This window comes from Sphaeramia orbicularis, chromosome 24, assembly GCF_902148855.1.
Source record: "Sphaeramia orbicularis chromosome 24, fSphaOr1.1, whole genome shotgun sequence".
NCBI lineage: Eukaryota > Metazoa > Chordata > Actinopteri > Kurtiformes > Apogonidae > Sphaeramia > Sphaeramia orbicularis.
In genome coordinates this window covers 16,590,380-16,734,558 of record NC_043979.1, presented here as the reverse complement: position 1 = coordinate 16,734,558, position 144,179 = coordinate 16,590,380, and the positions used below count along the sequence as shown (strand labels likewise).

General features: G+C 39.7%; 1 protein-coding gene and 1 long non-coding RNA gene across 2 annotated transcripts; one reads left to right on the top strand and one right to left on the bottom strand.

Moving 5' to 3' along the window:
• Nucleotides 1-30,732: 30,732 nt before the first annotated feature.
• On the bottom strand, nucleotides 30,733-81,294 carry LOC115415422 (uncharacterized). Its single transcript, XR_003934801.1, has 3 exons — nucleotides 81,134-81,294; nucleotides 64,792-64,972; nucleotides 30,733-31,066 (listed from the first exon to the last, which is right to left on the bottom strand). It is a non-coding gene; the product is annotated as an uncharacterized LOC115415422 (long non-coding RNA).
• Nucleotides 37,547-132,745, top strand: runx2b (RUNX family transcription factor 2b). Its single transcript, XM_030128991.1, is given in 14 exon segments — nucleotides 37,547-37,818; nucleotides 37,917-38,023; nucleotides 39,734-39,986; nucleotides 40,073-40,230; nucleotides 81,983-82,106; nucleotides 103,495-103,757; nucleotides 105,271-105,427; nucleotides 108,002-108,106; nucleotides 122,804-122,824; nucleotides 122,827-122,900; nucleotides 122,902-122,971; nucleotides 127,422-127,583; nucleotides 132,040-132,205; nucleotides 132,207-132,745. Coding segments are annotated over 10 exon segments (1,428 nt in total). The 5' UTR covers nucleotides 37,547-37,818; nucleotides 37,917-38,023; nucleotides 39,734-39,986; nucleotides 40,073-40,230; nucleotides 81,983-82,048; the 3' UTR covers nucleotides 132,559-132,745.
• Nucleotides 132,746-144,179: the final 11,434 nt, after the last annotated feature.

The window sequence follows — 144,179 nt, the reverse complement described above, 5'->3', positions numbered from 1 at the left end:
TTAAATGGTGATGTTTATGCAAAAGACAAATTAAAAAAATCAGTTACATATCAGTGATATGTACTTTGTGCTGCATTTAACTTCGTGCGAGTTGCACAATACCTGCATACTACAGTAGTATTGAACTGCATGAAATGTTACACTGCTACAAGACCTTGCTTAATCAGACTGAGCCATGGTTTCCAGATGGTATTTAGATATGTAATGCTAACAAATGAGGCTTTGCTATTATAGTAACATGCTCCTAATGTTATTCTAGCAGCTAAATCTCTCTCTTTCTAGTGGTTAGAGCAGCTTAGATGGTTTCCTCGGGCATGGACTAAGCATGTTTGGGTATGCACATTCTCTTCTTAGCATGTAATTGTAATATTATTGCCATGAAGTCCTTGAATTTAGCAAACAACACAGTACTGGTCTGTATCTTGAGGATATTGTCTTTTGCATTTGATCTTGGAGACTCATGCTGCTCTGTCTAGAATGTTCTTTGAAACTGCAGACGCTACTATTGTACGCTGTGACTGCTGTTGTGTATATGAACTCTGGCTGCTTAATGGATTTTGTAAATTAAATCCATATAGATCCGTCTGTATCATCTTTATATGCTTATCTTCTTTTTTCCACATTTCCCACACCTTTCAGTTCGACTTCAAGGAATGCATTTTTTGTTGTCCCGCCCCTGTGTTCCTGACAGGTAGTGACTGCATGAGAGGACAGTTTGTCCTGCAGAGCTATGCAGGCTGCAGGGGCCCATGTTTGGCTTGGATGCCAATGAATAACATTGTATGGAGAGAGGAAATTAAAAATGCAGGGTTGTAATTTACTGGAGAGTGGAACTGATTTAAAAGCTCTTTTTTTTTTTTTTCACCGCTTTGCTTGAAGTTTTCCAAATATGCCACAGCTGAGTGTGAACTGAGCTTCGTTGTACTGGCAATAACAAGTAACAGGCAAATCTGCCAGTTCTCTACCTTCCTCCCTCTTCCTTGCACTTGGCAAAGACAGCACCATGCTAAGGTAAGCCTTCATGGAATCCAAATGCTAGACATGCCTAACTGATTTCACATCTCAAATAAAATGCAGCTTTATACTATCATGACAGATGCAAAGGCATTTCCCCCTGCACACCATGTATGCACTACTTGCTAGCTTGCCAGAGTGTTGACTGATATTATCCTTTACTTGTGCAACATTCTCAGATTACTTGCTTGCCTGTGGTCGCTGTGGGTGGTTCCCTGGTGTGATACAGGTAACAACAGATTAATAGAGTCATGAATCTAGCTTTACAAGGTAGTTGTAAATAATTTTGGAAAACCTCTCCTGGTCTTTCTCTTAAAGTTAAAATGGCAGTATTTTATGCATGGACTGTTTCTCTACTGTATTTCTTCTGTGCAGAGAGCTGTCCTGACACTGACTAACACTAATGAAAGAGTTACAAATTAGGAAGCATACCTCACTCAGGCGAGCTGCTGAGTTAAAGGAAACTGCTCTTGGATTTTTTTTACGGCTTTCTCCCTTTATAAACCTCAAATTTGCTGCTGGGTAACTCAACCACTTCCTCCCTTCCTGTGAGATCAGGCAGTCAAGCAGGGTGAAGCCAAGCAGTGCAGGGGCTGCTGTGGCTTGCAAACAGCTGGCACAGTTCTCACTATACCTTTGGCACCTGTGGGTGGGCGTCAACACTGTTGGCTAAACAAACAAGGCCATCGTCCAGCTCCTACCGCAGCCATGAACAGCGTATGGAATTAGGGTGCCACCTTCAGCAGTGGAGGCTAAGTGGTGACACAGTTACTTACATGTATCTTTCATCTGCGGTGTCAAAACTGAGTCATTTCTATTAGAAAAAGATGATGTTACTCCTCAGGTTGTTGTATCTGTTGTTGTAGTCTCACTAATATATGGCAGGTTCCAGTGCTCTCCTGCAGATGGCGGTGTTGCCCTGGTCTTGTTAAGAGTAAACCACTATGTGTGAGGCCTTTTTCCTAATTGATGACTTTTAACAAGCCTATGCAAATGTCTCTCTCTGTCTCCGTCTCTCATTCTGTCTTGGCCTCAAGCCTGCCATCAAAGACTAGATGTTGAAAATATAGTGCCGCTTAGGAAAGAGGTGACTTGTGAGTGTGGGGAATTTTTAGCTGAGTTTTAGCCAGCTTTTAGAGCCTATTCACCCACGTGAGTGTATGGTAAGGCATCACCTTCCAGGCTGGGGAGGTAAATGAGATGGATGAAGTACCCACTGATCTGTTTGCCTAAAACAAACACAAACTGGAATTTGCCTCCGTGATGGTTACATGGAAGACTTTAGGGCTGTAGCGCCGCACACCATTACCACCAGCGGAATTTTCCTAAAACAAGACAAGAGAGTCAAGTAGCCAGATAGACAGAAATAAAATGAGCGAGGAGTGAAGGGGACCCTCCAGAGAGGAGTGAAACTTTCCACAGGTTGGCCATGTTTATGTGGAGCTGGCAGGGCCTGTGCTGAGGAAAGGATGCTGTGGAAGTCAGACTTGTTGCTGAGCAAGGTTCTTGTTCTCCTCTGATCTGTACAAACGCCGCTTCGCTGGCTATCTTTCCATCTCCTTCCTCTTGCAATATCTACCTCCCAGCTTCTGGTCACTTATTTACCCTTTTGTCCTCCTTTCTTGCTTTTTTCCACATAATAAATGTGCTGATATTTGTCCAGGAAATAAAAAGGCATTAAAAAGGACCTGGAGTACCCAGTTTTCACTCTCTGCAGCCCCCCAACCACCATTACCACCATCCCACTACTACCTCCTCCATGATGACACAGCCTTTTTTTTTTAAAACTTGATGGGAGCCCAGAACAATAGTGGATGAAGCTGAATCACACACATTTTTGCTAGAGTAATAGTTTTCAGGCAGGAGATTTGAAAACAAGCACATTTCATGGTTACTAAAATAGATCAGTCAGGGAAAATAAACACGACTGATTTGTTTTGTCTGGAAAATGTGCCTATATTGCAACTTAAATAGCATTCCTGTTATAATATATTTATTGAGAGATCAGCTTAAAGATTTCCTTCTGTGTATGATACAATGGGCTTAGTGTAGCCCGTGTCACCATCGCCTCATCTCCATCAGCACACAGACGTTTACTCTTCAGTTCTCAGCCCTTCCCCAGTCTCCAGGATGACAGGCCCACTTGGGACTTCTGTATATGATAAACTATGTGATATGAACCTCCACTGACCTCTCCTCCACCTTCTCTTTCTCCTTCTCCTTTGCCTTTTCACATCTACCTTTTTTCTTCCTCTTCCTCATCCTTAATAAATCCCCCTCTCAGATTTCTCTTTCTGCCCTTCATGGGTCCCCCTCCTCAGCCTCAGCTGCTGGCTCTCTGCCCACAGTCAAGGATGTGAGTGCCCAGCGACGCTGTATGATCCCCGGGGATGGAGAACCGGCAAAGCAGGGGGGCTGCTGATGGCGGTCAGAGTTAGAATGAGCTGGGCAGCCGCAGGAGAAACCACAGCGTGTGTTTGTGTGCTGTAGCGTGTGTTGGTGTGAACCCTTGTCTCAGGGGTTAACACACTATGTCCTGCATAATAGCCCAAAAGACCTTAACCCTTTACAGGGCTCTCATAGAAATACTCTGAAATTCCAAAATTCAACTGTAGTGTGTTATTGGAGGATCTAACAAGAATTTTTCAAACATTTTTATTGTTATGTCGAAAATCAAGGTCAATGACGTTACTATATTTGGTTCCTTACCCGTAAGTGGCAAAAAAAAAAAAAAAAATACAAGAAGTCTAAAAAATATAACAAAAACACATTTAAGGTGAAAAGAATATGTATTTTAGAATGATAGAACATCACTTTTAGAACATTACAACAACATAAGTACTGATACAGATGCATTATGACTTTGAACATCATTACTTACATTAGTCAGGGATCCCGCGGGGTCTTAAAAAGTCTTAAAAGTCTTGAATTTACAAATCTGCATTTAATACCTTAAAAAGTCTTTAAAAGGTATTCAATTAAAAAAAAGGGGAATAAGAAACCAAGAAGTGAACGCACTGGAGATACACACAGGAAAATATATGTACGGATAGATTGTTTTGTTCTTTTCTGAAAAGAAAAGAGATATAGAAAAACAACATTGTAAAATATTATATATGTGTGTGAATGTAAATCATCATCATCATCATCATCTTTATTTGCAGACTTGGGAGTCCATTTAAAAACAAACAAACAACCAATCAACAAACAGAGCAGATTTAAAAACTCAGGTTAAAAATACAAACAAAACATCATCAAATGTAAATGTAATGTGAATTCTCCACTACAAAATCAAATAAAAACTTGAATTAAAAAAAAGGTATTAAATTTGACATGGTAGGTCTTACGTTATGTTGTCTTAAACTTGTTCATTGTATTAAGTTTGAAAAGGTCTGGGAAGTGTCCAAGAAAGTAACATTAGTCTACTCAGTTCCACCCGTTCCAACCCGACAATTTCTATTGAAATTAGGAACCCGTTATCGTTAACTTTGCAGCCCCTGGTGAGAAATGACTAGGAATGATCTAAATGTAGGCGTTGGAGTAAATAAATACTTTTTCCGAAATTCTAGATGTCATAAATTTTTGCCAGTTTGGCCATAAAATAGACTGTGAAATAGGCATTAAATTCTGTTCTAAGTAGTTTTAAAAAGGTCTTAAATTTAACTTGTACAAACGTGTGGAGGCCTGATTAGTACCATTACTTCATGGTACCTAACAAAGCAGTTACACTCACTTTTCATGCTGAGGTGGGCCTTGCAGACCACATTTGACCTAAGATTGTTTTCTCACTGTAACTGTTGCTGTCACTGTCTTGTAAAGCATGCGGAAATGACCAAAAATAGTCACTTGCCCGACAAAGGGTTAAATGCACACACACATGCGTTGTGTGTTTGTATCTGTTCAGTAACTCACAAAAACAGGGCTGGGCAGTTCTGGTTCAGCTCTGTTGAAAGCATTAAATGTTCAGTAGCTCTGAGGAGTGAGCTGTTAGCTAGAAGTAGCTGTCATAAAGAGATTCCCTTGTCTAATAATGAGGTTTGTTAAGTTAGGCCAAACTGGGCCACAGCTGCACACTGTGGTAAGCTTGACCACTAAACCTTATATCTTGAACACAAGAGAGTCAAATGTGAAATCAGAGTTGCTGTTTTTAATGACCATAGAGGAGAAACTCATCAGTTTGATGTCAGAGCTTTGAAATAATGAATGAAAAATTGAATAGGGCTGGTTTATACAAATTCCCCTTTGTTGACGTGTATAAAAGGTGTATTATTTAGGGTCAGTTTTCTTTTTAGGACTAGTACCAAATACTAGTACCAATACTTGAAGACTCACTTAAAGATGAAAAATCATGGTGTCTAGTGTCACAGTTACTTCAACACAAAATATCAGATGGAAATACTATAAACTAACTGTCAAATCAAACACAAAGAGCAATTCATAAAAAGCTAGAAGCACTCGGAGAGCGCAGACCTCCGCCAAGGCTGATCAGTGGCCCCCCCCCGTGGGCCCCCCCACACCAAGGAGGTTATGTTTTTGCCAGGGTTTGTTTGTTTGTCTGTCTGTCTGTCTGTTTGTCTGTCCGTTAGTGTGCAACATAACTCAAAAAGTTATGGACAGATTTTGATGAAATTTTGTGGTCTGCGCCCCCCCCCGTGGGCCCCCCCACCTCCGATCACCACCAAAATTTAATCATTTCTTCCTTATCCCATTTCCAACAAACCCTGAAAATTTCATCCAAATCTGTCCATAGCTTTTTGAGTTATGTTGCACACTAACGGACAGACAAACAAACAGACAGACAGACAAACAAACAAACCCTGGCAAAAACATAACCTCCTTGGCGGAGGTAAAAAGGTTAGTAAATGAATATTTTTCTCATTTCACTGGTTATTACTTATTCCTCAGATAGTACTGTGGTGTGGACATCGATCAGAAGCATGGAAATTAACTGTACAGAGTTAGTGAGCTGCATCAGAGCCCCTTTTAAATGTATTTAATTGGATTAGTTATGGTGTAAAAATGCTGATTATTGGATCCAATAATCAGCCATACTAAATAATCAGTCTATCCCTAATAGGCGCATGGTTTTTTTGTCAAGTTCACTGTCTTATTGTAAAGTGTCTGCATCACGAGAATTGATAAATATTACTGAACATCAATAAAAACTTGTGCACTAATTGGTGTTTAGAAAATTAGACCTGCCTCCAGAGCTATCAGAAGTTTAGGCATCATACAAGTTGCAGTTCTTCACAAGGAGGATATACATGTCTGAACTTCCAGCAACTCAACAACTCAACTCGTCATTTTTAAAATCATGTCATTCATATGCAAAACTGTGAAATTGGTAGTGATATGGTGGTCAATCAGAGGATCATAACGTAAGCAGGTTTCATTCTGTCAAACTATTTGGTTCATAACGGTCTGACACTAAGCACTTCATAGGCGAATACAGGCAACACTTTTAATTTTCCTGTGTCAACATCCCTGATTTAGGGTTAGTGGTAAAAGAGTAGCAGTGTTTTTTTTTACCTGTTTTATTTGTCCCGACAGGTCTGAACAGGATCTGAATCCCTTATCCTTTATGAAAAGAACAAGAGAGGAAAGTGAGAAAAATGCGGGCACAGAGAGGTTGTACTTGTCATAATACATGTGCGTTTGTGCGTGTGAACTAGTTTAAAGTCATGCTTATTCAAGGCCTGTTAGGAATTTGCATGTACAATATGTGTATGTATGTATACATATGCTGCCTGTGAGGCCCCCCGAATGTGGTGAACGCCACCTCCCACCCCTCTTCACACACTTACATACTGTTTGTTTTTACATTTGCATTGTGGGACACCATCGCCTAGCTGCCCGTGCTCCCAACTGTCAAACAACATTATTGGGGTTGCCCCATTTTCTCCTCAGCAATGGTACTGAAGACTACTAAAGACGTAGGGATTACGGCTTCCACAGTGAAATGGACAAAGAAGCACACATGCACAGCGGACGGCCAACCAAGACTACATTTTTACCCGATTCCACGGCTTTGCACCACAGCAGAAATAGAGACATGAAGCCATAACAAATGGAAGTCTTATAAAACAAAGAGTCCACTATTTTGAGTACAAACATATCCAAGAAAGACTGTTTCCTTTCTTCAATGACCGAAACAAAGACTCTTTAAAAATGGCTCTTTATGGTTTTGAGTTGCACAGAAAAATTGGATTGGGGTTCAAAGTCGACTCACTGAAGGTCTTCCCAGTACAACAAGAACCATGAAGTTTGAGAAATAGCATATGGCCCGGGACAAGAAAACACACTGCAAGAATGGTTATTGTACTACAAACCTCTTAAAAGTACGAGAAGTGTATCAGTATTGAAAGCGTGTATGATTTCAGCAGGCCACTCAAATTTACACCTAAAAACCTCCTTACATATCTTTCAACGATGTGACATCTGATGAAGTATATTTCCTTCTTTCCACTGATCTGGAAAGCGCATCATATCCTTCCTCACCACTAAGAGCCCGTGGCTGTGATTTAGAGAGGGGACGGCTCGATTAATCTACAACTTTGCTTCTTCAGCCCAGGCCGGGGTCAAACTGATCAAAATGTGTGATTTGTGACAGATCCTTTACCATAAGCGACGAAACAGAGGCGAACTATTTTCAGTGCACGGACTTACGTGTTCTTTGAGTCGATAGATCAACAAAAGCCGCTGTGTTTCGAGATTTTGTTGCTGTGTAGTCAAGCTTTATTTTAGATTCTGGCACGCTTAAGAAATTTCAGTGAAAAATATCCTACTGTGGAGAGTTAAAGTGTCCTACATTACCCCCAGTCAGCCATAAATGATGTCACATCCTATTAGCCCTCCATGGAAGCAGATACATTTCCTTTGTGAATGTGTGTTGGTTGGCTGTAGCTTAGGTGTGAAGTCGGGGTCCAGACACCTTGAGAGGAGAGAGTGAAAAAGAGAGGTAAGGGAATAGTAGCTTCAGCACAGAAAAAAAAAGGGGGGGGGGGGGCAGTAAAAGGAGGATAAAGGATGAGAAGTCTGCTAGAGGTTGTAGCTGTAAATCAGCCTGTCTCCAGTCTTAGATTCGCAGAGGACAGAAGTGTGTGATTTATGAAGTCTTTATAACTGAGGGAGGTGGCATTAGGCACAGCAAAGAGTTACAAATGGAGAGACATTAACCTCTACCTGTGGCTGTCAGATTGATACAGTTTTCTCTTTTGCTCAAAGAAAAACTACCATCTGAGGCTGAGGAATGGGCTCTAGGAGTTATAACCCTCTATAAAGATTAGATATTCAGTATGGACAGGGGTAGAAAATGTACTTCTGTCACCACCTGGTTGGAGAAAGTGAACCTTTTATTTCTTCTTCTTGAAAGGGGCCTTTGGACAGGATCTGTAATTCTTTAAAGTCAACTCCTGGGCATATTTTACACTGTAGCAAGTAAGAATCCTCTTGAAAATGAAAAATCTGGGTTCAGAAACAGCCTGTGTGTTCTTAATGATGAAATGAGGCGGCGGTGTAACACCAACAAAAGTGAAAGTGATAAATTCGACAGCTATGCTGTGAAAACACATCAAACCGAAAATCCCTTTTCCAAACATTCCACGTTCGTTTGAGCACCTTTGCATTTATTTGTTTTTTTAATTCGTTCTCATGCATTTTAATAGATCCATTACCTATAAATATCCGAACATACACAGGGACGTATCCTTAACGGGGACCAAGAATAACAAGCCCAGGAAGGCCAAGATAGAGGAGGCTGTGTGTTCATTATGATATGCAACATTCATTTGGCACATTAATTAAGTAGCTCGAGGCAGCAGTGGCAGGATGACGGACAGGCCTAGTCACTGGGGGCACGTCTGATACTTTGCCAAGTCCTGGCCTTGCTGTCCAGCTGCTGATTTATGGACAGAGCCAGAAGTCGGAAAAGTATCCAGGAGTCATATTTTTAGTGGGCGGTAGTGCTATGCACATGTGCAAGGTTTGAGCCCGGCCCCATGGGACGCCATTCATCTCTCATCACTGCCATGTTGATAACATCCTCCTCTATATGATGCACACATCCCATTCAGCTGCACTCACGTGGTAGCGGTCGGAGGAACCTGGTGGTGGTCAGCTTCCTACAAGTAAAGTCACATAAATACACAGCCTGTGTTTAGATGACACTGGGTCTCTGCATACTCTTTTTGTAATCCTTTTGTGAGTTTGTGATTCTCGGATGTTTAACAGGAAGTTATTGAGGAGTGTATAAAGCCGAGTTTCCTTCCTGCGCAGACAGTGGTGTAATTTGGCAGAATTTTCACAGCTCCAGAACTCCCTCTGTTTGCCCCCACCACCACCACCACTACCACCACCACCTCCACCACCACCACCAATATTTCTTCCTTATGCTTCAATTGTATCCATTTTAGTCTACACTTTTACAAAGCAAAGAAAAATGAGAGGCCTTTTCCATGCCAGCTGTCCCTTGATGTATTCTGGTCATCAACTGCACATGTGCAAATAATGCTTTTCTTCACTCATTTGAATATCAGAATGGCTGATTATGAGGGTGGCATGCATGAGCACAACCCTTCAGGGGTAGAAAGTGAAATAGAAAGGACAGAAAGATGAAAGGAAGTTTGAGGTAATAGCTATGGGTCTGGGATTGCATATCACACTTGTAAAGCACATGAAAGTCTCAAAGGATTCAGAATCAACATCAGTAAACAATGTGATAAATGGTTGCAGTTCTCAATAGTTTGGTCATTTTCAATAGGTAAAATCTGTTCATGCATTTTTAAATGTAAATTTTAGCCTTGGATTATTATACAGTTGTCCATGAAGGTGGAAAAAAATATTTTTACCTATTCTCATTAAATGATTGTGATTTATTCTTGATAAAGTGTAACTGGGCCTTGGTATGGAATCATAGCACTCAGTTAAAGGTCATTACTGATGTGTATAATAATAACAAAGAGGTGTGTGTCTGAAAACAACATTATTCCAACTTTTTGATCAACACTGTACTACAGCTTGTTTGTCTCTTGGTTTCTTGCTGTAGTTATATCCTAAAAAACAAGAATTATTATCAATGACTAGGAAAGAATAGGATCAGTATTGGTAGTTTAGATAAGGACATGATTTACCTGAATTAAATTAAATGTGTATTCTCTTCTGTTGTATATTTACCAATGATTATATTGAATTTTTTGTTTGTTTGTTTGTTTTCATGTGGAAACACTGTGCTAATTGTAAATAGGATGAGGCAAAATAAGTCTTAACTTCAGCCTAAACCCTTTTGGTTGCATTGTATATGGATCAATGGATATGTTGTTTTTTTGTTCGTTATTTAAAGTAATTAACGACTGAATAAACTACTACTACTACTACTAGTACTACTACTATTATTATTTATGTTTGCATTAATTTAGTTGAGGAAAAGTAGGCTAGATATGTCCAAACACTTTTAATATTTGTTACTCAGGAAAGTGTATTTAGTTTAGAAAGTGCACACCTTTGAAATACACAATGCATTCATGTGAATTAAATGTAGTTAGTGTATATTGTGTGTATTGACTGAATTTGAGAATATGTCATCTTGACTATGTCACATAACTAGTACATATTGTTGAGCTGATGTGTAAAGCCAAATGCAGACTTGCTCCAAAAAACTTAAGAGCGTAGTGCGTGTTTCACAGCACTACATTTATCATACTAGATCAACACTTGGGAGTCATCTGATCTCAACATATAGAGAAAGCAGAATGTTAATGTTGTGGTGATCGAAACATGCTGCATTTTTCATCAGTGTCAGATACCGGCAAGTGACAGGAGGGTGGAAACTGGCAGGAGCACTTGGCTCCATAGCTGCGCAGTAATAACCGGATGAAATGTATTCATGTATGCTGATGTGCTGCTGGTTCTGCTCACAATATGTTGTTAAACCAGATGCCTTTTTGCTTGCACTCTGTTTAACTTTTTCTTCTCTGAAAACCAGAGTTAGTCAGCGTTGACGAACATTGCAAAAGTGGGCATATTTCATGAAGATTTGATAAAGTGATAAGTTTCCACCACAAACAAATTCAAGACAAATGTTAAATACTGCAACTGCACCATATACAGTACTTGCTGCTGAGGATATTTAGTAGTTGCTTTTATTTGAATACCGCACAAAAAATGACTGTTACAGGCTGCTGCAATTTCCTGGTGAAAGTTTGGAAATTGATAAACGCTCTAATTTCTTTGGCATGCAAACGTTGAGCAGAATTATAATAAAATAATTTTGTCCTTACCAATTGAAATAAATCATTTGGAAGTGATATCAGTATATTGCCAAACATGTAATTAAATCCAGCTTTCATATTGACAAATGGAAAAGAAGGAAACTGACTTTATTTCATTTGCCACTGGGATGGTGCCTCTTTAAGAATGAAAACCGCAAATTGCTCTCAACAATTCCTATACCTCTGGAGTTGACCGCTTCAAAATTGGCCCGTTCGGAGATTATAAATATGGCTATTTGATGGCTCTGTTATTATGCCTGAGAGGGGGGAGGAGGGGGAGGGCTTGTGGCTGTAAGGTCGGATGGTTTCTCTTGATGTGGGCAAGAGCTTTGAGCTTCCACACCACACGCTTCTGTGCTCTGCAACAGGAAAAACACAGGAGATCACTTCCAAGTGAAGATGCATGAGCACATACATTCTCCATATGCAGCTGATAGAATGAGGTGATACACAAAATAAACAGCTTCTCTATTCACTACACAGCACAGTAAGTGTTGAGGCTCGATGACAACACAGTGACCAGTGGCTGGTAATGGTAGCTCCATAAGTTATACTTGAATGTCAGTGTTTTAGTAGGTTTGCCTCATTCCATATGTGCACACCTAATATCATAGCCTTAAATGTTTCATGTGGGTTTTTATTGAGTCTTTGAACTGAGACAAAGACAAATTTTCATTCTTGCCTTCATTAGAGATGATGAATCCTGCATCTTTATCCACAGTAAATCTTAAAATGACTCACTCTTTCTAGTTGGCCAATAAGGATGTACCATATGTTTGTTGTTTACTACCCTTTTTTTCCTTCTGTTTGTGTGTATGGTATACAGTACACTTGCATGTGTGGGTATGGGAGTTACATTAGGCCACACCAGCAAGGTCGGCAGGAGCCTTGTATGCATCATAAGTCTTTATTGTCCCTGGTGAGCAGCATTTCCAGTAAACAGGGTTGTTATGGAGGCCAAGTCTCCATTTGTGTTTGTGTGCTACGAGGTCAAGAGTGGAGTCATGGAGTCAAACGGTGAATGGCAAAAAAGTAAATCCCACAGCAGGAATCTTTAACAATCTCGTTTTAACAAGAACCTTGGGTTGTTTTCTCTCTCCTCCTTTTTCCTCTCTATTCCCTTTGCATTTGGCTATCTTGCAAGTCTCCTTCTCCCTCTTTCCTCCTTGCTGTGGGTAGTTTCTGCTAGGCTGACTCAGCCCTCTGCACTATTCTTGGGTTCTGACGAACAGTGTTGATGTAGTCTGTCTGATGGCCACACGCCATAAACCAGTCTTTGTTCCTGCTGCCACTTCTGCTGAAGCAATGGCCAGCCGACCTCGTCTCTCTTCCCAAATCTGCTGCTTGACCGACCGACCAATTGATGAAGCGTATGCAAACCACTTTAAATCAACAAAAGCAGTTTGTCTTTCAGTAAGTGAGAGGAGCAGTGGAGTGAAATGTGATACAGCACCAGAGTGGAGGCTTAACATAAAAATAAAGGTGACCACAAGTATCTTGGTCCAATCTCATTGCCTTTGGGGTCAGGACAATGTGTGAAAATGTTCTTCAGTAGTCAACTGGAGGTGACAAAAACCATTTAGCACATTATACCCCAAGCATACCTAAAGGGAAGCATGCCTTAATCCAGTTTTGCCAGAGGCAGAAAGAGACTTCAGTACTTGAGGGATAGGCCCAAGTTTCCTGAGAGGGCGTTGGATCGAGGAGAGTGGTTTGACTGTCAGGAATGACTCCATATTGAGGTTTTTTATCAGACAAATAAGCATTCTGCAGCATTCATGACCGTAGTCTTAACAGTTAAAACAGGACCATTCGCTTTGCTGTTCTAACTTCTCTCATTTTTATGGTTTCTCTGTCTGCTTCTCACGGGGGCAAAATTGCTTCATTCCTCGAATCCAGTCAAATAAATACGGTAATAAACAGAGGGCGAGAGGAATAGTTCAGCACTTTGCAAACTGCCTGTCTATTCTGTCGTCTATTAAGATGTGAGATAAATTCAAAGCATGTCTGATATTAGCATGTGGCGGCAGGGCTCAAACTCAAACCATCTGTCTCCGTGTAATCACGCAATGCAGAGAAAAAGAGGAGGGTGAAAGGTATAACCGTCGTCACTGTGGAAGGCACACGCTGCTTATTATGGGTGTTGAGAGAAACTAAAAAGAGACTGCGGTGTCCCCGAAAATAGCGTAACCGTCATCATATTATCGCATCTGAGAGGAAATTCGCATCTCTCCGTCTCTCAAAGGGACAAAGGGACCTTTAAACATTCCCGTCCCAGCTTGGTGCAGACGCAAAGCGAATTCTGGGGTCGCGAAGCTCTGAACACAATTGATTGATGGGATGCCTGAGGACAGTGAATAGACAGGATGGAGGAGTGTGAGAGCGGCACAGAGATATGCTGACAGAAAGTGTTGATCTGACAGCACAGAGATCAGGAGGTGTGTATCTGGTCTCTCTCTACTGTATGACCCACTAGTCTAGATGCACACGCACATGCAGACACACACACACACACACACACACAGATCTGGCTACCATCGCTCATCATTCATCTCAGTAAGCAGACTCCGCTGTTTGATAGTTGACATGGCTGCCATCAGCTGGATATGGAAAAAGCAAAGAGACTGAGAGGTTTGAAATCTTACGCTCCATCGAAAGTATAACCAACTTCAGCAGATTGTGTGGAATGTTTGAAATGGAAGGCAATCCTTAAAATAAGAGCCACAGTCTACTTTTATCAGTTATGTAAGGCTTTACAGATGCCAACCACTAATCTAATGATGAATATCGAGTGCAGACTTTGTCAAAAGCTTTTATGTTGAAGGTGTTGTGATTTTAGCAAATCTCTAGATCATTTTACCTCCTGAAATTGAAGGAGCTCGGGTGGCTGGTCATAATAAATTATGTCACATAAATCAATCGACTGAAAAAAAAGACCTGTGGAAGAAAATCTCCATTCACGATGGGAAGAATGAATACATTGTCTGGGCAGTACTGTACTTCACTGTACAGCGTTCCGCGTTAAAGAGACAAATCACCCCAGGCCTTCATGAGTGGAGCATAGTGGGAGGCCAAGATGAATACAGTACATTTCCCCTCTCTGTTTCCCTCTCAGCTAAAACATAGCAATTAAAAAGTCCCCATAGAACCAGAGCTTGATGGAGCCTGCAACTCCGAGAGACACAGACCACGGCCTCTGCTCTAATTGAAACAGGGCCTAAAGTCTAACGGCAATACCCACATTTATTTATTTTCAGCCATTTAACATGTCTGAGATCTTTGTCTCGTAGAGCTAATTGCTTCTTCCGACAGGAAGACAGTGAGTCAATGGGTAGTTTATGTACAAAGAGATTTTAATCTGATCCCCCCTCCTTGTTTTCAGCCTCATGGAATCAGTAGAAAATATGGAAAGTATGAGAGTCTTTTCCAAGTGTTATAACAATACAGGATAATCCCCGACTGTTTTACTAAGGTTGGTAAATATTTAAAGTGTTTGCTAGGGTGTAAACTTTTGGTTATTGCTCTGCTGTGCAGTAGAGAAGAGTTTGTTTTGTTGCTTGCATCTCTCCAGTCCATTACATCATGAGATCATTTGTTTGAAAGTTTGATTAGGGGTCTTAGAAAATCCGCAAAAATGCACAAAATTGTTCATCCTTTTTGGCCTGGCACATGCTGAATAAAAGCAGAAAAAAGCAGCACTGGGTGAATGGAATGTAATCATGGTGGATTCGTGGATGTCAGTGCACTGAAAGATCTTTTTAAGTTCCCATCCGATGAGTCTCCCAGACCACTCCAGTAAAGTAGAAAATGGGAAATGTTATACTTTCTCTCATCGACCACACACTTGCTCGACTAGCTAAGTAACAGAGGAGCAGAGGCCACTTCTAGAGTAACCAGAGCTTTGATTTCCTTATGCACCACTTCAGATTTTTTCTAACTGTCTGCACTGCAAGGCCCCTTGTATGTATTTCAAGTATGTCTGCACACAGTTTTATGTGCATGTGACCTTTTTTTTTTTTTTTTTTTGCAACTTACTCTTTATTTCTCACTGGCTGTGCTGCTGAATTAGCTGAACATCAGGTGAGCGGAGAGGAAGGAACCAAAGACATGGTCACTGGCTCTTGTCTGAGCACATCTGTCTGCCAGCTGTGAGTGTGTTTACACCTGACCCCAGCCAAGTCATCGTCTGGGTCACTCCCTCACTCTCTCCTTCACATTTCCTCCGTCCACCCCCTCCTCCCAAAGGTTTTCCTTCCTACTGTCGAGGAAACTCTTCAGCCCCACCTCAGCTGAGCAGCTCCAGGGTTGCACTTCCATCACACATGCCACCAAACAGACGCAGGCCAAACTACTGCAGACTGGACTCTAAGGTGATTAAAGTAATCACAGCAAACTAGTTATTGCAAAATAGGAGGATAATATAAAATCAGGAGAGAGCGAAGCCACAGGATGGTGGAGAAACTGTGACAGGATTTCAGAACGCGAAAAAGCCAATTCATGGTGGTAATATGTGTCATGGCTCACATATGACTGATACTACAATTACTGTTATTTCCCCATAAACACTAACGTTGCATCATGTGCTTCTGCTTTAGAAAACAATACAAAAAAATATACCATCACGTTCACAGAGACATTTCTGTCCTTTCTTATCCAAATGAAGCTGCTTTGAGAAGACAAGTGTTTACACTCACACGCAGAAGGGGAAGTCTCGGTTTGACTGATTACTAAACAATGTTAATCGCCATGATAAAAATGGAGCATTAAAATCAGCGTTTGATAAACACGAGCCAGGGAGTCACCAGAAGATAGACTTTGATACAAAGGGGTTTTTCCCTCTTCTTTGTTTTTCGTTGTTCTGTAGGTGGCCAACCACTGGGCAGAGTTTGGAGAGTAGTGAGACTGGTTTAGAGAAGGACTTAGGGTTTTAGCTGTCATTTTGTGGAAACAAACAAATCTTGGTAATCAAAGTCACTGTTTGGAGCCATTCAAGTCCCATTCCCGCTTGTCTACCAACCACGGGTTGTTGTATTTGTATTGTATCCTAAATGCTCTTCAAGTTCTTCTGTTTACACATTGCTGTTATGTTACTGGGAGTCCTGGTCTTAAAATTTCTTTTTACTTTTTGTCCGTGATCCTGTGTTTATTCTACACAACTTGTAGGACAATAAAATGTAGAGAAACTGTGTAAAATTTACAAACACTGTTTTGGAGTCTTGCCGTCGCAAAAATGAAAACACTTACATATGGTCAAATGAAAAAGTAATAAATATTCTCACTGATTTTATTAACAAATACTTGAAGTTTTTCTGCAATGGCAGAAATGGGAAAAATAAACACAGAATAAACAAATAACATAATAAGAGCCATATGAATCTCTTGGGTACCAAATTAAAGATCCCTATTTTTGGTCTATCTATTAAAAAGGCTGTTTGTACCCAGCCCATAAACTCACTAAAAGACTTAAAGAATCTCATAAATACATATAAATTACACTGCCAGCGTTTATGTGGGAGTCATGTAATTTTTTTTTCTGAAAATCACTCCCATGCAGAGGCCAAACAGGCATCATCAGGGGCCAGGGGGTCTACAAGAGTCGATGGGGGCCACATGGATGAGCACGGCCTGGTGAGCCAGACAGTTACGGATCGCTTGCTTTTAATTAGCGGCTTCACATGCACTTCGTGTGGAGCTGCGAGCCCACCGCAAACGCATGGAAGATGTGACAGTTCCCCCTTTGGGAGACACGGCCTGGAGAAAGGCTCCGGCATTACTGCAGCGTCTCGACTCAACACAATGCCCAATGTGCACGCCAGACCCACGGCAATTAGCTTCTAAGGTTCCCCCTCGTTCTTGCCTTCTCTCTTTCTTTTTAATGTCAGAGCTTGGAAAGGCTGAATATAATCAAGTCAAGAAAAGTTTATTCTGTTTAGAATTCCATCTGGTTCCAGGGGGGCTAATTTTAGCGCCGCGCAGGAGCGGTATGCAGTGAGGCTGCATGTACCATCCTACTTAGAGCAGTGAGGAGGGGCGGGGGGGGCTCAGCGCAGACACCCAGGCTCCTAGGCAATAGACTGGCCGACTGGTGTTTCTAAACACTGCTGTAGCCGTTCTCCCATCACTCAGCACAACTGAGTTCCAACAAAATGTGTCCCTCTGGCAATTACCACAGGATCCAAGAGTTTTTTCACCCCTCCACCTCGAATCCCTCTTTCCCTCCTCTCTTTCCTCACCCTTTGTTTTATGGTCTGTATCAGTAACCTTTACTGTGTTTCAGCAGTTCAGTATCACCTCATTGAGGGCTCTGCAAAGAGAATATCTGTGCTCCAAGCTGTGATGCTTTGTGGTGATAGCGCTGATTGGATGTGGCACTTAAAATTACCCCAGTCTGACTGCGCAGTCATTATGTACGCCTGCATCATTTACATGCAAGATGAAGCAGCAAAATTCAATTCACAGAGAAAGTATCGTCTTTGTTTCTCTATATGATGATTGCAAGACTGTGACAAAACACATCTCTCTAATTTCAGGGTTAAAAAGTGGCGTCTCCAGTCGCTCAAACTGAACCTGCACACATGGACTTTCCATTTTCCAGTATGAGAAACACGGATATGTTTTCCTAAAATGTATCTGTACACAAGTGGAAAATTGAACTTAAATTCAGAAATGTGATTTACTGGCATGTCCATGTCTTCAGTCAGGTGAAGTATCACAATTGACCCACGAGTTTCACACTGTAAAGAGGATTTCAGTCTGGGAAGTTGCAGTTGATGGGACTGTGGTTGTTGCCGCCTCATCTTTTCAGGTTATGTTTGACTGCACTGAGACAAGGAATAGAGGCAGACTTGTCCTCTGTCAGGCTTGCATTACACCAGAAGGGAAGCGTTTTTACATGTAGCTCAAGAAAGTTGAGAGAGCTTATATACGAGCTCTGTGGGGCTCAGAGAGTCCAGTAGTGATTCAAACCAGTTAAGAATAACACGCCCTCACCTACTAAGTACTGTTTGGGCTAATATTTTCTCTTTGGAAAAAAAACCTCTGGTCAGAGCACTGATTTGTTCACGTCTCAGGACTGTCATTTGTCATTTTACATTGTATGTCAGCATTTCACCCTCTAAAAACCATGTGAATCCCCTCTGACCATAAGTAGATTGTTTATGGTTTCACTAATTTGATTTCGGGGTATTTGACGGATCATGGACAAGGGCAGTAGCCGCATAATTGAGGCATTTATACCCTCCATAATTAACAGCCTCACAGTGAAAACATCACGGCTTTTTTAAACCATGACATTATTTGTGCCCTGTTAATCAGAGAAATGTTTATTGGCTCTGAGGATATAAATATCAGTAATGTGTTCATTGCACAATTTTATGGCACTGGAAAGTGATTTTAGTTTCCTGTAATTAATAAAGTTTATTTTTTCTTCTTAACAGTGTAAAATCTATTTAAATAAAAGGAGTGACAATCACAGAAAGACTTATAATACTTAACGTCAGATTAAAATGAAGTTATACTATTAATAGTTCAGACATTTGCCAATCAGTTCAGATAAAAACAGTCACTTTTTCCTACCACTTCCCCCCCCCCCCATTTAATTACCCCAAGGCAAAGTATGGATTGGTCATCAGAAAATGCTGTTATTAATCTCTGTCTGTAGTCTTAACAAATGAATGCTACAATCATATGGAAACAATCTGGCCCTTGCCCTCCAACAGACAAAAAACAGAACCAAATGAAGAACATCCTTTCTCTTAAGACCTGTAATTTGTTTTTATTACCTATTAGGTGAAACACCTCATTTATCAATGTCAAACTCCTCACAAAATGATAGCTGTCCACATGTAAATCAGCTAATGCGATGTATGGTTCAGAATTAAGTGGGTTCTTTCTTATGAAATGCTCTACTCTGTGGGCTCAGTGACCCAGCTAAGCCACCCACGACCAGACGTTTTTCTTTCACAAGGCTGTGCTGCGAAAACCGAGCAGAGAACACTTAAAAACAGAACTGATTAAGCACAGACCAAACTGTGTTTCTCTACCACACACACAAGAGCCAAGGACATGAATGTGTGTGTACTACGCCAGAAATTAATGCTTGCTCTATACCGAATATTAAACACGATGACTGATGAAAATTAATAAAAAGAGAGCAATTTTATTTAAAACATAAATGAAAATGGGACGGGGATTAAGGCGGTTTCACCTATTTTGTGCAGCTGATTGTCTTTTTCCACTCATGAAGGAATAAAATGTACTTTTTCTCTTCTCATTTGTACTCTATATTTTCCTAAACATGAAAAAATGGAAACACTGGACCTGTAAATTTTGCTTGATATATACATTTCCACTAATAAAACATCAAATTACATCTATAACCACACAAAAAAAATTGTTAACCTCTGAAATTTATTTATATGCATAAGAAATGTACATTTACACGTGGGTGACAAATATCCAGCACATTTTTTTTTTTTTTTTTTTTTTTTTTCTTTGGCAGGGTGGTCATGAGCGCCTCTCCTACCATTGCGCCAAAGTTAAAACATGCCAGTCAACTTAGAGGATTTTTGTAGAAGAGTGTTTTTTATGTGTTAGTCCTTAGAGGTGGTGGGGAAATCTCTCGCTTTGCCATCATCCACAAGCGCCTTTACGATTACTGATCCATCGAATGGCGCGCTATGCCATCATAAGCAGCAAGGACCACTACTTTCAGCTAGGCAAAAGCATGATGAATGACAGGTCTTGTCTGAGCTGTGCCAAGTAACACAACTCAAAATACATGATACGGAACCATCCAATACTACTGTAGAGAATATCTGTCAGTCTGGCAGACCTCTCCAGAACAGGGACCACACACTCTTTATTAGAGCCAGTAAAATGTCCCAAAGACGTGGCTTTGACTGTACTTTCTGCCTAGCTACTACGAACAATAGTAGGATTGTGCTGTTCCTCTCTTTTTCTTTTTGTAGGCCTATTATTTTTTCTAGCATTTGTTATTCTCACTTAAACTAGAGGCTGGCTCCACAAGTGGGCCACAGCGTCTCAGAACCGGGCCCTACTCAGGCCAGGAAAAACCCGGCGGAGCCAGACGAATAAAAAGCCAAAGCGCCGACGCCGCACGGCTCCCAATCTGGTTCCTGTCAGGGGGACATCAAGGGAACACCCGCAACGCAATCTCCAAACGTCTCCCTTTCCCTTCTCCCTCCCTGCTTTTCTGCCTCCATCTCTCCCCACCCTTCAGCGATACGTCTTACAGATGACTGAACCATCGCCAAATGCTCCCAAAATGCTAGGCTTCCTTTTTTTTTTTTTTTTTTTTTTTTTCTCCATCTCTTTTTCCCTCTCTCGTGTCTCTACATTTGGAGCCAGCCCACATGGATTGGGATCAATTTAGGATGAAATGATAATTACCCTGTCAGTTTCAATTCCGACGTGATGAAGTGAGAAACAGGAAATGTAATAAACATAAATGGAATCTCAAGCTTTTGATTGGGGACAGAATTGAATCAGACTCCGCAAACTTGTTTGAATTGTCAATTCCGTGCCATCCCTGCTGAGAGACAGTTATGCATTTATGCCTCGTCTCACACCAAAATGCTGGATAAAGCCTATTGCTGCAGATAATTACCGAATTCCACATTCAATACCGAGACTGTATGCCTGTTACTGTTTAGTTTGGAACTTCATACATAAGAAATGATTCGTGTCACATCTTTCCAGGGGAAAACGCAGGAGCCTTTCGCTGCTGCAAAACACTCTTTCAGCAGGAGTCACATATCTTATTATATTTGATCGCCACATCCAGCACCTGAACTAAAGTGAGTTTGTCGTTTTCGAGCATATTTGGCGTTGTGAGATCAGTGATAGTGCACGACTAACGGTAGCCAGCTCTAACCCTGTCATGTTGGCTGTTCCACAGCTGATGTATGAAGCCGATTCCTGGCGGGCCGCGGTGCGCTGCCTGGATTTGTTTAACCCGGCAGATCAACCTTCAGACAGGAGCATGTGTGCAGGTAATGGCTGCCAGATGAGGTGAGGCCAGCTCTTGGAGGCCTAGTGGATGCTGCAGGATCGAGGAGGATCGAATAAAGCTCACACATGCGTACACAAACAAGCGCATAGCTCCTGGAACTGTTTTTAGAGACAACAACAAATGTGCAAATAAAAAAGTCAATATTTGAAAGCATCACAAGCCCTCCCTATTTAGGTGGTTCATTGAAAGTTTATGTTTTTGGAATTTTTGAAATGTTGATATAAACTTGAGTTAATTCTTGGCTCCATTTGCTCTTGTGATGCCAGGGTGGCTCGGAGGCGATGACAGTTGCCAGATCCAGTATCTAGACACTGGTCGGCACTAATATGTGAGTGGACGTTCACTGACAGCGAGGTTGCCAGGTCGTGTCTGGACATTGGTCTGGAGAAACGGCTGCCTGACCAACCACAGTCTAGCAGGATGAACGGCCCCCTGTCAGGAGCGTACACTAGAACTAATACGTCTTTCCAGGCTGCATATTCATTCACAGAGCAAACAAATAAATGTCAAAGATTAAACAGGGCAGGGGCATCATTGGCACTGGCCTCGGCCACCCAGCAGGCCACAACGGCCTCTGATGACGAACTTAGCTGAGAACCACTCGAACGAAAATAAACAAAAACAACACCCTCTTACTGGGGATACAAATAATTAATTGCCTTTAGTGCGAAGGAGAAGAGCTAATATTTGCAATGCATGCATCTTCTGCGGGGGGAAAGTAAGCGTCTAAGCAGTAGATGTTGGCAGTTTTAGAATGTGCAATTTTAGTATCTGATTTCATCTCTTTCACACTGTTTTACTGCATGGCTTTTAAGGGCATGCTAAAAGTAATTCTTTCCCTTAAGCGTCATCATGTTCTAAACTGGTCAGTATGACCATAAATTAATTTGTTCCCCTCGCTGTACAGACAGTAAACTTGAGCAGTAAATTTCCAAGCGTTAGCTCTGACCCATCTTTGTAGAAATCATTAGTGAGTACGGCTTTTTTGATGGGTTAAATAAATTGAATTAGCGTTTACACAGACCATCTTTTTCCTCAGCCTTGTGATTAAAGGTCCTCGAGTCGTGCAGCAGTGAAGGAGGTAATATGTGAAGAAAAACACATAAGAGGAAACAGTACCACCCCGGCTCATGAGGCTCCTTTTACAAGCTCATGTAATTTAAAAAATGAACGCTGTAGCTGATATTTCACTTGACCTTCTGTGTGAACATTCGTCAGGCGAGGATCCACCAGGGAGCCCCCCCACATCTCCTGTAGTCTAATTTATAACGGCAACCCACCAAGCAGCAGCAACAGGAGAACAAACTAGACCCTGGGGTTTGATAAAGAAGCTTGGCGATGAAAAGGCCTCCGCTACCAGCAGCAGCAGCCACCCTCCTGCCTGCATGAGCCAGAGCGCAGAGGAGGGGGGGTTGGAGGGGGTGGTCGAGTCAAACTCTGCACCTGGCCGCTGCTAGAGTCCGCCAAGTCTCTTTCCTGTTCCTGTTTCCTGTTATGACGTGTTTTTCTAATTATTCTTTTTTTTTTTTTTGGCTATGTAGTTTAGAGCAGGTAAAAGGGGCATTCAAGCATTGAAGCCACCTGGGACGGCAGGTTGAGCAAAGCACCAAGGGAGTTCTGCTCTGGAACATGTCTGCAGGCAAATTAGTCTGCCTTTACTGATTAGTCCAGCCAGCCTCTCACCTGGCAAACGCAATATCAACATGTGACAGTGGAACAGATGTAACACTGTCACTTTATTGTATTTGAATGAATTGTAGAAAATCAAAATTCATTTAACCCATAGAGAGCCAAACAGCCACTGGCTACCAAAACTATCTACTGATTTAAACTGTTAAATAACTATCGATCCACTAATCCTATCAATATATATAAATAATTGCTGTAAAATGCAGTTTATCATCTTTTCATGGTCCTCAGATATGACCCATTTGGACGTTCAGAGGCTCCGTAGTGAAACACCGACGTCTTCTTCAACATTGATTCACTAGTAAAACCCATGGAGTTTAACAAATGACACTTGTTTTTATGTCCAGCTATTGATATAACCCTCAACTTTAAACTGAGCTTTTATGAACATCAACATAATTAGTAAATCAAATATAGGAAAATACCTGATTTTCATTGAAAAAATACAAAATACAGAGGATAATATTCTATTTAATGTTGGGAAATCAATTAAGAAAGGTTAAATAGACAGAAAAAATCATTTGGGAAGTGCCACAAAAGTAGCACTGGGTTGTTAAGGGTTAAAAAATGTATTAATAATAATAATAATAATAATTGTATCACACTTATATAGTGCTTTTTTGGACACTCAAATACGCTTCGCAAAGAAACAAAACAAAACGAACACAGAATAAAGGGGCTCAAAGAAAATGTAACTTGTACGTTAAAGTTCTGAGAGTCATATCTTAAGTGTGACTCTGGATGTTTTTGACAGTATGGGTTATTCGTATTCACACACAATAGTTGTTTTTTCTGTTTTGTGGTAAAACATTTAAAAACAAAATGATTACAGGTTTAGAATTCTCTTGGTAAACTTAGCATTTTATTAGATTTCATTGTAATAAAAGGCTTAGTCTACCAAGAAAAAGATGTTTTAATGTTGTAAAAGCAAAAACAAGCCAGAGTTTTGGCTGAGTACACCACATTGGTTTTTAAGAATACTTTCTATATTGTATTATTTTTATTAAGTGTGTTATATATTTTCCTCTACTCTACAGTCTGTCTGTATTTTGTGCTTTGAAAACAGTAAGATATATCCTCGTTACACACGCTGATGAATTCACAAAACTGAATATATTTGATCTTATTTGTAAAATTAAAAAAAACTTGCATTGTTTAGACACCCTGTGACAAAGGCCTGTGCTTCAACACTGGGTGGCACTGTTCTGAGGTCTTGACAGGAGCAAACTTAAAAAAAAAAAAGCTGGAGATGGAGGGAAAAGAGTAGCAGCCAAACTAACTGGTGGTCCTCTCCCTCTCTCTCTCTCTCCCTCTCTTTCTCCCTCTCTCCATCCTCCTGCATCAGCACAATGCTGACTGAGACCTGGGCAATATTTAGCTGTAAGAAAATATGAAACCATGCTTCTATGGAGTACACAAAAATCTGAAATGAAAACATTTTTGGGAGAAATACACCCCCAGAAAACGGACTCACATTTCAGCAGAAGTGTACATAATAATTAGTCTGACCACTCTTTTCCTCTTCTCTCTTCCTCTTGTCCTTATTCTCCTCTTTTCATTCCTCCTCCGTGAGACAGAAATAGACAGGTAGATTCCCATGCAGGGTGGCTCCGCTCTTTATTTAACATGTACTTTCGCTGCTTTTCTCAAGATATGCTGCATTTATAATCCTAATCAAAAATTTATGGCAAATTCCACATTAAACAAAATGTCTTGTAGCTTTTTGAGCAAGTAGGACGTGTGTATGCGACTGCTTCTAAACATCATCCTGTGTGTGTGTGTGTGTGTGTGTGTGTGTGTATGTGTAATAGCATCAGGTATTAGAGAACTGCTTATTATTGAATGGACTCTCTGTGAGGTTTCTGAGGCAGGAGGACATCTATTAGGAGGTTAGCAAAACACTATCAGCTAATACGACCTGTAATTACACCAGCAGTGAGGAAACACAGCAAGCTAACACCAGTATGGAAACAATCAGACAATGCAAACACTGCAACTAAGCCACCCCGTGTGTATGTACATTTGTAAGTGAGTGTATGGGTGACTGAATGAACGTATACGTGTGTGCGGACCGAGGTCTCCTTCTGCACAGATTGTGGGTGTGCGAACTGTCAAATTGGAGTGGGTGGGTGGGAGTAGAGGGAGCACATCTGGAGGGAATTTATTGTATAATTCAGTCTATTATTGCTGCGGTCGGTGCTTAAGGAGCACGCACACAATTACCGTCCACTCTGCAAGGCTACAAGTGGCCTCTGGCCTAAACTAATAAACTGTGGAGGAGGGTGGAGAGAGGAGAATTCATTTGAGGTTATCATCATCACACTCCTCTCTGCTACCTCTCACACTGACACTTACCAGAGTTTACAATAAATCAGCAAGGAACACCTACTGTTCAGACCCAGATTATGGTCAAATTAGATTTGAATCTGGTTTTAAAGGGTTGAATTAGACACACATTGCTGGAGGAGTGCATGCCTCGCTAGGTTTGTTGGAAGTTCTGTTCAAGTGTGTTATTTCAAAGAAGGCTCACTGAAATGCATTCAGTGACGACAGTTTAGTTTCTCCTAATCTGCTTTGCTTCAACTGTAGAAAAGCATTTTATTTTATGTACTTGATAGCAGAATTTTTTTTTTTTTTGTTTGTTTTTAACTTTTGATTTATTTTTCACAGGTAAAGCAAACTTGCAGGTGTACAAATGTGGCCAGTATTTATACAGAGATGTACGCTACAAACAAAAAGTTAAGGATATTTTTAATTTTTGGGCTTTTTTTTTTCCACCTGGGATTCTTGCACAGCGCTTCTTACTTTTTTTGTGTTTGAATTGAATTGAAACACTTTTTTTTTTTTTTTATGACCAGACATACAGTAGTTTTATTTTCAAATGGCAAAAATGACCAAAAAAAGAAATATCCTTAACTAAGTGTAAGTCACGTTAAGTTAGCTAAAGCACAAGAAACGGTCAAGATTTTAAAATAAATAAATAAATCGATACATAAAAAAAAATTAAATTGTGTGGGTGGGGGGCCTTGCTTGTGTTATTAGTTTCCATTTTTTCTCAAATTGTTTCATTTGTATTTGGGCTATGATTTTTTTTTTTTTTTGTTACTATAGACCTATCTAAACAGCTATTTGAGAACAGAAATAGACAATAACAAAATTGTCTTGAGCCAAAACATATCCCTATGTGTTTTACCTCAAAGTGGTGACTGTTTAAGAAGCTCTTTTGAATTAGTTTGTATGGAATATGTTAAGAATAAATCAAAGTTTTGGTGCATTTACAGAACTACAAAGAAATTACAGAACTACACTAAAGAAAATGCCAATATTATGTTGTGCAGCAAAAATGTACTGCCATGTGAATGGTTTCTTTACAATGGAGAATACAGATGAATACCATCAGTGTTGTAAAATAAAAGGTATTCTAATATTACTACTTCTACTGCTTCTATTTTTAGATCCATGTGGAGTATAGTCTACATTTTTACAGCTGCATAACATCAGATTGACTTTATGGTTCCGACAATAATACCAAAATGTGTAAAATAAATAAATAAATAAAATAAAATGAATAAATGAAAAGCCTTAGTATTATTAATTTCCGTATGTTTTTTTGACAAAGGCACAGCTACTAGAAAAGGGCCCAAGACCCAAATGTGGCCCCAGAGCCACAGGTTGCCTACCCCTGCTATAGACCTCTTTACTATTTCCCACCGTTATATTACACTAGGGGGCTGTGACTTCAACCATTGCGTTGTAATTGCTTTCTTACCAGTTAGAGCAACACTCTCACCAAGTAATTATTATCTCTGTCTGTTTGGTCCTCAGGTAGTATTCCCAGTATGTGCAGGGTCGGTTCAGGGAGTATTTTAATGCCCATAATTTACTTTACTTCCTTCTGTAACCCTTTCCAGAAATCTGAATTTGAATGGAAAAGTGTGCAGATCAGAACTACAACAGTTGTTAAAACAAAAGACAGCTGAAAACTTGTTTTAGTGTCATTATTAAAACTATTTTTCATTACTCATCAACAGCAGGATTTCCCTTAAGAAGTCTGAAATTCAGTTTTATGAATCCCTAAGCCTAAAATAGTCTAATGTGAATTTGTGAGCTCTTTATTATCACAAATACAGTTTTTATTTTCTTTTTATTCTAATGGTAGATGAGCTCTTTTGTCTGGAAGCCCACATTCATACTCATGGAACAAATCTTTAAACTTAGCTGTGAGCCTGATACTGTATTTCTGCTGGATGCTTACACTTACCTTTAGGCAAAATGGAGATTAACTATCGTATATAACATTCCTACTTAATATTCCACATTCCTAATATTTTTAGTATTTTTATACATATGTATGTTTTTGCGCACATAGATTTTATAACCTGTGTATATATTTTGTTCTGTTCCATGGGGAGGAGCATCTTATCTTTTCGTATCTTTTCTTTTCGTATCTTATCGTGTCTTTTCTTTTTGTATCTTATCGTGTCTTGTCTTTTCATTTCATGTCTTATCGTCTTATCTTTTCTTTTCGTATCTTATTGTGTCTTATCTTATTTTTTCTTTTCATACCTTATCATGTCTTTTCTTTTCATCTCTTATTGTGTCTTTTCGTCTTTTATCATGTCTTTTCTTTCTGTATCTTATTGTGTCTTTTCTTTTCGTATCTTATCGTGTCTTTTCTTTTCATATCTTATCATGTCTTTTCTTTTTGTATCTTATCGTGTCTTATCTTTTCGTATCTTATCGTGTTTTTTCTTTTCATATCTTATCGTGTCTTTTCTTTTCGTATCTTATCGTGTTTTTTCTTTTCATATCTTATCGTGTCTTTTCTTTTCGTATCTTATCGTGTCTTTTCTTTTCGTATCTTATCGTGTCTTTTCTTTTCGTATCTTATCGTGTCTTTTCATTTCATATCTTATTGTGTCTTTTCTTTTCGTATCTTATCGTGTCTTTTCATATCTTATCGTGTCTTTTCTTTTTGTATCTTATTGTATCTTTTCTTTTCATATCTTATGTGTCTTTTCTTTTCGTATCTTATCGTGTTTTTTCTTTTCATATCTTATCGTGTCTTTTCTTTTCGTATCTTATCGTGTCTTTTCTTTTCATATCTTATCATGTCTTTTCTTTTTGTATCTTATCGTGTCTTATCTTTTCGTATCTTATCGTGTTTTTTCTTTTCATATCTTATCGTGTCTTTTCTTTTCGTATCTTATCGTGTCTTTTCATTTCATATCTTATCGTGTCTTTTCTTTTCGTATCTTATCGTGTCTTTTCATATCTTATCGTGTCTTATCTTTTCTTTTTGTATCTTATTGTATCTTTTCTTTTCATATCTTATGTGTCTTTTCTTTTCGTATCTTATTGTGTCTTTTCTTTTCGTATCTTACTGTGTCTTTTCTTTTCGTATCTTATGTGTCTTTTCTTTTCGTATCTTATTGTGTCTTTTCTTTTCGTATCTTACTGTCTTTTCTTTTCGTATCTTATTGTGTCTTTTCTTTTCGTATCTTATTGTCTTTTCTTTTCGTATCTTACTGTGTCTTTTCTTTTTGTATCTTATGTTTTGTTTTCATATCTTATCGTTTCTTTTCTCTTCTCTTCTCTTCTCTTCTCTTCTCTTCTCTTCTCTTCTCTTCTCTTCTCTTCTCTTCTCTTCTCTTCTCTTATATATACACACTCTTATTTCCTTGCCGTGCCTCAGCATGAACAAGAGAATTAGATTTGTTGTAGATAAAGTTATAATTTTCTGGGAAAGTTCTTAAAAAGTATTAAATGTAAGTGTCTGACACCTGTAGACACCCTGAACACACCACATCATTATCTAAATGTATTCAGCAGCTTTCATGTTTCAGTTGAAATTTCCTGCATGTTACATTTAGGGACTTTATTGGTTTATGAGGTGATGTCTTTTCATATACGTTCATTAGCTCATATCATAAAATGGGCTGAAAATTTAAAAAAAGTCCCTGGTCTTTTCCATTTCAGCAGCCTCTAGGAATAGACTGGTGAGGCGTCTAGGATAAAGACTTTACCAGGGGAAAAATGTGCTTTGGCCGGGCGGTATCTGGCCCGGCAGCCCTGAATGACCTGCAGTTTTTGTGATTTAGGAGCTCCTAACAGCGCTGGCGAGGAGCTCGTAACCCAGAACAATAAAGTGCTTCCCCTCCAAGCCTCCCCGGCGGTGACCTCTGCTAAAAGTTAAAGGTTCAACTAACTACACGTGTCAGGGTCGCGACCTTTCACCCTCTCAATTTGCTACAGTTTCTCTTGCCTTTTCTTTCTCCGCCTTCCCACTCACTATCTCCTTCTTTTCCATCATTCAAATACAACCTCTTTCCTCCCAATACTGTCTCATTTTCTCATCTTGCAAATGTTTGGCTAAATCTATACCGAATCATTATGTTTCCATTTCGTAGTTATGTTTCTATGTAATCAAAATAAGGCCAGGCAGGCTTCCAAAGCTACATTTTGCAGCCTGACAAAATTGCTGCTTGCAATGCTTCAGAGGAATTGCAAATAGGCGGCGATGGTCAGACACACACGTCATAGTTTGGTCATAATGTTTTCTTATTCTCAAGCTGAATTCATACTGAATCTGATGCGTTTTCACATGAGCTGTCTCCTTTGGTTTCCAGGTTATCAGGTTGTTTATACCCTTGATCTGCTGCCAACCAGGAGCCATGTTTGTACTGATATTTCAAGCATATGTAAGCATGTTAACCCTTCATTGGTCACTCTGAAATTCAAAATTAAAATTTTAGTGTGTTATTTGAGGACATGACAAGACTTTATTACTTTTGTGAAATTTTTCAAAATGTTTTAATATTATGTGGGAAATCAAGTTACCATATTTGATTCCTTACTTGTAAGTGGCAAAAAAAAAGAAAAACAATTCAAGAAGTAAATAGAAAATACAAGAAAAACACATGTAATGTGAAAGGAACATGTATTTTAGAACATTAGAACATCACTTTTACAACATTACAACAACATGGTTTATTTTTGTTTTGATTGTCTTGTGGTTTTTTCATATAGGTATTATTGTTATGAAAGAGAGTTTATTTGTGATTTTTATATGAGTATTATTGTTTTGCAATGGACAGAGTTTATTTATTTTTTTTTTATATGGATATTTGTGTTATGAAATGGACAGAGTTTATTTTTGTTTTTTATACAGGTATGGTTGAAATTGGGCATAATTTATTTTTGATAAGTATATCACTGCTAAGAAATGACAGTTTATTTTTGTGCATTATTGTTATGAAATGGATAGTGTACTTTTGTTTCTGATATGTGTGTTATTGTCATGAAAAGGACAGAGTTTATTTTTGTTTTTAATATGTGTATTTTTGTTATAACATGGACAGTTTATTTTTGTTTTGATGTGCACCATTACTGCTACAAAAAGGACAGAGTTTACTTTAATGTGAAATGCTGCTGCAAAACTGACAGTCTATCCTTGATATGTTCAGCAATTTTGTGTTTTATGCATAGTCAGAATTTAGGCTGATATGTGAGGATTTCTGAGTTACTTATGGGATCTGACACAGGAATTTAGGGTAGGTGAAGGATGGAGTAAGGGGGCGGGAAATTAGAAATTAAACTTCATCCCGCTCCTTTTTGAATGGTTTACTTTCTTTTTATATAATTCTTTTGTTGTTTGATTTTATGGCAATATTCAAAATGAATAAATAAATAAACCAACAGAGGTGCCTGCCAACATCCACATTATCACTTTCAACATCATAACGTGGCCAAAGGAGTTTCCTCCGCAGGGTGGGCTCAGCGTTAGAGATAGGGTGAGGAGCTTGGACATCCGGGAGGGAATCGGAGTAGAGCCCCTGCTCCTCTATGTCAAGAGGAGGCAGTTGAGGTGTTTCGGGCATCTAGTGAAGATGCCTCCTGGACACCTCCCTGGGGAGATGTTTCAGGCATGTCTGTCTGGGAGGAGACCTCAGGGCTGACCCAGGTCATGCTGGAGGTATTATATCTTGTGGCTGGCCTGGGAACGCCTTGGGATTCCCCCGGAAAAGCTGATGGAAGTGGCTGGAGAGAGGGCTGCTCCCATGACCTGGAACCAGATAAGTGGATGAAGATGACGATGACATCATTCCTTACATTAGTACCATTACTTCATGGTACCTAACAAAGCAGGTACACTCACTGTTCATGCAGAGGTGGACCTTACAGACCCTGTAGACCACATGGAACCTGAGAGTGTTACCTCACTGTCCTCACAGGAACTATTGATGTTATTGTCTTGTAATGTATTTGGAAATTACAAAAAAAAGTCACTTGCCCGATAAAGGGTTAATGAGAAAACAAGTATGTAACTAAATTACCATCATTATCATTATTACTGATTTTTTTTTTTCTCCTGTTTTTACACACAGTTCGTCTCATCCGCGAGGTGTTACATCTGCCGGCTGCAGCACAGTTCCGCTCTGTGGATACACTACACTATTTACCAATATTGAAATAGCTTGGGATGAAGTGAGTATTGAATCAGGAATGTGCTTGTGGCAGATCTCCACCCCTGATAATATAGGGTGTTTTTTTTCCCCAAGTGGTTTTGCCCACTTGTTTTTCTCTCCCGTTGCAATGCTCTGTCACTCTTCCAGTAAATGTGTGCGTGTGTGAGTGTGTGTGTGTGTGTAAAGAGGCTTGTTTTTATTCCGGTTGCTGTCTGTGTTTGTCGTTATACTATCTTTACAAGCCGTGGGTACTGAGTCGGAATGTAAAGTCACACATGTCCAAAAAACACAATAAGGTTTGCTGGTTCCACTTCCTATGTGCAACCTCTGTGCTATGTATTATCCATTTATCTGGCTTATTCACATAGCTACTATAAAAAAAATGGTTGGCTTCTGTGGCCTGTTGTGGTAAACGGATACAGTGTGTGCTTCTGCATTTGGTCATTACACCTTTTTTTTTTTCTTCATGATTTAACACGTAAGTAAAGAGTACATGCAGAATGTTTGAGAGTCATTTATTACAATCATTATAGTTTAAATAAGATTTCAAGAATGTTCTTTAACTGCTGCAATAAACTTTCATGTGATTTTTAAAGGTTTTTCCAGGAGAGAATATATGTCTGAATGAACATTTTAGGAGAGCTGGAGAAAAAAAAATGTAAAAATTGACAGGCTGTCACGACGGAAAAAAGACAAATTCTAGAATTTCAAAGTATTGGAGAGACTTCAGGATAAAATTAAACATGCAAATAAAACCGACAGTGTGTGTGTCCGTTTTACCACGGCAAAGTATATTTCATTCATTTAATACTGTGCCACAGCTTACAGTAGTCAAAATGATACCCTACTCTTTTGTCTGTCCCAATGTGCAATTTACACAGCTTGGTGATTTGGTCAGAAGGAGACCACATGATGAAGGGCGATAGACCACAGACCAAGTGGCAAAAGGACAGGAAATATGCGATGAAATGTGCAATGAAGTGGATGAGGTCACCCACACGCAGCAACTGAAAATCAAGAGACTCACAGCCTCTGAATTAAAGATAATAATTTCTGTGACCTCCAACTTTTAATCCGCCGCCACTGAAAAACTTCTGCCAGTCTAGTTTTTTTCCTCCTCAAAGCGAGCCTGAGTGTACATTCATTTAGGCTGAGTGTAGAGAGACCACATGAGAGGAGGACACAAACAGAAGCCAATTAGAGAACGATGGGAAAAACGACAAGAAAATAAATGTCACGAAACAGCTGCAGGCACTACTTACGAGACAGTTCACAGGCTTTCATAAAACAGGGAAGAGACGAAACTTTTTACGTATCTTGACGAAGTACAAGGGGATGTAGAGTAGCCATCACCATGCATTCCTCTTCCAGTTGGCTCAGTTTTTATTTTTAACACTGTCGCTTACAAGGATTAGAGCAGTGTTTTTTTAACCTTGGCATGGGGTTGCCTGGAATTCAAATGGGTCACCTGAAATTTCTGGTAATTGCTAAAAATAAAATTAAAAAAGTACTAATAAAAATATGTTGTGAGTTAACCCTTTATCAGGCAATTGACTATTTTCTCAAACAATAAATATGGGGCCAATCCCGTGCCTCAGTGAGGTCCAGAAGCATGTTGGTTTTTAGAAACGCTATACAGTGATTCAGAGAGGTTTTATGAACATTTTGAAGCTGTAAGTAGTGAATATGAGTGATTTTTGTCAGTTTATGACCTTATAATAGTCGTTTTATTGCATATGTTTACTTTTTAGCAAGTGCTGCTCAGATGTTTTATGGCAAGAAGAGGTAGATGACAATGTCTAATAACACACTAAGGCTGACATTTTGAATTTCAGAGTATTTCAATGAGTGCCCTGTAAAGGGTTAAGAGAGACAATCACAATACATAAAAGACGACATAAACTGAAGCTGAAACTGAAGGACTGTGGTACTGTTTATCTTTCAAATGTTCATTGTGGCCGGTTTAAGATGCTGCTCTTTCATTATTCATAATTTGAGTTATTGTTTTTTCAGTATTAATTTGCAGCCCGACTGACTGTACATATCCTGACCAAGGAAAATAAAATTCTCACTTTGTACAGTAATCTCATCCTGGCTTTTCTGCCTCCGTCCATAATAATATACATTATATAGCCTAAATGTCGTCTAAAATTAATGTTTATAGAAAAAAATGCTCGTATATATATAGAGGGAATGCACATACGTCACTTCCCCCCTGGGCCACGCCCCTCTAAGTCAGACTGAGTGGCAAAAGAAAACAGACTCTACATGCCGGAGCATAGCAGTAACTACAGCGAGACCGGGAAAAATGTGGAATATAACATGAAATTAAAGACAGTTGGACTGGACATGGATCCATACCAGCTACCAAACGACAAGTGGTCTACAAACTTTGATATGTGGCCGGAAATCACGTATCCTGACATTTATATGAACCTGATTTCAACGCCGGGAAAATACACAATGCAAAGGCTGAAAGCATACAAAAGCCAAAGAGTTGTTGACATCCTCGTCATCGTTACTTAGAGGATTACAGCTGGTGAGTGCTTTCAATTCAACATACTATTGTTTTTGAGGTTTTATGTCAGTGCAGACGTATTTTCTTGGCGGTGATTGCCAAGGTAAAGGCCCAGCAGTAGTGCTCACAGTTCGCTACTGATTTACGGTAGTTGAACCCTTAGTATTGACCCAAGTGAGTGTATGATCTACTGGTACTGTGGAGATTTAAGTAGAGTTAACATCAAATACTTGATACAACACAGCTACAACAGCTTTGTGCTAGAGTACCCCCTTATTTGGAAAACTAGGTTAGCCTCAGTTTAAGCTAGTTTACAAATCATGTAGAGCACAAGGTTCAGAATCACACAATTGAAGACAAAAACATTTCAGTTATGAAATATAGAACTAAATGACAGATGCTAACATTAAGAGCTTTACTAAGGAGTAACGTTAGCCAAAACGATATGTAATTTAAGGTATGATTTTACGCAAGAATACAGCATAAATTAACGTTACCTGACACGAATCCAGGTTTCGTTGCCTGGATTCCAGTTATTTCTATGAATTGCAGCGATCCATCTGCTTCTTCTGTCTTTGGCTTTTGGTAGCCGCTAAAACAATAGCGCCGAGTGCTTTTTAAATCTATTTGTACAATCAATAGCACAACAGCTCTTCCCCATTTTTTAGATTGTTCTGAAGTTTTCGCAGTATTCAAGCCAAAGCCGCTACTCATCTCCCTCTTTCTGCCACTCAGTGGGCATAACCGCGATGACTTCCGCTAGCGGTGACATCATGTGCATACCCTCTATAGGCCACACCTGACTATAAGCCGCAGGTGTCCATGTTGTAACATGAGATATTTACACAGAAAGATGGTAAACAGAATGATTATTTAAATGTTTATTTCCATACCTTAACTGCTTTTTTCCAAACTGTCTGTAACACAGCAGTAAAACGGCAGTAACGCGGCTGCTTAAAAAACCCAGAAAAGTCATTGATCACTATCTTCATCTTCCTCCTACGCACTGAAACCACTGAAGTTGTCTTCTTCAGCGTCAGAGTTGAACAGCCTCAGAAAGGCTCCGTCACACACCTTCTCAGTCTCTCTTTCGTTGTTGCCCTCAATGGCACTTAAGTGCAGCAGCTCTATTTCCTCCTTGGACAGACACATCGATTGCTTTTAACTTAAAAGCTGCATCATATGCATTTCTTCGTGTGTTTTCCATGATGAGGGTTTGTGCATGACACGCAAAATGACTGTTAAAAGTTAAGCTTACAACTACCGTCTTCCTCTTCGTTTCACCTCATCCACCTGTCCATCTCGCTTCCTGCTAGAGCGCCCCCTGGAGCCTGTTAGCTCATAAAAATCTATAGATTAGCCACATTGTTGTATAGGCCGCAGGGTTCAAAGCGTGAGGAAAAAAGTAATGGCTTATATTCTGGAAAATGCAATATACATTATATAGCCTAAATGTCTAAAATTAACATTTATTTACAACATAGTATCGTAAACTACTACATGATCAAAAACAAATTAATTTTAGCAAAAAAAAGTCTACGTTTTGAATGTCTGGGGTTGCCAGAAATTTGTGATGTTAAAATGGGGCCACGAGCCAAAAAAGGTTGGAAACCACTGGATTAGAGTCTTTGTCCTCTGGATAGTGTGGAAAAGTGTAGTTGGGTGTAATTGACTTTTCACTCAGATTATAGTTCACCTGGGCTCACACTGTCCACTGGCCAAAACACCGCCAAACACATCTCACCCATTACCGCTCCTGGAAAAATGAACTGTGTGCATGTTTTTGCATTCATATATAATGTTTTTTCCATTTTGCTGTGTTATGGTCATGTGCCATTTTGCATATTTTGACGTATTACATTAGATAACGTTAAACATATGTTAAGAAATCTGGAAAAACATACTGTATTTTGCAAAAATAGTGATTGTTTTTGGCATTGTTGGGCAAAAATTCAATCATTGCTAGAGCTGCACAATATATCGTTTGAGCATCGTCATCGCGATGTACGTGTGTGCAATAGTCACATCGCAGGTCCTGCAATGTAGGAGGCAAATGAACTCGACGTGTTCTCATTTAATTTCAAGGGTACCTGACACACACTGCACACAGCGCTCCACCAATCACAAACGTTCTTTTGGAGTGAGTCACTGTTAACAACCTTGAAAAATGAGCACCGAACAAGAGAAAATCACCATAAACGAAGACTTGGTGCCAAAGAGAAAAGCAATGTGAGTTATCTGGAATTATTTCGGCTACAAGAAGGATGATATTGAAACACGTGTTCTGTATCAACATTGCCTCGCACCTGTTGCCACAACGAGAGGAAACGCAACTAATTTGTTTGGCCATTTACGTCTGCACCACACAGCTATTATATCCTCCTGAGTATTTTTTCATATCGCAATAAATATCGCAGGGTTGAAAAAAAATTGCAATATCAGTTTTTTACAATATCGTGCAGCCCTAATCATTACCTTTCAGTATTTTGCAATTTGAGTAGTTTGACAGGAAACAACAATTTAGCCCATTCTCTCAACTCAAGAAAAAATGGAAAATAGTGACATGTGGTGAGGTTCATGGCTGGTGAGGCACAGATCTGCAAATATATGAACCCAAAAGAGTATTGTTACAGCTGTCTCGTGAGCTGAACATAATGATGGACACAGGACCAACATTTTTAAATCCTGTTACTTTTATTAAAGGCTTTTATTTGGTTCAGAAGAAGTTTACATCGTATATTGTAAAACTCTGGATAAGTAAGGCAGTCTGGAATTGGCAGAGTGAATATACATGCCAATCTACTTACACACATATTTCCTTGTTCATATTTGGTTCTAGAATGTGTGAAATAGAAAATGTAAATAATAGCCTTTACACTCACAATGATTTCAGATCATGTGTTGAGTTAGAAGTTTTAATTTGTTCTGTTGGAGACATTTCAAAACCGCAGAAAGACACACAACAGAAGAGGATGTGGCATTTATTGTCTTCTAAATAAATTCTTAAAAGACTTTACTGTTTTTCAGAGACAAGTCACAAATAAGACTCAGCTGGACAACAGTTATATTTAGTCCTGCTTTTGTCTAATTGTGATAGTCTCTTATATTTAAGTCCACAGGTTCTGTATCGCTCCCTTCAGTAAACCATATTGTTTGTGTTACTATTCCAGATGGGTCATTGTAGCTGCAGTCCATCGCGGTGACATGCAGGAAGGTTCATGGCTGGTGAGGCACACAGATCTACAAATATATGGTGGCCTAAAAAACTGGAACAGAGAGAGTGAGTGAAACAAAGGGCCTGGTTATCAGGGTTTCCAGGTCTAAGAAAAAGTCCAGCCCAATGACGTCTCAAATATCGCCAAAAAGTATGAAAAGTAGCCCAATTCTTTTCTGATCGCCAATCAAATCAGACATTTATTTCTAAAATCAATTCATTAAATGTTATCACAGTGTATTAAACAAGATGTAAACAAGAAAAATGTCTTGTCCTCCCCTATTTCTAGTTACTGCTGTTTCTTCTACTGTGCAGAGAAGGGCTACAGCGGTTACCATTTATTCCCTGGATAAACACCCAAACGTGTCAAACTGTTTACATATTTGTTCAAATCAGCCCAAAAAAACTGCAACCCCCGGCACTGTATTTTTTCCCGCAATGGCATTTTCAAAATAGCCCAATTGGGTGGGAAAACCGTGGACCTGGAAACACACCTGGTTTTATAGTCCCTGCATGAAGCTGGCACAGGTGGACTGGCAGGAACCCAACAGGAAACTTTCAAAATAAAGTTGGGTGTTACTATCTTATTCACCATTTGACTGGCAACAGTTAACAGGGTATGTTTCATATCTCATATCAGCACTATTTACACATACATACGTGACACATTTAATTTAAGGTCAAAATGTAATTTTCAAATATGTTGTATATGTAGTCTTCCATTTTGAGGTCAAGGCAAGAAGGAAAAATCAACAAATCATTGCACGTGACTTGTAGCTCAGGAGCGCCCTCTGCTATGAGGCGGGAGTACTGGCTGACTCAGTGAGTAACTTTTTTATGCGGTTTTATGATTGATCTGCTCGATTGAACAAGTTACACAGATACATTTTAACATTATCCAGACTATGGAAAGTCAAAGCACATAAAGTGTTTGAACCCATTTTATTGGCGATATACAGAGTCAGGAATACACTCTTAATTGTATGGGATGAAGGACAGTTTGTGAAGGATTACACATCCAAGGTGAGGCTCAGCTCACTGCTGCCACACAGCTCATCTCTTCTCTGTATTTGAACGGGAAATGCAGAAAATACACAATTAGAATTAAGAAAGAATCAACATCATTGGAATCACATGGAAAATAAGTGTGTAGTATAGATCAGCGGACAAATACCAACATTTATGTTATTTTATCATTACTTGTTTGTTTTGCTTTTTTTCTTTTCATGATGACAGGTGAGGCTCTGCTTTCTCTGACTGCGCCTCACTGTTTGGGAGATGGGGGGGGTTATATAAGTGACTGACAGCTGTAATTACCAGTCGCTGTTGAGATTCGCTGTTGAGATGAGAGTGCTTTATCCAGAAGCCCAGAAATCCACTAACGTTTTCCAGGGTGGCATTAAAGAGCGTCAGGTTGTCTACATTTATACATTTAGTCTTTAGATTTGGACCAAGAGAAAAGAGCTGAAGAAGGAAGGCGTTTTTTGGTTGTTTTTTTTTTTTCATTTTCTGACTTTGTTTTCTGTTAATGTTTAAATGTGAGCTGGACATACCTCTTTCAGGTGAATTCAGTTGGGCAGGGCGATCTGTGAATGAAAAAATCCGATCATAATATGTTTTTCCATATTGATCACTATGTTATAATATTTATCTAAGTATATATTTGATATGCTGCCAGGTGTGAATGACCTGATATTACCAGAAGCCCTAAATAGAGGGTTTAGTAAATAAACTTAGCTAAGGATTTTCCTCTTCTTAGAATAGTGCAGGGGCTAAATTTTATTTCAGGGGCTACATACAGCCCAATTTCATGTCCAGTGGGCTGGATTAGTAAAATAATAACTTAATAGCTTTTAAATAATGAGAACTCCAAATGTCGCTCTTTGTTTTTAGTGCAAAACAGTAAAATTAAATTCTGAAAATGTTTTCATTTACAAACTGTCCTTTCATATAATACGTGAATAACCTGAAAACCTGAAACTCCTTAAACTTACTAAGCACAATTTTAACAATGTTATGCCTCAACTTGGATATACAAAGACACAAAACATTTAGTAACAGGAATAATGTTGTTAAGATTTTTGAGTTTGACACCCTTGAATGTTAATATCTTTAGTGTAATTTTTGCACTCGGCAAATTCATCCCACTGGCTGGACCGGAACCTTTTATGTGGCCAGTTTTAACCCACGGACCTTATGTTTGACACTCGTGGTGTAGTGAAAGACACAGGCTTGAATAGAATAGAATAGAATAGAATAGAATAGAATAGAATAGAATAGAATAGAAGTGGCTTTATTGCCAGTACACCAGTTGTGCAACAAATTTGCAGTATGTATTTAAAGTAAAATATGAAAATTCTGAAAGTTCCTCTTCAGTTGTTTGTTGCTGTGTGAGCATCAATATCTGAATTTAAGTCATTAACTCGAATATATCATCAACTGTTTTGGGATCAAAACATTTTGTTGTTCAAACCCAGAGATGCTAGAGTTCATGAGATGTGCTGATTACACCATGTGTCTTTTCTGCTTCAGGACTTCTTTAGTGGAAGTATTTACCAACCAGCATCATGAGCAGCCTTCAGAGAGTTCTTAGCAGAAAATACCCACATGTTGCCCTTATTGGATGATACATTGGTACAGCCGTGGCCTAGAAGGCTGGAAAGCCAGCATGTGATCGACGGGTTGCTGGTTCAATTCCCCGGACTGGCGGAGAGTTGTTTGTGGATGTGCCCACTGCTCCTGTGGTGTGGTCCTGCATGTTCTAGCGATGGGTTAAATGCAGATGGTCAGTTTCAGTGTGTGGTGCATGTCTACATGTGTGAACTATATACTTACAATAATAAATCTTCTTCTTTCTATTTATTTCTTCAGTGTGACAGGCTGTTGGATCTTTTTGTCATCTCCAGTCTTCCTCAGTGTCATCTGACAGATGTTCTTCCTTAGACGTGACTAACCTGGAGGATCTGTCAGGTTCATCAGGATGGCCACACCACCCACCGCCCGATGGTCTGTGACGGAACGTGTCCCAGGTATGTGCATGCATGAGCGTTCCCTCATCCCAGTTGATGACGTCCTTGGTCCATTTCCTGATTTCAGTGACCTCCTTTTTTCATGCTCTGTATTGGTTAGTTTCTGATCCAATGATTTTTGCATTGTCCTAATCCATTTTAGACTTAGACAAAACTTTATTGATCCACAAGGGAAATTATTTGGTCACAGGAGCTCAGTTGCAGATAAAAACACTCTTGGAAAAAAAAAACACTAGCAAAAAAGGAAAGTTAGTGTGAAGAAATAAAAAGCAATAAATAATATAAATAGAATACACTAATAAAGCAGAAAAAAATACAAGATTTGCATATGGAAAATGGAAGTAGAAATACAGTATATACATACAGGTGTGAACATGACTGTGGTGCAGTGATGTGAATGTGTGAGTATGTGTTACAGATGGGTGAGCTGTTGTACAGGTGCATGGAGAACGGTAGGAATGAAGTCCTGCACCGTTTGCTGTGATAACGGAGCTGGATGAGTCTGTTGGAAAAAGGGGGCCCATTGATCTGCCTTGGCAGAGGTCTGCGCTCTCCGAGTGCTTTTCTTGTTCAGTTTGTTCATGTTATTCACATGGTTTTGAAGGATAGTTTGTAGGTGTAAACCTTTTCATAATGTAATCTTACTTTTTTCACACTAAAACATAGAGGAAAGTTTGGAATTGACATTATTTATATATTATTGTGTTATTATTTTACTGGTCTGGCCCACTTCAGATCAAATTTAGCTAAATGTGGCCCCTGAACTATAACGAGTTTGACACCCCTGCTTTAGATGATTATGTTTTATTTTAAGTGTGAGATATTTTGACTAGAAATGAGAAAAATCCACTTGGTAAGATTTAGATTTTTTCCAGTGAGTAGTTACAGATGGTGTGGACTGTTAGGAATGAGGAAACCAAATTATTCCTTGTTTATACATTTAGCTGAGAAAAACAGCAACAGGATGCTTAAGTTCTTCTACTCTGGGTATTAGACATGTGTAATATGTTGTCCATCCTCTGGTGACAATACACAGCCTGTTTAATTCACTTCAGAACACACTTTACACATGTCTTCTTTTATGCAACATTTCAAAAGTTTGCTTTAAACTCACTTGACAGTTTTGTGGAAACATGGCTTTTGTCAAACGCGCGTTGAGTCGTCCCCATGTCAAGCAGACGGTCAGCAGGAGGACGGCCACGGCGCAGAACTGTCAGGTTTCAAAGGCTCAACGCTACGTGTAACAGAAATACGTTCCCAATTCAATCACAATCTTACTCTGTCAGAACCCGTAAACAGTGGCTCCACAATTACCAACAATTACAGAGTAAACCTCCATCTACTGTTACCAAATGATTTTTTTTTCTCCTTTTTTTTTCCCAAGTGTGTGTATTGTAGGGGCCTTATAAATGAATGTGTGTAAAGAGCTGTTTGTTTTTTCATTGGGTCCACAATCTTCTAATCCTGGAGCACTTCAAAGTATTTACAGGAACAAGCCATAACAGGATCAGCCTCTGAACAAGGCAGGAGATCAAAGCGAGGGGCTGCTGCCGACATAAATATGGAAATAATATGACTCAGTGGGAACATAGGGTGGAACGAAGACGAGATTGGCAGACAAGAGAGAAAAAGATTGGTAGACACACGAGAGAGGAAGAGACTTGGTTTGTAGGAGACACTGATTTTGTACATGTCTGCTTCGTGTAACTCAATTACTCAAGTTCACTCGGTTTTTTTTTTTTTTTTTATTGTACCCCAAGAGCAATTTGTCTTGCAGTTTACTGACTTTTTTTTTTTTTTTTTTTCCCCTTGACCCAAACCTAGCGTCGTGGTGGGGGTTCAAACCAGCAGGGGCTCTTTATTGAGTGAGTTATTCCCTTTCATATTAAAAAAAATGCTAAAAATAACAGACAACTAAGCAGTGCAGCAGGAACTCTGCTGGTTTCTTTGTACGCAGGTAGTCAGAAACGTGTTAACATACAGTGACGCATTGGCAAACAGCACTCCATCTGCCCGTCTCAAAGGAAAACAGAAGCTCTGACGCTGACGAAACGCTGTACATGACCTGTGTTAATTTTCATAACCTTTGGAAATCACAAAGGAAATGTTGACTTCTAAAATCAACAGAAGTTCTGCACAGTTGCTGATATAAACAAGACACTGTTTTAAGCACTTTTTTGGTACTTTTGACTTATTCTTGGCTTCGTCACCCGGTCTCAATTTGTGTTCCAGAGCAGGTACAGTATATCCACGGTGGAAGAATAGGGATCATGTTGGCCTTGGCTGACTGAAGCTGAGGTCGGGCCAGCCTGAGTGGAAACGCCACGGACACAGGGGCCGTATACAGATACAACCCAGTGTGATCTCAGGTGGACCAGACCAGTAAAATAATAGGCATAATAACCTCTAAATAATAATCCAAAATGTTCTCTTTGTTTTAGTGTGAAACATAATTTAGATTATGAGAATGCGAATAACGTAAACTACCATGTACACCCTGAAATATCTTTTTTTTTTTTTTTTAAGTGAAATTTCAACAATATTATGTCTCATCTTATAACACAATTTAGAGATCACAGTGGATCTACAAATGCACAAAACATTTAATCACAGGCATATTCTTAAAATTGCACTTATGTTTCTGTAGAAATTTCAGGTTTCTTTTATCTGTTCAGTTGATTCACATTTATTGTCATAGAATAGTTTGTCTGGGTTCCTGCGGGGTCTTAAAAAGTCTTAAAAGTCTTGAATTTACAAATCTGCATTTAATACCTTTAAAAAGTCTTTAAAAGGTATTAAATTTGATATGATAGGTTTTAAGTTATGTTACCATAAACCTGTTTGCTGTATTGTGTTTAAATGTCCAAGCTGCAAAGAAAGTAATGCTAGTTTACTTAGTTCCACCTGTTCCAACTCGATAATTTTTATTGAAACTAGAAAAACACTCAGAGCGCAGACCTAGGCAGATCAGCCCCCCCCGCCCTGATCTCCACAAAAATTTAAATTTAATCATTTGTTCCTTGTGCTAGTATCAACATTTCCTGAAAATTTCAACAAAATCCATCCATAAGTTTTTGAGTTATCTTGCTAACAGACAAACAGACAGACAAACAGACAAACCCCGATGTAAACAAAACCTCCACCGTTCCTTGGCGGAGGTGATAAGGATTAGCCCCCAGTGAGAAATGACTTGGAATGGTGGGAATCAAGGCATTGGAGTGAATAAATTAATTTTCCTAAATTTTAGGAGTCACACATTTTTGCCAGTATGGCCATGAAATGGACGTTAAATTCTGTTCTAAGTAGTCTTAAAAAAGTTTTAAAGGTGCCCTGCCACACGTACAGTATTTCATTACTTTTGTGGTAATGTCTGAAGTTCTACCATGGACTCTGTAACATTTTTTGTGGAAAAAATGTCTTGGTTACCAAGTTTCAAGACATTGTAACTTAGTATAGAAAGCCTACTGGAAGACTCAGCTTGATCCACTTCTCATGAATATTCAACATACTAATCTGCTTGACTCTGATTTGCTAACAGCTAGCCAATGAGAGTCTGGCTTTTCAGCCCTGCACAACAAGTGGAGGAACTGGCAGAAACCGAAAATGAAACTACATGCTCCGACTCCCGGCTTTTATGCCTCTCCTGTACGACAAACCTTACTTGGAATTTTCACAACGTCTAACCTGTCAGCTATCCACTGGGCCCCCTACACTGGTCTAAGGGCCCCCTGGGAATGCTGGGCCCCATGAATTTGTTATGTTTGCCCGCCCTTTACGGCACCCTAGCTTGCGGTATACGAAAACTGCCACTGAGCTAGACGAATTCTGTGGGCGTGGTCTCACCTGGGTGAGCTCATGAATAGTAATGAGCTCAGGCATTAACACGTCACACTGACCAGCTTTTCTGATTGGTCTGATTTCTTCACTTGTTTCTTTTCGGTGGCAATAGCAGACAGAGGAGGTAGCGGTTCATTTTCAAATTCAAATTTTCAAATTCACTACAACATATTTCAAAAAATACAAGTGAAAGCATTTTTTTTTTGTGGCAGGGCACCTTTAAATTTAACTTGTAGAAACCTGTAGGAACGTTTGGTTTGTAAATGTAAAAAATTTTCATTATGTAGGTTTTTTTTTTCTAAATTTAAACCAAGGAGAAAATAAGGAGTTGTCATTATTTATAGGTTATTTGGCTGCTGTTATTTTTCTTGATATCATGTTGAGCTGTATGTGGCCCTGAACACCCTTGACTGTTAACATTTTCAGTGTAAATTTGGACCATTTGGCAGGCCAGCTTTGGCCTGAGGGCCATATGTCTGACACCCCTGCACTAAGGTATCACTAATATCACACAGATGAGCTTTTTCTTCGTGGGCTAGTGTGTGCACGTCTTGTTGATGGCTTTGTTTGGGTTTTCTGGTGTTTGTGTGCTTTTCAGTCCTACTAAGCCAAGAGACTTGAGGCTGTTTTATTGCGCTTCAGATCTGTTTGTGGACATCTGCTCTTATGCTGCTACACTTATGTACAAGATCTCTCTTTAAAGTAATATGCTTTCTATTACACGCTCTTTTGATATTATTTATGGGGTTATTGGTACAAGGCTGCGTCTTTACTGTGGTTAATATTATCTAATTGCTTTCGGGATGTTAGTATTTATTTTATCTTGCTCACAGGCTATTTAAATAAATGTGTCCTTGTAATATTGCCTTAATGAAAAACACAATATAGGATGCTAAGTCCAAACTTTTTTTACATGATTTATGTTCAGCTAATCATTGGTGAGATGCAAATTTGTCATTTATAAACCAGTTTCGTATCCTTCAAAAGATTAACCCTCTATTCTTTGTATGAGTCTACGTCAACTTTAAAGTCTTTACAATTCACACATCCAACACAGACAATCTCATGACTCAGTTTTGTTCTGTTTAGCTTTTGAATATAAGGTATTCTAATCTATTTTAGAGGCTAAATGTTCTACTCTTTTCACCTAATTGTCACTAGTGGGCTGTCTGTGGACAGAAGTCAGCTGTAACTGGATAACAGTCTGATAAACTGAGCAGAGGTATTCAGTCCTGTCATATCACTAATTTGTCTCAATGAGCTTTGCAGTATGTACATTATACAACATTAGCTGTATACTCTTTGACCCACAATTCAAGTAATGAACCTCTACTGTGCTTTTAGTGTCACTGACTGACCAACACACGGATTGAATAACCTTCATATAGAGATGCGCTGTAGACCAGTCTAAAAATGTTGATTGATATGTATAATGTCATTGTTCTAAAAAGAAGTTTTGTGTTAATATTCCTACAAATGTTTATGTTAAGGCAAGACAGGTGCTACAAGTGTTTGTAGATTTTCGTTTGGGTTTAGGCTTTGGTTAAGGTTAGGAAAAGACTGTGGTTTGGTTTCAGAACCAGAATACGTCATTAATCTAAGGGAGAAATTGTGTGTTTCTCCGTTCAGGTATAATAAAAAAGTAGAAGGAAAGAAGCTATCGATACAACAAAAGGTCTGTCCGTCTGTCTGTCTGTCTGTCTGTCTATCTATCCTTCCTTCCTATGTATATTTTAATTCTATACTTTTTTCACTAAACTAAAGGCCAGTAAATGAAACTGTCTGTTACTAATTGTAGTTTGCTAATAATTTCAACAATATATTTAGTTTATGATGGAAGGATAGTGGATGCATTTGATTGAACACATGCCCCCCCACCCCACCCCCCCGTGGCTCTTCTTGACTGACAGTTTCAGCGACCCTGTACATGTACATTATATATTTAATCTATCATAAGTGCAGTTTTTAAATAACTTTTGAATCTAAACTACAATGGCAGCCGACAGCAGCCAAGACATCTTTCCTTTTGTTCCGTCTGTGTGTTGGAGGTTTGTACTCTGACACAAGGATCTCAGACTTAAGCCTCATTGGAGCCCATGAGTCATCTTGACTCAGTGTAGCCAGAGGTGGATGATGAATCAATTAATAATTAATAATCAATGGAGTTTTTTTGCCAAGTAATATGTTTTTGTGTTGTTTTGTGATTGGGGATAATCTTTAAGTGATTCATGATGTCGATAACTCATGGATTTTGGCTCTAATCTTGCTCTTCTACAGTAATATACGAGTTGAAGCGTGAAGAAAATTGTGTTCTTTATACTTAGCACCACTTGTCGTATCTTATGAAGATCAAACAGTTGTTTTATTTCCACTTCCTTAATCACAATTTATGTTTATGTTTGTGCCTCAGTCTTGTGCGTGTACATGTTTGTGTAGGCAAGTGTGTGTGTGTTTTTGGCTTTTGTGTGTTAGAGACAGTGTGTGTATGTGTGTGGGCGCAGGGTAAAAATTAAAGAGGCCCTGGGATGAATATGTAGAGCAGATGTAGCAGTCGAGTTAAAAGGCTGGTGCCTGGAGCCCATTTGACACTGTAGGAAATGTCGTCTCTGACAGGAGGCAAAGCGTCTGTGAGGTCACTAGGTTGAACTAATAACCGAAATCTTCAAAATGATATAAACATATACAGAAGTATAAATTTCTGACCCTTCCAGAGGAGCATTTCTGTCTAACAGAATAATAGAGGCTGTTGCCATAAGTCTGGGAGAGCACTTTTACGACTTCCCCATTTAATTTCTGTTCCTAACATAAAGGCATTTGTAATATAATAAATGCCAGCAACTTCTAGGGGGAAAATCTATAATTCACTCCAGTTGGGTAATTTATTCCATTTGTTTAGTCACAAAGGGCTTTGGTCCGGATCAGGAAACTACAGAGACAACTGTCTTTCGAAAAGCGAGCAGACTGGCCAGTGATCAGTCAGTTCCTCCGGAGCAAAAACGAGCAAAGCGTTTCTCTGTAGTCTCAACAACGCCTCCGAGCTCACGGGCCGTTTCTACGCCATAAGGAAACTCCATGTCAGCGTTTCATCTCTGGACTCCCTCTCTCTCTCTCTCTCTCTCTCTCTCTCTCTCTCTGTCTCTCTCTGACACAGCTCTCCATCTCCCTCCCTTTTGGATTCTTCGCTCTGAGCTCGCATAAAAACACACACACATGCCCATAAACAAGCAGAAAAAAACATCCATTAAAATTCTGTGAAATGAAGCCGCACAGTACCACAACATAATGCTAAGCAGCGTGTAAGAAGTGTTTGATTTAGCAGCTGGCCTGTACGCAGACAGTGTAGCCGGAGACAGGCCATTTAAACAGTGAGCAGTTTTGAGGGCGCCAGCAGCCGATAGAGAAGTGGATTTGCGACCAGAAAGTTGCTGAAAGTCTGAAAAGGCTGCCGGCTGCCTGCTAGATATTTTACCATCATTCACTCCACTGGAGCTGGTGTGTGGCCAGTAGTTGATGACTTTGGATATTTTTGCAGCGACCAGGTGTGAATGTGTCTAACTGTATGAATGTAAAACAGGGTGTTGCTGAAAAGACCATGTGTTTTTTTTTGTTTTTTTTTCTACTGGCAAAATAAAGGCTTAACCCATAAAGACCCAAACAGCCACTGTCGACCAAAACCATCTGCTGATCTAAACTGTTTAATACCTGTTGATCCAGTAATTCTATCAATACATGTAAATAATTGATGTAAAATACAGTTTGTCATCTTTTCATGGTCATCAGATATAACCCATTTGGACGTTCAGAGGCTCTGTAGTTACTGTTGAAACACCGTTATCATCTGCAACATCAATTCACCAGTAAAACCCATGGAGTTGGATCAGTGACAGTGGATGGACACACTGGGTTTATGGTCAGTTATTTATATCTTTGCTGAAAAAGTCACTTTTTCTTCAGTTTTCTGTTTCAGATTTAATAACTAACCATCAACTCTAATTTGAGCTTTTATGAACATTTACATGATCAGTGTATTAAATATTGGAAATACATGGTTTGCACTGAAAAAATGCAAAATAAGCATGATAATATTACAATCAATGGTGAGAAATCATTTAACCCTTTAAACCCTAAGCCTAAAATAGTCTGCTTGGACTTTTTTTTTCTGATTTTGACTAACTAAAAGGTTATGTTTATGTTTGTGCACTTGGCAGACTCCAGGAGGATGGCCGTCTGCCTTGACCAGTTGGGGTTAAAAAGGTTAGAAAATATGCTGCCAGTGAGTCTGTTTGCCCATTTTTCCACAGCACTTTTTTTTTTCCAGATCTTTCAAAATCTAGCAATCATTTACAATTTACTACATGTTATAATACTGTTAAAACAGCTTCTTTTCTAGCTTCTGGTACAGGCGTGAGTGAAATTACCATAATGAACCAATCAAACCTATAAAGAGCAACATCTCAGGTTTCAGAAACTTGGAATTTTTTCAATTGCACGAACAGTGAAAGAGTTACAGCCATCCAAACTGTGTATGCACGGGGTGCGTCAACCATGACACGTCAGGTTTTAAAGAGTTAAGAAAGGTTAAGTATGGAGAATAATGAATTTGGGAATTGACACAGAAGTAGCACTGGGTCTTTATGGGTTAAGAAAAGAAAAGAAAAGTGCACCTCATACCAATACTTTACATTCACTGTCCGAATTTGCTAATCCTGACTTTATGATCATCTAGATTTGCCTTCGGATTGTTTAGAATTTCCCATTTCTGCCCGGTCCGCTCAGTGCCAGACACTATTTTAGATTCACGTCCCTGTCTTCAACGTTTGTGTTTATTTTTCTGGCAGCGAAGGCACCAAGTGTTAGTGCAAGACAGTGAACAAAGACGACATAAGTAGATTTGGTGTGGGACAGGGTATATTTGGACACCCTCGCTTGTGTACAGTAGAGGCCCTGGAGCAGATTGTGGTGTGTATTTACTTGAACCTGCCCGTCTCTGTAGATGTAACCAAAAAAAGATGCAAACTTCCATATGAAATGAATTCAGTGGAGGACTAAACCTATACTCAGTATACATGACATATATTCCAATTCTTTTTCTATATATTCAAGTTTCATTCCATACATTCCATAGACTCAAACTTAATAATACACTGTGTACATAAAAAGCAGGCAGCAACATTTGAGGCCCGTATGGTATCACTCTGAATCTGTCTTGTATCATGTACTTATCACTGACCAATTCCTGTACAGTCCGTTTTACATCTTTCTGCAATTCATGGCATGGAACTTCAACTATCTATTGAAACCATGTGTGTCGTATTAAACACTTCCCTTCCACTTCAAATAAATCAGCCGTAGTTGACGTTCTAACTTTATTGCAGCTGTATTAGACTGCGTCCTGTCTCCCTACTGCTGCACATATTCTGTTATTTCTTTCTTAAAGCTCCTGTTTGGTTAGGTACAACAGATGCTAACTAATAATGGCATTTCGCTGTGGACCTAGTGGAAAATTCCATGTTTTTCTTTTGTTTTTATATTTATTCCGGCTTAAATCTTGCACCAAATTGTGAATTTGCTTTGCTTAAGTTGGTTTACAAATAAAAAACCCTTTCATCCTTTCATGACTTTATACTCAAATCCTGGAAGGATCTATTTATAGGAGAGCTGTTTAGAAAGGAGTTGCCACAACCCCAAGTCACCCCACCCCGCCTGCATCCCATCTCGCCCTAGCCCAGCCCATCCCCACGGAGCCTCGGTCTACCCACTCTACCCGGCTCAACCCTCCCACTCGGGACCCCTCGCCGCTAATACCTCTCTGTGATGAACTAATCTCCGAGGTGAGGGTCAGGCTGCAGGAGAGGATGACACGCCTCTGACTCTGTTCATCCATCCAGGCCTTTTCATTATTAAAAAAAAAAAAAAAAAGAAACACGTAGCTCTGTCTTGCGTGAAACCCCAGCCTTATAGCCACAGCCCCAGTCTCAACCTCAGCCCAGGGGCTTGAGACAACCAGGCAGCCAGACCCCTTGGAGAGGCATGGTGCCTTTGTGTGGCTGCACTCCCCAGCTTGTCTGCCTCCCATTATTCCTCCATTCAGGCTCCAAATCAAAGCCAGCTCACATATGAAATGCTTTTGAGGTTTAAAGCTTAACTATACCACTAGTACAACTACTGCAGCTACTATTACAGACGCTGCATGATGGATCAATATTCATGTATGATTCCAACTGTATAACATTACAATCTGATGGTAACTAATCACTCTAATATCAACAATATGTTTCTGTTTCCAAACTAATTAGGCATCGGAGATCTAAGATAAAACACGGGATAATATATTTTATTTTCATTAATAACTGCTCGGAGTTTTGTGGCGAGTTGTAATTACAGTGTGCCATTTTTTCTCTCTCAGTTTGACAAGTGGTCAGTCAAATGGAGCTGGAGACTCCAGAGTACGGAGACATTTTTGGTGCTCGCTCTTTATTTAATCTAGCACAAGTGGAAATGAAATGACAGCTGTGCCATGCTCGTATACTCCCCTAATGGCGATGATGGACGCTTTTTGATGCTTTTTTTCTGATGTTCATTTTGCTATGGTGCCCTTTCAATAAATATTTTTAAGTCTGTCAGTTAATTCTGAAATTCCATCGATGAACTCTGTCCAGAAAAATAAACAGGGCAGCCACAGCAGTTAGCCTGGATGGGGGGAGTTGTTATTTTGTTCAGGCCATTGGCAGGGACTCTCCACAGAAATATTGCTTATTTTGCTTCGTTTCAGATTCAAGCTTCTGACAGTTTATGTGAAAAACTGCAAACTGTATTGCCATTTAAACACAACTGCACTGCTCTGTAATTACAAGCTCCATTCACACAGATGAATGGGACAGGCAGCCACAGAATGAGGATTGTTCTTTAGGCATACACATTCCCAAGATCTATAACAAATTGTGGTCAAATTGCAATCAGAAGGAAAAAAAGAACATTTTCCTCTATAATATTTGCATCAATCTCGACTTGATTTTTAAGTATTTAACTGGAAACCTTGGAAATCCCAACAGGGCAATTTGTTGGGTAGAATTTGGGAAAACACTGTGGTGAAATTCAACGTCCGCTCTGTCAGTCATATTTCTTTATAAAGGATGTTGCTGTGTAGAAATGTTGACACAATCGCCTCAAATATGTACTGCGTCAAAAAGGCAACTTCGTCAAGTGATTTAGACCCAATCATCTGGCTTTGTTGTAAAAGTCATGAGTGGGCCAGTGGCCGTAGTGGCCCACAACCCACTGAGTGGGCTCGCTCAAAAATAGAATGGTACATTCCAAACCAATATAACAGCGGCAGTGCACCATCACAAGACCGCAGTAAATGGCAAAATTATTGTGCATACTTTCTGAGGCACGCCTAAAAAACCCCACTGTGTCCACATGCACTCCCGCTAACATCAGGTAGCACTTAAGTGTCCTTCGCCCTAATGTATGACTAAACATGCTGCCGCTTCACCCAGCTACCCTGATATGCAGAGTTGGACAGTGCCATGTGCTGCTGGCTCACCAGGCAATAAAGACACCCAGCCCTTCAATAACAGGATATGGGCTGCATTTCTCATTTTGAAAAAGTGCACAAACAGCTCTTTAAAATAAAAGGCAGCAACTTCTGTTTGATTAAAAAAAAAAAGAAAAGACAAAGAGTCACAGAGTAGCCGCCCATTTCCTGGGAAACTTTGTCGTGTTGCTGTAGCTCTGTGGACTATTTCCCTCTCTGTGTTCCCAGTTAGCGTTGTAAAAATCAGGAATGTCCCTGTTATAATGAAGCGCCTCTCTGAAAAGACAGGATGGAGGAAAATTGAATTAATGCTAATATGGCCATTAGGTTACCACCCAGCAGGAGAAATATGGCAAACCTTAGCCATTTATGCTGTACCACTGTTAATCACTTTGTTACACTCCAAACTTTCATCTGCATAGTTTTGGCCAGGAGAAGGGGGAGAAGGCAAACCCAGAGCTAAACCAGAGATCTGTCTGCAGTGTAGTCTGTCTTCCAACCACGCACTGAAAGCTCCTGGTGAACACACAAACTCTGCTGTGAGGTATCCTTGAGGAAAATATCCATTTACTCCACAGCAACACACAAAGGTGTGCCTCAGACAGGACTGAAACAGAAAAGCTGACACATGCCGGCACACTGGCTGCGTCAAATATCCCTCATGTTTGTAGTTCTCAGGGGTGAGCGTACCTGCCAGTAGTTGTTGGCCTTTGGGGAGGATATTGGGTAAAAAGGAGTAGTTGCTTGGACTACAGCTGTCAAAACTTTTAATTTCAACTTGATGGCAAACCTCTCTTCACACAGAAAAATAAGGATTACATCTGTTGAGCTTTAATTTGTTACAGAATTTGTAGTTTAAATATTGACTTGAAATTAGTTGGTTAATTAGCCGTGCTGCTATGAAGGAAACAGTAACAGAAGCAATGAAACCGAACATTTTGACGCAGTGCCTGACCAGCACAGATGCAGCCTTATGCTAATTCACATTTCACAAATCTGAATCTCCCCTTAGCCATGCAGAGCATTTGTATATATCCTGTGAATCATCTGTTGTGTATCAAATAGATCCACAGTTTCATCTGACAATGGGAGAAGCATCAACATCAATGTGTTCCAGATCTAGCAACCTGATAGCCCGCCTTTCTTCTCCCTGTAAACAGATCATCCATTCAAAGCCTCTACATTTTACTTAAGACTTGCCCAGGCTCAGTGTCCGCTGACTGGTTCCACGTGTGCGCAGGCGGCACTGAGGTGTGTGTATGTGGCTGTGTGTGTGCGCGCAGGCTGTACTAAGGGGGTCATGAGTCACTGGAACTGGGACATGACTGATGCCCTCCCTAAGTCTTACTCTAATTACTGCTGAGGTGTCAGTGATTGCCCTGATGACAATCCTGAGCTCAGCTGGTGTGCTGTTTCAGCCCCGCCAAGATGACACTGTCACAAAACCCAAGTCCGTAAGCTGTAATTGTGCATTTTCAAGAGTACTGCATTAGTCAATCACTGCGCACCTTGACGTTTGGATGTGCGTAGGTCGTGGCGAGCAGCGACCCTGTCAACTCCTGTGGTAATTACTGCTGAGTAATGTTCTAGGTTTGGCTGGAATAGAGAAAAAACTCACCAATAAATCTGGAGGCCATTTTAGGACGTCGCCCAACAGGCTATGAGTTTGCATGGGAAAAAAAAGCTCCACTATTATAAGCCAAAGAAATGGCAAAGTTGAAACCATACAACCTTAACAACATCAAATTAAAGCTCTCATCAAAAGTTGGCCGCCGTGGAAAGAGGGCGAGAAGGCACAAAGTTGGCCAACAAAGCACCACAGTTAAAGGAAATACCCACACCGCTGACTGCACAGAAGCACAGCCTCTAGTCATTTCCAATGCTTGCAAAGACAATGGGGATACGCTGAGGCTTAAGTAATAAGCACAAAATGACTTCCAGAGCGGCAGGGCCTCCTCATTTCAGCGTGGCAGTGATGCGGGGAAATCAGAGCCACGCGAGTTGAGGGTTTCATGGAGGATCAAAGATCGTGATTAGCCTACACTGTCCATCCACCATTATGGGTAGATCTGCCGCCGATGGCAACCATATGCCGGCCGGATTAACCTCTCCATCACAATCACTATCCAGCGAAAGAAGAAACAAAGAGGAGAGGAGAGAAAAGTGGAGCACTAAGCACAGGCAGCAGAACAGAGAGGTGAACAGCTCCAAAAGAAATGAAGGAGGGATGAGAGGGGTGGAAGTGGAGAGGTAAAAAACATCAAATGTCAGTCAGTGATGTGTGGCATAACACGTGTGGCCAATATGCAGGATGCCTTTTGGCACGTTTCCCTGACCTATATAGTCCGGAAGTTAGGGAAACTGCAGGCTGAAACAAGTCTTTCAACTTTTAAATGAGCCACAGTGGATGCTCTGTACTGCACATTTGGATTTTTAATAAAGTTGATACTAGTGGGTGCTGAAGTAGTCATTTCTCAAGCAAAATTCAGGATACATCTTATGAAAAAAAAGTGTAATTTTATTCAAAGTGACTCCAAAATTTTGTATTCATCCCATGATGTACAGGATGGGGAAGCAAAATTTACAATGAACATTTAGTTGTTTTTTCTCAGCAGGCACTACGTCAATTGTTTTGAAACCAAACATATATTGATGTCATAATCATACCTAACACTATTATCCATACCTTTTCACAAACTTTTGCCCATATGAGTAATCAGGAAAGCAAACGTCAAAGAGTGTGTGATTTGCTGAATGCACTCGTCACACCAAAGGAGATTTCAAAAATAGTTGGAGTGTCCATAAAGACTGTTTATAATGGAAAGAAGAGAATGACTATGAGCAAAACTATTACCAGAAAGTCTGGAAGATACTATTAAAGAAGAATGGGAGAAGTTGTCACCCGAATATTTGAGGAACACGTGCACAAGTTTCAGGAAGCGTGTGAAGGCAGTTATTGAGAAAGAAGGAGGACACATAGAATAAAAACATTTTCTATTATGTCAGTTTTCTTGTGGCAAATAAATTCTCATGACTTTCAATAAACTAATTGGTCATACACTGTCTTTCAATCCCTGCCTCAAAATATTGTAAATTTTGCTTCCCCACCAAGTATATGGGATTTAAAAGAGGATAAAACGGTATTTGAAATAATCCTTCAAGTATCGTCTGGAAGTTTTATATCGTCCTGAGACCCAGAATGCATTTTTATCCTCTGTAGGGGACAAGTTTCACAGCTGCACTTAAAAAATAAAAAGGCATTCCATTTAATTTAACTGTTGCATCATGCTGTTTCCAATCAAAACAGTTATTTAATGTAAAAAAGCCAAAATTTTGACTTTCATGGGTCTTGGGAGGATATAAAAGTGCTTTGTCACCTACTTAGGGCCACTATTATGTAACTTGCCTTTTAACTTAAGAGCTTTAATAGGAATTTTACACGTTTTTATGAGCCAGGGATCATAGTTTGAGCTGTCTGTTCATATACCACTGTCGTCATGACCTGTAAGTTTGTATCTCCTCTGAACATAGAGGCTGGCTGACCTACTGTAGCTGCAGGAACAACAGTTGGGTGCTTCTGTGAAACTGGTCCCTAAAAACAGGAGATGGGGGCTGAAAATTCAAACAAGATGTCGACTAATGTTATGAAGCAAGTTTGGAAGCACTTTGGGTCTATTTTAAAACTAAGTATTTACAGAGATAAAAGAGAAACTATTTTTCAGATAAAACACATTTTTCTATTATTTTTTAGTATTTTTATACAAATTCCACATGTAACACTGTAAAAAGGACACCGAAATTACGTGCCACTATTTTTAACAATATTTCTTTATTCTCTCACAGGCATTTTGGGAATTGAACTAATTATGCAAGGCAGAGTGTTTCACAAAAATGACCGCTGTTACAATATCAGTCGTAATTTATGTGTTTAAATGGGCCGGTTCTGCATGTAACGCAAGTGGACACGATGGGTTACGCACGAAACCTGGAATGGGACCGCCACATGAAAGAAAAAAAAAACCGCAAAAACCTGCATGTCTGGATTAGAAAAACCACAAGGATCATCAAATTTAACACAGTGTCTTTATTTACAGCACTATATATAAAGACTATTTCAAGCCATGTTTTTCAGATCAAATGCACTGACACCTAGGTAGTTTTTCATGTCCCAGTTTTGGTCCTATTTTTGGCCCCAATATTTGATTAAAAATTCATTAATTTGGGAATGTCTTAGAGTAAGAGTATAATTTTTTTGCATTTATCTTAGGTCATCATTAGGTACATCCTGGGAGGAAATATGTCTAAATTTCTCTTGTATTATTGGGTCTAAAAAGCAGGAAACGTGCCAGACACCAAAATGAACCCAGTTCCATAGAAGCACCCAGTTCAGGTTGGCTGTTGCTGTAATTTAGTTGTAGTTTCTTGTGTATGTCCTTCTATGTAGGGTCCAGTCTAGAAAAACTCACCAAACAATATTCTCATCTTTATTGCAGCATGGACATGCACAATAAACCCATTTTAAAAGTTGTCTAGAGGAAGGCGGATTTCAGAAGAAGAAAAAAAATGTATGTAATTTATTACAATTATAATTTCCTTGCTGAATGAATGTTGTAATTCATCTATTTTATGTTCATGAGTAATTTGTTCCATAGAGGCACATGTTTATTAAGCAGCCACTGGCTATTGAATGGTTGAGGTAGAGGTAAAAGTATATTGGATTTTTAAAGGCTGATATAATAGTTTGCAGCAGGAAAAATATATCTAATTAAAAATACCTAAATTAATAAATCTGGATCACTGATTATCAATAAATGGAAAAAAAAAGTGAAACTGAACCTGAGACTCACTGTAAAACATCAGAATCAGGTTAGAATAAGTGTATTTCCAGTTTGATATCAATTTTAGCAGTCCATTTATTAAAGTAAAGAATGACCTGTATTTGTTTGTTTATCACATTTTATGTCACATGTAGGGATGTAACGATATGAAAATTTCATATCACGGTTATTGTGACCAAAATTATCACGGTTATCATTATTATCACGGTATTGTTGAAATGTGCTCAAAATGTTCAAAAAGTACTTATACACACACTGAAATAATATAACCAAGTTATATTTACAAAAAAACAAATGAAATAACATGCATAATCTACTTTCTGTTGGCAGAAACATTGAAATATTAACATGTAAACATCAAACATACAAATGTGCATTAAAGATGGCACCTTATGGCCAAAAGAGATATCTACACTAGGGATGGGAATTAATAGGATTTTATCAATATCAGTGCCATTGTCGATTCTGCTCACCAATCCAATTCCTTATCAGTTCTGTTTTTTGAGTGGGAAAAAAAGTAGTTGGACAGGTTACAGTGGAGCTTGTTTGACCATTTTCCATATCAGATCATTCACAATGTCACACATATACAGTATTGTACACACACAAACACAAAGTGAAACACAGTCATATTTTCCTAAACTGTTTATTGAACAAATGTAAAATATACTGAAAGAATAAGGATTTTAAAACATGTTAGGGTGATCTGCTTCTCCAGGAAATGAGCAGTATCACCGTGATTTTTAAAGAGCAGTAATCGAACACGGTTATCATGATAATTAGAATTTAAACGGCAATACTAACCGTTGGAAATTTTACCATGGTTTATACCGGTAATCGTTACATCCCTAGTCACATTAAAGATGTTCATCATCATCATCATCATCATCATCAGGCCTGATCGAGTGTCATGTGAAGGGCTGGGGGTCATATTTATCCACATAGTCCCAGAATTCAAGAGCTACAAATCCATTCTGTCTGAAAATAAAATAAAATACTGTCTTTCATGTTAGACCAGTTAGATCGACAGGCCTGCTTCAGTAGATTTGAATTCACTTTGACTTACTTAAGTGCTTTTTATGGTTTAAGCTATAAAAAGTCAGATCTCTTTGTCAGTTGTATGTCTCTCTATTATAATTCAGTTTTGCCCACTCCTCCGATTCTCTGCCTGTTCCAGATTACTCAGATGAGCCGATGAGTCGTAAGGTTTAATGGGCCTCTCCTCTCTTTCATCAGCAGAGAGCCCAGTCATCACTATTGAGTGGAAAGCCTATGTGGGCTTGGCTGCTCAGGGAATAGGAGCGGGATTAAGTGATATCATATTGTTTAGCAGGGGATCTCCCTCCCTTGGCAGGCGCTCTGAGATTCAGTCATGCCTTCAATAGGTGGGTAGTCATCGCCTCTTCTGCAAGCAGCGATAACTATATTGGTGATATTTCATCTTGCAGCTGTCATGACAGTAAATTGAAGTTAAAATGAAGGCATTTGTGAGAAAAGGATGAGTCACTTGTATATCATACAGGCACATTCCGTCAGTTGTATTACACATACAGAGCATCTGCGATGGTCTGTCTTTCTGTTCTCTCCAGCTGGGCAAGTCACCCTCTGGGACTACTGAATCAAAGTTCACATGTTCGACAGCTTCCCTATAAAACACTGATTTCTGAAGCAGCAGTTATACTCGGTCTTTCTGTGTATAGTCTTTTAGTCTAGGAGTGAGGCTTGTCACTGAGATCTTGTTTGTACATTTACTTACAGTGAACCTAGATGAACTTACTACAGCACAAAGATGCTTTAGGGAAACTTGGCCTCGGTTATAAGAGAAGGTCAGAGCAGATAACTGCAGCCGCTTAGAGACTTTGTAGTAGCAGTTCACACTAGGCCTCAGATGGCTCCCCTGTGGCATTTGAGCTCTCACAACAAAAGTTAATGCGATTTTTTGGAACGTTGATACCATGAAACCTGAACTCCCTGGAGCCTTGCAGTATTGTCCAAAATTAGAGCGTCTCAAAGAAATTCATGTCACGCTAAATTCGACTTCACGCTGATATAATACGACATGTATTTTCTCATTGGCTTTGAGGTTTGCTGAAATTAATAAAATAAGAAGACAGTGTACCTGAAACAACACAAAAGCATTGCGGTTACTATAGTGGAAAGGATATTTGTGAATCTGGACGGGTGGTTTGTGCCTGTGAATAAGCAGACCCTTCCGTCTACCATTCCACTCTAATTAGGTGCAACAGATTCAATATAAACGTCACGGCCTTTCATATAATCCTGCCCATTAAAATAAGAACCACCATTAGGGAACACTGATGTAATGACTGTTATGAATGCAAGCAGTTCTAAATGTCAAACGTCATTTATCGTGGCCACCCAAGTTTCTACATGTTATGAAAGCTTCGGGATGGTTCACAGAGGATCATCGGAATTGATTCTATTTTTGACCAAACGTGCATTCTCAGAAATAGTAAAAGAACAAGTACTGTTTTGTTTTGTTAAAAAAAAAAAAAATACAACTAACAGCTTCTGACTAAGGTTATCACAGAGTTTATAGTTTTGCGAGTCCGAGCTAAGCTTTATAAGTTTGAGATGTCAATCCAATACATTTGCAGGATCTAAAATAGTCACTGTGGTGCTTACACATTTTTTAACCTTTCTTAGGATTTACGCTTTTTCTGTATAAATGCGAACATAATCATATTTCAAGTCTTTAACTACCATAGACGCTTGAGGCACCAGTACGTGAACCTGCGTCTTAACCAACTACTGCGACCACATTTTCCAGTAATAACTTCAATTAAACATTTACGGTAACCATTCCTCTATACTTCAATTGTCTTGAAGGAATTTCAGTCCATTCTTCCTCACAGAATGGCTTCAAATTAGGGATATTGGTTGGCTTCGATTCATGCGCTTACTGCCTCAGGTTATTCCACAGCATTTCTATAGAATTATGGTCTGGATGGAAATTGATCGCTGCCTTCCTGTATGATCCACTTTCCATTGAGCTTCAGTTCATGTGTGATACCTTGATATCTTTTGGTACGATTTAGAATCCATAGTCCAGCGGTTCCCAACCTTTTTTTGGCTCGTGACCCCATTTTAACATCGCAAATTTCTGGCAACCCCAGACATTCAAAACACAGACATTTTTCTCTTAGAGATGTCTTAGCGGGGCGAGGCGGGTGAAGAAATCTTTCCATTCTCTGTTCGGTCCGGTTTTCTGACTGCGACTGTGTCCGGGCAGGTTGAAGCATAGTAACGTACGCAGTCACGTGATCGGGTCAGTCAACATACCCTCTCAGATATTAGTCTACATTTTATTTGAACTTGATTTTTATAAGAAAAAGTGTGTGTTTTAATTATAATGAAATATTTATTGAATCATTAAAAATATTTTTTATTAATAATTTTACAATTTTTTTATCAATTACTAGAAACTCCAGGCGACCCCAAGGTTGAAAAACACTGCCATAGTCCCATCTATGAATGATGGCGAGTCATCTTTGTTAAACACCCAAATCATGACTCTGCTACCGCTGTTTCACATTTAATGTAAGGTTCATATGGTTAGCCTCATAGCATAATTGCCATTGTATCATCATACCAAGTCATATTTTGATCCAAATTGTGAAATCTGCATAAAAAGAAGCAGCAGTGTTAGAAGAGTAAAATTATGTACGGTAGATATCACAATTTGGCCAAAAATATAATATAGGCTATTATGCTATGAGGCTAACGTTATGTTGGAATGTTTGGTCAGTGCCAAATCTAGCACTTCTCATTTAAGCCAAAATGTTCTACTTTTGGGTTCATCTGTCCACAGAACATTCTTCCAATACCTCTCTGGCTTATCCACATGGCTGTTTGCAAACTGTAGACAGGCAGTAATGTTGTTTTGGAGAGTTGCAGCCTCTTCACAGACTCACCCTTGATGATATCCTTTTAACATCAATTGAAAATCCCAAGAGTTTCACATACTTTTTTGACATCGCAATGTTCCACCATATCATTAGCGTCATAGCATAATTGCTGTTGAATTGTGTAATCTGCATAAAATGAATCAGCAGTGTTAGAGAGTGAAGTTTCACAGATATCACAATTTAACCAAAAATATGATTTGAGTAGTTATGCTATGAGGCTAATGATATGCAAATTATTAAGTTTAATGTTTTTGTCTCATTGGATGTGTTTATCTCATTTCTAATCTGTCTAATAGGGTTGGGAATCTTAGTTGGAAGGTTGATACAATATGCATCTCGATAGAGCATCTCCGATCCGATATATTAAAGATACATGTGGCACCTCGCAATGTGATACGATACGGTTCACACCCAAATCACAATACAGAGCGATTAAGCGCATTCTGATTCAACACATTCATTCTGGTAAAAAGAAAAAATATGCAGTGCAATTCAATGAGCTTGACTGCTTATTTATCAAATAAGACCATTACTTTTTATAAAGTGGCTTTTGTGCAATTTCAGAACATGTGCCTCACATACAGTCAGGTGAAAAAGTTAGGACTTGGTTTCCAAAGTCATTTCTCTGCATGTTTCTGACACTCAACTTCTTGCTCCCTCGATGAATCAGTTTGTAATGTAATGTATTTGTAATGTAGGTAATACAGAAAAAGGTTCTGTCACTTTAAGAGACACCTGTGTAAGGTAGTCTGGGATGCGCTGTTAGATACGTATGTCACTGTTTAAGGAAGTATCTCCGGTATGTACGGCAGTATTCAATACAGTTGATCTAGTAAAAAGTACACGTTCAGAAACCACATGTCGTCACCTCCTTCTATGTCTGTCAGATACAGATACAGACATTACAGTATACATTCGGGGTGCTCGTGCCACAGTGGGTCCACAGAGCTCAGACTATAGTGCAGTGTACACATCCACAAATCCACGGCACACGTTAATGTGGGTCTGAAGAAAAGAAAAACTTACTCAAATAAAGAAACACTTTTAAATGCAAGTAAAAATATATTCTATTGAACGGATCGAATTTTATCGATACAAGCATTCAATAACCGATGCATCGCGATATTATTCCAAATTTTTCATTCACTCGTAGCTTCTCTACCGGTGCACTCGGATCATGCACACGTGTGTCGGCGTATCGATACGTATCGGATAATCTTCCCATCCCTACTGTCTAATAATATTTTATTTGACATTTCTTCAAAAGCATCAAAAATTATACAAACCAAGACCATATAGAAAACAAAAATGCTATCAGTCAATATCAATAACTGTCACGCCAAATGTGAACTCACTGTTTCTTTCAAGAATATATTTTGTTCATGAGTGAAAGTTGAAGAACCTATGGTCATGGTTCATGGTCAGAACATGACAAAACAGTGAAACAAATCTTGAGGTAGAACATTAAAAAATTATAAAATGTTTGTTCAATATTAAAATACACATTCTAAAATGAAGTAAAACAACTAAACTTTAAACATTTCTAAGGGTTTAGTTGACAATGTAAACAAAATAAATCCAAAAGACAAGAAAATTTTACATCTCAATAATAACAGTTATTACCATGATATAAGAATAAATTATGATTATGAAAATTTGCATTTTACAGACCATCACCATCACAAATCTATATTGTATAACTGTTTCAGGACCAGGGTTTGAGCCTTGACCTGGTGTTAAAGTGGATGGAACAAAATAAAATAAAAATTAAATAAATGAATGAAAAGGATGTCATTTTAATTTTATAGCACAGCTAGCAGTAGTCAGAAAAAAATGTAAAATTCAAATTCTAATTTATTGTTGCAATCAAAAAGATATATGTTATTTTAATATGAATTTGCAGCATTGAACATATATACAGATTTAACAGTATTGCTTTTTGTCCTGCAATCAGTTAATTTGTGTTTTTTGATAAGTGGTACTCAGTTACAGCAAAAATAAGCCAGCATTAATAGCTAAGGAATTAGATGTTTTTTTATTATGAAATTTTCACAGTGCTTTTAAACAAAGAATTGTATAATGATTAAGTGCAGTACATTTTCAAGTGAAAAACCAGAACTGGAGTGTATTGATTCATTCCCCTCATGCTGTAACTTTAGTAGTGCCTTCTGGAAACATCTATTCCTGTGGCTGCTTATTCAAAGAACAACACAAAAGACACTTTAGAACATTTCATCAAATTTCATGACAGGGAGAAAAATACAACAAGACAAATATTATTTTTAAGTTTATGACAGTTGACATTAACAGTGATATATGAAGTGCAACGTGCAAGTTAGAAACTTACTCACTTCTCAAATGCAGCAAAAATTCTTCCAGAGGAAACAGCTTTAAGGATGAAATGTTCCCTCAGTCTATTTTAAGTGAAAGTTGGTTCATTAAATATACTGGAAAATCACATTTTCTATGCTGGTCTAGAACATAAAAGTCAAAAGGAGGAAGATTTAGAATTCCAAATAAAAACCGAGACAGATTTTGCCTTTAATGTCTTGTTACTGTTATTTCAGTGGGATTAAATGGTTATAGTGTACTTTGCTTTGCAGGCAGTCGGTAAACAGTTCAGCAAACAGAGCATGCATGTCGGTCAGCCTTGCATATTCATATTCGTCTTTTCAAATGCAAGTTTCAAGTGTTTTTTCTAACTAATAAAATCTATTCCAGTGAAGAAGAGCATACTTTGTTGTTGTGTAGTAATAGTGTCTGCACGGAAACCAAATGTTTCTTCCCCACCCTGACTCTTTAGGGAAGACACACAAAACAGAAACTATAAATCTATCATATGCAATACAATTTAGTCACCCTTTGAAATTTGCCTTGATGAACAGTAATTGCTATCCAGACCCTTCCATCTTCTACACACTTTCATGTCCTCACAGTGGGTCTTGAATCATGGCATCTCGTGGTTTCCTAAACGACCCTTTGGGTGTCTGATCTTTGGAAGAAGACCACCAAAATTGCAAAACTTTGGCACCCTAGAAGGTCCTCTAGTGTGCCCATTAAATCATCTTACTTTATTCCTATCTCAATATAGCCATGTATTTCTGAACAAGATAAATATTTGAGTAATACATACTCTAGGTGCAGCACTGGTCCCAGGCCAAAAACACCACTGTCAAAATATGAGTGAAAGAGGAGCATTCACCGTTCGCTGATGATCGCAGAATAAGCGTTTGCACATCTCTGATAAGTCCGGATCTTGATTTTTGTCATAGATGTTGAAGTCAAATTGCACATCCGGAGTAAAACATCCACCATAGACCTAAGGTTGCAAAGTTAATCCTTGTGTTTTTGTTTATTTATGGATACAAATGGAGACCTTAGTGTATAACGTCTCAGTATGAAGAAACTACGCTTGCAATTGCCCGCTTAAAATATGCCGCCCGGAGGACTATTCGATAATGAAATAGAAAAATAATCGCAGGCAAATTGTCCTTGGTTTCAAAAGAAGCTTAGTCTAAGATTGTTACGTTCAGCACAGCTTCTTCAATTACAAACTGTTTCAGAAATATCAGATATAATGTGGAAAAAATAAACACTGATAATTTGTTGAGAGACAATTTTGAAATGTTTACGGTATGTCAGTTACATAATGCCTTTCGGGTTGTAGCCCAATTGGAGAGACACTGCTGGCTTTCATTAGCAGCAAGCATTTTTCTCCATCATATTGAACGATGCTGCCAGAAGTCTGTGCTTCTGAAAACATTGCAGCGCCCTGCCAATAAGCCCCCTCCCCTCCCCTTCTCCTCTAGCCACCACCTCCCACCTCCCTCCCCCCTCCCTCTCCCCTCCAGGCACAGCCAGAGCGGGGCCAGATTGCTGAAAGGCAGCGCAGGCAGTGTGGCCCTACTCCAAGCCTGGCCACTTTGGAAATCGCCACACGCAAGTGCTGGCCTCCCTGTCGGTGGTGTGATGGGGTCACCTCTGGGGCCTGGGGTGGGTAAACACACATGACCCAAGACAAACTTTCACAATTCCGCCAGGTGTGCAAACAGGAGGCCGCAAAAATACCCGGAAAAGTCTGACCATGCAAAAACAATATAACTGCCTCTGATGAACTCGTCCCAATGCAGACGTCGAAGCGTGTTTTAGCATCATGCATATTAATTCATCATGTCTCTGAGAATGAGAGAATTTGATTGGGTTGGACTGGAGACTCACCTGCTCTGTTTGGTCCCCAGAGCGGACGTTACACAGCCCACCCAGTCAGCAGAGAATAGACAGAGAAATAAAATGAAAAGCTGGAGAAAAAGACACTTTTAATGTGCACTTTAAATCTGAGCAGGCCTTTTTCTCACATGTTCTAAGTCAGTAAAGCTTCCCATGTGGCCACCGGTGTAGTTTATGTCTCGCTGCTACAAACCTCTGAAGTGTTCGTTTCATGGCCTGTACCCGCGATCCAATCCACCCAGTCCTGATCCATTGTCTCCTGGGCCGGTGAGTCCTGAAGCTGACCTCTGTGGGGAGTCTTCCAGGCACCACATGTTGGTTTTGTGTCCATATGAACTCTACTTGCATGAGCAGTTGGGCCTATGGCACCAAGTCTGAAGGACACAGCAAAACAAGGATTTAACTACAACCAGATGCAGGACTGTCCTCACAGATCATCCGTTATGCTTTGTGTTAGATCTTCCTCAGATAATCATGCTGCCAGTGAAAAGGGTTGCCTGTTTGTTTGTACGCGAGGGACAATCAAAGCGTCACAATGTACTCGCAGATATGTTTTAATGCTGGTTGCCAGCTAATGCCATGGAACAGGCTGCACATCTGGCTTTGTATTTCTGTAAAATGCTATTTCCATTTGTGATTTCAGAATTATTCATGAATGCTAATTTATGGATAATCCTACAACTGACATGCAGCGTAACAACAAACAGATAATTCTTTTTAAAGTGCTGTAAATCTCTGTCATAACAACGTACAATTTGAGACAACCGATTTTTACTTTATAATGATATCATTGTTACAACTTACCTCTGCTAACCCCCGATGCTAGACATTGAGTAAGCACGTAGCAGCCTGCTGGTTATACTATTAGCAATACAGATGAGAGATGTCTGCATGTCTGCAAAGTCAACCTGTAATTATCATGGCTGTATATCCCCGGGGCAAGAGACTAAGTCAGATTTATAGATTTATTCTGTCTTCAAATTAGCATCATGCCTCAGATTCCAGCATTTCATCTCACAGGCTGCTGGAATGTTTTGAGAGTAAAAAAAGGGAGTCATTGTAATTCACAAATACACATCCCAAACCGCCGTCAACAATATGTGAGAGCACTGTTCAAAGCACACACATTAGAAACTTTGGTTAGCTGCAGCTGTAGGAAAGGGTTTTTTTTTTTTTTTTTTTTTTTGGAAAACTTGTGGACTGTTTGGATTAAAAGGCCACAGGAGTATCTAATTCTGTTAATTTTTTCGGGGAGACGGGCTACTGGAAGTCAGCAGCAGCAGTCACCGCATTAGGTCTACTTGCAGGCTGAGGAATCTGGAGGGTTTTTCGTGCTGCGTTCAATTGCAATGCTGTCACAAGATGGTTCATCCTCATTCACAAATGGCTGCAGCTTTTCACATAAACACAAAAGCTACAATTTAAGGACTGTAAAGAAATACATAAACATAATTTTAGAAACATACATATTATAGAGTACAGCACAAAACACTTTAGTTCATTTGATTTCAGATTTTTATTATTGTTTTTAGTAGATACTGTGTGTGTATTAGGATGGATAAAATATAGACTGAATTAACCATTTGTGACTTTTAATAGATTACAACAGAAATACAAATTGCAATTAAAAACTATATTTTGTGTCATTTCTTCACATTTAATTTATTTCCTAAAATCATTCACAGTATACTGTATATTGAAAAACACAGTTAATAACTTACAAATATTACAAAGACAAATCAATAAACAATTCTTTTTACTTCTGCTCAAAATCTGTATTTGTACAACCCAAAAGACATATTTTACTTTAGTAAAAATTCTATTCAAAATTTATGCCACTGATTCACATTTTAACTCCACGTCACTGACGGTGTTTTACTTGTTATGAATTAAGGCTGCACATAAAATATTTCATGACTGTTTTGATGATATATTTCTGTCAATTCAACAAATGAAAAAAAAGCAGTCGCTCTTAATTAAATCATGACAAATTATACCAAATAAGTGTGACTTACATGCTGCTGTATCAGTGTTGTAAATTAAATAATATACAGAAAACAGATGGAGCATTTTTATAATTAAATCTTAATGTTAGTCTTACATTTTTATTTTAGTGCTTGCCTTAACACTGAAGTAAACATTAGAAAGTTGTATTTATTTTTAGGTGTGCATGCCCTATTCAACTGCAGGTTTCTCTTATTCTAATGTGTAATACCTACGTCTGTTTAATGAAGCTAGTCCTCCCAGAGATGAGGCGGTCCTCTGAGTTTTTTCTTTTTTTTTTTTTTTTTACAAGTGTATTTAATTTGTATGCATGTTTTAACGGCACATAGTGGAATGCAGGTGCTTTTTTCAGAATGTGTTTACAAGCGCTCACCTAATGAACGACACGGTAATGTATGCATTCCTCTGTGTCAGTATGTTGTTGGATTAGACAAATTCCAGCATATTTAATACTAAGTGTTTTTTTTTTTCCTTTCCTAAGAAGAGTAAATACATTCCTTGACTGGCTTGTCCTGGATTGATCTCTGCTGACTCAGAAGAATGATTGCATACCTACCAAGCATCTAATAGACAATGCCCCGGGGTTACTTCTGTGCATGTACCGTACATGTGCAGACGGCTTTGTGTGGAGAACAATGTTTACAGTTCAACCCAGTTCTTGGGGGAGCAACACAGACTCTCATTACTCTGTTTCTGCAGTCTGTCGTACACTGCTGTCAGCAAGAAATTAGTGGAAAAAAAAGTCCGCTTAGAAACATTCAGGTGGAACCTATCAGTGTATTGATTCTGAAGAGTTTTATGTAATATTATTTTTGCTAAAAACAATGGTCAAAAGTAGAAATGTCAGAAATAATACAGTGGTACATGAGTAAAAACTGCAGGAGTTTCTTTGTTTTTTTATTCTGAATAAATCTGTATAGACTTCAAATATTCACATCTGACTTGAATTGATCTTCAGACAGAAATAAGATAAAGCCATAAACTACTTTTAAATGGCTAACCTAAGACAATACAGCTAGTGAACTGTAAGAGCTGGCCTGCTTGCTTTTGCTTCAGGCTCTATTTTGACTGGTTCAAGTCTGCATCCTGCTCGTACATCTTTCTAAAATTATACACCACAATGAAGAAAAGCGGCCACTTCTAAACAATGTCAAAAATTCAGATTTAGATCCCCTTATTTTTTTTTTTTATCTTGTTATTGTGTTACACATGGACTGAAAGACGAGTCACAGCATTATGAAATCATGTGAGGAGGGCAATTATCCATCACAAAAGCCCCAAAGAAAAAAATAAAAAATAACCCACCGGCTTCAGAAGACAACAGAGCCTTTTGTTTGCCCCATTGTCAGTGACACAGTGCCGAACTCCTTCTCATAATGGCTTGTTTCTCCAGTGAGCCGTCTGCCTTTATCAGGCAGACTTTGTTCTCGGCAGCAAGTAAACTGAGTTTCTGAGATACATAACGGGCGGATTATGTATAAGCTCATTCAGGTCACTATTGGCTGTTTTGACCCCCGGATTTGACTCACGCTCATCACAGTGTTCCTCCTCACACTTGCTGTATGTGTGACACACTGCCATTTCTGTTATTGACATTTCCCCGGAGTGACGGCATCATGTGACTGGGGGCGTCATGTGACTCTCAGCCTTGTAGTGGAGTTGTATCATCAGTGCGTTGTAATTATAATGCTGACTTAGCAGTTCAGCTGTGTGAACTCCACTGACCTCGACCTCACGGCTATTGTAAAATCTCTCAGCTGTTGACAACTGACCACACAATGACAGGGTTTTGAGTGTCCGCGGCTGCACTATACCAGCCTCACTGGACACCAGCGTAGAGGCCGAGTTAGAGCGAGTTAGAGCAGGAGCAAGAGCATCACCAAGGAGGGAAACTAGAATTACGTTCAGACTGCAGACAAATTTGGCCCAAATCCGATTTTTTTTACCCATATGTGACCTGTATCTGATCTGTTAAAGACAGTTTGAACAGCACAAATCCAATTTTTTTCAAATCCGGCCCAGGCCACTTTCATATGTGGTCCTAAATCCGATACGTATCTGATATTTTGCAATGCGACTTCAGTCCGAACAGCCAGGTCGCATTTACATCATTGAAATGCGACAAACATCACAATTCTGCGTCCTATGAGGAGGAGCAGCAGGTAAAATATATTTACTTTCGTAAACACAATGCGTGCTTGGGTGTTCACGTATTACATCAGGACCTCTTTTGCGCATGCGGGTCACTTCAGGGTCGTATTCAGTTCATACTCAAAACTGATAGAAGTCGCATTTAATGTGTAATATGAACAAGCACACAAAAAAATCGGATTTCACCAAAAAATCTGAATTGTGCATCAAGACCTGCTGTGTGAACATAGTCTAAGGCTACGTTCAGACTTGCAAATGTGGCCCAAATCTGATTTTTTTTGCCCATATGTGACCTGTATCCGATCTGTTAAATACACTTTGAACAGCACAAAACTAGGGATGCACCGATACCACTTTTTTCCAGACAGAGTATGAGTACTTGCTGATACCGAGTACCGATACGAGTACTTAATAATCCCATTCCAGTTCTTAGTTCCTTTTGTAAATGTGCTTTATTGTCGTTGTCATTAGTCTGACTGGAACAAAGTGCTGCTACTGACATTTAATGTGTTGGAATGAGCGTTTCTCAATTAATCCACCAGGGGGCGCCGCTCTGAATTAACCATACTGGACAAATACCACAAAAAAGAGTAAAGTTTTTTGAGAAGAAGAAGAAGAAAGTCAGTAATAACAAACATGGAGACGACAGAGGCAACACTAATGTGATACTAGTATTGCAGCGTTTTCACTGGTAAGGTTTAACAGCTTAGCTCCAGCAGGTAGAGAAAAGACAAAAGAGTGATGAGTTTCGTTTTCACCTCTGTACTCCCACTGGTATTCTCATTCTGGGTATGAATCCGCCAGCACCTGGAAAACGGATGGAATGTACGCAGAGGACGGACAGAATGCTACGTCTGTGTCTTTAACGTTACTTGCAGTCAACGCTCTTTTATCACCATCATTTATTTTGAAAAATCTTCACACTCCCCACACATTATTCCACCGCCGCATACCTGCTGCACTGAACTGTGAATATCAAACGGCCGTAAGTGGTATTGGTGCATTTTTATCGGATTACTTTTACGAGTACGAGTACACACACTGAGTATCAGAGCCGATGCCGATACTCGTATTAGTATCGGTGCATCCCTACACAAATCCGATTTTTTTCAAATCCGGTCCAGCCCACTTTCATATGTGGTATTAAATCCGATACGTATCCAGTATTTTGCAATGCGACTTCAGTCTGAACGGTCAGGTCGCATTTATCTGACCTTTATGTCAATGAAATGCGACAAACATCACAATTTTGCGTCCCAGGAGTGTTACTTGTGTAAACACAGTACGTGCCTGTGTGGTCACGTATTACATCAGGACCTCTTTTGTGCATGCAGGTCACTTCATGGTCGCATTCAATTCATACTCAAAACTAATAGAAGTCGCATTTAATGTGTAATATAAACAAGCACACAAAAAAATCGGATTTCACCAAAAAATCTGAATTGTGCATCAAGACCTGCTGTGTGAACATAGTCTAAGTCATCACGCTCCATTGACTTTGTATTGAGTATTGTATTGTATTAGATAGTTTATTTTGTCCTAAAACAAAATAAACTATCTAATTTTAGGAGAAAAAAAAAAGAGTTTATTTTGATGCCCATTAGCTACAAGGCTACAGCTATCAGGGATCTGACATGTGTTTAAAATAACTCAATACAGCACAAACTGAAAAAACATGCTATTGTGTAGTGGGATTTTTTTTTTATAACTAAGCCTCTATAAGCTGTTGAGACAGAAAACAACAAAAGCCTTTAAGTAGGGCGGGCCAAAAGATTGTATGACAATCATCATAAATTCATCACCTATGGGTATGACAGTCTTTTGAGGTAGTATCAGAATCCTCATATAAAATGTAGGTTTTCTCTGGTTTTTGGAGGCTTAGACTGTGTGATGCTTTGTATTGTTGTTTTCTGCCTAAATACTCATACCTGTACTTACAGCTGCAGTATTTCTATGAATTATCTGCACTATTGTGTCCTAATTTGTCCCACTGGGCTTTTCAAATGACTGAAAAAGCTTTTTACATTCTAACATAATTCTGAATCAGTAGTCTAAATCAGACGTTAAAATAATAAAGCTACGTCACATTTGACTACGATGGTTTTTCAGCAGCAAAAAAAACCCAATACGTTACACAAATGTTGCAGCATAAGGTGGAGTGAATCCAAACAGTAAGTGAGGACAGACGGCAAAGTGTCACTAAATGAACTGAAATAAACTCAGTGGATGAGTAATGCACTGAAGAAGGGCTGGACAGTATATCATATGGATTCATTGTAGCACAACCTGTTTATGTTGGATGTAGTATATGACTATATCACTGATGCAGAAATCTGACTCATTCATTTTTCACATTCATACATTTAACATTAAATACAGTATTTAATGTAATTGCATATAAAGATGGAGATCACAGTAAAAAGAAGTTAAAATCCTCCAGTCATGTACCTGCAAAGTTTTGCTATTACTGTAATGTCAGTGTTCTTGTGATGTTTGGTTATCTTTGGCTTTCAACTGAAAATTTAACCCACTTCAGAAAAAAATATCAAGATATTTCAGCTATTGCCAGTCAGCCTTCTTGCCCAGCCCTGCTTCAAGGGGACTGTGGATGCAGACAATAAGGTGTAAGAAAAGGTAAAAGACATGAGGCATCAGCAGAAAGAATCAAAATTCTGACTTGTTGTATGTCTACATTTGCAGCAAGCATTTTATCACAAAAGTCAAATACCTAAATCTTAGGTTTCACATTTCTGTATTGTGATAAAATCATATACAACATCCAATGTGGAACAAGTCAGGAGTCGATCATTACGTTTGTTTTACTGCTCAGCTCAGCCTTAGTTAGCTTAGTGTTTGGCTGAGCAGGAGGATAAATATGCACAAACTACAGGGGTTGGACAAAATAATGGAAACACCTTCACCTCAAGATGATAATGCCCCAATCCATACAGCTAGAATTGTTAAAGAATGGCATGAGGAACATTCTAATGAAGTTGAGCATCTCGTATGGCCGGCACAGTCCCCAGACCTCAACATTATTGAGCATTTATGGTCAGTTTTAGAGATTCAAGTAAGACGTCGATTTCCACCGCCATCGTCTCTAAAAGAGTTGGAGGGTATTCTAACTGAAGAATGGCTTAAAATTCCTTTGGAAACAATTCACAAGTTGTATGAATCAATACCTCGGAGAATTGAGGCTGTAATTGCCGCAAAAGGCGGACCTACACCATATTAAATTATATTTTGTTGATTTTTTAAGGTGTTTCCGTTATTTTGTCCAACCCCTGTATAAAGCTATACAGTAGTAGTGTTATATAGTTATAACAGTAACCATCACACGTAACTACAGTAACTTGCTAACACATGATTAGCATTAGCATTTCATATTAATATACTAGGCTATATACACTGACAAACTTTACTAATTTACATTTATTCTTTATTACCCCGCCCCTTGAAGGGGAGGCAAGGAGTATTGTTTTTGGTTCGGTTTGTTTGTTTGTTTCTTTGTTTGTTAACACTCTAGCAGCAAAACTATTGGTTGAATTCATACCAAGTTGGGTTTATAGATTGCCAGTGACCCAGAATATATGTGGTTAAATTTATGAATTTTTAAAATCTTTCTTTTTTCCCCATCAGATTGCCAGTGACCCAGAATAGATCTCATTACATTTTGGGAAAAGTAGGTCAAAGTTTAAATTTTTTTATGAATTTTTAAAATAAAAATTTCCCATTTACTTATAATGAACAAAATTTCAAATGTCTGTAGCAGCGAAAGTATTGGTTTAATTCATACCAGACTGGGTTTATAGATTGCCAGTGATGCAGAATAGATTCAGTTAAATTTTGGGAAAAGTAGGTCAAAGTTCCAATTTTTAATGAATTTTTACAATCTTTTTTTTCCCCATTTACTTATAATGGGCGAAATGTCATATGTCTGTAGCAGCAAAACTGTTGGTTGAATTCATACCAAATTTGGTTTATAGATTGCCAGTGACCCAGAATATATTTTGGTTACATTTTGGGATAAGTAGGTCCAAGTTCAAATTTTTCATGAATTTTTAAAATCTTTCTTTTTTTCCCATTTACTTATAAATAATCTATAAAAGCATCAATTTTGTTTCAATTTACTTCAAACTTGACATATATATAGAGGCAACTGATATGCTGATATCAGCACACGCATAGACATGATGACATCAGCTGGATTGATGCCAAAATAAACTACAATATGTGCAAGGGGCGGGGTTGTTGTGCCCGACACCCTCTTTTTCTTTTTTTTTTTCCACTTTCACAGTGATCTCTGAATTACAGTTTCATCTTCCTCAACTTTATTCCGTCATTTTAACATTAAGTTCTAATTCAGCTGTGCTCCTCCAGCTAAATTCAGCCGTCATTCACCAGCGTGAAAAGCATACTTTTTCAGCCAGTTCAGCTCTTCCTTCAACTATAAATTTCACTTGAACAATTATTCAACTTAAAGCCATTTCAGCTCCACCTTCAACTTTAATTTTTCACTTTGACATAGTTTTTTCTGCTTTGTATTTTTTCAGCTTATTCAGTTTCATTTTTCACTAAAAGCAATTTAAGTTAAATTCAACTATGCTTCAATAACAGTTCCAGTAAAGCTTCAGCTGTCATCAATCACACACAATCTCTTCAGAAATTCCCATTCATCCAGTTAGCTTAGCGTTTGGCTGAGGTGTTGTAAGAGCAGGAGAATGAATATGGACAAACCAGAAAGAATTCTCAGTAAACCCCCCCCATATCACACCATGTGCCTGTGCAACCACAAAGTTAATATGTAAATAATATTTTGTCTTTAATTCTATCTCTATATTTAACCTCCTGAGACTCAGGAAATGTTAGGAAAGTACAAGTTTTGGCTTTTTTAAATTGAATAATTTCTTATATTAGAAACATCATGATGCAACAGTTTTTTTCAGATGCTTTTTTTTTTTTTTTATGGAATGTCCTTTGCGGTGGACAGTTTTGTTTTTTGGGGTTTTTTTTTTTTGGGGGGGGGGGGGGGGGGGGGGTTGTATAAAGCTGTGAACTGGACAGAAAACCCATAGCTGGGTCTTAGGAGGTTAAATAAATATTAATGTAAATATCAAATTTCTAATTTTTCTGATTTAATTTTTCACTCGTTTGTGTTTTCTTCTACCGTTTTTTTTCTTAACACTTGCTCTTATCTTATCTTATCTTATCTTATCTTAATAGTACTATATACACCTATAAGTATCAAAGGTAACTACAGTTGCGTGTCAACACAAGATTAACATTAGCTATTCAACAGATAAGTGTTCCAATGATCATCGTCTTCCCTCAGAAAACACAAATTTTTCTTCCCTCATGTAGTGCACCTACCATGGAGAAACCTGCAAAAAAGATTTATGTACTGTACAGTCAATAACGTTATCCTTTCTCTTGCTTTATATGTGTATGTGTGCAGAGAGAGGCCGAGAGGGGTGATAAATCATTTTTACTCACCATCGAGGAATTAGATTTTTTTTCCAGTAACATTAAGCGCTATACCTTGTTCTCTGTGGTACACATACAGTAGACCAGTAAATTATCCTTTGAAATACTAAGTGCTATATTTTTAGGCGGCTGCAGGTATTTTTTTGGATTTCTAGACGATTGTTACGACCCCGGCGTGCATAGTTTTCGAAGTTCGATGTGTCGCACTCTGTCTCCGTGGTCAGCGAGTTCGTGTCCGTAGACGGCGCTTTAAGTTCCTGTTCAGGTGTCAGTGGCTGATCCTGTCCTCACCTTTAACACAGCATGGCAAATATAAACCAGAGAGCTGGACTTGTGGAGCACCAGTGTGCAACTCAGACAGAGAAGCGCCATAAAGTTTCACAGAAGTGGAGAAATAGCACGAGAGCAGTAACCTATGCCAAGTTGGGAAGATATATATATAAGTCTACCTCCATCTACTTAACACACAAATTAAACCAACTTGTCAGTGAACATTTAGAAATCATCGCTTGGGTCTCAGCGGGCTGCGCTGTTTGAACTGCAGTGTAGGTAGGCACTGTTTATCCTGGACCGAGACCTTGATTAAAATGAGGAATGGAGGAAAAAAAAGAAATGGCTCAGTCTCTCGGTGGTCAGCCACAGCCTCCTCATCGCACCCTCCACCAATGATCTGACTTTCCCCTTTTGCAATTTTATGTAATCACAACTCTAAGAGCTATTTTTAATGTCTGTTTAGGTTGTGCGCGCGCCATTCGATATTAAACATTTCCCCTTATTACTTAAAGGCCGACTTTATTTTCCCTCAAAGCTGTGACTCCAAAAACAGCTGTCCAGACACCACAAGAAAGGGCCTTAAGTCACTGGAAGATGTAGATACCACCGCTGGACTCCCAAAGAAAAATATCTACTTTTCATTAAGATTATACCATGATGTACCATAGCAAACAATTCACGTAGAACGTCAACATCCTCCTGGCGACTCTGCATCGTAGATTAAGTTTCTGCACTTCCATGGGTTTTCGGGTTGTGTTTAAATGAACCACCCTCTCGACGCCTGCTTCGTCCTACGCGGCTGCAGGTCACCGTCCCGCCTGAGCGCTGTTGCAAAGAGATATTTACGTTCACACCAGCGGCCAACAGAAGCTGATTGCGAGTGGTGTTTGTTTCCAATGAAAGCACGTTAATTCGGGCTCGGCCGCAGTGTAAACTACCTTGGCGTTTTACAGATGTCGCCTGTTAAAGTGAATCACTGTACCTGCCTGTTTGCCCGGCCCGGGCCGTTCTGATGCCTCGCCAGAGAGAGTACACAACACGAGCCAAAAGGGCTATTAATAAGCCCTTCCTTTTCTGATACTGTAATACTTACATGTGTGTAATGTCTGCTCTGAGCTAATTATGTCACTTCATTTTTAGCTTTCGCAGAGAGACAAATACAGACAACCTTCCAGCCTCAGTCTGAGTTAATTTTAACTCATCTTAGGTATCATTATACTCCAATATTTTTCCAGAAATACTCTGTTGCAAGAAATAATTTTCTAAGTCAACAGACGACTGGAGAGTTCATCTGCTGTGACAAAGCGAGGAAACAGTCTGCCGTATCCAGCAGCACTCCGTTACACAGACTGCGCTAATAGCATGTGTAATTTTAAGCATGTCCAACACATGATACCTCTATTATGTTTCTAAGAGAGCTTGTGATAACAAAGTGAGTCCATTTGAAAGTGTGTGGTCCTGAGTGGTAGGAGAGAGAAAGTGTCTGGCAGGGTGGGCCATCGACCACAGTCCTCAGGGCAGACCTTGGCCAGAGCTCAGAGTATCGCCAAGCTCTTCAGCTCCGCACACATACACAAGTATAGCGAGTATAAGTATACGGCCACCAGTGGAGAGCCAGTAATGAATGAAATATTATATTCCACATCATATTCCAGACTTTAACATTATTACCTACACATAAAAACATTTTTTTGTCTCAAGGAGGGCATATATTACAAAATTGTCTCTACAGCAAAATGAAGGACTTCCTAACTGGCAGCACATCTCTTGTCTTACGAGAAGTTGTAAAGAACTGAGCTCCTATAAGTTCACAGTATATGTCTAAGGAGAGAGAGAGAGCTGTAGCTTTACATATACATACATATATATATACTGTGGGATTAGACAGTATGCACAGTCCATACAAACACTTTCTAAAGGGAGTCAGTTCAAATAAATACCTACTAACTTGGCCAAATGTCCCTAAAGACATTGTTCTTTACAGACCAAAGTCCTTGAATTTGCTTGTTATCTGGAATAAATCTGGGGTTAGCTGGGTAAACTCTTCAGACTTGCTTATGGGTAAGAGCAGCAGTTGTGGTCAAGGTTTCGCTGGTGTAAAAAGTTTGTTGTGGTTTTCTTAAGGTGGATGAACTGTTGAACCGTGCCAAGGTTGAGCAAATAAAACAATGTTTGGCTAAGTCAAACTAAACTTTGTTACCGTATCTGACGAAAACATCATCCGCTCCTTATAGCTACAATGTTTGCAGTTCCTACAGAATTGAGGCGGAGATATCCGAGACTGAGATTTTCACCATCAAGGTTGTTTATCACATGTCATGCCACCCAAGTAGTTATGTTTCCTGCTATGAGTTGGGTTTGACGTTTATGCTTTATTTTTTCGTTCCATGTTTTAGATTCAATCACGATGTGCAAATTATATTCCCATCAAACCGTGCATAATTTACTGTGGCGCTGCAGAACTCACAGCGGTGCTGTACTCCGTCCTGCAGTTTAATGCTTTTGACAGCAAACTTCCAATAACCTGAAGAATGTTTATGCAACAGCCTACATATTACCCCTGAAAGACTGTAGATGCACGGTAAATGTAAATGTACAGGTTGGGCAACAATAGTTCTAACAATCCAGTACATATGCAGTGAAACAATCATAAAGGAACACCAGTGATAAAGTGCTGTGTAGAGGTAAACTGCACTGATGACACTATAGAGATGAATTCCCTGAATGATAATAGGCCCACTGTAGTTCCCGTTATCTTCAGAGTGTTTGCAAACTGCTAATAGCAACATTTCAACAGACCTTCCCTAAGGATTCTGTAACATGCAGCGCAACTCAAGAGGCATGTTCTTGTTTTAGACAGCAAATATTTACAAAGCATCTGGCCAAGGAAAACGTTTCACTGCACAAAAATAAGCGAAGTGGCAAAGACTTGTGGAAATGCTGCTGTGCCGTGGAATTTGGAGCAGAATTGTTTGTATTTTAGATTTTATTAACTCTCTCTCTCCATATATTTACAACATAGAAGTTTTTTTTTCTAACTCTGAAAGATGTAGTTTGACCTCCAACATACAGTATTATGCAAAAGTTTTAGGACACAGGTAGGTTTGTTGTTTCAGCAAGAGTATAATAATAATATATTATAATGTACATACACATTTCTCAGTCACTAAAAATAACAGATCTGCTATTTTGTGCGATCTTCCTTGACATGTCTTAAACTCTTCTGTGTACACATGAGTTTTACTGAACTGATCTGCTCATGTTTCACACCAGGTTTCCTTCAACATATGTTCTCATATTTCTTATTTTATGGACTACTTTTTGTCACGTGAACAGATATCACACTAAATACTGACTGTTTCATGTAGAGAAGCCATGTAGTTTTCAAAGCTGTGCACAATTTTCCCTTTTTTTTTCTTTTTAGATAAAGAGAGTAAGAAATAGATGCTCATAAACAACATAAACATAAAGAAAGAAACATAAAAGAAACATAAAAACAGCATAGCTAAGGGTGACTGAGACTTCTGCACAGGACTGTATCTGTAGATAACATCACAATTAATGCAACATGTAAGACATGAATTCAAGGATTTGTCTTACATTCTCCTACTTAACTATACATACAGAAGCATTAAAACGATACAATAATTTTGTGAATGCAGTAAAAACACTCACATACTGCCAATGCCAATAGTTCTGTCAAATGTGCTCCAGTTTTGAGTGATCCTCCTCAACAGAACTGAAAGTAAAATATTTGCTGGACCCCATAGAAATGAAAAAGTAAACTAAAATTTTAAACAGTTCTCTTTACCTCCCTGAAGTTGGACTGAAACTTACAACTCCAAACACAGAAGAAATAAAATCTGAATAAGGGCTGGATGACAAAATCACAACCACTTTATATGCTAAGCTTCAATAAAAGGCTAAATCGAATTAAACTGAAAGTCAATAACTTTCCGTAGCCTGTAAAAATCAGAAGAAGCGGGCCATTCGCAGTACCCTATCTCAGCGGCTCAACCATGTTTGCCCAGTGGCGAGTGCCATGATCACGGAGGTATTTCAATACATTTCCAACCTGACTGAACTCCCAGCTTCATTCCACACATTCCTCTTCTTCTGTACTAACACCGTGTCTATGTTTTTGATCTGTTGTAACAAACACCTGTGATCACTGTTCAAAGTCAGATTCACAAGGGTGTGTACTGTCTGTCTGTGGGTGGGAATCAGTGTGTGTGTGTGTGTGTGTGTGTGTGTGTGTGTGTGGGAATGCAATGATTCATCCATGATAGTCATGTATTGCCCGCTCACAATGTTTGGATGGTTACTTTCATACCAGTAAGCCTGTTATAAATAAAATAACTCAAGTATTCTAATTACTCTATGTAACTGATTAGTTATGATTACCTCTAGTTTACTTTTTAACATGTTTTACACCATAGGCTGACAGTATTTGGAGTGACGCGTTACAAAAGTAATGCATTACAGTAATTATTACTTTTTGCTGTAACGCAGTAGCGTAAAGCATTACTATTCACTTTTCAGTGTTATTTTACTCATACAAGTTTAATAGCGCTTGCATTACAACTCATGTTTCAACCATATTTAATTGCTCAAATAAAAAAAAAAACAGCAAGATTGTGAGACCTTAAAGGAGTGATATTTTGCTTTTTTTAGATGGAATTATGCATTTTCAAACATTTCCCTTTGGTCTACATAAACTGTAAATGCTATGCTTGGGTCTGAATTCTTCATTAATTCAACTCCACAGATCCATCTTCAACCCTATTTCTGAGTAATGACACCAGAAAGGTCGTTTTGAGCGCTGGCCCTTTAAATGTAAATGAGCCACTTCACACTCCACCCCCTCCAGTTTGTTGACTGTGCTGCTCTGTCCCGTTCAACCAACAACTGAACATTTTAGGTAATCGGCTCAAAGTTTGGACGTATTTTCAGTTTTTACTACAACCGCTGCTGCTGATAAACAATTGTCATATTTGAAGAAATGTCTGTCAGAAGTCTTGACCTTATATGGGCAAATGTTGTGACATAACTAGTTATAGACGTAACAAATTAAGCAAGAATTAAAACGGGTCGTAGAAATTACCTAGTCTTTTGCCAAAATGAATATGGAGATAGCTTTGCAGCATCTGGAGGGTTCAAATTCAAACTTTATGAACTATTAGGGTCCAAAAACACAAATAAATGCACCAAAGACTAATAAAAGTGGCTTTAACAAAATATAACTCCTTTAATGAATCAAAAATGCAGTAGGAATGTTCTATTTCTTGTTGGTGTTCAGCCAATGGGTGAAGATTGCAGAAGTCAGTACACTGGCCACATTGACGTATGCTCATTACTAACTCTAACCCTGATTTACAGAAGCTAGTTAGCATCATCCCTGTGATCAGAATAGAATAGAATGCCTTTATTGTCATTATATATATGTACAACAAAATTAAAAGAGCAACAATGACAGATAAGCTAACATTTCTACGACTAGTTAGACTTCTTTATCAATTATCGATTTATCTACTGGCGTCCTCGGTGCCCCCGTTTGAACATGTAAAATGTTGAAAAAAATGCAAGCGTTCCTGCTGGGGTTCAGGTTGGGTTCTACTGCGCACGCTATTTATGACAGGAGTCTGTTTGTAACTCAAAAGTAATACAGGAGTCATTATAATTCTGAGACAGTAATATTGTAAGGTAAGGAATTACTTTTAAATAACAGTAACGAGTAATCTGTAATGTGTTACAGTTTGGAAGCAATTTGCACAACACTGTAGGTCGATGAGAGGCAGTGCAAATTCAATCAATCAAAATAACTCCCAAAATTTGAGCGCATGCAGCCAAATGACTTGGAGCCTGTCTAGACGTAGAGACAGCTCCCTGTAAACCATCCAACCCTTCATGGCGTCGCGTTAAAAAGTGTCCTAAGGTCCAGAAATCTGCCAGAAGAAGGCAGAAGCGCACACTGAAAGCATGCAAAGTAACAGAAGTGACGTTATTCTCAACATAACTTTTTTACCGACAGCAATAAATTAGGATGTAACTCCTTTTGTGATCACCAGCACTTTTCAACACATTGTTCCCATTATCGTACATATATGCTGTAGTGTTATTACATAATGCAGTTACATGTAACACTGCCTGCACCACACTACAAGCTGGCATTGCCATTCTTGCAAAGTGCCAGGGTTAGTGTGTATTTGCGTGTGTGCAAGCTTTAGCAAGACTGTGAGACGGCATCGCTGACAGAAGGAAGACAGGTGGCTGTGATTTACCGTCTCTTACAGGAATCGCCCCCGTCTGTCGCTTCTATGAGAGCCAATTAAAGAATAGTGCAGACTTGCTCGTACATTTATTACAATAGCGGCGCAAATGCTGGTTGTGACACATGAAGAAACTCTTCAGGACAAGTCTTTTTCTAAATAAGCAAACATTCAGCTTTGACTTTCTCTCCGTTTTCTCACTCCCAATTCTCTTTGCTACTCTATGGCACATGCATCCACAGACAAACACACACACCGGCTCACTCAGACACACACACACATATACATACACACCCAGCCTCACACCGCCAGCCAGCCAGCCATTCGCTCCTCACTCACACCCTCAAATCTTACCAAGCTCAGCTCTCCCTGCTCAGAGGCAGACAGGAGCAGCACGGCAGCCTGTTAAAGGAGTTGAAGGAAGGAGCAGCACAGTCAGAGAGAAGAAGAAAGAGGGAGGGGGATGAAAGACTGAAGGGAGGCAAAGCACAGAGCACTGTTCCCCATATGCTGAGGAGGCATGGGCGGTTGAACAAGCTGCCCCCACTGAAGCCCCTTGACTCATGGGAGCGTCAGACCCCGATCCCCCAGAGAGGCTGGAAACGCTGCCGAACCACGCGTAAGAGAGAAGGAGGGAGCCAGAGAGGAGAAAAAAACAAAAAAAAGAGTTAGATAGAGGAGCAAGGAGAGAGGGAAGAAAGCCACAACAGTAGGCTGTCCCACTCGACTGCTGTGCCGTGATGACGTAAGAGGGCATGTGACCCAGGCTCTCCAGTGACGGCACATGGAGGGCAGGAAAGAGACGAGTTTTAAAGCTGGTGCCTTTTGGGTTGTGTGAGGGCTCTACTCGCCTCCCAAACAACCACAGAACCACAGACGTGCGGCTCGGGGTTGGTGTTTGAGGGCGACCTGGAGTGTAAATGGTTAATCGTCGCGGGCCAGCACCAGTCACAAGGACGGCGCTAAGCGAGTAAGTACGTTCCAACCACACTCGCCAAGCAAGCAAGTCCGACACCATCTGATCTATCCGCAAAGGCGATATTTGCCTCTGCAATTTTTTTTTTCTCTATAAAACCAGACCTGGTTGTTACTTGTGGTCATCCAAATAGTTGATATGTAAAAGCATGTCTTGTGGATGGCTTTTCCATTTTTTCCCCCCCTTTTTTTGACTTTTTTGTGACATGCTGCGTGCTCTTGGTTTAGGACGTGTCAAGGGTCACGGAAACCACAGAGGAACAAAAGTGGGGCTTGCTGCAACCAGAGGCAGCTATGGCATCTAACAGCCTTTTCAGCACAGTGACACCATGTCAACAGAACTTCTTTTGGGGTGAGTACTGCCTTCACTGATTCGCTGTTGTGTCTGGAGTCAGGGATGGGGGCTCAGGTCACAGGGGACGACTTTGGTCAGGTGTTGAGGTTTGGATCCAGGCGTTACGGAGACCGGGTCAATGGAAAGGACTGTGATTTCTTGACTTGAAGGATTGGGGGTTTGGGTCGAGATGGAGCGGAAGGGGATCAGCTAAGGTCATTGAGGATCCTGCTATCAAGGTCCAAGCTTTTGTGGTGGAAGAAAGACCCAACCATCATCAAGGCATTTGCGGTGCGCAGATACAACAAGGAAAAAAAAAAAAAAAAGCTTCTCCGCATTTAGAGATTCCAGTATTTACTCTACGTGATGTTTATAAATATTTCTGAAAGAGAGAGATGACATGTTTGTGCAACATACCCTTAGATTTACAAAGCAGTGCCTTTTGCGGAACCAAAAACAAAAGCACGGGTGATATTTTTGACAAACGTAAACAGACGCTGCACAAGAGAGTTTACAGTTGAGCATTGGAACAAGATGTGGGGTTACTGGATGGTTTGGCCCCGGGAGTGTGTGTGTTGGGTGTCTCATTGGTGTGTAGGGAAGCAGTATTGATCAGTTTGCCAAGAAAGGTCCTTAATCGCTTCCTGAAATTGTTCAGTCGCGCTGCTGTCAGTAATTAATCAGTGTAGATTTCTGCCGTCTCCTGGGACAATTTAATCAACAGACATTAACCCACACTCAAGTCAGTCACTGTCAGCTTCCATATTATTATGCATTCATAACTTAAGATGTGGAATAATTAATTTCAACTCATAACACTTTATTAGGATTCTCTGTTTCTCTATAAATCATTTAAATGAGAAACTGTGATTTGTTTAAATAATAAACTAAGTAAAACCTTCAGCTGTGCATGAGAAACATATTTTCTTCCCATGAAAATATTTATATTTCCAAAGCGCTGGACAAATCAGTTTATTTTTTTTATATTTATCCATTATTTACAAGCACACTCTGATATTTAAGAGTCCTGACCTGCATCTGTGATAAATAGACCCCAGAGCTGCGAACAGTAGCCGTGTCAACTTTATGATTTCCAATTACCTGTGAAGGCCAGCTTGCACGCTCCAAATCTGCGGCCTCTGTTTTGGGTTTGGTGTATTCTATTGTGACAGCTTCTCTACACAATCTAATTTAATCAGCAAAATAAATGATAGTTTGGGTTTACCAGATGAATTTTCCAACTTTCATTCCTCTGTGACACTACTTTAATAGATTCCCTCCTCTCTCCGGTCCTTAGCCTCCGCTTCTTCTGTCCAAATCAAATGTTTCAAAGATGTTTTTTAAGACGTCGGCAGGGGGAACGCCGTCGTGGTCAGACACAGCTGTTTGGCCTGAGCTCGGGCTCCACAGAAGCAGGGTGGCTCTAATAAGTTCTGAAAGCCAAGAGAGAGTGAGCGTCTTCTACCAATCACCACCACCTATTACCATGTTAACCCCTGACCCCTCGGTGTGTCTCTGGGGTCGGAGAGGAGCAGCGCTGCAGGAAATTAAAAGCATGCTGCGGTACAGGCAGAGACAGAGAGAGAGAGAGAGAGAGAGGTAGACAGACAGGAGCAGATGTGTACAGATGTTCAGGTGAAGTGGGCAGAGGTGGGAGACGATCACGGATCAATACAGTATAAGGGATTGATATTGTGCTGCGGCTCATTGATGTGCATGTTTATGAACATCTGGACTGTAAATCTGTCAGTACAACCGCAAAAAGTCCCCTTGACAGCACACAGAGAGAGACCACCAGCACTTTCTGTTGTTTTTATAGTATAAACCGAAATATAGAAATGAAATATACTGTATCAGAATTGGCAAAAACATTTGTTTATGTAGGCGGAACAAAAACAGGCACAGAATTTGAGTTGACACGGTTTTTATATTGAGTAAAGTAGGTACAATTTCATATAAAACTCAAGACAGTGATTCTGACAGTTACGTATTTCTGCTAAATTTATTTTCAGTGGTCTACATTTGCTTAAATAAATTCCCCTTCAGCCAGTTTCTTTTTAATTAAATCCATTTGGTGTACAGAAGTAGTACAACTCAGCTCTAGTCTTACATTTAGTTTTTACTTTTTTTTTTTTTTCACATCCTCCTGCTGCTCTTGTGTTTCTCCTGGATCATTTTGTCCAGTGTCAGCCAGTTTGCAGGGAACACAAGTCACAAAATATTGTTTAGTTAGTTTGGAAACCACATTACTCCATCCTGTCTGTACATTTGTGTTTAAGGACATTTTTAATTTAAGACTAAGCGTGCGTTCCCAGCGATAAATTGCAGCGACTTAAGGGAACGGGCAAATATTCCAATTGGAAAAAAAAAAAAAGAAGGGGGGTGCTCATTAAAATTTGTCTTGGCATTTACATCAAGCAATTTTCATTTAATTGCTTGAAATACATTTTTTATAACTCCTCAAACTGGCAGATGAGGAGGGCAGAATAATTTTCAACATGTGTGGCACCCACTCAACCACCATGCCTCTCTGGGGAACATTTAAGGGCCTATTTTCTCTATTACAAACTTAATTACATATAGACAATTAAGTCATGGGAGCAATTATCGTTTAGTAGAGTTGTGTAGTCACAGTTACCAAAAAAAAAAAAAAAAAAAAAATGCTTACACAGACAGACCCGAATCAACACGATCAAAAGAAAAGTGGGACGATGTGGGTAAATATCAGAAGACTCAGAACGGAAAACTTTCCCCAAAGAAAATCTCCGATAATTTGCAGGGAAACCGTATATGTATTTGAGAAAGGCAGCTTCTGTTGCATAAGTGTTGCTTTAGATCTAACCACAGGCCTGCTTCTTGGAGACATCTTAAAAGTGAACCAGACATCCTCTCCCTCCTCCCCCTGGCCGTGGAGACGTGAAGCCCACTCATCAATAGGTAATTTGAAAGAGCCAGGGGGAAAAATCTGAGCGCTTCACTGGCTGCTACTGTGCAGCGAAGACGCTTCCCTTAAGTCCAAGCTCAAAGGAACTCTATTTAGCGATGCTTAATTGTACCTCTGAGGCAAACATGTTATTTAATCCCAGCAGGGTCATATTGATGGAGTAAAATGGTGCGTGTGTGTTTGTGAACTGCGCCGCCTATTAGGACTTATTAGGACTGGAGGTTCACATTAGTCTACATAATTCCTGAGGGTAATCAAGGAGGGTGCTGTGTGTTAATGTGATCAGTGTTTAATCAAAAATAGATTAATTGGACTGTATTTTCACTCAGATGTACTAACAGTGAAAGGTAGGTTTGCTGTGGCCTTAAATAGGCTGTAGGCAGTAATTAGGGTCTAAATGTGTGTGTCATGGGAACACTATAACCTGTGATTCTAATGCCTTGTGGAGAAAGTGTGCTTTTCTTCTCTTTGCAAAAACATATCCCACTGTTAAATACACGGTTAGAAAATAGAAAATGTTTATTTCATAGGAAGAAAATCATCATAGTTTTTAATTAAAAAAAACAAAACGCAGGAAAACCCCTAATGTTGGGGCGTTTTTTTTGTTTTTGTTTTTTTTTTCCCCTGTTTGACCAACTTTGTTGTCATGTCCAGTTAAGTAAACTTACTCTTTACAAACTGCTGATGTGTGTACAATACCATCCAAATAAAGCAATGACAAGTCATTGAAACAAGCGAGAAAAAGGAGTCTCGCCACAGCATGAGATTACATTCACCCCTGTAATGCGGAGACTGCAACAACAAACGGAGAGAACAGTGTAAATACTCTGAAGGCACTGTGTATTATCCCTTGTTTTATCCCTATATTCAGTAGCTCTGGGGCTAATTACGCTATTATGATAAGGCAACCTGCCAACTGACTGCACTTACTGGAGTTTGTGACAATTCAAGTAGGTAATAAAAGGAGTGACAGTGCTTATTTGTGCATCACTAATGTCTCTGCTTATTAATCAAGTTGAGCTTTGTCATAAATCATTGCAAATGTTTAATATCTTTGCCGTGTTGACTTAAGAAACATGCCAAATTGGTGTGTATTTTTTGGAGAGCTCTCCAAACTACCACATGCTGCACATAGCTATGATTTTTGAAGACACCATAATTACCAGGTAGCTTTGTGCCATTGCGTTAACCAGTGAAGCTTTTAATGCTGTGCTGTGCTATTTTCACACTTAACAAGATCCTGCAGCCCTTCATCCATTTCAATTGCATCATGCTGGGCGAATTACCGTTATCCGATATAAGCCCTCCGAGAGGAAGTAACTACCTAACACTCTGAAAACTGGTCTATCTTGGAACTGGTTCACCCTAATGAAACAGAACGCCGGTATTATAACCCAGAATCTTATACCTCTTTCTTTCTGCTCTCTCTGTTTCATGCTGTCTTTTTTTTTCTCTTCAAGTGAACCATTCAGTTCAGTTATTTAAGTCAGGGCATGGCTTTAAGCAGAGATGATACAGCAAACCACAGGAAACCTGAACAGCATTGTTTAGCCTTGCCTCGCTTTTTCTGCGAAGCGGCCGAGGTGGCTTCGCCTCCACGCTCTGTGTTTCCACAAGGAGGAAATATGGAGTGTCGAGCCTACTGGATGTTTGGTTTCAGCCTGTAACGACGTGAGTGAGAAGTCGCCACAGCACCTACACAAGGCCTTACCTGTTCTACCCCACGCCAGAGAAAAGGGCAGGTTTTTCCTCTTGTTAGTTTAATCTTAAAGGAATGCGGTATCCCCTCTGACTCAGGCCGAACTCCCAAATATATAAACCTACTTACCAGCAGGTCATGAAAAGAGCAGTGCAGGTTGGATGTGTTAGCTGTGTTTTTTCGAGCCATTCTGATTATTTATGTCAAGTAACGCATAATGTGTCCACACCCACAGGGGGAGGCTTTAACACAATATTGGAGGAGGTGAACTGAGATGAGCATAGGAGTATTAAAGAGTTCTGACTTTGATCAATAGCGTGGCGGCGGATCAGTGGGGCTGTCTGACAGGATAAGTACACCGTGTTACAACGTGTCTTCAGACGCTGGTTTTAACACTCACTTTCTCACAAGTCATAATCATTATTCACTCAGCATGCATATAAAGAACAGTTATAGAGAGAGTTTGGAGTTTTAAATGAGAGTTTGGTATGTAGCAGCATCGAACAACAGTGATAGTGAACGCTGAAACACAGAATGTGAGAAATAATGCACTTATATGTATTTAAGCCAACATTTTAACTACATTCAATCCACATTCATATAGTGATTCATTCATTAAACTACTTTTTTTTTGCCATTAACTGCCATATTTTGGGTCAAGAAAGAAAACAAATGTCTTTTAATTTCTGCTCTGTCATTAACATCTGTGTAGTACATGTGCATAAGAGCAGGTGTTGTTCACACAGACACATTATCAGGGAGGCTGAGGAAGGATCACCATGGTCCTGTTTAACCGAGGACATGACACTGACCCATCCACTGAGCAAATGCACCCTTTTACCTGTGAGCTGCAACACACTGATCAAACTGTTCATTCTGTCTAAAAGGCTGCAGGATAGAGACTGACGCTGGAATTGTTGAAGTTGTTTAAGTCAGATGTTACCAGACTCATAAGTAAGATAACAAGGTCCTTTTGAAAGTTTTTTGTAGTTTAACTGTATTTAAGTTGAGGTTTGGAGATAATTTTTCATCCACACCTGAATAATACTTAGAATCAGGGAAAATGTGCACCATTTGCAAGCTGCTGTCCTTTTTCAAATATACTTTTTATCATGTTGCACCGCATATACATGGTCAGTTTGATCATTTTTGTCATCAAGTACTTTAAACTAGGAACTGTCTGATGTTTTTATTTTTCTATTTTCAGAGCACATACTGACATAGATTATTAATAATGAAGGACACCAATAACTGATATGTGGAGCCAATATGCCCTTGCAGTAACAGTGGTGTTGACTTTTACTCCAACACAGTACTTTGTTAAAGTGCATTTAAGCTGATTATCAAATCAAACAAAGAAAGTATGACAGTATTTATAGTGAGTTTTCACATTCATATTTGGATGGCTTATTAGTGCTGGTTAATAAATCAATATGCTTTCCTTGTATCAAGTTATGACTGACATGTAATCAATCAGATAGTGTTGTGAGTGGACATTACTTAAGACTTTGGAGATCAATTCATGTATTTTATCTGATTTTAAAAAAGATAGTTGTAAAAATGTGAGTATCAGGTCCGATTGGAACTGTATTTTCCAAGTAGTTTTATTTAACCACACCACATTTTTTCCTAAGGTAGTTTTTCCTGTAGTTCAGCTTCTTCCGGTGTGTAGTTGATAGGCTGTAAAACTACACCAACTTACAAAGTAGTTTCACGGACACAGGCTCTGAAGAGCGTGTACTGTACATGTACAGTACTGGGGGTGTGAACACACCAAAGGTGTCTGTGACAGGAAGATCTGTCTGTTTGATTAATGCTCTCACTCAAAGTGGCACCTGGAACCAATCCCCCTCCTCCTCCTCCTTCTGACGCCCCCGTCCCATGTGCACCGTGTGTGTGTATGTGTGTGTACATTCCATACACTGCGCCTTTAGACGGGGCTGAGGGTGGGTGTGAGGAGACAGGAGGCACAGATGGGACGGGGGGGACTCCACACAGAAGAAAAGAAAGGTGTGTGTGTACAGGAGGGAACAATAGGTGGACGTGCAGTGGAGGGTATGGGGTGTCATTAATAACACACAGGCCCCATCTCCTAATTTGCTCAAATTACCTGCCCACACATCGGGCCCCCTGCCAAAGCTGAGGTGTGAACACAACAGATCAAATACACCTGAAAATCAGAGTGCCCACCCACCCGGCAACGCCCACGCAAGCCTTTTATTTATGGTGGTCTGCAGACTATAAGGGCCTGTGTTTGATTGTGGAAAAGAAGGGGTCGAATGATTACGCTTTCATGTGAGAACGAGGGATAAAACCTGCCAAAATTAGAGAGTGAGATAGAAAGAGTAAAAGGCAGAAAAAGAGTAAGTGAGACAGAGGAAGAGATATGATACAAAGGGACGGATCGGTTTGCGCTCATGATGAGGCATCCACTGAGAGCAACACAAGACTGACTCTTTCAAACCACCTCCCATCTGGCACTGCGGGGGTGGCCGCTTACCATCATCCCCTCCGCTTCTCCCTTCTTCCCTTTCCTTCATCCGTCTCCTTCCCCCCTTATGTCCTCCCTCCCTCCCTCTCTCCATCCTTCCCCTCCCACCCACACGTTCAGGAAAAGGCTGGCAACACAACGCGATTGGGGCGGCGATGCTTTGGTCACCGCAATAATCAGAACAGAGTCACCAGCACAACACCACCTGTGGCACACAACACACACACACACACACTTGGAAACACACTGAAATGCGTGCACAGACAGTGAAATTAAATATCCCCCAGAGACACAAAGGGACCAGGAGAGTGTGTGTAGGTGTGTGTACGGAGATGCTAGGCTTTGAACTTTGAGTAGAGTGTAGCTGATATTGACAAGTCTCTGGAGAGAAAAGGGAAGCTAGAAATACTAGCTCTCATTTGTAAAAGTGGCCTCCAGAGAGAGGGAGAGAGACACTATTTAGCAAACAAGCAGCAGGATTAACAACTAAAGACAGATTACTTGAGGTTACATGATAACACTTTAAGTTTGTATGCATTTATTTATGTGTTTTGTGTGTTAAATTTACCATATTTCCAATCTGAACATGATACGGACCATGTTACACAGTTGGAATAATTTACTTTTTAGGCAAATTCTTCTTTTTATTCCTATTTATGCACATCAGTAATCACTTTTACAATGCAATGAGTCCCAGTTACACTTTATCTATCAAGAATAAATCACATTGTCACAGTCATTTCATGAGAAGAGGTACATTTGTTTTATTCCAACTCTCAGGGCAACAGTGTACATACTGTAGGTCAGGGGTGTCAAACTCATTTCAGTTCAGGGGCCACATACAGCCTAATATGATCTAAAGTGGGCCGGACCAGTAAAATGATATAAATAATAGGATTAGAACTAATAAATAATGTCAACTCCAAAGTTTTCTCAATGTTTTTGAGTGAAAAAAGTAAAATTCCATTATGAAAATGTTTACACCTACGAACCCTTCTTTAACATAACATGAACAAATATGAACAACCTGAAAATTCGTAAGAAAAAAAGTGTGATGTTTACAAAATTACACATTAAGTTGATCATTTATACATGTGCATCACAACTTAAAGATTTAGTAACAGGCAGAGTATTGTTCAAATTCCACATACTTAAGACATTTCAGATTGTTCATATTTGTTCAGGTTATTTATATTTTTTGTGAAAGTATAGTCTGTAAATGTACCTTTAATTTTCTTATTTTACTTTTTTTTACACTAAAAAAGAGAGGAAAATTTTTTGCAGTTTTCATTATTTATAGGTTATTATGGTAGTATTTTACTAGTCTGATCCACTTTAGATCAAATTGACCTAAAATGATTTCAACATCCTTGATTATGAATATCTTCAGTGTAATTTTTGTATTACACAAATTCTTCCTAGGGGCCAGATTGGACCCTTTGGCGGGCCAGTTTTGGCCCCCGGGCCGCATGTTTGACACCTGTGCTGTAGGTCAAGCTAATAATAGAAAAACTAGGCTGAAAATTAAGTGAAATCAGGATTTTCTTGTGTCTCATCTTATTGTCTTATTAAGTCACTACAGTGCAGTTCATTTTATAATGCACAAACTCATTTATAAATACAGTAAAGAGAATAAAAAATTATTAGATTATAATACACGGTTTGATTCTGTTTAATAAGATGCTAAATAACAGCGTCAAAATAAAGTGTTACTAGTTCGGTTTGTCTTTCTTAGAACTTTGTTGCAAATTTCTAGCAGACTTCTTCTCTGAAACAAAAAAAAGTTTCATTTCTGCTTGTACAGCATTGTTAGAAATCAGCAAAACCCCGCCGTTATATTCAGTTCATTTCAAAGCTTCCCTCCTGTGAGGCAGAACTTAGCTGTGTTTTTTTTTTTTTTTTTCCGTGCTGAACACTTATTCAATCCAATCATATTCCTCCAACAAGCAGCTCCATGTGATCAAAGTGTGTATACATACACAGTGTGTGATGCTCACTGGAGCAGGTTTTCAGTTGAATCCTGTCACTCACAGAGACAGCTGCCCTCTTACAGTCGTCTGTAGTTCATTTTGTTGTCGCTTTTAAAAGTTTTCCGTCAACTGTTGCGCTGTTCAGTCTATTTTTTGTCTTTTCCCCAAAGGAAATAGGTCTCTCTCTTTTCTCTCTTTCTCTTTTTTTGGACGGAGACCAATAACAGGCCTTTTCCACTTCACTTCTCCTGATGCTGAATGAGCAAAGGAGGATCCCAGAGGAGCAGGAATATTTTATTAGAGTGATATTTTCAAAGTTCCTCTCCTCCTCTGGCTTTCTTCCTCTCTCTCTCTCTCTCTCTCTCTCTCTCTCTCTCTCTCTCTCTCTCTCTCGTGATGGAATTTTAGGATGCTGCAACAATTCTGTTTGTGTGTGTGTGTGTGTGGGTGTGTGTGAAAGAAAACAGCTCACACAGAGCAAAGACAATTCAAAGTTACAGCTAAATGACAGGCTGGGAGCTCCGGTCTTTTGAATTGCATTGTTTTCTTTTTATTCCTGCTTGGGAGGAGATTGGCGGGAAAAAAAAAAGCCCAATTGGGACAGAAAGAGAGCAGTTTAGTCTCTGGAGAATTACTCTCGGCACAAACAAAAATAGCAGATCATTTTTTGCTGACAAACAACTTTTTAACGCAAGGGTGTTTTTCTATTTTTTGGGGCGAGTAAAGCTCTTTTTGTTTTCTTATTTATAACATTTCAAAGAGGAAAGAGCTGTATGTTGTAGTCTCGATTTAGTGTAGCTTAAAGATGTATGCGGTAAAATAGTCAGAGGAGTTCAGATTAATTAGGAAGGGTTGGGTTTTTTTTGCCCTAAAGGAGAAAATAACATCCACTCTGTGATTGTAAGAAGATCTGAAACTACAATAAGAACCTCAGACAAATGCACCTTTATGTATTTTTATTTTTGCATGAATGGTACATTATGCACACAATTACACACACACACACACAGCGAGACAGATACACACGCCCTTCCTGCAGGACCTTGCAGATGCAGCAGAAACAGTAGAGTTGGTCTCTCTGGTAAACAAACAGTGAGAGGCTGCTGGGAGTCTTCACTGGGCCTCCAAATTATAGTCTGGTTAACCAAAGTCTCTGAGCCAGCCCCTTTACTGCTACGCATACACACAGAATACACACACATATGCTGTACGTACACACCCCACATCACATGCATATGCACACATATGCACATGACCCGCGTACACATGCACATGCACATTAAAGGCACTATGGAGGCACACACTTAAAAAGCACATATACAATCAGGTTCTAATGGGACTTTGTCTGCTCTGCAGTTAAGCCCAGAGTTGGAGATTTTATAGACATAAGAGAGACTGAGAGGGAAGCACACCCCAAGGGCCCATCATAAATATTACCCAATCATCAGGCTCACAGTGTGAGGCGATTACTGATGAAAAAGAATCCCTCTCAATGTAAACACGGGTTTAATGTTTACGGCTTTAAACCCTCTATACCTGTTTTATGATTTTAAGGGTTTCTTTACTGGCAGATGCTGAGCCTGAAACATTCAGTGAGCAGCCTCTTACCTCGGAGTAGCTGTGTGATAATAGTACTTTGTGGTTTCTAAGATGTTTTCCATTTATTTGGTGGTGCTGTATTTTTTTAACATAGTTCACTGAAGGGAGGGTGAACTTTTTTAATTGTCTGTAAATGAGTTCTGCAACTACTGGGGACACTTTTCAGTCTCCAGAGGATGCAAGAACATATCACAGTGATCTATGACGCCATTAAATCCAGTTAAAACATTTAAGATGATCAGTTCTCAGGAAATTATTCGCCATAAATCTCATGCTCCCAGAGTGACAGCGTATTCCAAGCGAACAATTTAATTGTCAGCCAGAGACCACATCCCAACAACCCTGCTGCCAGAGAGGGATTTCTTATGTATGTGACGTTCAAATTCTCAGCTTTGCTATAATGCAACACCACAGACTGTATTTGAAGGACAGCGTTTCACAATGTAATTGATGTTCCTCGTGGGACTCAGCAGCCGATGAGTCTCCCTGCTCAGGACTCGATTTAGGCGCTATAAATTTGGCGTCATCTGAATCGCAGCGAGGGGCAGAGCAGACACGACATGAAAAGGCCCTGTCCTGGAATAACCGGGAAGTTCTGAATGTTTGTGGAAAAAAACAGGGTCAGAGGTCACAAAATCAAACAATAGTCATTTATCTTCTGTGAAATCATGTTTTCCCCAAACTCTTAAGATGTTTTCTTCCATTCAAACCCGCTTCTCGAAATATGACTGGGTTTGATTTTGTTCAAGGACATCACGGAAAGCTGTTAAAAGTAAACTCTAACTCATCCCCCCATCTTTGCTGTTTCACCCCCACCTTGTTGTGAGTCATTTCTGACCAGTAGCCGAACGGGCTCAGTGTAATTACAGGCTACATGATTTTTCAGCATGGGCCCGTATGAGTAAGCTGCATCTGCCATAACATTCTCAACTTCATTTGCACACTTCGTTTTTTTTTTTTTCGGTGGGCACCTAAAGGGGACGTGAAGCATCGGATGTTGCCGTACATGTAAAGCTATCGTCTTAGGCCTCTCACAGTCGAGCTCGCCAGGGTCATTTTGACGGTTAAACGGTTTGGAATTCAGTGCAGTTTGTATGGCTCCAGGTTGTAGGGTTCAAACTCAGTGTTTTGGAGCGGCTCCACCGTGAATGAGCTGGACCGGGATCAGGAAGCGATCAGGAAAAAGAAAAAGAGAGTGAGATCCAAACCCTCGGAAGCGGAGTGCTGTTGCTAGATGCACGCCCAGTGCTGTGGCCGCTCGTGGAGCCTACCCAGCACCGTTTCATTTCCTGTTTATCTGATTGGCTGTTGTCTCCATGCTGGACATACTGACAATTTTGATGTTGATTACCCCCCAGAAACGGTTGCTGCAGTGCAGTTTTTGACGTAGGTTCACTTATTATCATTTTAGGACCGTTAACAAAAGCCTTCACCACCCATGCTGTGAACATAGCCAACTTAAACACACAGTATATTTAATGCATTTAAATGTTCCAAGACAAAAAATGTATAGTACATTTCCAGGCGTGGGTTTACAGCGTCTATGGCTAAATGTTTATGTCTGTGTGCAATTGAGCATCCATGACAGACTTTTTCCCCCCATCTATGCTATTGCCCCTTACATCGATTTGGCCCAGTGCACCTGGACATTCCTCCACCATGTCTCCACACAAATACACACATACATCCTTGTCTCCTTCCTTTCGCTCCCTGTCTCCCGCCGCTGTCCATCTCAGCCTTCCTCCTTCCTCACCTTCCTCCAGTCTGGAGCTGGAAACAGGAGCAGTGGAAACGGGCGAGTGATAGCCGATAGCCCCCCTGTGAGTGCTAGTCTGGGCCGCTGCCTGTTTGCCTCTCGCCCATAGTCACTCTATCTATCTCGCATGTGCCTCCTTACCTCACATAAATCATCCTCGATCTACTACACGGACAGGGAGAACAGAGAGAAATCTCCCCCTATAAATCTGGTATTAGTTTTACCTCGCATAATGAACACAGAGCTAAACGGTCCTGGATACATGAGAACAGCATGTCTTGCAGATGTACTATAAATATTTTGATACTAGCCGGCTAGTTTGCAGAGGGGAAGTAGACCAGTGAAATACACAGAGGAAGGGAAAAGTGTAAAGTGGAATGTTGGCCTAGCCCAAGTGTCTGTATTGTCTTTAGCACCTACAGAGGGTCCTGATCCAAGAAAAACGCTCTTTACAGGGTTCCTGTTCCCAGCCGCGGTGCGGTACCACTCCTGGATACGCTGCGTTTCCTTCAAGCCAGTCCCTCAAACTGGTCTCCGAGGAGGGGGCGCATTGTTTGATTAATAGCCCGATCAGACCTGATTGAGTGATAGATGTTTGAAGGGAAAACCAGCATGCCTTAGGGATACTCTGAGACAAAGTCTGGGAAAAGGCGGCTCCAGGGAGGGTTTGATTGGTGAAACGGCTGAATTAAAGTGAAGGACTAATAATAGCATAGCTAATGACACAAAGGCTGCATAGTGTACACCAGCCAAATAAGTCTGATGACTGTAGGCTATGGATATTTTGTTGCAGTTACATACTATAACATACACACACACTCTGAAAATATACCACACACCCATAGAAAAGTGGAAAAACTGAAATCCCCCTCTTTAGCGTGTTTCTGGCCTCGGCCCCGGGCACTGTCACCTTACCCCATCAAAGAGCCACATACCCGCACATAGAAAACACAGTTTTACACACATGCAGCCCTGTGACAGCAGGTGGTGTGTGACACGTCAACATCTGAAGGCTCCCTGGCAAGCAGAGAAAGGCTCTCAGCTCTTTGCCCCACTCGCTCTGATCTATCATTGGGACTCTTTAATGGCAGCCTTCGTCACATATTACTGCTTTATTTTCTCCTCTCCATCTCCCAGCCCACAGAAGTTCCTTTTTTGTTCCTATTTTTAAGTACAAGTGATCTCAATTAGGGACCTCCATGAAGGCAGTAGGCGGCAGACAGTCAGAGCAATAAGAGCAGAGAGGAAATTGTCTTTGTACCCCCCTACCCCCACCACCACCCTCCTGCCACAAGCAGGGAGCAGCCGCCCCCTCCGTGTCTCCATCTCTTTCCATTCTGTTCTGTGCCATTTCAAGAACACACTGAAATTTCATACAAACTGTTTTCTACATCCCACTGATGAATAAATACATCAAATCGTGTAGGCACCGCTGCTCCGGCCATCTAGATTTCCAATACAAAACTTGAATCACGCTGCATGAAAATGGTTGCTCAGAGACGTGCATACACACCGCAAAACGTGCCGTCCTTGTCCTAACAGTTCACGGTGATGTCACAGGCTCAGTGACAAACAGTCATTAAGGGCTTAACTATGATCTGGGATCAGTGCGTGGATGTGAGGCGGTGAGGCTGTGTTGATGAGGTCACGAGGAGTAAGGTTTCTGCCCATCGTCATCCTCCTCCTCCTCAGTTCAACGCTGCTGGCGAGTTGGTTCATTAATAGACGTGCCTGGCTGGATCTGAACCGGCAGGCTAGTTTTTGCGGCTTGACGTCTGCTCTTCTGGTCGGTTCGGTTGATTGGCTAGTGGACTGGATCTTTTGGACGCTTTGCTGCCTAGCCTGGTGGGCTCGCTGATTGGTTAGCTGGCAAGCGAGTTGCCTGGTGGCCTGCCAAACATGGAAACATCCCGTTAGAGCTGAAAGCCTGGGCCTCGTCACAACCCTCTTCTAGAAAGCTATAATTAAGTGTCTTGAAAAATGTACCACTGTGAAATGGAGCCTTAATCCTGAGTTCTAAGTGGCTGTACTTTTCCTCTTGAATGATGAGAGTATGCTAGAGGTAAAGAAGGAGAGAGGAGTGTGTTTTTATTTTAAAGTTGATTCTAAATGCTTGTGTTTGTGTGTGAACTCAGTACATGTGTGGACTGTTAATGGACTTTGTAGTAGAAGTGGGAAGTACCTAATACTACTTTGACTCTCTTATCTTTCTACATTTTAACACAGATATTGAATTGAATTAAATTGAATTGAGAATCTTTAATGTCCCCGAAGGGCAATTTGATTTGCAACAGAAGTGTACATATCTCACATATCACCAGAACAATCAATCTCACATAATACAGTAAGTACAGTAAATAAGTCATCATAGTTAACGGTGCATAGTTCCCTACAGGCTATTTAAAAACTTAACGGCAGATGGGACAAATGACATATCAGTTTGATTCGGCTCTGCAGGGAAAAGTGTACCTTCTCTTAGATGGAAGAAGCTAAAACTCTGCATGAAGAGGATGGAGAGGGTTTGCTAAAATAGCCTATACCTAAATATATACGGTTATATCTCGTCAATGCATTTACAAAATAGACTCACTGCTGTAATTTTATTGACTGTTATTGATTGTTTTTATTTTTGCAGCATTACACACATTCCCAAAATCGAGGCTAATCGCAATCTAAATAAATGCGAAACAGAAAACAAACTCCCTTTGTGTATTCATCAGTGTTTATCAGATAAAGCAAATGTAACAAGACATAAAAGATGTAACAAGACAAGAAACAGACTGGATCAGAGAGAGAAAAAACAGATATTTAAAGTGATTTCCATGACGGAGAACGACTTATGAATGAAGGAGCAGTGAGACGTTCATTAGAGTGGTTTAATAGTCGCTGAATAATATGACATGAGGTTCAGTTGGCTCTGAAACAGAAACAGCTGGTAGAAATAAGTCCAAAAAAAGGCGCTCATTTTTACTTTAAAACCCCTGAGTGCATTTTGTAGTAAAGATGTTGCAGCACCTAAATCTTTTATTTTACTCGAGTAAACTATATTTTTGCCACTTGTGGTAAGATCCCAAAGGTCTGTACAGTATATAACCGGGGTGTGTCTTCTTTACACTGTTCCATTAGACTGTAGACGTTCAGTACTTTTTAGCATCAATGCACAGCCTTGTGGTGCTGTTCGCAGTAAGAATACACAGACCTCTGTCTTCATGTGTCTGTGTGTGTTTGTCAAAGAGTGAAAGAGATGTTCAGAGGTTGACAGTAGGAAGAAGGAGGAGGAGGGGGAGTCGGGGGGGGGATTCTGTATGGTTGGTTTTGCTGACAACATTATATTCTAGACAGCGTGTGTGCGTACATATTAGCGGTTCACACAGTCTTTGTCATTCCAAGTGGGAGCAAGAACAGAAACTTTTATTACATGCTTGATATCTCGACAGGAAAAATTAGTCAGAGAGTGTTAGCGGAGTTTGATTTTTATTGAAAACAAATAATTGAAACTGAGCAGCAGAAAGCGCAGAAATACAATATTACCATAAATCATGAAACGAACATCCAAGCTCAGTGTGGTATACTGTGGTTCTTCACTGTTAGTGACTTCTCCTACTGTGCAATGACTCCAAGCCAGTGTAACACAGTAGATGAATAATACCAGAGCTGAGAGAGACGATCCAGCTGTGCAGCAGGCGAGCAACAGCCCCACTGAATGAACAGCTTTATGCTATATTCATTACTGCATAATATTAAGTCTGCTAATACTCAGTGTGATAGGTTGTAAGTCAAATATCTTAAAGTCCAATGTTCCAGGGTTCACATTTAATCAAAAGTGGATTTCTAAACCGGCTTAAATCCAGTGCGCTGAAGTCAGAGGGGGAAGTGGTATTTTTTTGATTGAACGGCGTATTCAGGCGCATTAACTCTGCCGTCTGCCTCACATCTCCAGGACATCAAACAGTCCATTTCCAACTTTTCAGCAGAGGTCGCCTTACCTCTGAATGACAGAGAGCCAGGCAGACAGCAGGCCTATAGCGCTGTGAACGCAAGGGAAGGAAGGGAGCTGGGAGACAGATGCTGGACGTACAGGCGGAGGAGAGGCAAAATGGAGTCAGATGGGACAAACAGGCTTTGATGAGCTGAGCTTGTCAGGGTTTAAGTCACGGCTACACCGGGGGGGTGGAGGAGGAAGAGGTGGTGGTGGTGGGGGGGGTTGAGTGTTTTAGTGTTTGATCCAATGAGGAAAATCCTGCTGCAAGATAAAGCATCTAATATGAATTTAACATCGATTCATTGATCAGTAACACTGATCTGCAAATTTTTTGTAGAAATGATCTGCTTCAGAGATTAAATGTGCTAAATGTTACATATTTTAATAAGATTAATTGGAAAAAACACGAGAAAAGTGCTTTTTTTTTTTCAGGAATTATCGGCTTCAGAGATTAAATATGCTAAATGTTATGTATTTTAATAAGATTAATTTGAAAACAAGTGACTAAAGTGCAGGTTTGTTGATGTTTTCAAGGTCTATGATAAAGTGTTATTACCCATACAGGGTGGGGAAGCAAAATTTACAATGAACATTTAGTTGTTTTTTCTCAGCAGGCACTACGTCAATTGTTTTGAAACCAAACATATATTGATGTCATAATCATACCTAACACTATTATCCATACCTTTTCAGAAACTTTTGCCCATATGAGTAATCAGGAAAGCAAACGTCAAAGAGTGTGATTTGCTGAATGCACTCGTCACACCAAAGGAGATTTCAAAAATAGTTGGAGTGTCCATAAAGACTGTTTATAATGGAAAGAAGAGAATGACTATGAGCAAAACTATTACCAGAAAGTCTGGAAGATACTATTAAAGAAGAATGGGAGAAGATGTCACCCGAATATTTGAGGAACACTTGCACAAGTTTCAGGAAGCGTGTGAAGGCAGTTATTGAGAAAGAAGGAGGACACAGAATAAAAACATTTTCTATTATGTCAATTTTCTTGTGGCAAATAAATTCTCATGACTTTCAATAAACTAATTGGTCATACACTGTCTTTCAATCCCTGCCTCAAAATATTGTAAATTTTGCTTCCCCACCCTGCATATATTGGTTTAATAGATTTATAAACCTTCCACTAGATAGAACCTGTAAAGTGAATGTATTGTAATGTGCAGACAGTGTTTTGAAGTAGATCTGGTAGCTCTGACACAAATATTCCCTTGGAGTACAACCCATTCTTTCATTAATTCTCGAATTTCACATTTTGACCCAAAACTGTATCTTGGAAACTTCAGCTAACCAGCATTTATGACTTGATTTTTCTTTATCGGTGACTCACACATGGTAAAATTTCACTACTTTTATTTATTGTAGACCAGTGTAATAGTCAGTTTTTCCTTTTCTATTTGATAAAATTGCAATGAGAGCATGTCATCCTATACCTGCTGATGTATAGTTCCATTTATAAACCAAACTGTTAAACATACTATAATTAAATTTAAAAATCAGCCAAAAACAATGTAAAACACACTTGAAAATCAAAAAAAAAAAAAAACAATCTCTAATTAAATTGATGGCATAAAATTGGCTAAATGGTTGTTATTACTTCATTTATAACCTACAACATTTAAGATGTTTTCCACATTACTCAAATGTATTCAGTGGTGAAAAGATGATATTGTCTGAGCTGAAACTTAACCCTGTTGGAATAACTGGCTCCACGGTTCTTGCAAGGCCATGTTTATCACTATTACAGATTTAATTACTACTATTCACATTTATCCATCCATGAATTGTTAGTTGATCTTTGAGAATGTTGGACAATGCGAACCATATTTCTGGTGTTTGGGGCACATGGAGGGGAAGTGTAACTCAATCACTCTTTTTTTTTTTTTTTTTTCCCTCTCCCGTCCACATGACGAGGTGCCAGATGCGTGTCAGTGCTTTCAGACTTTATATATATCCCTCCCACATCCTCACACACAAACACACACTAACAGACGTGCATGCGTGTGCACACACATACTTATGAAACGCTGGAAGTTGAGTTATTTCAAGTAACTCGCAGTCCTCAGTCTGTACCTTTTTTGGTCTAAACACAGATATCTTATTGTAAAATATATATAGCTATAGGTTCGACTTTACAACATAACAAAACAAGCTGAAAGGACCCAAATAACCTGACAGCTGTGCCTCCCAGTAGTCGCTTTTTTATTTTGAAGCAGGCCTGGATTATCAAAGGCCTTTGTTTTAGACACTGCAATAAAAAAAAAAAAAAAAAAAAAAACATGTTTGGTGGCGACGGAAAAAGGAACACAGAAATGTCCTTACACATGCTGTTGTGTGATGTGGCACTCACAGAGGCTCATTGGGAGACTGATGGGTAATCAGGGCAGAGGGTGGGGTGGGTGATGAGAGCCCGGCTGAGATACGGAGCCTCCCTGAGAGCTCACAGAGGGTAGAGGATGCCCTCTACAGTTGACACAAGAGGGGCTGGAACAGGCCTGCACACCCACAAATAATATTTACTACAACGTATAGGAGAAATTACAATAGAAAAATGATTTATTTGTTTTCCACTTACAGCCATAATACAAAATCAGTTATGTAAGTATGATATCAATGCTTTAAATTATATCAATTTAATCTATAATTAATATTTATCTTTAAAATATTGGTTTTTTTTCTTGTTTTGGAAAATGCATATCTTTTTTTGCATTATTTTCTTTAATTTACACATATTTATATTTGTGCAAATAAATAAGACAAAATCAAGAATTAACATGGAATATACAACACATTCACTGTATGAATAAACAAACAAATACATATCCAAGTCAATAACATGTCTGGAATAAGAGTTAAGATATGACTTTACTGATGCCACCATAGGGGAAATTACAGTGTTTATAGCAGCAGAATATAAATAAAGTGCTGAAAAACAGGCAGGAATGAAACATGAAATATAAAAGACAATCTGCTATTTATTTGATTCGTTCTGCACATACATCCATTTTATTTATTTGACTTGTTTTGCACATACATATTATTTATTTGCCTTGTTCTTTACATACATACATATTTATTTGACTTGTTCTGCACATTCATCCATATTATTTATTTGACTTGTTTTGCACATCCATGTTATTTATTTGCCTTGTTCTTCACATACATACATATTATTTATTTGACTTGTTCTGCACATCCATGTTATTTATTTGCACTTGCCCTTGATATTGATGTGATATTATACGAGCTTTTCACACACTTTCAATACCTTAAGTTGTTCCTACTTACATATTCATCAGTGTCGTGCAGCTTCCTTTACAATAACAACAAATATCAACACTAATAATAAAAGTAACTCCAGTCACAGTCCTGCGTCTGTGCGTCTTTTACGCATTGGCACTATTGGAAAAAATAAGAATTAGTCTGTGATGCATCAAATTGTCGAAATGAATGAGGTGAATGTGTTCTTTCTTTCAAGCCCAGTCGCTTTCCTCTAAACAGTCACATGGCTGAATGGACATAAATTAAAGGCCGTGTAAAGTAGAATACCTGTACACCTGCACAACAGCTCTCCCCTGCGACCGAGTGAAACTCTACTCCTGCGCCTCTACCTGACTCACCGCTCTCCGGTGACTCACTCACTCCTACCTTATGGAGTGTAAGTCACTTCTAGTGTCGGACTCGGCTCTCTGAACGCTCCTGTGAGCTTCATATTGTCAGGACATAGCGGTAACACAACACGGATTGATGGACTGGCGCGTGTTACCGACTGGAAATGACTGCGTCTAAAGTTAGGAGCGCACCGACGGTCCGGGGGAAACGGTGACATGTGGGTACGTACGGAGGAGAATCTGTGTGAAAGTGTTAATAAGGACAAGAAAAAAAGCCCCCCTGTATGTGTGTATATGTGTGTGTTTGATGAAGGTATAGACATTAAACAGACCTGTCCGGCCGTCTATATAGTCGTGATAGATTATGGCGGAGGGAATGGATCTGACTCCAGACACCACGTGTTGGAGTCGCATCAGCGCAATAATTGCTGGGCGCTTGAGCTATATAAACCACAAAAAGTCTGAGCACGGGAAACCCCGGCCTCCAAACACTAACCACATTTACGGCTACAAAAACTGGATTCGTTTTTCCGCCTCCTTCATCTCACCGGCGATGATTTTTTTTTTTCCCCTCTCTCTCTCTCTCTCCGGCTTCATCCACCTTTTTAACCCTGTAGAGCAAGAAATTTCACGGAAAAATACGCGCACCTTTCACGCGTCGGAGGGGTTATAAATAGGGCTGTTAAGTATTGTTAAAAAAGCTGATTCCTTTGACTTTGAAAACTTTTTGTGTGTGTGTGTATGTGTGTGTGTACATAGCCTGCGGGCTTTCAGGGAGCCTTTCAGTTTGGCACAAAGACTTCAATGACGCACCTGGAGCAGCGCTTTGAGTTCTCATTAAAAGAAGACAGACAAAAAGTTTTTTTTTGAGCATGTGGGTCGACTGTTCCATTTTAAACCGGCTTTTTTTTTGTTGTAATCGTATAGCCTATTACGCTCTCGGACATTTATTTGATGTTATTTATATCCTCATATTGAACAAATGCGTTATGGCGCATGGACTCGTCTCCAAAGTTTGAGAAAAGACCTGTCATTTAAAAAACATCATCAAGTTTTTTTTTTTTCAAGGGTTGTTTTTCTTGCCGAAGAGAAGTATATTTTATGTCGTTTGAAGGCGCCCACTAAAGTTTGTAGTGGAGAGGGTTGTGAAACGCGGTGTGTGCGCTCTCCCAGTCCCATTTTCCATTGGCAGACGCGCAGAGGTTCTCAGAGCAGCGGCACACACTCCGACTTTCTCCCAGACTCGTGTGAGAGAGGGAGAGAAAAAGCAGCTGGAGGAGCCTTTTTGGTGCCTTTTTTTTTTGATAATCCCACGCTGTTGTGATGCGAATTCCCGTAGATCCCAGCGCCAGTCGGAGGTTCAGTCCGCCGTCCAACAGCCTCCAGCCGGTCCCAGGGAAGATGAACGATGTGAGCTCCCCAGCCGGTCAGCCGGACGCGGCGGCGGCGGTGCCAAGGCTCCGTCCCCACGAAAACCGCAGCATGGCCGAGATCATCGCCGACCACCCGGCTGAGTTGGTCCGCACCGACAGCCCCAACTTTCTGTGTTCGGTCCTGCCCTCCCACTGGCGGTGCAACAAGACCCTGCCGGTCGCCTTCAAGGTGAGTCCGGAATCTGTAAATGCGGTGCGTAAAAATGAAAAGGATTAGAAACCGCAGTGTGATCCCTTGATCGCTCTGAAGAAAACAACCACCTAAAGCGAAACCAACTCCAAAAAAAAAAAAAAAAAATCACACTTTCTTTTTAAAGGCCTCATGATGCTTTTGAAAATTGACTTTGGACGCATGGAAAACTTTTTACGCAAAACTGGGAGTTTATTTTATTTTATTTCCTCCCTCTTGTTCTACATGACATTTGAAGGCTTTTAATCAACTATATATTTTACAGTTTCTAACAAAAAAACTGTGTTATTGTTACACGTTAAATAATTTTAATAATGTCACCAGTTAATCATAGATGTTGAAATGCGGTCTGGAAAATATCATCGGTTTGACACTTAAGCGAAATAAATTAGAAAGAAAAAAAAGCATGAAAGAAAAAAGAAAGGCCAACACTGTCAGAGAACGTATATTGGATGTGGAATTATATTTATATGTTTTGTTTTTTTAAACAAAGACATGCATGTTGTCATTGCTCCACATTTTCTAATAAAAAAAGAATATTTATTGCCATTATAAGTTATTATTGTTCACTTGTGTATTATAAATGTAGTTTATTTAATCCAATGAATAAAGCAACATGGAAAATATATTTAAATGACACTAACTATAATTTACTATTTGAATTATTTGAGCATGTCAATAAACATTTAAAATATATATTACAGTGTAAAATGGCAAATTGTAACCACCTTATAAATAATTATACTTGATGATAGTAATCAGGCTGTTTATGTTTTGCATATGAAGAAAAAATGCTGAGCTATGAAATGTTATTTATAAGCCGAACATGTGTGGTTTATACATTTTAGGCATTTTTGAAGCCCTGACAATTTTCTGCTCCCATGATATTTTACAGAGAAAGGCCTTTTCATTAGATGACAGATCTTACTTAAAGGATGGATCAAACACAAACACCAGAGTGAAAATTTGTAGCTGCAGTCCTGGCCCAAAATCAACTATGACACTTTTAAAATATAAGTGTTATTTAACTGCTATTATTACTACAACTCAGTAATTATTGCAGCGTTTTGAGCCTACTCATGTTCTTTTATCTGCATCCAGGAATCTAAATGATAACACAAGGCCTCCATGCTTTTGTTTCAGAGACTGCGTTTGAGAAGCAATTCTAATCAAATTCATCATCAAACTGCTTCAGGAGAATTAAATTAAATCCATTTATCAACATAATTTGGTGAAGTATGGCATGATGTAAAACAAGTCTGTCACATCAGCTACATACATTTTTATCAGTGGAAGCGAATGAAACATATTTTGGTTTCACACCACTTATGATTTTCCAACTGAAAACAATATCATATGTTTTTTCTACTTGTTTTCATCACAGTTTTAACAATGAACAGGGAGAGAATAATACCCTTCATGACCTGTGTGTTTTACTTTGCGTCTTCACTCTGTAGTTATTGAATTACTGCCCTTTGACCTCTGTGTCCAGGTGGTAGCCCTGGGAGATATACCTGATGGGACTGTTGTCACAGTGATGGCAGGGAACGATGAGAACTACTCCGCTGAGCTGCGGAATGCCTCAGGTGTGATGAAGAACCAGGTAGCTCGCTTCAATGACCTTCGCTTCGTGGGCCGCAGTGGCAGAGGTGAGGCCTGAAGACATTCTGCGCTCTGTTCACCCCACGCTTCCACTCAGTGGGAGCCATTAAGTTCAGTGGTGTGGATTAGTGGTCACATTCTCTACGTGGCAACCACATAATGATCTCCCCTAACTCCAGGCTCAAGGCCCACCGCCCTTCTTCTGAAATCTCAAGGGTGAATCATATAGCTCCCTCTGTCTTTACTTTGAAATCAGCAAATGGGCTTCCATGTGTGTGTTTTTTTTAATCTTTTAATCTAAGTCAGACACAAGTTTTTGTAAAAACCTTTTTTACAGTGACATGGAGGCCTGCTGCCTGGTCTATAGTTTTAAAAAACCAAAACTTTTAAAACAGATAGGATGTGCAGCAGCCTTGCATCAGCTGCATGAGCATGTCCTGAACCGACATGCTAATGTTCACCTGACATGAACCCTCTGCGTCCAGGATTATAAACAGGCTGGGTGGTGCTGCAGCCCTGCGGCTGATCACACTCTGCACATATCCTCAGGCTGTCAGGGTGTGAGACAGAGGCTCCCTCCTATTGGGTCAAATGGCATTCCCTGAATATTTGGCATCACTGAAGTGACTATTTGCATCATGGGCTTTCTTCTTACTAAATCATATTATTTACGATCTGACTTACAATCTTTTGGCGCCTCTCTTTTTAGAACCTCCTCACACTCTCCTTTGGGGAATATCTCCAAAAGGACTTTTATTTTCAAATTACACAGAAAAGAGTTGATTGCGACAAGATGATGATGATAAGTATAGTCAGGAGCTCCTCTAGTGCATTTAGAGACTTTGACCTTTTATGTTACAGTTGTAAAAGGTCCAAGAAGTAAAAGCATTAATATCACATTTAAAAATGTATCACAAAGTCTGAAAAGTTAGAGTTGTCACTGTGCAGTTAAATAATGTTTTATTCTTACGTATGATGTTTTGGATTCATTCTGCTTTATATACCTTAGCTTAAGCTACAACAGTACATCATATCATTTAAGATCATCATCTGTTTGCAGCATCACTGTCCTGCAAGAACCATGTATCACTAAAAAGTCAACTTTGCATGAACTCAGAAAAACAGGCCTGTTTTCAGCTTTGTGACACTGCATTTTCCAGCAAATCCAAGAGGATTTTAAAAGAGTATTTTCTGAACCCACAATGGAACAGTTTATCCTCCAGTTTATCACAAACATTCAAAGTCACTGAAAATACATAATATTCACTGGACAGGAAGGGTATGAAAACTGTGATCTGAGAAGTAACTAATGTTGTCTGACAAATGTTGGCATAAAAAGTACAATGTTTGCCTGAGTTATAACAGAGTAGAAGCATGAAGTTGCACTCTAATAAAATACCATTAGCTCAGTTTGGTACTTGTGTAGTACTTGAATATAAGTACTTAATTACGTTCCACCTCTGTAGCTGTCAAAAAGGCTGGAAAAAGTTGGCACGGGTGACACAGTATATATAGAGAAGCGATGAGGGGACTTGTTGCCATGGGGACTTTGTGTGCGTCCTTTCGCTGTGACACAGAATCTAGTCACAGGAAGTGACATAGGAGCCAGGGGAGATCAGACTATGAGGTGTCTGAAATGAATACCCCACACTGACAGAGATAAGTACTCGCAGAGTGAACCGATAGGATGTTAGATTGCTAAAAGTCATGCACAGAGAGACAAAGAGAGGCAGCAGAGGCGGACAAAGATTGATAGTTACAGGGCTGAGGTGCTGCTGCAGTATGATGACAGGTAATGGGATACTGTTGATAGCATCATTAGAGTTAATAGTGTAGTAGTGTACAGGATTGCCTTGAGAGGAAGCGTGAATTAGATGGATTGTGGGTAATGCATGACAGCAGTGATGATTTCAGGGAGCACAGGTCCTTTTTATCTGATGACTTGCCTGAACCAGCTCCGTCTGCTTCACCCACATGCACCTCAAATCAGGTATGTGGGACACCTGTCGCTATCTCCCTCTTATCGTTGCTTTGAAAGGAATGTTTACAGTGAGAAGCGGAAGAGAGTTAGATACACATGGCTAGATGGCTGCGACTGAATGAACAGCTGCGCAGATGAGTCGCTGCAATAACCTGCCCCCCACTTCCTGTTTCCTGTGCGTGGCCATGGTTACGTGATGCATCTGCATACCTCAGACGTTAGTGCTGCTGCTGACTTGGCTGTTGCGCCCTGATTCATAGCATTCCTGGTGCATACACATAAGAACTTGCACACAGTCAACCCCAAGGCAGCAACTGCTGGGGATTATCTAGAGAGGAAGTGACTATTAAAATGCCTCTCGCCCACTCATGCTGGGTTAGACGGGGAGAAATTCTGGATAACAAGATACTGGCTCCTCCAGTCAATCTTCCATTTAGACTCTGCCAAGGAACTTAAATAGTCCCTCTCAAAACAGCCAATGTTGTCTGTCGTTAATCCTCTCAAAGTCGAATTTTCCCAGTTTGTATTGGCTATTATGTGATCACAACCACACTTGTGACATGGGGATGGTTTAGAGATGAATGCAGGTCATTGTCTTCGCAGATGGTATGTCATTTGATGTTGTTTGATGTCACCACAGGCAAGAGCTTCACCCTGACAATCACAGTATTCACCAACCCACCACAAGTGGCCACTTACCACCGAGCCATAAAGGTCACCGTGGATGGACCACGTGAGCCCAGGAGTAAGTACCAATACACGCACGTCCAGACAATTAGCACATACACGAAATAGAATGTACCCAAAGATCCTATTTGTCCTATTGTTTTTGTAAACCGTGGTTATGCGTAATATCAACAAACCAAAAATACATTTCACATCAACATTTCTAGATATGTGGTGCGCTCACAAATTATATTTATATAGTTTTTAGCCATTTATAGCAGTTGTAAGGGTTAGGAAAAGATACCAACATTTGGTTTAAGGCAAAATTAGTCTAATTAGATGTGAGAAAATGACTCACAATGTTGTTCCCTAATACTGAAACTAAATCACAAGCTTTTACTTGTCACAACTTCAATCACAACTTTTATGGCAGTCAGGATTCCAACTCCACTCTATGGTGGTGAAATACTGGATTTTGTAGATCCACCATCCATCATACTAACAACTGTCTACCTGTTGCAAAGGAGTGGATCCTTCAAAAACACAGTATTGTGATTAAATGTATCCATGATTTGCAGAAAACGTACACTGCAACAGTTTTGCACAGCAATTGGTTTGCACTTTCAGTATCGCAATGCGTGGGTGTGTCTGACATTTAGTGGCAATAGAAAACAAATAAATGCCCAGCTAAAATGGTGACAGGCTAGTAAAACAAGTTAATTAACTAAAGGAGCTTTCCTGGAAAACGTGAAAGCGGTAATTAGCAATCAACTGGCTTTTAATCAGTCTGACCTCTTAGATTGCAGCTCAGGCACCCATGTGACACTCTGAGAGAGAAGAAGAGAAATAAAAAGTGAGGGGGAATATTCCTGACAGGGTACACTGGGTAGCAGAGTGCTAGCATCAGCTCATTTTAATGGGCCATATAAAAACAACTGAGGAGGAAAAAAAACTTTACTATAGCTGTCAGTGCCAACTGGTCTGGCATGCAGCTGTTTCCCTAACCCTCCTCCCTATTCATAAAAAAACATATTCTCATCTCTCGGCGTCTCAATGAACAATATCACATCACAAACAACCCTCCACCCACCCGGCCCCGTCACATATGGCACCAGGACGCACAGAGACACAGAGGAGCCAGGAGACAGTAGGATTAGTACCACCATCAGTCTCTCTCTGTTGTAGGAAACCTTCCTGTGGTGCCAAAAAACGCCTCACACAACTCCACCATCAGTGTTCATCAACACTCGCAGAGCAACAGAGGCGCACGTTTGTCCTCAAAGGCACAACATACTCACACTCTCACCCTCTCTCTCCCCTCCATCCCGTTCGCTCCCAAGCCATCTTGTTTGATCAAAAGCATTTCCTGTGCATCTGCTGTCCCCCGTCACACGGCTTTCAAACAAGTCCTGTTATTTGGTGGCGACCAGATGGGAGAAGTTGTTTAGAAAAGCCCGGGTTTGGTCTCTGTGGACTTGGGTTCGTGTCCAGAAAGCAGGAAGTCGGGGCTTTCGAGAGGTTCGGTTGACTCAGACAAACCTGATCTCAGGTGAGGCTAATAACCTCATTATAGCCTGGCATAGTCAAGAGATTTTACACTTTGATCCATTGTTCTAACTTTTTACTCTCCTGCTCAATTTTGCGGCCTGAGAAAAAGCTTTAAAGTGGAACAGAACTTATTTTCTTTTCCCCCGTTTGCATGTTGGAGCTACAGTCTCTGGACAGTAATTTAAGCAATAAAGAGTATGTCATCATACGTAACCCCTGAACTTCTTTAGTTTGCTGTTAAGTGGTCAGAATTGCAGCACTGGTGTAATTTACCCAAAAACTACAGCCAGAACACGTCTCCCTCTCAGGGGTCATTAAGCCGAGGTCAGAGGGTGGCAAAACACACATGTGCCCTCTCAACCACACCTCCCTCCTCCGAGTCTCAGCACGGAGAGCACCGGCTGTGTCCAAAACTGTGATTCTATCTGTGAACGCTTCATTGACACATGGGGGCTTTGTCGGCCATTACAGCTCTATTTTGTATTAAACGAGTGGGTAATTAGGAGGCCTGTGGTACACTGGGCCAGGGAGGGGCCCCACAGGGAGGGGACGCACAGAGAAAGAACAGTGGGCTGTCTTAAACCTGACATACACTGGCACTCTGTGGCCTTCCTCTGCAAAAACACCATATTGTTTGTGGAAAATAAGATGACAATAACAGGAGATTTTTGAAAGCAGTCCTCAGATCCTCTAGTACTAACACCTCGCTGTCAAAATATGGCAGTACAAGTAGAAATACTGCATTTAAAACCTTATTGAGGTTAAAGAATGTAAGAATTATCAGCAAGATCTACTTAAAATATGAAAAGTATAATTAGACATTGAGCAGAAAGTGTCTTTACTGTTGTATGAGGTGTTATTGGGTTCCTATTGTCACTAAAGTAATGTGTGTGTTTCTTTTTAAAGGTTTATTTGTAAAATTGAGCTTCTTCATATAGTTGCATAATCTACAGCAGTGCATCATAGTCTATCAGATCATCGTAGGTTTGTTGCATCGCTGTTTGAACCATTTATCACTAAAGTCTGTATTTCCAGAGCCTAGAAAAACAGCCCTGTTTTCATCTTTGTGACCATGCATTTCACAGTGAATTCAATAGGATTTTAAAACCTCTAAATAGGATTTTAAAACCTCTAAATAAACACTTAATCCTACAGTTCATCTTAAACATTCAAAATCAACATATTAGAAGATTTAGTATCTGTTTTGCACTGGACATAAAGATTATAAACTGAAAAGTAACTAACACTATCAGATGAATGTAGTGCAGTGAATAGTACAATATTAGCCTCTGAGATATAGTTAAGTAGAAGTATAAAGCTCTGTAAACTGGAGGTACTCAGTTACAAATACCTGAAACTTATACGTATGGACTGTTTTTGACTAAAAGTATTTAGTTACACTCCATCGCTGTCGAGAAATAAGTTTTATAGCTATGTTTTTGTTTATTCTTTTCCACTTCTCTTGCTGTTACTGGCAGTTTCTGCTCCCTTTTAATAACTTCCCTAGATGTGGGTGTCTTATTCAGGAAGGACTTTGAGTGTCTGTGTGTTTGATGAGCCTTATGGTAGCCATATGACTTTTCCTCTGGGCTGTCAGTTCCTCAGCGGTTCCTCATCCAATATATATCAGCGTGGATATAAAGTCGGACCACCCGTGAATGAATGGCGCTCATATCTCTGAACTGTGTTGCAGAGCTCCAGCTAATTAATTGGGTGGTCAGAGTGACGAATATCAGTGAGGCCTAGTGTGAAGATCTGCGGTGTGATTCTTCTCAGAGGTTTACAGTGTGTATGTGTGTGTGTATTGGTATGGTAAGTGGTTAGTCAGGTCCCTCTGGCCACTGTGTTATTAGCGGGAGGCTAACTCGGTTTCTGTGGCTCTCATTGTGCTTAATCGCTTGACAGCTCCTGGTTACACTGTGGTTTGCCACTGTACCAACAACTCAGCAAGTGTGTGTTTGTGTGTATGTGCATGTAGGCATGCAATATGATTGCAAATGTGCACAAATGTGGCTACAGCCTACATGTTAGTCTTTCTTTTGCATGTGCGCTCCCACATGACATGTTCAGCAAAGAGTGTGTGTGTTATTGGTGTCATTAGTCGAGTGCAGCCACGGTGCTGATTTGGAGCAGAGCTAATAGGTCTAATTAAATGTCATTTTGAGCTAATAGACAGGGAGTGGTTGTTTAAACCAGTATGCTTTTATAGGTGGTTCTGTCTCCTTTCAGCTGTTCCTGACGGTGGCTGTGGCCAGCTGAGACAAACTTCCTGAGTGATAATAGCCGAGCCGTAATAACACAATATACAAGGCTTTCTGTCCAAACCCACTGTTCTCATTATAGTTAATTGATGACAGGCAAACATAGGAGGTGACAAAAACCATTGTGGCGTCTCACACACACAGTGTCTTGCTCAGGCATACAGCAGTGGTTATTGTACAGAACTAAGTATGTGTGACACGTGTGTGTGTGTGTGTCAGTGGTGGAGGTTAGTGGTCAGGCCCGTCTCTGCTCGCGCTGTTGAGGTTTAAAGCAGCCGGGTTTGAGGGGTTCTGGGCTCGGGGATGGGGACGGGGTCGTGTTTTGGTTCGGTTTTGGTCAGAGTGTTAACAAGTCTGGTGAAGAGGCCCCAGTTACTTCCAGGCCTGCAGATAATATTAGCGGTTCAGGAGACCAGTGTGCCAAGCCAAAGTATTTCTGTGACTTTAGCCTGATGTTAGCACACACAGATAGTTACAGATACACTTTGCTCTTCAGGAAGTGAGTTCATATTTGTGTTTCTGGTTTCCTTGTTATGAAGTCTATTTCTTGAATGCCTTTATGGTTAGATATCTGAAATAAGGTGTGTGTTTGAGATGGAGAGAATTTCAGGTTTTGGTTTAGGATGTACAGTAAAATATCCCACTTCTGACATAAAGTTAAAGATTGACTCGGTCGTTTTTTGATTTTTTACACCCATGTTAACAGCCTCTACACTGATTTGTATGTTGAGGTTTGGTTTCCTTCAGAAGTGTTCATATTTGCTCCTCAGTTCTTCAGTATCTTTTCTTCTGCTCCCCTACAGCAGCAACCATGTGCAGCACTACCTAGCTCAGAAAGTGTTTCAGCTGACAGCACAACACAGACTCAAACACAAACTTCACATAAATAGATGAGCATGCACCAGACTTGCATATTGCACATAAATAAACTTTAATAAACTGTGGCTAAATGAGTTTGTCAGGGACACAGTTGCAGCCTTGTTGTGTTGTGCTCTTGCAAAATAGCACTAGCAAAAAGTTTTGTGTAAAAGAGGAAAGCGTGGGAGATCAAATTATAAATTGGAAGCAGTTGTGTTGACATTGAAGTCATGTGACTGTAACTTTCATTATAGCATTTCAGAAATCATATTTGTTAAGATTGTCTTACTGAAAAAACACATATTATGACTTCTGTTTGCCACGGAGCTTTTTTTTTCTGCTATAATCCCAACTCCATTGGAAAAACCTCATTGGCTTTTCGTCGAGGGTGATTCTAACTTCCACGTCGGCCTACAAAAATACATCACTCCTGCAGCACTTTATTCACAAACACCCACTCACCTAATTAATTTGGAAGGGTTGCCAAGCTACGCGCTATTAAAAATCCTTTAAAAAAAGTCTGCCATTTTCAGTGCTGCTATTCTGGAAAAAAGTATGAGTAAGTAAGATACCTTCATTAACATGTCTGTCATGACGACACCGAAAGGCAGTCCAACTCCTCCGCGATGTGTCATCAAACACACACATGCCATTACATGCACTCGCAGGGTGCTATTACCTGCTGTAAGACCTCGGCTTTGTTTCATACAACAGCCGTTTATGCTTAGCACTAAATGCTAACATGCTAATTATGTTGCATTACAGTATAAAAATGATGTAAGGCTGTTTTCGTTTCATCTTTTCATTTCCTCTGCTCTGGAATAAGAGGCCTTTTATTTTATGGATTAGCGCGCTTTATATCAGTGACTGCCTCAAGCAGTCAGAAAAAATAGAACACTTCTGTACAACATCCTGGCATTTAAAGGGGGTTTTACTCTTTCTTTATGCGTCTTGATAGAATTGAATAGTGTTTTCTCAGCGATTGAATGATATAAATGCGCACACACACATCCACACCTACCTGCTGCTGCTTTACTCGAAGCAGAATTTTAACAATGGGAGCCGAACAAATAAAACTCACCCAAACAACAGGAGAAAGAGGAGTGAAAACAAGGGAGCGAGCAATGGAAAAAAAAAAAAAAAAAGAAAAGAGAGAGTGAGTGAGAGAGAGAGAGGGAGAGAGAGAAAAAAAAAGACTTCAGGCTTTTCCAGAGGCAGTCAGTCAGTTGAATGTCTTATGAAGTTCCTTGAAGAGGTGCCAAAGCCCTACAACGCAAAACACAGAATGGTTCAGCAGTGGGAGGGGGAGACAGAGAGGAAGACAGAAAAGTGAATCATAAAAGGAGATGAAGATTAAGAAAGAGGGTCCAGAGCTGCGTCGCCCCGGGCTGCATCTAAAGTCATCTCTGAGGGATTTGTTCTCCCCTGTTCTGAATCAAAACACTTTAAAGAGTGTCTGAGACGCACACGCAAGCCAAGTGTGTCTGTGTGTGTTTGTGTGTATGTGTGCGTCTCTGTGTGTATGTGTGTGTGTGTGTGTGTGTGCATCTGTGTGTGTGTCCTTTCAACTATGTGCAATACTGTGTATATAATGTGTCGTTTTCTTCAGTAAATGTATCACTTTTTGGGATTGTTGTGTAAGTGTGTGTGTGTGTGTGTGTGTGTGTGTGTGCGTGTGCCCTTCTCTTGCCTGGCTTGCTTCCTCCAGGCTGGAACGCATGGACCACACAGACGGCTGGCAGCGCTCCACGACAGCCTGGCTCCCCCTTTCTCTCCCCCTTTCTCCCTTTCGCCTGCCGCTGCCTCATCTCCCACACCTCCTTTTTCTTTTTCACTTCTTCTTCCTCTTTCTTTACTTCCTTCTTTTCCAATCCCCCCTCTTTTTTTCCCCCTCATCACCCCTTCTTCTTCTTCTTCTACTACTGTCCCCCCTCCTCTCTTTCATATACCAGACCCCCATCGTCGACAGGCGGGCGTCTGGCCGTCACCCACTCAGCGCTTTTCCTCTCCAGCCACGCTCTGCCAGCTTCAGATTGCCACCTGAAATAATTCATTGTTTCTGACCGCTCACAAAAACAACATGGCCACTGTGAGGGCTCCAAATAAAAAGTGAAATATAGACCTAGTGTATTCATTCATCCACTTTACTGGCTGTTCCACTGTGAGATGACTGACACACACATACACACAACTACAGACCGGCTGATTCAACCCAGGCTCCATGAGCGTACTTTTTTTTTTTTTTTTTTTTTTTTTTTCTGAATCAGCCCCAAAGATACATTCATCCGAGCTCACCCGGTGATCATAAACCAGACTGAAGGGCTTAGAGGGCATGACGTGACACCAAATTTATAAATTATCCCATTTATTCAGGATTTTCTGGCTCTCCACATTTTCCTCACATGTTACTTAGTCAGGCAGCAGACACAAGAATTTCCTACTGATGTCTTCACAGTGATACTTGATTCATGATCATTGTTTCATATGTTACCGAGGAGCGGTATTTAGTTACAGTTACTAGTTACTTCTCTAGAGTCGATCAATGACTTTATCACTAACTTAACAGAAAAACTATTACTTGGTCAGAAAAGTAATAATGGCTAGTAATAGCATCATGTTGATTTGTGAAGTGATTCTGGAGACTGGATTACTGTTTTGTTTTTGTTTTGTTGTTTTGTACTTGATCTTTAGGACTTTATATACCGTCACGGAAAAAATTATTAGACCATCAAAAGTCATCAGAAACAATGGTTATGCAATCAAGCACTAACTCCTGTGTGTATCATGTGACTAAAACAGACAGAAAAGAAAACATGGAATGCCTAAAAGCACTGTTTTTGTCAGTACAATGCCATAGATACTGATGTAAGAACTGAAGGGATTTTATTTATTATCAAGAAAACATGGAAAATGTGTAGATATCAGCTCTGAAATTAAACTCTTATGAGCTATTTTTGTTGTTATCATTACATTTGTCCAAACAAATGTACTTTTAGTTGTACCAGGCATTAAAATGAACAAGAAATTGAAGTAAACAAGGGTGGTCTAATAATTTTTTCCGTGTCTGTATATATAGAGGCAAAGTCCTGCTCCTGTGGTTGTGTCCTATGGGACTTTATTCAGGATAAAAAAATGTGTTACAGTCAGTGACAGGAGACAAGTCATTTTTTGATCCCCTCTAAATTCTCCCATCGTTTACACATATGATGTTCATCAAATTAAAAGTTTATTTTCCAAGTCGATGAAGTTTTTTTGTGGTAAAACTGTCGAACAATTAGACTGTGAGAATTCAGAAATCATCATTACAACTGTCTCTGTCGCTGAAGATGTTTGTGCAACTTCAGCATGATCAAACTATAGTTATTTTCTCCTCTTTTAATGCTTTTTCACTTTGCTTCCAAAGATTTGGGTAAAATGTACCAAGCAAGCAGCTGTTTAGGCGTCAGTGATGTGTCTCACATGTGACAAGAGATGCAGTCCACTCAGCTTATTAACACAAAACTAGATGTTTCCCTACTGTCTTTGCCACAAGCTAAGACTTTTTTGGCTCATAAAATAATCCTTTAAATTAACAAACGTTTGTGTAAATGGTTCAAACAGGATTGAAATATTATTTGTCTCACACCGTTGACCATCATTAAAGCTGCGCATGACTTACGTCACCAGTTTTTCATCAAATCCGTAAAACCAGAGTCATATCCTCAGTATCATGAATCCTTAAGTCTTTCCGTTATTACACACCTGAATCTCTTCTCTCACGGTGAACAATTTCAAAGTGTACTCCACCATAAACAAACCATTTGTTTACAAATAGAGCCGGTAGGTCACTCGGACATTTTTGGAAATTTGTCGTGACATGCTTAGTGGGAAGCGGAGCTCCACGCACTTAGGCTATGAGTAGGGTTTTACAGATCTGATGAAAAATTGGTGACAAAAGTCATCAGCAACTTTAATATTTTCCACCATGGTAGGTTCACACTGCCTTAACTTGTAACCACATAAACTAAAAATCAGAGGAAGTTATTTCTCCAAACCATTAGTATTTCATCACTACTTATATGAAAGACACATAATGGGTAAACAGACCGTTGAGAAAGTAACTAGTTACATTTCTAGTAACCTGTTGTCCAATTAGGGCTGCATGATATTGAAAAAACTGACATTGCACTATTTATCTGCAATATAAAAAATATAGGACTTTTCACTAGAGGATATGTGTGACTCCATTTGGGCAGAATTAATGGTTCTAGAATAATTGGGTCAGCGTCTGCACAGAAAATAAGTAAAAAATGACTTTTTACTCATTTTAAGTGTCATCCATCCTTTCTACAGTTCAAGGGGTATATCATTGTTCAGTGCATCAGCAAAGTACTTTTATGCAACCAGATCTTCATTTTCATAGATATTCTCCTGCTCCTCCCTCATTTTCAGGTTGCAATAACTTCAGTTTACCTTACTTGACTTTCCGTGTGACTATTGCACATGTGCACACTGTGATGGTGAGACTGATATGGTGCAGGCTAACTTCCAACACTGATCTTGATGTGGTTGAGGGGAATAGGAAGCCAGGACATTTGTACCTCTTTTCACAAGAAATCCTAAGACAAACTATGCCACAGTGAAAGGAGCTTTAGTGTTTGAGGAGTATTTTCAGCCAGGACATAGAAAGGAGCAGCTAACCATCCGTTAAACATCTTTGTGCTCAGGCTTTGATCCAATCTGATGCTGCCATTAATTACAGAGGACTTACATTGTGTTTACCTACTCGCTCTTACTAAGTGTTATCAGATCAGGAGAGGCCGGGTGAATACCGACTTTTGTCTGTGGGACGGCTGAAATAATACTATTGTAGGATCAGTATGCAATTAGAGATACTATCTGTAGAGGTGTTATCCAATCACTATTAATCTGTTCTTGTAGCAGCATGTGTGAGCTTACACATGCAGCCGTGTGCACAAATGTACATGACTGCCTGCGCGGAGGTGTGTTTGTATTATGTCCATTCTTACATGCGTGTGTTTCTATGTGTGCATATTCAAGTCGCTCACATCTGGTCTGAATCTGTCCGTGTTTCCGGCTGCTGGCTGGGCAGGGAAGTGGCAGGCGCTATCGAAAATCTCCGCTGTTTTCACAGGGATGATGGGAATCTCAGGGACTTTCCCTACGGCAGTGAAATCATCCGCCTTTCCCGCTCCTTTAAATACCCCCGGCTCATTCCTCCGCCCTGCTAGGGTTCCGATAAAACAGCTGAGACGTCTTGTGTTTGGCAACAGTTGTCGTCTAAAAGGTGTAATTAACTCATGAAAAACTGTATTTACTGTCAAGGCCGCTAAACTAATGGACTTGAGGTCTGGCTGTTTGGAGTGTAAATTGGACCTTAATGTGGTGGCTGACATGCTGCATTCCTCTATCAGAAAAATACATAGGTTTCACTTAAAATGGGATGCATCTATAGGTTTCCTGACTTTATGGTCGTCCTGGTGGGGAAGTAGGGTTACTGAAATGGTCAGCTGACAGTAAAACAGTGAACATACAATTAAAAGTTCAGCTTCCAAAACTTTACTCAGTTAAAAGTTACCAGAAAATGTACTCACGTTGGTCATTTTGCAATATAATGGTCTCGAAATACTATATGATATTTTTAAATTAATATTACTGCTGCATTAAAGGAGTGATATTTTGCTTTTTTTTAAATGGAATTATGCATTTTAAAACATTTCCCTGTGCTCTACATAAACTGTAAATGCTATGGGTGTGAATTCTTCATTAATTCAACTCCACAGGTCCATCTTCAACCCTATTTCTGAGTAATTACACCAGAAAGGTTGTTTTGAGCGCTGGCCCTTTAAATGCACATGACCCCACCCCCTTCTCTGTCCCGTTCAGCCACTTGTGTTTGTTAATACAACCAACAACTGAACATTTTAGGTAATCAGCTCAAAGTTTGGACATATTTTCAGTATGGACTACAACCGCTGCTGCTGACAAACAATTATGTCGTACTTGTTCATCAGAAGTCTTGACCTTATATGTGCAAATGTCGTGACATAACTAGATATATAACGTAACAAATTAAGAGTGAATTAAAACAGGTTGTAGAAATCCACTTGATTTTTGGCAGAGCGAATATAAAGATAGCTTTACAGCACCCGGAGGGTTCAAATTCAAACTTTTTGAACTTTTAGGGTCCAAATACACAAATAAATGAACCAAAGACTACTAAAAGTGGGTTTAGCAAAATATGACCCCTTTAATGTGTCTGTTGCATTTAACTGCAGTAGATGTGTAATGTTGACCTCATTTGAACTAGTTTATGCACTGTTGTGTAGTTTATCAAATCAGATCAGCTTATGTTTGTAGCATCAACAAGGGGGTGAGACCGTTTTTTTTTTTTTGTTTTTTTTTTTCAGTTTTTATTAACCTTTATTTAACCAGGAAAAAATGACTCATTGAATTTGAAAATCTCTTTTTCAAGAGTGTTCTGACAAGAAGAATTGCAATGTCAGCCATACATCCTTGCTAAAATGTACATAAAACACGAAATAAAAGGTACTTTTATCACCGCACCGTGCTGTTACAGTTGGGTGATATACGACCTTTCAGTTGTTGTTCTTTAGTGTCGTCGTCCTGTGAGATCCAAGTATTTCTATAATGTTAACTTCATCACGAGCTCAGAAAAACAGCCTGTTTTCAACTTTGTGACGATGCATTTTCCAGCAAATCCATGTTTTTTTTTAACTGTTTATTTAGCTTAAGGAGGAGAATTTGGACCAGTGGTTTTCACCAAACAGGAAGGACATGAAAAACCACCATCTGAAAAGTCAGACAAATGTAGTGGAGTAGAAATGTAAAGTAGCATCAAATGGAAACCATTTATATTTGAGTAAAAGTACGAATAAATCAGTTTTCAACATTCTATCTGTGGAAACTGTGACATGGAAATAAAGTTACCAGTGAGTCTCAGAGGGCAGAGTTTATGGCACATGAGATTTGTCTTTATCTGCTCAAATATGCGTATAAATGTGTCTCTGTCCTTTTACTTTTGGATGCTCCTCAAAGATGTGGAAATCCTAAACCTGCTCTAACTATTTCACCATTCGCCGTTCTACAGGGAGGATCCTGTAGCGCTCTGTCTCCTGACTGGTGCTCCAGACCTCTTAATTTACTGGTCATCAGGGTCTCTTCCTCGCCGTGAGCCTCCTCCCCTCACGTCTGTCCCCCTCTGTCTCCCCTAGTCTCTCCCATTGCTATTTATTCCCATCACTAGGAGACGGCTGTGCACAAAGCCCGCACTGTATCCCGAGGCTTTTTTAGAATAGAAATTCGGTCTGTTGAAAATGGAAACGCTATGATTGACTGGGCACAGCTTGCACAGAGAGATGAGGAATGCCAGCGAGAGGCACAAATTATCCCCAGAAATGATGGGGAAATATTATTAATAAAATATGGACATGAGTTATGTTATGAAGCAAGACCCTTCAATAGACGGAGCTTTTTAAGTAGCCGATATTGTTCGCGTTCCACAGCAGCTATGTAAAGAAGCCGATGATGGGGATTGTCTGTTTATTTTGAACTGGATGATGCCAGTTGTGTAACGTCATTCTAATAAAAAATCATGGTCTGTCTGACTGTCACTGGCTGCATTTTCGCTGTCGCCGTTTCTCAAGTCACAGCAAAGCGCCTGCGTTTTGGTATTAAAATTCCAAATGGTTGCTCCAGAATAAATTAATTTGTTGTGACGAGTCAGATGGTACATGAAAGCATTTCTGAGGGTTAAATCATTTTTTTTTTAAGTAGCTGTAGTGGAAAAAACGCTAAACTTAAAATGAGGCAGTTTTTAAATGTCATGTTGCATTTATTTAGAAGTGAAATGAAGAGGAAATGTGGGAAAAGATGGAGACTGAGTGGGAATGACATGTAATAAAGCACCACAGATAGGATGTCATTAGTGTTTGTGTCAGTACACGGTCCCCTGCGAGGCGGTTTGTTGTGGTTTTGATGTTTCTAACTGTGCTTTAGTAATACAAATGATGTTGCTTTTTGATCATTTCATTAATCTTCTTCTCCTCTCCTTCATCACACCCACCCAGTGCTATAGGTTTAGTGCCAGGCCTTTGTTCCCAGTCCAGGCAGCAGTAGCTTGCTGTTTCTGCCTGAGCCAGATGGAGCTCTGCCAAGCACAGCAGGAGTTTCTACTCTCCTCTGTTTGATATTTACTTTACCGCCTTTACAGGGGAACTAGTGCGAGACCAGACAGACGCATTGACACAGCCCTGTGTCAGTGGTTTAAAAAAAAGAGTGTGCACAGGCCTCTGGTTCTACCCCACCTTCACCAAACTACAGTCTACACCTGGGCCCCTGACTGGCTTTTGCTGAGGTTCCTACTACAGGGCTGTCAGAATGGGGATGGGCCGCTTCAGACACAGACAGTGACACGCTGAGTTGTGTTTGTGCATTGTGTATTCAGTATATGATTACTGTGTATGTACAGTATACATATGACCGTATAAGATAAGTGTTATAAGTTATATTAGATCAGTATGGAGTTACCTGCCTGGGAGCGGGTGAAAGGGTGTAAAATTATCAGCAGAGCAATCCAGGAAGAGGAATAATATACTGTATTTGGCATAGGTTTCGACTCCTGTGGGGATAATGGAGCGATGGCGTGAGAGTGTGTGTTTACCTGAGGAAGAAGCCTCAGGTCACAACTAAACATACATCCAACTTCTCAGTCTCGCTATTCTCTCTTTGCCTCACTCTCCCTTCTTTTTTTTTCTCTCATGCAAGCTGATACTGAGATAATTTGGGTCTGTGTAGGTTAATTAGCAGGATGTAGCATCCCTTTCCAAAAATCCTCCGCTTTGTAAAGGAGAATGTTCATCAAGCGAGACAAGGAACACAGATAAACTGAGTCACCTGAATGTATCATCTGAATCTGCAGGGCAAGAGAAGAGCAAACAGGTTAGATCATTAACCCATAAAGACCCAGCACTAATTGTGTGGTAGTTCCCAAATGATGTTTTCTCTGTATTCAATATTTCCTAAATGATTTATCACCATTTATTATAAAATAGTCTTCCGTATTTTGCATTTTTCCAATGAAAATGTTAAATATTTCCAACATTTAATGTATTGATCATATAGATGTTCATAAAAGCTCAGATTAAAGTTGAGGGTTATTATACCAGAACCAAAGAAAACTGAAGAAAAGGTGACTTTTTCAGTAAAATTTATCACTAACTGAACATAAATCCAGTGTCTCCATCCACTGTCATTGATCCATCTCTATGGGTTTTACTGGTGAATCAATGTTGTAGAAGATGACGGCGTTTCCATGGTAAATATGGAGCTTCTGAACATCCAAATGGGTCATATCTGATGACCATGAAAAGATGACAAACTGTATTTTACACCAATTACTTACATGTATTGATAGGATTAGTGAATCAACAGGTATTAACCCATGAAGACCCAAACACCAACTGGTAACCAAAAGTATCCCCTGAGCTAAAATGTTTAATAACTTCAGTACCACTAATCCTGTCAATACATGTAAATAATTGGTGTAAAATACAGTTTGTCATCTTTTCATGGTCATCAGATATGACCCATTTGGACGTTCAGAGGCTCCGTAGTTATCATGGAAACACCGTCATCTTCTACAACATTGATTCACCAGTAAAACCCATGGAGTGGATTGAGACTCTTGTTTTTACGTTCAATTACTGATATCTTCGCTGACAAAGTTACCTTTTCTTCAGTTTTCTCTGTTTCTGATATAATATTACTTAACTTTAATCTGAGCTTTTATGAACATCTACATGATCAGTGCATTAAATATAGAAAAATACATGATTTCCACTGAAAAAAAACCCCACTAAGTGCAGAGGATAATATTATAATTAATGGCGACAAATCACTTAAGAAAGGTTAAATATAGAGAAAAAAGTATTTTGTAACTGCCACATAAGTATCACTGGGTCTTTATGGGTTAAAAGTGAATGACAGTTTTATTTTACATCAATAAAACTGCAGCTTGCATCGCAGACTAAACACTGACTGGTAGAGCTTGTTTCCCACATGCATCATACTGTACGGTATGTCTGCAGGGCATCGTCAGAAGCTTGAAGACCCCCCAAGACCGGCCTCTTCTCAGACCGTCTCAGTGAGCTGGAGAGGATGAGGGTGAGGGTGGCCGTGCCCACCTCAAGCCCCCCGGCCAACCCTCAACACAGCAGCCAACTCCTTCAACCCACAGGGGCAGACGCAGATAACAGGTGAGCCCCCCCCCCCGCCCCCTTCCCTCCCAGAACTCTGCTTTACCTGAGATGAAGGAAAGCCTCGGTTAAAGCTGGAGTTGATCTCACCTGTTAAACGAACAGCGCCTCCACTGGAAAAAAAATGAAAATCTTACCATTTCTAGTCAAAATATTTATCAAACTTAAAATAAGACGTAATCACCTAAAGAGTAACTTTTCAGTGAGATATAAGACTTCATTTTAGGCAATAGATCTTGAAAATCTTATTTCAAAAAGGTCTATACCAAGATAATTCCACTTGTTTCATTGGCAGATTTTTTTTGCTTGAATTAGCAAAAAAAAAAAAAAAATCTTGAATTAAGCCAAAAAATCTGCCAATGAAACAAGGTTCTTGAAATAAGATTTTGAAGATATATCGTCTAAAAAGTTGTTATATCTCACTGAAAAGTTACTCTTTAGGTGATTATGTCTTATTTTAAATGTCATGAGTTATTTTGACTAGAAATGAGAAAAATATACTTGGTAGGATTTAGATTTTGCAGTGCCTCCTCTGGGATCATGTGGTTTGGAAAGCTGACGGTGCATCAAGTGTCACTAAAAGAAGTTTAAAGCGCTAAGAGCTTTACTCCAAACCTGTTCGAGAAGCTAGCAACTGTCTTTCATTTATCAGAGGTGTAATCCGATAAATCGATATCACTGCCAGATTAACCTGAACAATGAAGCCTTTTGAAAATGCTTTAAGAGTCTGTCTTTTAGCTTAATCTTGATATCATGTTTTTAATGCTGATATCCAAGGAGGAAGAGACATTAATTAAAGCTGGGCAGTAGTTCAATACGATTTAATTACCATTGACTTTTGGTATCATATTACATTGACATGATCATACCGTGATGAGATATTTATTAGTTTTCTAATAAATTATTAACTCCTTGCAGCATTTTATGAAATGATCTACAACGAGGCTTCTGTTTGTCCTCAAAGGTCTCAATAGTCTCAAAGAATTAAAATTTTTCATCAAATTAGATGTCCGTTCTGTGGCTAAATTGCATTAAATTCAGAACAAGAACACAGAAGCGGTAACCACTAGCAAACCTGGTCAGAATCTGACTTGGAGAACACCCTACTAACATTCACAGTGGGGGTTAAGTGAGCTAACGTGGTGTCTTGAGTAATACAGTCAAATGGTTTCTGTTACATGTGATTAATCCAATATGTAAGTGCAGGTTCAGTGAGAGTCTGGCTGATGAATATTCATGTAGATACAATCAAGTTTATTGTCTCCATAAGGAGGCCCAGTGGCGCTGAATACACCACTGATCAATAAATACAAGTTAAACAACCAATAGAAACAAAGCTAACAGTCAGTAAATTAAAGCGGAACAATAAATGAGCAATAAAACATTGCACGTGGGCTCTAACTGCACATATCCATCTATTTCACTCTTTACTCTTGGGTTAGCACAGGGGGTGTCAAAGTCATTTTAGTTCAGGGGCCACATTCAGCCTAATATGATCTAAAGTGGGCCGAACCAGAAAATAAATAAATAATAGGATAAGAACGTATATATAATGTCAACTCCAAACTTTTTTTCTATGTTGTTGAGTGAAAAAATGTAAAGTTCTGTATGAAATGTTTACATCTAGGAACCGTATTTGAACATAACATAACAAATATGAAGTGTGTGGACTTTTATGTATAAATGATAAACTAAGGTGTAATATTGTTCAAATTGCACTTATTTTTCTCAAGAATTTTCAGGTTATTTCACAATTTTTGTAACAAGGCTAACCTGTAAATGTAAACATTTTTGTGTAATTTTACTTTTTTTTTTTTTTTTTACACTACAATAACAGAGAAAAATTGTAGTTTTCATTATTTATAGTTATTATGATAGTATTTACTGGTCTGACCCACTTGAGACTGAATTGACCTGAAGTGATTCTAACATCCTTGATTGTTAATATCTTCAGTGTAGTTTTTGCATTTCACAATTCATCTTACGGGCCAGATTGGACCCTTTGGGCGGCCTGGATTTGGCCCCGGGCCGCATGTTTGACACCTGTGGTTTAGCAGCATGTTGCACATAGTCATGACTGTGATATTCTCCTGAGACTTAGCAATGCATTTTTGTCCTCTGCAGGGGACAAGAGGTTTCACAGCTTTAGGTAGAAAAAAAAATCCTGTCCACTGCAAGGACATGCCAAAAATAAAAATAGTATCTGAAAAACTGTTGCCATTGTGCTGTTTCCTATCAATCAATGTTTAATGTAAAAAAGCCAAAATATTTACTTCCGGGTCTCAGGAGGATATACAGTCGCAGAAAAAAATATTAGACCACCTTTGTTTTCTTCAATTTCTTGTTTCATTTTTCATGTCTGGTACACTAAAGGTACATTTGTTTGGACAAATATAATAACAACAAAAATAGTTTTCATAAGAGTTTATTCAGAGCTGATATCTATCCGTTTTCCATGTTTTCTTGATAATAACCGAAATCACTTCATTCTATACATCATATCTATGGCATTGTACGGACAAAAACAGTGCTTTTAGGCATTCATGTTTCTTTTCTGTCTGGTTTTAGTCACATGATACACACAGGAGTGTAGTATTTCATTGCATAACCATGTTTTTGATCAACTTTTGGATGTCTAATAATTTTTTTCCCACGACTGTATGTACATTTATGTTAATTTATTGTATTTCATTACTTTTTTGGTGATTAATGACCGTTGATGGGTGCTTATTTAACTGATTTCTTGCTTTCATTGCTTCTTAGTGTTGTTGTTTTTTGTTTTGTACTTCAAAGTTTGAGACAAATAAACTAAGCAAAACTAAATAAAGTAACTAAACTATTGGCTCCAGGTACAAAAATACATATCGCTGTGCATTGTACTTTGTAAATTATGCATGTGAAAAATCTTACCTCATTTTTCTTATAATAGATAGATAGAGATCAGATAGATAGATAGATAGATAGAATAGATATAGATAGATAGATAGATAGGATAGATATGTACTTTATTGATCCCAAAGGAAATTCTGTGAACTCCATTGCATACAAATATACACACAAATGAGATGTAAGAGTTAAATATAGAAAATAAGAATAATAATTAATAAAAGTGACATAGCCATAATATATGAATAAAAAGATATAGCCAGAAATATAGCTAGCCTATACAATTAAGAAAAAAAAAAAAATTGCATAAACCATTGTTTTTTGATTACTTCTGATGTATCAATAATAATTTTTCCATGACTGTATGCTGCATGTTAATCTGGAACTCCATTTGTCAGTCAAATACTTTGTGCTGTTCTGGTGGATTGGACTTGAAATAGGTCTTAAACTGTATTCAACACAACTCCGAACACTAAAAGCACAATGATTTACATGAATGTTTTGCTTTTTAGTTACTCACAATTCAGAAAAATTCTCCAGCTCATCCTCTGTGATGATGATTTTCCTTGCAACTAAAAGCAATAATATTCGACATTATATTCTACACTTGAAATCAACTGCACAGGAACAGATCTACACTCTGCACCACACTGAAGGGGGTCAATAAGCCACAAACTGAGCAATAGAAGGTGAAATGTCACTAACCCCGTAGCCCGGATGGGACCAGCGGTTTTGAGCGAGCGAGCGAGCGCAGCACGTTACACTGCCTCGCCTCTGGATCGTCTGTCTTTCTCTCCTCCGTCACTCTATCGGCCTACATCCAGGAAGGTAACACCATCTCTCACGGTTCAGGATGGCTGCTACCTGATCGCTCCCACCTCTGGAGCCTCGTCACAGCTCGTCATTTAGCTCTTAGTTACTCTCTGGCATTGCTGGCAGTGTTACTTAGTGGATCATTTGAGGGACGATTAAACAGTGGAGCGGCGTGGCGGCCAACGGGTCGTATTATGCGCCGGGTCGGACTGGAAGTGCACATGTAACGACGTCTGAAGGGAGAGGTTTCTGAGGCCAAACTTTTAAACACCATTGTTTTGACAAATCGAACTAGGTTTTTTGTTGTAAAATCTTAATCAATTCCTCATCGGTTTGTTTCTGGTGCTGGTGTTGCAGTGTTAAAGTGTGTGCAGCAGTTGTTTTGGTGGTTGTCTGCTGGTGTGTTTACACCCTGGGTGTGTGCCAGCGAGGCTCTCTGTGCCTCAGCTGCAAGCACAATGTTTTATAAGGCAAACAGGAAGATCTTCTCTTCGAAGGTAAACATTAGATGTGTCATTACGGAGGATGTTGCGTAACGTGCCCAACTGATACTTACCTCTAAACACAGAAACAGCTCATAGTACACACAGTTGTTTTTGAGTGTTATTGTCAATTTGAAAAAGCAAAAGAGAATATTTGACGTTGCAGTTGTTCAGGGGTAATTATTCTCTTCTTTTTCTCTTTTGTATGTCTGTCTTGGCTCCTTTTCTCCTTCCACCCTTTCCTCTCCCGTTCCATTTCTACCCATCAGACCCACGTCAGTCCCAGTCCTCTCCTCCTTGGTCGTACGAACAGACGTACCCGTCCTACCTGAGTCCCATGGCGTCCCCCTCAGTCCACTCCACCACCCCCCTCTCCTCCAGCCGAGGCACGGGCCTGCCTGCCATCAGTGACGTGCCTAGACGCTTGCCAGGTAGAACCACTGCTCCTTTATCCTGTCACGGCCACCCAAACGGCTACAAATAATGCAGATGATACATTTTCTTAAATGTCAGAGAAGGAGGGAGCGGGAGAGAGAAAGACGGACGAGCACACCCACGATTCCACACACAGACACAGAGTCCAAACATCAACAGAGGCACTCATTGAGCAACCAAAATACATATGCGCTACTATTTACCAGAGCGTAACACAGCCCAGTGAGCTGCTAATAGCGCGTTCTTAAATGAACGTGAGGAATTGGGCATGTTTTCAGAGGCCCACTGTCTCTCCGGAGAGCGGTTTGGATGCTGTTTTTTAAACAGTGGAGGGAAAAAAAACCCGATTGTTTCCTTTTTTCCTCGCTCCAAGCCTTTGATCCCAGAGGAGTATGGGTAATAACAGGCCCAGGGATAATAACAGGCTCGTGACTGACAAATAAAGTGTCTTTATAGCGATACGCCACTCTCACAAGGCATTCTGGGTAATTGCATTAGCCTGTCTTTTTGCTATAACGGCAGCATCTGTGTTCCAATTTGTCTCTGTTTTTCTCCCCGACGTGAACGCTCCTTTAAAATCCCTACATGCCGCAAGACAAGTTTTCTCCTCCATACACCTGTTTGACTCGCTGCCATGTGATTTTTTTTTTTTTTTTTCCTCCTTCTATTTCCTCGCGCTAACGTCCTGCGCCCTCCTCTGTGTGATTAAGCGACGCAGCCGTGTGACTCTGCATTAGAAGGGGTTTAAAATCCAGCCAGCTGCCTTGTCAGCTTTGATTAGTTTGGTCTTTCCCTTCAGCTTTCATCTCCTGAGCGTCAGGCTTTGTTCTCAAAGTGACACACGCGCATGAGCAAGCATGCACATGTGCGCTTGCATAAACACAGTCAGATACCCCGCACCCCATCACCGCCACCCCCTCCTTCTACCCGCTTGCACACCTCGAGCGCTTAATGCCTCCTAAGTGATGTGACTAAGGCTCTCAGATCTCTGGAGATCATGTTGACACCTCGCCAGGCTGCACTGTAACAGTATCCAGCCACAGAACATACCGACAAGTACAAGCAGAAGCTGATATGGATGCTCTTGTGCAAACTCTGAACCAGCCTCACACACACACACATATATACACACACCTACCTTAACAGAATTCAGTGTTGAAATATAGCTAAGAAGCAGTTGCAAAAGTTAATCAGTCAACTCAAACACCTAATTCGGAAGTGATGCTCTAGAGTTTGGAAAACACTTCCAAATATTTAGACGGCGTTCCACTCTGGTTTCATTTAAACTAATAAAGTTCGATCTGGCTCATCATCACAGGGCCCCTTTGAGCACTAAAATAGGTCCAAATGTTAAAAGCAGGAGTCAGGAGTTTATTGAACAGCGCCGTTCATGTCTGAGATCACACTGCTCCTCCACAGCGGAGACAATCACCTACTATTTCTATTAGAATCAAACAGATCTTGTGGAAAGGGGAAGTTTAAAGGCCTTAATTGGCAGCATATGCTATCTAGCGACAAACCCGACTTCGCAATTCCTCCTCTGCACATAAACACTGCGTCCACCCTCTGTTCCCCGCCACCCCCTGTCCTCTAGCAGCAGACATGGTGACACGGAAGACGCCTAGTGATTTATGATAAGAGCGCCATTGCTGGACTAAACCGCTGAAAGGAGACGGACGAGGGGGGAGGGAGTGTGAGAGAGGGGTGGCGGGGTTGGATGGGGGGGGGGGGGACCTCCTATTCTCCTTAAACTCTGCGCCCAGCGCGAAGCTCGCCGCAGCCAGTTAGTGGTTTTGGGGTATTTTTTAAGGGATGAAGCGAAAAGAGGAACGAAGGGTGAGATGGAGCAGCTCCTTCTCAACTCTCTCTCTCTTTCTCTTGCTCGCACACTTTCACGCATGTACACGAACACACACATACACACACACGCTGGAGCCGATGGGAGGCGAGGAGAGGAGCCACATCAGAGCTCAGCCCTGCCTCATTATGGATCTCATGGAAACTGTTTCTGCTCAAAGTGTTTCCACATGTGCAGCTCCTGATTCATCCCAACTGCTTTTTTATGTGCATACAGTATTCACACACATGCCCCCCCCACCCTACACGCACACATACACACTACAGTTGCACACACACACACACGCACATACACATTTGCATGCATAAACAGTTATACAGATACACATAAACATGCGCCAACACACACAGAGAGAAACATAAATATGCAGAGGCGTAAACATATTAAGGCATACGCATGTGTGGGACGTTACTGATGTGTGTGTGTTAACGTTATCAAACCTCTGACGTTGAAGTGAAAAAAAAAAAACACTGAAGTCCATGAATAAAATAATATTTATAGTCCAATTTTATTCCATAAATGTGCCCACACCATCCATTAGCCAAAGTCTTTTTCCAAATTGCTTAATACACATATCTGGCTCGAAATATCCGATTACATCAAATTCAGTTTACTACTGTTTCATTTCCCACGGGACGTTTTCATTAAACTCAATTACGCCACAAAATGAACGGATCAACCCATATGTTCTTTTCAGGACAGAGTCCTATACTGTTTTTTTTTTCTTTTTTTTCATTCAAGGAGACTGATCGGTAATATTTGGAACTAAAGGACATTCGCGGTCAAAATGATGATGTTAGAAAATCATAAATTCCAACACAAAGTTTAAACTGAGAAATGAAAAAACAAATATGCGATTCAGCTTTATTTACTGTCAGTTTTCACATTGAACCAAAGCATTTTTAAGTAATTATAATTGTATTAGAATTTCTCATTTCTAATAAAAATTGCTGCATTTAAAACATAAATATAAAACAAAGAGCTCTTGAAAAGTCTGCAATGAAATAAAAAGAGTCGGATGAATCTGGATGGGACTGGCCGGGATCTTCTTCTTAATAGTGACCTAAAGCGTGGAGCATTGTGTGCCGTATCTGCTGCTTCAGCTTTAAAACACACTTCCTTTAGTCTGTGTGATATCACCAAAGAGGACAGAGGAAGGTGGCTGCACAAGACAGTGTTTATATCATGGGCTAAAGCTAGAAACTGGACTCTGTTTTATGCATTTATGATATTAAAATGTGATGTTTAGTTTTTGTGTTTTGAAATCTACCATCTGTGTTTAGGGCAGAACAGACAGAGCTGCAGGAGGACAGGGATGTTTTCAGATGCTGTGATGATGATTTGCTTCTTTTCAGTTTCTGCCTGTTGAAGCTTTAGATACTTCATCGGATAAAAACAAAAAAAAAAAATCATTTAGACAGGCCGTAAAGAAACACTGATCACCCAATAGTCACTTGATCTACAGCAGGGGTGTCAAAGTCATTTTAGTTCAGGTAAATTTGAGCTGAAATGGGCCGAACCAGTGAATCAATAACATAATATATAAAAAATGTCAACACCAAACTTTTCTCATGTTTAAGAGCGAAAAAGTAAATTTTCAATATGAAAAGGTTTATATCTACAACTGTCCTTTCAAGCAATGTGAATAGCATGTACAAACTGAAAAAAAGTGTAATTTTAACAATATTCTACCTCAGTTTATCATTTCCACATGTTTATTATAACTTACAGATCACAGTGGATCTACAAACACACAAAACATTTAATATCAGGCAGAATATTGTTCAAATTGTACTTACTTCTCTTCAGACTTTTCAGGTTGTTCATATTTGTTCAGGTGATTCACATTTTTTTTTTGTGAAATTATACTTTGTTTTAGTGTAAACACATGACAATATTTACATTTACAAAGACAAAAATTTGGAGTTGTCATTATTTATATGTTATTATGATAGTATTTTACTGCACCTGCCCACTGGAGATTGAATTGTTCTGAATGTGGAACCTGAACTTAAAGGATTGTTAATATCTTAGTGTAATTTTTGCATTTCACAAATTCATCCCAAGGGCCGGACTGGACCCTTTGGCAAGCCGGATTTGGCCCCCGAACCGCATGTTTGACACCTGTGATCTACAGTTTTAGAATCCAAATTTACATTTATACATTATATATGACAATGTTTTAACTCCTTAACACTGGCTGTCCTAAATCTACATCAAACCATTTTCATTACGGAATCAGCCGAGACAGTGTGTGTGTTTGCTATGTCCCCAGTCGGGATACTGAAAATAAAAAAAAAAAAAAAAATCTCCACCTCCTGAAACGGGAAGATCTGTTTTATTACTTTATTTATATTAGTATGGACCATTATACTCATATCATACCCAAATTTCTATCCATTTTATGTACTATAGTTAAATTAACTCCACTTAATTTACTAAAGCAGAAACACAAATGTTTATTTTTTTTAACGTACCTGTGTAGAAATTCAGGTGTTAAGGGCTTAAGATGCAAAGCAGTCGTGTTTGGATGTCATCACCTGTGCTGTTGATGTCAGTGCGTCCTAAAGAATTGAATGTGTTGTGTTTTTCAGGTTCCTCTGACCTCAGTCCATTCCCGGGTCAGTTTGAGCGTCAGTTCCCGGGCCTGTCCTCCCTCACAGAGACTCGCTTCTCCAGCCCTCGGATGCACTACCCAGCCACCTTCACCTACACCCCTCCGGTCACCTCCGCCATGTCGCTGGGCAGCGCCCACTACCACCCTACCTTCCCCTCCGTACCCGGGCTCCACCCAGAGCCAGAGTGGACCCTTCCAGACCAGCAGCACACCCTATCTGTACTACGGCGCCTCGTCCGGCTCCTACCAGTTCTCCATGGTTCCCGGTGGGGATCGCTCGCCCTCCCGGATGATCCCACCCTGCACTAGCGCCTCGACGGGCACTACCCTGGTGAATCCCAACCTGCCCACCCAGACGGAGGGAGGCGTGGACGGCGACGGGAGCCACAGTAACTCCCCCTGTTCTCAACCCCGGAGGCCGCTGGATGAAGCTGTGTGGAGCCATATGAAGAAGAGCAGGGGCGGAGATCAGAAGTCAACTGATGTCATGGTTTGAAAGCACAAAACCTTTTTTATTAAAAAGGGGATTTTTGAGCTCTCATCAGCTAAGAACTATCTCCACCTTCAACTTGGAAATTAAGGTCGAGATAAAAAAAAAAAAAAAAACATCAGACTTGTATGGACTTGTCTTCCTGGAATGTGTTTTGACCAAGGCACTACAAAGGGAGTCATTCTCACAGCAATAATGAGAACGACACCAGACAGTTTTGGTTTACTAGGCCCAAGTGGATGAGACATTATTTCTCTTTTATTATAATCCACAAGCTAAGGGATGCTTCAACAATATTTGTAAAAGACTGCCTCTTTTGTATAGTGTTTGTATTTCAGTAAGGCTTTTTGCAGAGCATGTTTTTGTACTACGACAATATCAAGATGCAAGTTAAGCACTGAGTAGCAAGTGATGAGAGTAACGCGTATGTTACCTTAAGTGGTATGGACATTAAATTTGCTTTAAACCAATTAATTTAACTTGTATATTGTGGGTGAAACGTTGATGTAGATTGAGGCGTTTTTTTTTTTTTCTTTCGTTTTAACTTATAAAGCCATAAATTATGTATTGTATTTGAAACTTGAGTCAAAGAAGTGTAATCTGAATATTTTTGATGCATCTATATGACTAAGTTAAAATGAATTGTTTTGATAGGTAATTTAAAGAGTGAGAGGTTTAATTTTTGTAGCACCCAAAGATTTAAATCGTTTCAAATATGAAATGTAATTTCCAAAGAGTATTGCAACATGTTTCTTCTGGTGTAACTTTCAGTTTAACTGCTCCTCATATTAAGAGCCCAACATCCATGCGAGGCGTTGACACACATTTGGCTTGGAATTAAACCTTTGGTATTTATTGAGCAATAACTCGTATTGTGCCTCTTGGCAACATACCATGAAATAGAGCTTCAATGGGGAAAATAATTATCCGTTGGGGAAATTCTGCTTCGTTTCTTTAGTTTGTCTTTTCTGACATGCACAGATACATATGTATTTTCTTGTCAAAATAAGAAATAGTTCATTTATATACAGATTGACACGTAGTCCAAAGATGATTGTGGTCGTGCCCCACCTAGCCGTGCTCAGAATGCACACCACTTTGAATATTTTGTGAACTCCTCAGGACTGGAATAATCCGTGGATGATCTGGAGTCCAGTAGACTTGCTATATCTGCATGTTGTTTTCAGTCCAGCTGAACGTTATGTCAAGATTATAGAGAAAACACGCCAAGTCTATTACAGCTTTCATATCATGTGCAAAAGATAGCTTTGAAAAAGTTTGTCTTAGTGTGTGACACACAGGGGTACTTTTTGTTGCATTTTTCCGTCTCTGAGACAGAAAAAGAAACACCACAGTTCAAAACAAAAAAAAAAAAATACTATGACATTCCTTTATTTATTTTTCATTTTCTGCTTTTTTACGTGTTTACCGAACTGATTTGTATCTTCTTTACTTGTTAGTGGCATAACTTCACACCGTTTATGGCACCGAGATGAGGGGGAGTCTGATATTTACCATTTAAAATTACTATGTCATATTTTTAAAAATGGATGGAGTAAAAGGAAAAAGTGCAAAACCGAGGTGATTGGAAGCAGCTGCTGGCAGCAAACTGGTAACCAAAAAATATGGGAGACTTGTGTATGTTTGTTTCATAAAGCACTTATTTCTTGTTTTATTTCAAGCAGCACTTGCGGCTGGCTGCCAGCAGGGCTCGTGGTTTTGGTCCTCAGTGCAGATATAACGCCACTGGAGTCATGCATACACACACACCCACACCCACACACACATATATACACACCGAATGGATAACACTTGGCCAAACAAGCCATTTACATTGGAGTTGAATCTGATCTCACAAGGCAGTTGGTATTTGTTTGAAAAAACATTTTTTTTCAACTTTCATACAATATGATATTCAGTGCATGTAGGTAATATAATAACCCAATTTTAAAAAGCTGAGAAAAACATTGGCCTGTCCAAGGATCAGGCTTCAAGCTTTTCATTGAAGGTTTGCACGCAGTGCCTCTTTCCCAGTCTGTGCAGAGGATGTTCTGAACTCACTTAATGGAATTGAACATGTCACACTACATTTCCCCAACTGCTTCAGCCCAAACGAAAAGTATTTTTGCTGTTACAGTGTAACATAAGAAAGCAAATAAAACCTATTAGATTGGTGTGATTTATACTTGTTTTTTTTTTCCCCAATTACAAAGTCATTTGGTGTTTCCATGGTAACTATGCACATCTGTTGTAATTCATTTAGTCCTCTTCGTTCTAGACTTTGACCAGGAAATGGTCTTTTAAAACTGTTTACACATCAATGCAGCACTGACATCCCATTCTGTTCTCATCTGCTTTTGTTTGTGTTGTGTTTTTTTTCTTTCCCTGCAATCAACAACCCTTTTATTCCTTTGGTTAAACGTTGCGTGCAAACTGTCATCAACGATGCTGACCTTGTATTATTTAATGATCACCGTGTATGATATCCAGGAACAGTACTTTACCCTGCTCTTATGTAAAGTTTACTTGTTATGTCTATTGTTATGCGTCTTCTCTCATGAACACTTGTCAGGAAACTTCAGCTAATGGAGACCCCATTAGATTTTGCTGGTACGTTTCATAAAGATCATAAGATGATTCTTCTTTTTTAAGGGACAAACAGACCTGACAACAATGAGTGAAATTGGCATTGTGATTGTACATTTGTTTATTTTAAGAATAAAATAGGAATTTTGTTACTTCTTTTTCCTGTTAATCTCCTTTTTCCAGTGTTTTGAAAAAAGCTTCATGTGTATGTATAGAAGTCTTTTACATTATTCGCTGTTCATTTAGAAACAAGCAGATCATGTCGGCTACGTGTTCACATGTGTCATCTCTGGCGTGGCCTTCTGTCTCCACCAACATTGTCTTTGGACTGGGACAGGCTGAGGCTCCAACAACTACTGCCACTGCCACTGCTGTGGCTTCATTTCAAAGGTACTCTGGGAAACCAAAGAGATGGAGACAGGAACAGAGACAGGGAAAACCAGGGAAGCTGTTTTACATTATTCCAAGACATAATAGAGCCAATCTAAGTGTTCGCACACACACATACTCATGCTGACAGAGAGGGAGAGAGAGAGCTGCACCATCCCATGTGTTTTTTTAAGGTTTCAGATTGGGAACATTCTCGGGATTTCCCTGAATATAGATTGCGTGGAAAAAGCTCGTGCTGGTTTCAGATTCACATTCTCTGCGTTCTCAGCCATGTCTAGCAATTATAATAATGAACTCCGGAGGAGCAATGGGACCCAGACACCCAGAGAAATTAGCATAATGTCCTGCATGCACGGGAGAGACAGCAGCGCTGAAGCAGACTCATTTAAGGAGGTTGGTCTAGAGTTTTTGTCCCTGTTAAATTTGGTGGTTGAACACGTCGCCAGAGATGATGTACCCTTGATTTTTATACCAGGTTGTAAATAGTTTTGCAGCACTAGCATAAAGCAGACGGCACATGCACTCCTGTCCTTATATTATGCAATTTTGCAATCAACAGACAGGAATACAAATAGGGGTTTATGAGGAGACACAACCACTCCACACAGCTGACTGCACACACACACACACACACACACACACACACAACTGACAGCCCAACACAAACTGTTTACTTGACCTCTACAAATGTTTCAAAGGAGCAGCTCAGGCGGGAAGTGATCCTCCAGGGTCCCATACCACTCACAGAGCTGCATATCTCTTCCTATGTTTCCGTCTCCAGAGCTGAGGGCTGTGTGTGTTTGTGTGTGTGTTTGTGTGTGCATGTGTTTGTGTGTGTGTTCATGTGTTCCTTTTCTGCCCAAAAAACAGGAATGCATACATCTTGATTTCTCATTTGAGATAAACTCAGACAGAGCAGAGGTCTCTGCAGTGTGGGCCTCGACTGTTGAAGCAGCATGAAGCTCTGACCTCCCTGAACCTTTCCTTATCTGATGTCATCGAAGCCTAACATCTGGTGACAGGCCACCCCACTGTCATCTCTGAGATCAGAACATACCCACCATAAAACTCTAAATTGATCTTAATTTGATCTGATTGTAATTGAGTAACTCCCTCCCTACTCCAAGAGAATTTCAGACTGAGTCAACAATAACTGTGTACTTTGGCGCACTCTAGTGGCTTTTTAATTTAACCTCAGGGACCATGGTGAGGGGCCCACCCATATGGTGTTCCACACAGCCAAAGGCAGCCTGGATGCAGCCAAACTAGCGCTTATTGTGTTAGTGGAACTCTGAAAGTACTAAAGTTTCACCACCACACATATAGTGTGTGTGAAGGCTTGAGCCTGTGTAAGAGCTTTTATCCCATAAATGAATGCCAGATATTAAAAGTTCTTCACCCTCAAAAACAGGGGTTGTAAAGGACAGCACGTCTTTTGACCTGTAATAAAAGAAATGATCAATTGGCAGACAAGTTAAATGCAGGCAGCGGCCCAGAACCTCACAGACAGAGCAGGTCAAAGCTGTAAGGGAAGGCAGTCTAACATCCTGCACCAGAATCCATTCATCACCAGATTAAAGCATGCCTGTGTCTTAAGACTGCTTTGGAAACATTCGATTCCATGAAACCATTTGCTGCTAAGTGAAAAGCAACTCAGAGAAAAGTGCACTTATGAAACATAAAATGCCTACATTTAATGACTTCTGCCAGTTCAGATTATGCAATCTGATACTGGCCACACCGCCTGAAAAAAAGAGGAATTACTGTGAAAATGCAAGTGTCAGGACCATGGACAGCGACCAAACACACAAACAAAAGGCCTCTTTGTCCAAGGCCTCCGCTTCATGTCAGTGTTTCAAATTATACACCATCTCAGCTGTCAAAAAAGGGCAAACTGTTGCAGCATAACTGAGTGTACAGAACATAAGACAGGATAAACCTCAGACTGGTGCCAAATATTCATGCAAAACAGGCCTTTTCCATAGGTTTCAGGCCAGGCAATAAAATTTCAAAAATTTGGGCAGGGGCCCCATCTTTGCTTGAAACCAAGCATGAAGGAGCTCTGTGAGTTCTTCCTGTCAGATTAAGGGGGCTGTTAAAACTTTATCAGGCGAGTGTTAATTGAGAACTAATGGACTGGTAATTCAGAGCGGTCGCATAAGACCGCCGCAGATCCAGTTCACAGCTGAGTGACACACAACCCTAGTGACATTTTAGATCATGTTGGGCTTTGTCGGAAAATCCACCACACGACCATTCAGCCATTTGGGAGATGCCAGGCACAAAAAATAAAAAAATTTTAAAAAGAGGAGGGATGAAGGATGCCCGCCGTCGTGTCTGGTTCTGCTTTAGACATCCATCCTCTCTGTCTCCAAGGATCATAACTCGTGTTAGAGGCAGGTTTTATGGTTTATGACTGGAAAATAAAATGCTGCGTGTTTCCTGCAGGCAAAGCGATGATTTACAACTCTGAATGATAAAGTGAGTGCCTGCCTGACAGTGCGGATGTGTGAGGGCTGCTGAGGATCCAGACATGTCCGACTGGATGTTGAGTGTGGTCGTATAGCCGGTGTGGTCACCACAGTGCGGTTATATACATTGGAACACGGCATAGAGGGGAAAGCTCTGGCTCAGGAGGAGGTATCAATACCTGACATCATCATCTCACATAATTAGCACAGTGTCCACATCCTTCTCCAGTGACCGTGGATTATTTTATGTGGTTCACAACTGGAACTGAAACCCTAACCAGTAAATCTAACCAAGAGCATAAATACCCCTGGGCTCTGCTGTGTGCAGACATGGCTGCTCATTTAAGCTACACGGTCTCCTCTCCAAAAAGCCAATCAGATATGTTTATTGTTATCTTCTGCCTAAATTTGGGCCTGATTATTTAAATACACAGAAAAATGTCTTGATCACCTGGCTCTGAACTCAATCAGCACCAGCCAGTCCAGACTCTAGACCACGACAGGCCTGTCCCGGCCCCTGCACACAGCTCTTCCAGTGATCTAAGACAGGGGCCGGTGTGTGCCAAGAGTTCTCTCTGGTGAGGTCGTCAGTCTTATGCCGAAACCGCAGGCGCGCGCCAGGCAGATCAATAATCCCCATCGAGCTTCACCACAAGTCACTCAAACCTCCAAGGGCAGGCGGGCGGAGGAGGGCTGGGGGACCTGCTGAGAACCCGATACTCTCTTAGATGCTCTCTGTCTCCGAGTGGAAGACATGAGGACTCGTCTTCTGGACCGGAGCGCCGTGTCTTTTTAACCTGATCTGCTGTTATGACACGGCTCCTGTCAGTGCAGGCCGGGCTCTGATTAGACGCTTCCTCCTCGGGCCTGGTGGAGATCAGCAGTCACCCTGGAAATGGGCTGATGCTGATGTCACACGCCAGTCATTTAAAACTTTGAGGAATCACAGCAATTAGTGAAGACGATGATGGAGACTATACAAGCATGATGAGCATGACTGAGGTCTGCAGCCAAATCCAAGGATCTATCAGTGTCTGCACGAAAGAATGAGGACTTAACCCTTTAAAGCCTGAACCATTCAATCACTGACAGAAAATTCCAGTTCTTTTAACCCTTTCATGCATGAATTATGAGAAAATTAACCAAGATTTTTTTCTTTACTCCTCTTTGGGCATTAAAAAAACAGCATGATTATTATTATTATATATATATATTTTTTTTAATGAAGCTATTTTTCATGGAGTTGCAACAATGTCCACCAAACTGGACACCGTGTGTTTAATTTTTCAAGCAAAGAAACATGTATTTACTGATATACTGTGTGAAAACTATGAAATAAAAACATTAAATGCTGTTAATTTGATGTTTTCTCACATTTTACAAACACTACAAACAAAAAGTTATGGATATTTTTAATTTTGGGCTTTTGTTTTTTAGTTGGGATTCTTGCACAAGGCTTTTTACTTTTGTGTGTGAATTGAATTGAAACACTTTTTTTTAAATGTAATGACCAGACAGTTTTATTTACAAATGGCAAAAATGGAAAAAAAAAAAAAAAAAAGACAAAAAAAAAAAAAGAAAGAAATATCCTTAACTTTTTGTTTGTAGTGTACTCTAATACTAGTAATTACTCACTTCATGGACATAATATGCCAAAAAAAAAAAAAAAAAACTTTGGTTGTTAATTACAGTCTAATAATAATAACAAGGAACACTCGAGCATGTTAGATCAGGTTTATCAAGAACAGCAAAGTTAAAGTAATGTTATCAATTGCAGTGTATGGGATGGTGCATTTAAGCATCCATTGTGTCGGTTGATATAAAACTAAAACAAAAAACCATAAATATACAAGAGAACAGCTGTAGAATAACTGTCCACTGGAGTGACCACTATGCATGAAAGGGTTAAACTGGAGCCTTTATTGGTACTTCTGAACAACCAAAAAAAATGTTTTTCAAATATAAATTTCCATGTATGATTTTCAATTTTGTATCATATTTGATACATCAGGTGTCAATGTTCAATATTATTATTTTTGAACAAACAAATACAAATACCTTGATGCAACAGTTTTTTTAAATACATTTTTTTTTATTAATTTATACTTTTTTTTTTAAATGAATAGTCATTGGCAGTGGAGAATTTTTTTTATTTACTCATTTATTTATGTGTTACCCATAAAGACCCAAATATCCACCACTGACCAAAATCATCAACTGATCTAAAATGTTTAATAACCTTAAAACTACTAATCCTATCAATACATGTAAATAATTGGCATAAAATACAGTTTGTCATCTTTTCATGGTCATCAGATATGACCCATTTGGATGTTCAGAGGCTCCATAGTTACCGTGGAAACAGTGTCATCTTCTACAACATTGATTCACCAGTAAAACCCATGGAGTTGGGTCAATGACAGTGGATGGAAACGCTTGGTTTATGTTCAGTTAATGATATAATTTACTGAAAAAGTCACTTTTTTTCAAGTTTTCTCTGTGTTTGGTATGATAGCCCTCAAATGTAATCTCAGCATGATGATTAAAGTACATAATCAATAAAACAAATATAGGAAAATACCTGATTTTCACAGAAAAAATGCAAAATGGAGAGGATAATATTATGATAAATGGTGATAAATCACTTAAGAAAGGTTAAATAGAGAGAAAAAAATAAATTTGGGAACTGACACAAGAGTAGCCCTGGGTCTTTATGGGTTAATTTTATTTATTTTATTTTTTTTAAGTAAAGCTGTGAAACTCTTATCCCCTACAGTGGCATCCCTGGGTCTCAGAAGGTGAAGATTGATCTCAATCATCTCCTTAATGTTGAGTAGTTTAATCTACAGCATTTCATCACATTCTATATAATCAACATTTATAGGATTTCTGTCCTGTGAGATGAACGTATCCCTAAAAACTTGTCATGAGCTTTAGAAACAGGCCTGTTTTCTGTTTCAGCTTTGGGCCAGTCCATTTTCCAGATAATCCAGGAGAGGTTTTTAACAGTTTAGTAAGAGTTTTTTGTCAACTCATAAAGAAACACCTCATCCTTCAGTTTGTCACAAAAAGTACAAATTCAACACATTTGGAAATACGTGGTTTTCACTGGACAGGAAGGGGAGGAAATGTTGTAGCCTGATTATAGACGTCAGATAACTGCACTGGAGTAAAAGGTTGAACATTTGTTTCTAAGATGTAATGGAGTCCAAGGATTAAGTTGCATCAAAATTCTACTTATTTAAGTGGAATTCACCCAGTCACTCATTGACCTGCCATATTTGTTCATGGTGGAAATATCTCACCAAAACCTTGCTGGATTTCTGAGAAATTTTAACTGTGATCATCAACTGACATTTCTCCTAAATTATAATCAGGTTTGTGAATTTGTCTAAATATTTGCAGATATTCACGCTTAATTCAGGATGAACTGTATTAACTTTCTCATTCATATCGACTAAAGTGACATCACTGTTCTAAAAACTGGTGAGTTTCCCATCAGCCTCAGCTTCACTGATGTAATGTACGGTGCTGCGCTACCGTTGTTAGCGAGCATTAGCATGCTTACATGATACATCAGCAAAGTGGTGAAAGTGGCAAAAAGACTGGACTGTTTCAATGGAAAGAGGTCATGTGGTCTGACAAGTCCAGATTGACCCGGTTCCGGTAAACCCAGTGATTACCCATCATGCCTTGTGCCTATAGTGCAAGCCTGTGGGGGCAGTGTTGTGATCTGGGGTTGCTTCAGTTGGTCAAATCTAGATGAAGCAACATTATGTTTGCATAAAATGATGGAAATACATGTGAATTTTTGTAAAATCACTGCAAATACATGCCCTAAAAAAAACTAAATGTAAAAAAAATTAAAGTGAGGGGCTATTATTTTGGCCAGACTGTGTATATGTACAGTTTCATTGTAAGTACATGAGAAACAGCGCAGGGGAAACTACTCTGGAGGCATAACTTTGAAAACTATCAACTACTTTGTATTGGACGGAGTTGAACTAGTGAAAGAAATATATTTGGTTAATTAAAACTCCTTAAGGACCCGACAACCAAATGATCTTTCCTCATGTTTTCCTCTGCTATATACAAAGGTCTAATTAAGTAAACGTTTAAAATCGACATTAGGCATCCCTGCCTATCTTCAAGAAGCTCCTGAAGACCCAGCTCTTCCGAGAGCACCTCCTATCCTCGCACTTTCGAACATTCCATTTTAAATATTCTAATAAGGTTTTTCTCAGGATTATCACAGATTCTTCCAGGATTATCTCTGACCTGCTGCGGTGGTCCTGCCTCCTCCTGCCCTCATCATCACCACTCACTTATCCTCAACTGCCTCCATGTGTCTCCCCTACTCCCCCTTCTCCCCCAGTCTCTATCTCTATCGCTCTCTCTTTTTCTCTTTCTTTACCCTCTCTCTTTAACCCCAACTGGTCCAGGCAGACGTCCATCCTCCAGGAGTCTGGGTCTGCTCCAGGTTTCTGTTGTTAAAGGGAAGTTTTTCCTCACCACTGTCACCAGTCACTAGTGTTTGCTCCTGGAGGATTCTGTTGGGTTTCTGTAAATTGGCTTAGAGTCTGGTTTTGACCAACTCTATATATAAAGTGTCATGAGATAACTTTTTGTGATCTGGCGCTATATAAATAAAATTTGATTGATTGAGTGATTTGATTGGTTTTCCCCTGTAAGTCGCTTTGGAAAAAAGCGTCTGCCAAATGCATAAACATAAACATAAACATAAAATACCCCAAAATCCTTAAAAATAGGACCAATGGCCCTGTAGCTTACCAGCCAAATTAAAAGCTTTAGGAGATGTATCCAGATTTATTATCACTGAGTTCTGTGTATTTATTCTATTACAGAAATAGCCCATGTTTTGGTCATATTCCAATCAGATCTGTAAAAAATTCAAATTCCAACTTTATATCATTGATGCTGATTTATTGGATCGATCCACTTCCTATCTCTTATAATGGGAAAATTTTTCAAAGTGGGACCAAATCCAGAATCAGATCCGGATCAAAATAATTTCAATACCTGTGGACATCATCATACAGAAGCTGTACCAAGTTTGAAGTCAATCTGAACTGGAGTTTGGGAGAAGAAGACGATTGAAATTTTTCCCCATAAGAGCCCATGTTAAATTTTCCACAAGTTCCAGATCCAGAAGAAGATCCTGATCAGCTGTGGACGTTATGTTTTGGTCATCTCCCATCAGGGCTGGACTGGAGAAATTTACACTGGATATCATTTATATTTACTGAGTTATTGCATCCATCCACTTCCTATCTCATAACGGGGACATTTTCAAAGTGGCACCAAACCAGAATCAGATCCAGATCCAAATAATTTCACTAACTTTTGTTGACATCATCATAAAGAAGCTGTATACCAAGTTTTAGGCCTGTAACGGTACACAAAATTTTCGGTTCAGTACGTTTTCAGTTTTCAAAGCCATGGTTCGGTTTTTTTTTGGTTCGTACGGGAAGAAAGAAAACCCCTCAAAATGTCTATTAATGCATTTATGAATTTTTAAATATTTTTCCCCCAATTTTTGGAGACAATAGATATAGAAGAACAGGAATAATATAATTCTGCTGCTACAAATCAAATAGAAAATAAAATAAATTATAATATTACTAAATGTATTTTAAACATTAGTATTACACTTTTCCCTGAAAGGTAGTTTCGAACAAACAGAAAAATCTAATTACAGTTCTGTCAGTTCACTTTCTGCATAAAAATAACAAAAAATTTCCACATGAAGTGCAACATTAACAAGAGGGTAAACTGGTGTTCTCTTTAAACAAACTGAAGAGAAACACTGACAACACAATGAACCAAATTATTATTTTAGGACAGAGAACAAACTGTTTAGGACACTGTGTGTATTTGTGTGTGCCTGTGTGCATGGGGGATTTTTTTTTTTGTCGGAGCCGGGAGGGGGGTTAATACTGTGTTGTGGCCTATAACTAGTGTGAACTCTGTATGAAACTTTACATACTTTTCATTCTTCTATTTATCCTCTATTATACAGCGTGCATGACAGACAAACAGACAGACACAGACAGACAGACAGAGCTAGTGTCAGTGTTTTAGAACTACCGTAGTTCCTAGGGGCCAAACAACGTCCGTCTTATCATCGTCTCTTTCCTCGTTGTCTTTCACCTGAACCTG